Source organism: Diadema antillarum, unplaced genomic scaffold (assembly GCF_040938485.1).
Source record: "Diadema antillarum isolate AM-2024a unplaced genomic scaffold, OU_Dant_1.0 seq00000887_RagTag, whole genome shotgun sequence".
NCBI lineage: Eukaryota > Metazoa > Echinodermata > Echinoidea > Diadematoida > Diadematidae > Diadema > Diadema antillarum.
Window position 1 is genome coordinate 563,129 of NW_027271751.1, and position 144,179 is coordinate 707,307.

At 37.7% G+C, this 144,179-nt stretch overlaps 3 protein-coding genes across 3 annotated transcripts; all 3 read right to left on the reverse strand.

The window, feature by feature from the left end:
• Window positions 1-70,960: 70,960 nt before the first annotated feature.
• On the reverse strand, window positions 70,961-76,733 carry LOC139740844 (uncharacterized). The gene is made up of 2 exons (XM_071651419.1): window positions 76,605-76,733; window positions 70,961-72,062 (listed from the first exon to the last, which is right to left on the reverse strand). Exons 1-2 carry the CDS (start codon window positions 76,605-76,607, stop codon window positions 71,103-71,105), a joined length of 963 nt encoding a protein of 320 aa, XP_071507520.1. The 5' UTR covers window positions 76,608-76,733; the 3' UTR covers window positions 70,961-71,102.
• A 14,781-nt stretch (window positions 76,734-91,514) lies between these two features.
• On the reverse strand, window positions 91,515-92,408 carry LOC139740841 (uncharacterized). Its single transcript, XM_071651416.1, has one exon. The coding sequence runs from the start codon at window positions 92,406-92,408 to the stop codon at window positions 91,515-91,517; it is 894 nt and encodes a 297-aa protein (XP_071507517.1).
• A 13,762-nt stretch (window positions 92,409-106,170) lies between these two features.
• LOC139740842 (monocarboxylate transporter 3-like) lies at window positions 106,171-116,596 on the reverse strand. The gene is made up of 4 exons (XM_071651417.1): window positions 116,377-116,596; window positions 109,445-109,585; window positions 106,859-107,722; window positions 106,171-106,292 (listed from the first exon to the last, which is right to left on the reverse strand). The coding sequence occupies exons 1-4, from the start codon at window positions 116,594-116,596 to the stop codon at window positions 106,171-106,173; spliced, it is 1,347 nt and encodes a 448-aa protein (XP_071507518.1).
• Window positions 116,597-144,179: the final 27,583 nt, after the last annotated feature.

Below are 144,179 nucleotides of genomic sequence, written 5' to 3' on the forward strand. Positions count from 1 at the left end.
AAAAAAAAAACTCGTTTGTAGCGTGGATGCTATAACTTTAGCTCATTTCCATGTATGGAAACTAGTGTTTTTCATATGAATTGATTATGCACAAATTCATGAATTATCATTTGATTGTTTTTTTCGGACTGAATGAATGATTTTGCCTCACTTATTCCTCAGAAACATATAAAAAATGATACTCCTAAAAAAGAAAGATTATCGTTCCTGAAGGAAATAGAAATAAGAGTATACAAATGCAAACATGAGCATTAATACCGCTGTTTGTATCTCTCCCTTCGTTACGCACCCACCCACCCACACAAACACACACACCCATACACACACACACACACACACCCACACACACACACACACACACACACACGCACACGCGTATGTATATATATATATATATATATATATATATACATATAAATGTGTGTGTGTGTTTGTGTGTGTGTACGTACATACATTTTTATATCATATTATATAGTACATTGTATGTGGTATATATGTCTTATCTTTCTGGGAAGGGGTGGGGGAGTTATCGTCCAACGCTTATTATAATGTCCCCCTGATCTATAAAAGGAAAGTGATAACTTGACGCTAGAGGGGTCATTCATCACAGTGAAAGATGACAGCTTGCTGTATTTGTTTCGTTTCCTCCTTTCACAACTCCTTATGGATTTCTCTCATCTTAACTCAATGAGTTATCGATGGGTTGATGATAGGTCAGCGAATTCGTTTGAAATAGGCTTAACAATTCTTTTTTTTTTCAAGCCCGTCCTTTAGAAATTTTGGACGATTATAGAAAGTTCCGGTGACTCTCTGTGTTTCGTATGATTGTGTCTCTTACAAGGCTGAGTGTCTATTCTGTTACTTTCTGCTGCCAATGAAAAGACCCGAAACCAAATTATCTTCACTCTATATGACAGAAAAGAATCTTTTTTCTCATTGTCTCACTTATTTCAGATACTGTACGTCCTATAGTGATTCACGGTCAAAATGCTCTACATGTATCAATATGGGGGGACGAACGGGCTTCTCCAAAGATCTCACATTAGGCAATGGTGGAAAGGACAGTTGATTCACATCTTCTCGAAAAAAGAGTTATTAGTCTTAGACCGAGGCTAAGAAAACATGACCAGCAATGAAGAAATTATAATTTCAACAACAACAACAACAACAACAACAAAGAACCCAACAACAAATATAGCTGTCACTAGATTTTCATTATCGTTATGTTTTCCAAATCAAGTTAAATGCCACTTTTCCGGTTTTTATTTCATATGTTTCTTTTTCGTGATTTGAGTGGGCAAATTTGCAAGGTTTATTGATAAAAAAAACACCAACCCCATAGAATCATTTCTGCTAAGTGTTCAGGAATATATGTATGCAAGTTTATAATGTTCATTTGTATTTTTCAATGTAGTAATGGAAAGTGAAATACAAACATTTTCGGGGAAAATGGCTTCGTAAAACCGCCACTTGTATCAAGACATCACTTGACAAACTCTTCAAAACTACTCCGACATGTTTCGGACACTATAATGGCCTTCAGTGAATAGATTCGAGGAAGATACATGTGACAGAAATTCTTTGGGTTATTACTTCCGTCCCTTTCCCCCTTCACCACAAGAGGATATAATGACGTCTCAAAATGCCGACGAACAATATGTTATGCACACTATCTATCTTGTCCCTGTCATATTTTACGAACCAAATGCTAAGTCGGTTCTCATTCGATATCCTGTTCATACTACTACCTGCACGTCATATACGGACATGTGAAATATCACAGACTTTTCAGCTAGGATTGTAAGCAACATAGTGACAATAATCTGTGTAAAGACAACAGCTTGCCTACGTGAGTCTGTCTGGAGAAAACGTATCAATGTTCAGTGGAAACTAATTTTCGTCAGTCGGCGTTACAGTGAATGTACGAACAATGTCCACCATGCCTGGGGCTACTCTTCTCGTGTTCTTTTATATCCTGCTTGCTTCTGAGAAAGGCATGGCAGGCATTGGCATAAACTGCCGGAATGCCTGCTCCCATCCTATGGGTAAGCTCTTCATCACTGACGAACGTGATTCTAATTAATTATCCTTCACTGTATAACTATCGTGGTTGAAAGAACTTAGCAACGTTCGAAGCTTAAATTTCGTAATCACAGAAATGTCAGTACTCTCCTGGATCACATGCGAGTCAAATGTTTACTCTTCAAACAATAACCCCTATTTCCTGCGTACACAGTAGTCGACATTGCAAATGGCTGCAGCCACCGAATTTCAATTACAAAAATAGAAATTACTGATAATGCATTACAATCATTCAAGATTTGTTTTCATTCTGTTTAGGAGTCGTACAACGAGACAATATGGCTACAAGATTATTACTGATTATGTTCTTTGCACTGGAAGTTAGTGGTAATGGTTGTAAGAATCTATGTATATGATATTTGCGTGTTTAGTTATTTTACTTCAAGCCTACGTTAAGCCTACAAGCAAGCTGACAATATTGAAGAACGGAAGTAAGTACAATCCAATACATTAGACAATAAAGGACACATGCAACTACAGCTGCAATAGGAATAGAGCAAGGGGCCTCGCGATCGAGAATCCATGGACTTGATTGATGTCACATACGCTATATACTGCTCCTCAAATATAAAGTTTTATTTTCATGTTTGAATAGTGTGTAAATATGGAACCTGCATTTTTCTCTCGAAAGGAATGTACGATCTTTCTTTTCTTTTCTTTTTTAAATTGGTGATGTTTATTTCGATACTTAATTGAAAGCAACAATAAAATGAAGTTATAACATCGATACTTTAACTGATGTAACATTTTCTTTTTTCCGGTCATGCGCCTTTGAGGAAATCTGAGTTTCATAAGTAAAAAAACAATGACAAAAAACAAAACAACGAAAACCCTCCATTTGCACGAAAGGGGAGAGTAGGGTAAACTGAGATGCGGGAGAAGTGGGACACCTCTCATATCTCAAAGAAGTTTTGAACTGATCAGCTTTCCAGTCTTTGAACTTATTACCTGTTAGGCATTTGGCATCAGAGTATAATCATAATTATGGTAACTGCTCTGCAGCAACTCTGCGGGAAAATTTAATTTCGAATTATTCTTTTCGGACATTTCTTGTAGGTTTTTTTACATTTAGAGTGAAGTGCTTTCTAAATTCATCATAAGGATTCAGCAGGCACTTAGTATGCTATGTATAGGCCTTATGACTTTCAATAATTTGCATTAAAAGATTTTGCAAAAATTAGATAAATTGTGATGTTAGCCGCCATTTCGATTTTTTTGGGGTGGAGTGAACTGGGACATCATCACTGTCCAACTTCTCCCCGTAATAATGATAATCAATTATACTTGTAACTTTGTCTAGCCTATAGTTACTGTTTGTCCCACTGCACCCCAACCAATGCCCTACTTCTTCCAGGGGGTGTTCCACTTCACCCCGATCAGAAGCTTTTTATTAATCAATAATACTATAAATATGAGACTTTTAGGTATATGAAGTAACAACCCATCATGTGGCTAAGCATCAGTAGTTTTTGGGTCCGAGACATGAGAGCCCCATTCTAAATAACAGAAAAGTTATAGGAGAAAATTCATCAAATCACATTTTTTGTCCCACTTCTCCCCATTGCACTCTTCCCTACCGCGCAACAGAGATCCCTCTTAGAGTCAACGAGATCAGAAAAATACGACCAGAACCATCTCCCAATTCTCCTCGCTGCTGGAAGGTGTACGGACCTCTTGGTTACCAAATAAGGATCCACTTTTTGGAGTTCAGTCTCACATCAGGCCACCAATCCCTCGAGATAGGTGACTTGTGGTCTTCGGAGATCCACGACGGGAGCTGTCTGGCTAAGTTTGGGTGAGGATTGTTATCAATCACATGTATTATTTTTTTTTTTTGGGGGGGGGGGGATTTTTTGACCTACGCTTAACAAGCTTAACAAGCTTAATAAGCTTGCTTTTAAATAGGTTCCGTCATATTTCTTAAGCAGTTATACATAGAGCCAAACTTACGAAGATTGCCGTCATGCTTATGTTTAAAATAATATACTGCGCATCCTAGCCGGATATTGTGATTCACCTTGTGTGTGTGTACGTGTGTGTTATTTTTGACGCATATTCCTTCAATGAAAAATATGACAATAAATTGCATTGAATGGAATTGAATTTATAGCAACAAAAGCGTTTGAATCTTTATCAGCGATCATACAGTGGAATAGAATCTATGATGTGCACATTCCCTTCGTCAAACCAATGTCAATTCCATACTCAATCCTCAATGTTAATCTCCAACATTCCTATAGGGTAAGTAGCGGAAAACACGATTGACAGACATTACATGTTGCTTTGCTTTTTCGCTTTTGATTTCTAGATCTTTCATCTATGATAACGCAGTATTTGATATTCCTTTGTGCTGGGTATAGTTGAGCGGTGGCTGTATTTCAGCATCTCCCACGATTTAAACCGAAGCCTTCCATTAGATGGAATTTTGTATCATATTTGTTCGTTGCAAATAGACTTCGAAGGGTTTGGTGTTAAAAAATTACACATCACATATTTGTACTGCAGTCCTTTGCAGCATTTAAGGGTCCATCAATATAGATTGCAAAACAAGGTTAGATATATGATAGTTCTCTGACACCGTCATTTACTTCATTAAATACGACATCATTAAGAAGCCTATTTATTTATCTTTAAAATGGCATTTCACTTGCTATGACTGGGTGTTCTTGGAATGTGCAAAATAGCTTAGTATTGCGTATGGGGGGGGGGGCGCATAGAATTGACAAAGTTGCTTTTGATGATTAACTGTTATGATGAAAAAAAAAAGACCACTAAAATAAGCAATGTTGAAGTGGGAGAACTTTAAAAAGACTCCCATTTCCTAAACATTAGACACGATGTTAGATGAACACTGTTTGGCCAGAAACAGTGATTCAAAACACTGTTTCTGGCCAGAAGAAAAATCTTATAAACGCACCCTAAAATGCACTGTACATTGCATGAATGCATGACGTAAACAAGAGAGTTGTCATTGCAAAAATATTCATCAGGCTTTCTAATTTATGTCATATTTAAATGAAACGATCGAAAAACAATCCATGAAAATGAATTGCAGGACTTTTTTCAGGGGTATAGATTCAACGCAGAATGTGAATTTGAAACGGCTTGACACAAGTGTCAGGGGTTAAAGTGTCAGCGGTATTTGTTTTTAACCTTGACATTCTTAACTTGTGACACTTTTCCTCGACATTTTACCGATGGTATTTCTGACCTGACATATTTCCCTTGCATATTATCCGTGAAATTGCCCTTGATATGTATTCCTCATTACCCTAACATTTTTACCTCTGACATATTTACCCGACCCCCCTTTTCTTTCTAATGCATGATGGATAAAGAGCTTAGGGGAAATATTTTGTCGCCCAGTAGCAAATTTACCATTAAAGCTGATCATAAAAGCAAAAGACAAGATACTTCTAGCTAAGGCAACGACTAAAGCATAAAACACATTCGTCCTTTTTTTTTGCATTGTGCCAATTTGTACTTTCAGTGACAGTTGTTTTGTAAGAGATTACTCAATTTTCAATTACTCACTTACTGTAAAAAGCAAAGCAAACAAAACAGGGGGGGGGGGGGTTGTCAGTACCCCTTGATCCCATTCGGCATGTATGACGATCTTCCTCAACATACTGATCATAATTACATTGCCTACTTTCTTGCTAATATTGTGCCATCAATTCAGCTTGATTGCAATTTGTTTTCAGTGAAGAAAATTTCCCCGGTATTAGTGAACATTCTAAAACAGTTATTGCTAATGATAATAATGGGTCCTTGGAAAAACTCTTAAGACTCGTATAGAATATGGTCGCATCTATATATATATATATATATATATATATATATATATATATATATATATATACATATACATATATATATATATATATATATATATATATACATATACATATATATATATATATATATATATATGCGAGATTTTCATTGTCTGGTCCATATACTCTAAACGATGAGTTCAAGGACATTTTTGTCTCCACGTCACATTAACATTCAGGATATAGATTATGCGCACTTCTATGGATCAACATTATCACAGCACAAGGCACACCTCAAGGCACTGTGTACTCCCTTTGCACAGCTGTTCACCCCGTGAGTGGCAACATTTATATCGTACTGATAGTCTGCTTCTTCTTGTAAGTTTACCAGGAGACATCTTCATAGTCAAACTCTGCTTATGAAGATATTCCCTTGCATTTCGATTTTTTTCTTTTTTAAATCTTTCTTCGAAGTTTCTCTTTGTTATAGTGTACCTTCAATTTGTCATATTGACTCCTATATTGCAGCTGACTGACAAATTGCCCTGCATCGACGTAAATAAGAACTGAATTGATCAGTGTTTTAATAGTAGCCATGATAAAAATCATTTTTTTTTTATCATGGCTACTACTAAAACACTGATTAATTCAGGGCTTACTTACGTCGATGCAGGGCAATTTGTCAATCAGTTGCAATGAAAGCATCTCGACGGAAGAATTTCATGGACTGTTACGTTATAGTGTACTTGTAGCTTCAATAAGAATATTCTACATGGATGATAGTTATGTCGGCTCTTAATTTCTGTTTAGAATTGAAAAGGAATACAGAAATATAATGTTATACATAAATAATAGTTATGCCGGCACCAAATTTCTGTTTGTATTGAAAATGGAATACAGAAATATAACTTATTTGAAGTGAACTATAGTGATGAAACCTACAATGTAGTACGTAAGTACACAATCCGAATACTGACTGATCTACAGTGACATTATGATGAAGAGATAATACATTATAATATTATTAATCGAAATGGCGGTTTTAAGGCATGCTCTGTGTTAGTTGCTAAGCAAAGTTTGTTACCTTGTGACCGTTACTATCCTACCAATAGGAAGAGGATTATGTCTTCACCCTTAACGTGATGCGACCGATACGGTCACTAATTATCAATACTACTGGTAGGATCATAATTCATAAGAGATGACAAAACAGAGTCCATTAATTTCTGTGTATTGATTTTTTGTTGTTCATTTCATATTGATATCCCCAGGGGGACTAAGCTTCCAGGTAACGTGACGTCACTGAGTTATGGGGCGTGGTTAAGTCTTGCCACGTCATCAAACCACCGCCGTCCTCCTCCACGTTTCGTCATCCAGGTCTCTAGTGTAATGGTTAAAGGTAATTAAGAGTATAGGGTTTTGCTTATCTACATGCACCTTTAAGACATTGATTTTTCCTTTCTTTCCTGTTTATAGTTTTGGGCTTCTTGCTTAAATGCTTGTGTTTGTCAAAACATCAGAAAAGAAAAATGCACTCAACACAAAATTGTTATTGCTTTAGTTTTCCAAAATTGGCAAATTGACATCCTCTCCCCATTTGATAAACTCTTGTTTTATTGTTATTCTTCGACGGTTAGGCCTATTATTCATGTATTCACAAACTGATTTGCCCCTTTAAGTGAAATTGAGGGTGACGTTGATCTGTGTGATCTGAATTGGTGTGTAACATATTATGCAACAGTAAATTAATTCTATTCTATGACGAATGTTTGAAGTTATTATGACATCACGTTCATGCACGCTGTCCAGCAGACTGATGCATGTAGGTATCCAACCTTTCCTTTTGCCTTGTTGTAGCACACGCGACTCTTCATCCTGGCAAACAAATGTGCAACATCTCCTCTGACCCAAGCCCATACCACGACAACCAATTCCACCATTGGTATCTGGAAGCTCCACCCGGCTACACAATAAATCTGACGGTCTCATTCCTGAACACTGAAAGTGGATATGACACGGTGTTCGTGGGTGAGAACGTTACGGGTCCGTTCCAGTCCGACAAATGGCACGACTTTGATGGTCGTATCAAAGGAACCGCTGAACTTCAAACCTTTTCCTACCATTCAAGATCCAACCGTCTTGCTATCATATTTACTGCTGATAAATCAAACACTGGTGATGGTTTCAATATTTGTGTAGAGGCTTCGCCAGAGATAGAGACATTCAGTAAGTTGATTGAGTGAATTAAGAATCCACGTTCCCTCAATAACCTTTACAACTAATAATTAGATCTATATTCTTTGAATTTACAATCATTCGGTTCCATATTTCAAAATGAAGATAGATCAAACTATATGTGATGCAACTTGATAAGCTTATTGTACATTTTCGATCAGAATGGACAGATGGTCAAGATAAAACCTCGGACTGATGGAACAAAGCATTGCAATAATAGTACTGTAAGTTTGATTGATCGCAGGTCCCTTGAAAACCCTTGAGATCTTTTTTAAGCATTCTGTTTCACGTTAACGGCTATCGTTGGTAAAGCATGAGTCGTTCAGTATGTTAACAGGCTGCCTTTAACATGGATAATCTATTAACCACAGTATATGGTTGCTTCTAACATGCAAGGTTTATACTCTTATGTATAAGGTGCAGTCATTCAAAGCAGAAAGTTACAGGGGCCCAATTTTACGTTTGTTTGTGTTTTGGGGTTTTATGTATTGAAGGAGTATAATGATTTTTGAAATCAGACCAAAATGAGCCACTTCACCGTAGAGTCTTTAAAATGGTATTGGGATTTCTTGCCCATTGTATGCGCTGTGGGTCCTCAATGTTGCATTTGTCTCAGTATATCATGTGGACGTTCAGTTCATATTTAGAAGAGTTCAACAGTCTGACAGTTTACGAAGACTTTAGTTAGAAAAAAAAAGCTATCAGGAAAGCTGATTAAATTAAGATGATATAGTAATTCTGAATATAATAATATTACTTGTGAAAATTTTAACTAATTGTGAATGATTCTGGTGATTTCCAGATATGATGACTACACTACCACCACGACCAACAACGAGTAGACCGTCCCCCACAGCATGGCATCCAGCGCGGTACACCCCCGAGGAGCACACAGCAATCCCAGGGAGGAATGCTGGAGGGCCCGAAGAAAGTTCAGGCCAGAAATATGTGTTATTGGTGATTGTTGGTTGGACCTCCCTAGGCCTGGTCATTTTCACTATTTCCCTGCTGACGACGATTCGCTGCTTTGTAAGGCGGACACGACCACAGGCTTGGCTGAAGAACACTCCAGACTTCCTGGGGGAAGAATTTGAAAGTACCTCGCCAGTAAGTGTATATAATTATAATGTATTGCTTGTATCATATATATATATATATATATATATATATATATATATATATATATATATATATATATATATTGTGACGAACTCGCCTTCTCGTCGTGAAGTAAGAGAGTTCTATTTGACTGTCTGTACAAATGCCTCCGCGAGCCGTGTCAGGATGGCCGAGTAGGCGGGGTTCGTTTTGTTGCAGTTTACAACGATCCCTTTAAATTATTAAAACTACTAGTCTGTATGCTACCATGTATTATGTTGTGTCAGAAGCAGCTCACCAACACAAGCGGCACACATACCAAGTTCAGCATCACTTAAAGTATGCCACTCCCAAACGTCACTTGTAGAGGATGTTAAGTTGGTACACTTATTTGTTATCAACTTTTACTACCAACTCTTGCTACCAAGTTCTGCTACCAAGTGTTGTTACCAACTCTTGCTACCAAGTTCTGCTACCAAGTGTTGCTACCAATTCAGTCACGCTAACGTGGAACACCTTTCACAATCATTATGGTGGCACAGGTATCGTTGGTGGCACGGGGTAAAGTGCTATATCGCACCGTTACCAACTTCCTCAGGCGACGACTGGAACTTGGATTGGGCACAGGGCATATACGACAAGTCACATTACCACTATTCCCGAATCCAACGGCGACGACTGGAACTTGGATTGGGCACGGACTATGCTACAAGTCACATTACCAATATACCCGAAATCCAACGGCGATGACTAGAACTTGAATTGGGTACGGACTATGCGACAAGTCACATTACCATTATACCCAAAATCCAATGACTTGCTAGTTGCCGGGGTACTCAAGCGTATTCCCGCAGTGGCCCGCTCTCCGGCTTTTCCTTTCAAAACGCCGCTAGGGTTTTGCAAACCCTTTTATGAATAACAAACTCCTTGTTGTGACGAACAACTTTTTTAGAACAACGCCCTCTTGTGGCAGCGTCTAATAGTGTCTTTGAACAGTATGCTGGAGCACAGAACTCTACACACAGTGTTAGTAGTAGTGAAGTTTAGAGTTCTGAACCCTGTAGGTAGCACAAAACAGAAAATGATAAAACGCTGTCACCTCATAGGTTCGTCTCACCTCTGCAATTTGCATACTGAATGCAGGTTCAAATGGCCCATATCAGGAAGATGAGATTTAACAATAATAATGCTTTCAATGTTTGTACAGTGTATCTTATCTTCTAAATAATAACGATGTATATTTTCGATCTTTATTTCCACAAACATGGAATATATTTCAATCAGGGCTTTTTATGATGGTTTGACAGTCGAAATTTTTATCAATTTGTCATAACATGTGTGTATGTGTGTGTGTGCGTGCGCACGCGCGCACGCGTGTGTTTGTGTGTTGGTTTGTTACTTTATTTTTATTTTTGTTCCTTTTGCTGTTATCAGTGATTTATGTATTACAACACATGCAACCAGTAGTGACAGTAATGACGCATAGAAGTTAGGGAGTTTGGGCCTGCACGGGTAAGAGTGTTTTTTGTTTGTTTGTTTGTTTGTTTGTTTGTTTGTGTGTGTGTGTGTGTTTTTTTTTTTTTTTTTTTTTTTTGCTATTAGGCACATTCATGGTGTACAATTACACGTCAATTAATGAAACTGAAGTTTCCAAACTACACGAATGTCTATTTTCCATGTTTATTAAATCTGTTTAAAATGTATTAAATACAGATTTCGATTTGTGTCAAAATCATTATAATTCTTGTTACTGGACCCCATCGATATAAGCCCTGCTTTACACGTGTCCATGACCTTTCATTGCTATACTTTTTTCGATATAATTGCGTGCATATTTTTGTTTGCATGTCTATACGGACGTATGGCAAGCCTTTTTTACATTTAAAGTTAATTTCTGATATCACAAATTCCATTTTGTGATATCATAAAATCAAATTTTTGATATCAAGAATTCAATTTATGATATCAAGAATCAAATTTGTGATATCACAAATTCCCGTAAGTGTAGCACATGAACTTAATTTGTGATATCAAGAAATCGAATTTGTGATATCACAAAATCCATTCTTGATATCACAAATTCAATTTGTGATATCAGAAATTCGAATTAGTGATATCTAAACTTCAATTTGAGATATCACTAAATGAATTTGTGATATCAGAAATTCGAATTCTTGATATCAAAAATAGGTTTCACTGACGTGAAAAACCAATGGTGATTCGTGATATCACAAAATTATTTTTTGATATCACAAATTCGAATTTGTGATATCACGAAATAAATTTATGATATCACTAATTTGAATTTGTGATATCAACAATTCTTATTTGTGATATCACAAATGCGAATGTCTGATATCACAAATTCTATTTTGTGATATCACGAATTGAATTATTGATATCACAAAATCGAATTTGTGATATCAGTAATTCACAGGGAATTCGAGCGTTAGTTTTGCGCTGAAATTCAACTGTGAATTCGAGCGTTAGTTGAGCGCAGAAATACACGGGGAATTCGAGCGTTAGTTCAGTGCAGTAAATCCCTGTGAATTCGAGCATTAGTTGAGCGCAGAAATACAAAGTGAATTCGAGCGTTAGTTTTGCGCTGAAAATCAACTGTGAATTCGAGTGTTAGTTGAGCGCAGAAATACAAAGTGAATTCGAGCGTTAGTTTTGCGTTGAAATTCAACTGTGAATTCGAGCGTTAGTTGAGCGCAGAAATACACAGGGATTTCGAGCGTTAGTTCAGTGCAGTAAATCCCTGTGAATTCGAGCGTTAGTTGAGCGCAGAAATACAAAGTGAATTCGAGCGTTAGTTTTGCGCTGAAATTCAACTGTGAATTCGAGCGTTAGTTGAGCGCAGAAATACACAGGGATTTCGAGCGTTAGTTCAGTGCAGAAAATCGCTGTGAATTCGAGCATTAGTTTAGCGCAGAAATACAAAGTGAATTCGAGCGTTAGTTTTGCGCTGAAATTCACCTGTTAATTCGAGCGTTAGTTGAGCGCTGAAATACACAGGGAGTTCGAACGTCAGTTCAGTGCAGAAAATCGCTGTGAATTCGAGCATTCGTTTAGCGCAGAAATACAAAGGGAATTCAATAGTTAGTTTTGCCCTGGAATTCAACTGTGAATTCGAGCGTTGTTTTTTTTTTTCATTTTTAGCGCAGAATACACAGGGAATTGGAACATTACTTTTGAGCTGATGTTCAGATGGAAGGTATATTATACTGCTATTTTTTTTAGAACAATGTTCAAAATACAAACTATATATGAGAGATTTACACATCCATCATTCCCTAAATGATCATCAAGGTATATTCGCTGAATTATTGATACAAATCAATTATTGTTTTGCAACATGTTATCATGAATTCAATGATACTATGTTCACTTAGGGCATACATTTAATTCGTCGTTTTGGTCCTCAAAAATCTATTACTACATTATTGTTCAATTCAATTCAATTCAATAGTTTATTTATTTCCATCATCACAAAGAAAAGAAAAGAAAAAGTTGACATAATCCAAAGTGATACATTTTTTTTTTCATTTCTCTTACACTCGTCCGATAAAGGATTTTTTCAATACAATATAAAGTATATTATACACGAATGATGTCGTAAAAAAAAAAACAATGCACTTTGTCATGGCAACAAAAATAGTAAATAATCACAATGATGGAAAACAGTGTTCCACTAAAAAAGCCACGCTTGTAGAACGTGGAACACTGGAACAAAACAACAACAGCACCAATTTGTTATACCAATAAGACATATTCATTTTAAATTCTTCTATATACTATTGTACATTTTACTCATTGATATAATGATGTTGATACTATGAACAATACTTACTAGGATTTTAGGATGCAAACATATAAACTATATAACATATCACATTTGTGGCACAGACACTATGGGGCCAGGTGTGCCAGGAAAATTGAACGGAAAGGAAGATATGCAATCGGCCACAAAAAACAGAACGACGACAACAACAACAACAATAACACAATACACAGAAATAACAGAGTTTGAGGAAATGCACTCAGACAGATACTGGACAACGAAGAACGAGGAAAAAGGAGCAGGGAAGAAAAGAGAAGGAAAAGGAGAGGGAGGGATTGTTAATCATTATACATCCCCCCCTATTTTTTTTATGTGGTAATCCCCTTTATATACAGTAAGACTCTTCCACCAAATCGATGATAATTATGTGTGGTTGTATGTGTATGTGTGTTATAAAAGCATACCATGTGTTTGTATTGCGGAGGACCGACCGAGTGCAATCACCCCTCTGGTCTGTGTATGTCAGCAGCGGAGAATAAGATAGAGAGACTGTGAGTCATGCAGGGTGCGAGAGGGAGTCGTAAACTTGTCAAATGTCCACCACTGGTGTCGGCTGGTGGTCACATAAAGCAACGTGTTTCTCCTAAAGACATTTTCTCACTCCTCAAAATCAGTCCTCCAGAACAAAGGGGTGTATCCCTTAAGACCAATAGTGTTGGGTGTACAGTTTGCCTGCCCCAATATGTTTATGATTTTGTAAAATAATGTAAAGTGTAATTATATAGGCAAGTTTATTCAAGAACCAAAACCGGGGAGAACAAAACTGGAATGCACAAGCCCAAAAGTCTTCAGACCAGATCAAGAAGAGTGAAGATATCCAGATCTTATGAGGATTTTATGTAGCAGTATGCATGGCAAACAAACAGTTAGAATTTGTAGTAAGAAAAAAGCAGTGGTACGAAGGACTTCAATTTTGTTAATCTGCGCAATGAGAAATCTCTCTTATTAACTCGGAGGAGTAACAGGGGGAGGTCGGGAGAGAGTATCTTTCACATGACAGAGTAAAGAGAAACGCAAACAAAAGTTGTAAGTCAACCAGTCTCTGCCAAATCAGTGGCGAGAAATGGAGAAAAATAAGAATATAATAATGACTTTGAAGTAATTGACAACATATCAAAAATGGCATTTTAGATATGTTGCTAAACGATTTATTTTCATCGATTCTTTTAAAATCAATTCCTAATCACTTTAAATGAAGACGAGTTGCCAAAACTCTTCATTTAGGGTTTTTTTGTAACTATCGTTATATACTATGTAAAGATAACACCTGAAATTCCATAGGAATATCTGCGCTAAACTAATGCTCGAATTCACAGTGTATTTCTGCGCTCAACTAACGCTCGAATTCATAGTTGAATTTCAGCGCAAAACTAATGCTCGAATTCCTTGTGTATTTCTGCGCTCAACTAACGCTCGAATTCACAGTTGGATTTCAGCGCAAAACTAATGCTCGAATTCGCTGTGTATTTCTGCGCTCAACTAACGCTCGAATTCACAGTTGAATTTCAGCGCAAAACTAATGCTCGAATTCGCTGTGTGTTTCTGCGCTCAACTAACGCTCGAATTCACAGCTGAATTTCAGCGCAAAACTAACGCTCGAATTCCCTGTGTATTTCTGCGCTCAACTAACGCTCGAATTCACAGTTGAATTTCAGCGCAAAACTAATGCTCGAATTCCCTGTGTATTTCTGCCCTCAACTAACGCTAGAATTTACGGTTGCATTTCAGCGCAAAACTAATGCTCGAAATCAGATTATTTCTTTGCGAAAGATATGTGCTGAAATTCCATGTAAATTAATGATATCACAAATTGGAATTAGTGATATCACAAAATGTATTTCTTGATATCAAGAATGTGAATTCGTGATATCTCGAATTGAATTCGTGATATCACGAATTGAATTTGTGATATCACTAATTCGATTTCGTGATATCAAAAATTGGTTTTACGTGATAAACCAATGGGTATTTGTGATATCAAAAATTGAATTTGTGATATCAGAAATTCGAATTTTTGATATCACGAAAGGGAATTCGTGATATCAGAAAATCTTTTTTAAAAGTAATATAGCTTACCATACGGACGTTTCTTTTTTGATGAACGGATGCATACAATTGAATTGAATGTGCATTGCAAATGCATGCAGGCCTGTGGATATGTTGTGTGTGTATTGTGTTCACTTGTCTGTCATTTTTTGCTATTAAAGACAAATCAGTTGAACGTCCTTCTATAATTGTTCTCCAGCATAGCGATGCTGAGGAGGCTCGGCAGTTGATGTGCATACTGCTATCTTGATGACATCCAGCTGTTTTTGTAACATTATATATATATATATATATATGTGTGTGTGTGTGTGTGTGTGTGTGTGTGTGTGTGTGTGTGTGTGTGTGTGTGTGTATTTACTCGCGGTTTGTCTCTCATTAGGTATGCCGGCATTGTTGCCCTGTGTATAGTTTTGTATGATCTTAGATTCCACGATTTATTTTTTTCCTCCATGATCGCGCTATGACTTTTTATAATCAGTATCTCTCGAAATCCTCCCAATCTGTCTAACTCCTTTTTTTCACCATCGTAATTCTATTATGATAAACTCTCAAGACTCCAAACTACAAGTATCATATCGCGGAAATTATTTCAATCAATATTTCCTTTGAACAATAAAAACGTCAATCTTGTGCTGTTAAAACACCCAATGTCAGAAGATAATTTCAAATCCATATCAGCTGTCGAACTATCATTCGACTTTGAATATCAACACGGCAGTTTAATATTAAACATCCATAGATCCTCGTCACGCACGTGTGTATGGATACACACTATAGAATGGCGTTACCAGTCGTTTTCTTTTTATCGTTTTTATGGCAAAGCGGTTGTATTTTGTGTACGAAATGTATGTACGAAATTATTACAAGAGGATAAAAATATAGGCTCTTACTGCGGATGTAGAAAATGAACAACAACATCAAACATACCTGCATTGGACGTGACGGATGCAGGCACTAATTTCGCCTTGCAAACATTACACATTTAAACCAGCATGTCTCAGCGAAGTCATAATACCGGTATACAGTTTGTACATTTTATGCTGCATGCTTAGCATCTACCGACATTTGAATCCGACTCTCTCGGTCAGCTAACGAACAGATGTATATAGCGTGACTATTATAGAATGTTAAAATGTACATGTCAAGTATCTTTCAATTCATGAATCTATGTGCTTATTTATTTATTTATCTATTTATGTATTTGTTTGTTTATCTATTTGTTCCTCTATTTATTTATCTATTTATCTATTCATTTAGTTATTCATTCAAACGCTAATCCAGGAAGAAAGAAAATATTAGCAGTTGCTTTCATCGAAGTCCTATGTGAACATGATATTTCAGGCAGTCAGAGGCTGCAGCCATAAGATAGTGATAGAGAAGGCTGCAACTAAACGATTGGGAAAGCGTGATCTAAAGAGTGCAAAGGGCTGCTGCAAAATGATCAAAAGGGCTGCGAGATTATGACTGGAAAGGCCGCAGCCAAACCCACCAAAGGGCCGCGGGAAGAGCGTAATAGGGTATAGAATGTAATGCCAACCAAATGCCTATAGAATTCGGCATATACAAAATAGGTGGTACAGGTACAATAGATTTCAGACACCCCGACCTGTCCATAGTGAGATCTCCGATCCCATTGTTATGTCCGGAGAAGATGGACACTTCCGCGATGGGCACCGTGAGTCGATCATTGCTCATTGTCTTTCCAAAAACAAACCTTTGTTGTGATAGCAACGGAGGCTGAAACTGCGTGATTGATGGTCAGCTCCGTGTTGCATTTCCAGCAACATGCAGATTAGTTCACAACCTCTATAGAGAAGTAAGTTCAATAAATAAGTTAAAGTTTCATACCCTGATATTGTATTTGGATTGATTCCCTGTCTTTTATCGTTGCGGAAGGTGACGTTGTATTTTTTGTTTGGGGGGGGGGGGGGGGGGGGGGGGGGGGAGGGCTACGGTTTGTAATCTATTTTTGATACTGCCGCCATCCAAACGACTGAAAGAATTAACGCTGGATAGCTTTAATAGGTTGCCTTTAAATAGTATCATACTGTACTTGTTATTAACATAACATAACATAACATGTTTTTCATTATAACTTGCTACAATGCGTGCGCGCGTGTGTGTGTGTGTGTGTGTGTGTTTGGGGCACATGGGGCAATATCCCTGAAAACCTCACACAAAATAATGAAACAAAAAAGATTTATCAATTTGCAGTTACCCAAGCGCGCGGGCACACACACACACACACACACACACACACACACACACACATACACATCTAAAGTAATAAAGTATCTTGTTGTAAAGTATCTAGAGTGCAAAAGTCTAACCGGATACCTTATCAGTCGGCACAATCGCAATTCCTTCAGTCTTCAATAGATTACCACGCCCTCTACACAAGAGTGTCTGTAACTATTATTAAACCAATACAACACTAACATTCTTCCGGTGAAAACGCAGAGTCATCTCACTGATGACTTTATCCCCCTTCCAAGCCGGCCACACATCCCACAAAAGGCCGAAGCAATTCATTGCTCTCCTCTACAACTTCTCCAGCTCGTCCAGAACAAAGGCAAAAACGCAATTATTTTCGTATCCCAATAGCCGATTCTAATTTGTTGTCCTAGATCTCGAGAGATTTGTAGCTTTCTTTGTAACTGTCCTGAATAACTCAACGAAATAGAAATGTGACCACCTCAAAATGGTAGAAAAGCAGACAAGTAATTACTTTAATTCTTATACTCTAAACAGAAAATGACGTTCTGTAAATTCATGTTGCTGCCTTCAATCCAGTCATAAATTTCCAACTTCATCCATTCTGCAGCTGTTGATTTGGTGACCTGCTAAATTGCATTAAATTTTTGTTTTTTATATGGTCCCATCGAATGTCAATCCGTCATTTCATTCTAGCCGTTCCTCCAAAATTTGTACTGCGGCTATTACAGACACCATGGTAACCTATGACTGCAGTGACTGTAGAAAAGCAGACCATTTTTAAAGCTTGGGAAAAAGCGAACAATTCGTTCAAAAGTTATCAATTTTCAACAGAAAATAACGGTTTACATGAAGATAAATGTGCTGATCAAGAATGTTGTTTTGACTCAATTGGGGAAAGATGTCACGAACACGAAAAGGCAGAGGATTGAGGGAACGTCACTATTTGTTACTCTGCTAACAAAACGAAAAAGAGCATATGCACTCACACACACACGCACACACGCACAAACACACACACACACACACACACACACACACACACACACACACACACACAAACAAACATAAGCAAACAAGAAATAGAATCGCCTCTTCCTGGAAAGAGGTCGACACAACGTAGGTCAGTTACAAAGGAATGGATGAATGAATATTTTGAAGAAAAACATTGGAATCTTGTGAATTACACTTTTATCATAATTCCCTTCCCCAGGCCAAATACAACCTCGTCTGCCCTTGTCAGATTGTGTGATTATGTGGGGTGTATTTAAGTGACCAGACGTGTTTATTGCTTGTGATTCTTTGATATATCGTGACAGTATACACTCTCGAAGTATAATTTGTTTCATGTTTACTTGCATTCGTTAAAGTTTCTGTATTGTCCTGACATTCCTTCATTTCATTTTTTTTTTTATCCTGTGAATACTTAGGATAAATTTTGCTACAAATCCACATTTTCGTCTTGACTTGTACATTGTACTTTCTTTGTGACATATTTCTCAACGGTTAAAAAGTGATGACGCATCAGAAGATACTGCCCATGTTATGCATATTATTTTTAATTTGTTTTGAACTCAACTGAAAACCAACCATTATATTGACATCCAGCTTTCGTAATTTCTCTTGTTTGGCGAAGTTGTGTAGTTCATTATGGGCACGTCGTTGATCTCAGAGAAACATGTCCACAATACAGACAATTTTTTCCTTGAATCCCTTTCTCCTGGCTTCGAAAAAGGCGTACCCTTCAGTTCATTATCTGCTACTGATTTCAAACTATGCTATTAAACTTTGCAAAGATACGTGGCGCCTATTCAAGAGGGAGTTTTCGCAGATAACGACGCGGCCGGGATTTGAGCGTACCATGTGCAAATTTGCATCTGCGCTTGATCAAATCCGAGAAACGTCCCGTGGGGAACACTGGTGCGCGGGATTCAGCCAAAATAGCGTTCGGTCCCGACGCTGGGCATGAGTGAGCCAGTCAGCCAGCCAGCCAATCAGCGATCTTGTCCCAACGCCTCGTCCTGTACAGGAAAGCGAAACTGCTTTGGTGACTGGAGTCCGAGTACGGGTACTTTCACAGTTGATTGCTTCCGCGTACTCTCGGTCTGTCCTTCGTGTAGCGAAAACTTCCTTGTAGCTGATCAACGCCTTTCTAATCAGCAACAACACGTAATCTTCCATCAATACCTTTTGTCTCGATACGGAACAATACGCCATGGCAAGCGATTGGGTACAAATGTGTCAATGTATTGAAAGCACCAAGATCACCACTCACGCAACCTTTTGGTAGAACTCGTCATTACATCATTACAGTGACGAGAGGGAGAGAAAAAAAAATCGATTTTGGTAGAACTGAATACATCACATCTCGTCATTTAGATCCATGGTGGTGGAAATTAGCGTAACAATTAAGGTGATAAAATGCTACTTTCAATCTGTTTTCAATATAAAACAGCTGAGAAGGCGTTCACGCATGATGGCGTGAACAAAACGGCTTAGGAACAGCATGTCACACTGCACGGCTTCTAATACAATCTTTTCATACTAATTTTTATAGCTGTACATCGTGCCAATCATGACTTCGTGAAAATGAATTAGGGCTATTACAAATGAAGACAGTATGTAATCATACGGTGCTTCAGCAATTCAGGAGAAATAACAATTAAGCTGAAAGATTGTAATACCTTTATATGTAATACATAATACCACTCGAAGGCCTACTTCAATTTGTACCATCATTTACAAGTGCTACCTCTACATGCATGTTTTAGTACTTATCGTCTTTCAGTGTACAGAACAAGGCAGATTTTTCTTTTGTTTTCAATTAAAAAGGAATTCCTCTGAAGGAATGGCAGGAGTCCCACAGAATGTCAATATCTTGGCTGCATACGGGGACTGCGAACTACCTGCGTGGGAGTTGCCTGCGAGGTGCTGCCGCTAGGGGCCTCCATTTGGCGATCTGCGTGGACCTCTGCTGGCAATCCCCGCGACTCATCCGGAAAAAAGTTTTGGTCATGCTCAAAACTTGGCTGCTAGTAAATCTGACTTGCGTGCGCACCTCCGGGCAACTACAATCGAGAAACGCGCTAGGTACTGCCAGGTGCAGTCCAACTGCTGGGAGGTCCGGGTAGCACAAAAAAAAAAAAAAAAAAAAATCACCGCAAGTAAACCCGCAAGGTTTCCCCAGACATGGTGTGACAAGGCCTTGAGCATGCTCAAAAACTCGTTCCGGGTGAGTCGCAGGGGTTGGCCCGCAGAGTACACGCAGAACACCAGTAGGACACCCTTAATGGCAGCACCTTGCTGGAAACTTCAGCGCCAGTACTTTGCAGTACACGTAAGTCGCTCGTAACAGAAACCTGATCGGTTTCAAAGCTCTCACGCAGGTCACATGGAATACACGCAAGTAGAAGGTAAGTAGCACGCGTCTAATATAGCAGGTAAACCACAAGTTCAAAACTCGCACACATTCTTGTCTGTCAGCAGAAAATTCTCAAGCGTGCTGGAAAATCCATACTCGCCACAAGCCCGCGTACCTTGCCCGGAAAGGTGTGACACAGCCTTTAGATACTTCGGTTAAGCAAGCCTATGAGGTCAGCGACCAAGCTCACCTATCCAGGGAACTGCCACAGCTACCTCCCACACAAGATTTCTATTGAGCTCCCACTACACAGGAGCGATAGTGGAACCCAGCCGAGGTCGAGAGTAATCCTCCCACGGCTGGGAACAGCCTCACAAGATCCAGAGGATTCTAAGAGAAGCCGACATTAAAAGTTCCCTCAAATACAAATGAAGACCTGCATATTATAAGAACGACCCAAGTCCAATTTTTGGCCAAATTCAGTTTGACATGGGAAATTGTAGCTTATGCATGGTCTCATCTTGTGTATAAATGATAAATCCTAATTACCCCCGGAAGTGCCTGAAATGAATGAGTTAAATTTTATATCAATGTAAGAATGAAGGACTTGGGTCATTCTTACATTCATATAATAGCGCCCTCTCTCATCCCTCTCTCATCTCTATAGCAGAATACCATGCATATGAATCAAGGAACGACCCAAGTCCAGCACACAAAATGGCCTCTCCACAATTAATGTAAATGTTAATTGTCATAATGATATATGTTCTAATTTGTATATCCAATGTTGCCTTCCCATCACAGGTTAATAGAATATTATTGGACAAATATTATAATGATTTATGATACCCTCAACATCACTTTTGCGGTAAACGAATATCTAGAAACATGCCATGTATTTTAACAATTGTTCTTCTATTTTTTTTTCTTTAGATTACTACCTGGATACGCCCACAAAAAAAAAAAATCTTTCCAAACCAATATTCCTGTTGTGACCTCATCTGTCATTCAATGCTAAAGTACTGATATGTTTAACAATTTAAGACATTGGAATGTACCTTCCCCTCGACTCAGCGTATAACTTGCATGATCCCTCGCCATGTATTTTGTCAGTCACATTAATATCACAGAAATATGCATGTTATGCTCATAGTCGAGGGGAAAGTGCGTTCCAATGTCTTTTATCTCACCACATACAAGGACAAATGAAACTCCAAGAAACTTCCCGGAGTCTATCGCATTCCTTGTGAATGCGGTAAGGTCTTCATCGGAGAGACAGGCCGATCCTTTGCCACCTGGTTGAAGGAGCACCAGGCCCATGGCCGACGGGACGAGCGGGACAAGTCTGCAATCATCCACCATACCCTGTCACCTGTGAGCACAGAATTCTATATGGAATGAAAGCAAGCTCATTACTCAAGTCCCCAACTGGTACCAACGACAAGTCAGAGAAGCTCTGGAGATTGAGGTTCATGATATTGTCCCCAAGACAGTGGGCTTCATCTTAGCAACATCGCGCTCATAACTATAACATTATGTGTACTCTTATGAAAAATATGCCAGTGATCGTTTCCTCTCCTCTGTGTTACTGTTGTAATCTACAGAGCGCATAGCTTTTCCTGTGGAAGAACACAGATTCTTTTTACTACTCTTCTCTGCATCTTTTCATGAGGTAGATCACCGGTTTTACAATTTACTTTATAATATAGCACAAATTTTCGGGCACCCTGTCCTTTGCTAAGTGATTTTAATTTGATCAAATAAGTATACAATTATATAGTGAGAACTTTGAGCAAAGAATATTATTTGTTTCTGGTCATTTTTCCCTCTCTTGTTTCAAAATACAAGTGTATATATATATATATATATATGTATATATATTGTAGATACTCCACGTATTGGAGCAATGATTATGTCACAACAGAGAAATGCATTAAATGCCAATCTTGATTTTAATTAGAAAACCGAATTTTTGGGGGTCCTCCCCCTTTGTCAGGGATGACAGTGCGAATGAATTTTCAAAATTCATTCGCATCAATTATAATTAATTGATTAATTAATTAAAATCAAGATTGGCATTTAATGCATTTCTCTGTTGTAACATTATTATTGCTATATATATATATATATATATATATATATATATATATATAGAGTGTGAGAAGGGGTATCGACCATTTACAGTACCAGTGTGTGGCCTTCATTATTTGCATTCAGTGTGAAAAGAAGAGCCAGGTGGACGTAGCTAGGTCAACGTGTCTGTTTATTGCCGCCGAGCTTTCGGTCCCAAACGGACCTTCATCAGGGCTGTAACGATACAAAAATGACTCACTCGTATGGCTACACTAATAAATATATATTCATATATGTATACTAATATAAATCTAACTGGCGTGAGTCTGTAATGACTGTGTAATCAATCGATCCGTAATTACAGCTGTATATAACATATTCCAATAATCATATACATAATCAATTGCATATTATTGAATACATTTCATATCACACTCGTGTTATTAATTGAGGTGAAGGTGTATAACAAAAACACCAATTCAGTATCCTCATCTTATGTGTTGTGTGACAGACGACTGTAATAATATCAAACTAGACATTTTTATGTTGTCGACGATAATACAGCATGTGGCAGCATTGCAAGACGTAAGTGGCTGTATAATACAGTACAACAGCCACGCGTCATCTTCTGGCTATCGTATAATGAGGTAAATAATACTGATATACCACAGCCATTCATATACATACAGTTGTATTATAACATATAACAGAATATTACATAAGGTACAGAATATGAACGGTTCACATAATTAAAAAAAGGGATTTACCTTATTAATGGCGGATATAAAGGCTTGCGGCGGTGTCTGTGTGGGTTGAGTGTGTCTGTTCGTGTGTGTGTGTATATGTGGGTTGGCGTATGGTTGCATATGCGCATCACATTGTTGCGCATGTGCAGTTAATGGTCTGCTGGTTAAGGATCAACATTGATGCCATTTGGCTGTAATGTTTTTAGTGTGGCTATCCAGTAGGATTCACGATTTAGAATCACAGGGCGGGTCTTCTTCTTGATTAGTTCAATGGCAGTGATTTGTAAGCAGTTCAGGCTGTGTTCTGGGAGGTTGAAGTGCCTTGTGTATGGGAGGTGTTTTGATTGTGTGTTGAATGTTCGTATTTCTGAGCGAGTGTTGTTGAGTCGTGTGTAGAGTGTGGTTTCTGTTTTGCCAATGTATTGCTTCTTGCAGAGTGTACATGTCAGTAGATAGATGACCCAGGTTGATTTGCAATCGATGTAGTCTGTGATGGGGTATGTGCGATTTGTGGTGGTACTTGTGAATGAGTTTGTTTCTGTAATGTGTTTGTGTAGGATGCATTTGTTTGATTTGCATTTGTAGAAGCCAGAGCGAGGGTGGATGTCTGTGTGTTGGTGGTGTGTTTGTGTTTTCGGGTCTTTTGCATTAACTAAGATATCACGGAGTGATCTCGGTCGGCGGTATGAGATGAGAGGGGGTTCGGGGAAAGTTTTCTGAAGTGATGATGACGACTGTAGTGTTGAGAGGTGCTGTTGGATGATGCGTGGAATTTTTTCCGTGGCTCTGTTGTACGTGACTGTGAAGATTGGTCTTTGTGTTTTTCTACGTTTGTGGTAGGTGAGGAGTTCAGGTCTGGGTTTTTGTTTTGCTCTTGTTATGGCATCATCTACGGTTTGTGGGTCGTATTTGCGTCTTACGAAATGGCTGCGAAGTTCTTCGAGATGATGCGATTCGTCTTCTGGGTTAGAGCAGATGCGTCTCACTCTGAGGGCCTGGCTGTATGGTATACTGTGGAATGTGTGTTTGGGATGGCATGATGTGGGTAGAAGGTATGCATGTGTGTCCGTGGGTTTAGTGAAGATTTCTGTGTTTAGGGTGCCATTGTAGAGTAGGAGGTATGTGTCAAGGAAGGTGATTTCAGTGTCGGATGACTGAAATGTGAATTTGATAGTGGGGTGCGCTTCATTTAAGGACAGTTGGAAGTTTGACAGTGTGCGTGGTGATCCTAGCCATATGAATTGGATGTCGTCAATGAAGCGTTTCCAACTGCCTGACAAGATGCTTGTGGTGTTGGTTTTCGAGAAGATCAGTTTCTGCTCTAAGTCACCCATGAACAGATTTGCATATGAAGGAGCGCAGGGGGTCCCCATGGCAGTCCCATGAGTTTGCTTGTATACTTTGCCTTGAAACTGAAAGTAGTTGAGGTTAAGTACAAGCTCTAAAAGGCGCAAGAGTTGGTCAGTCGGGGGATGTGGATTGATGCGGTTGTCCAGTGCGCGTTTTGTTGCTAGGATACCCTCATTGTGAGGTATGTTTGTGTACAAACTACACACGTCGGCTGATACTAGGATGCTACGTGGTGAAAATGGGGCATGCTTGGTGTTTATTTCCTGTATGTGTTGTAAGAAGTGTGTTGTGTCTTGAATGAAAGAGGGCAATTTTTGAACAAGCGGTCGTAAGTGTACATCGATGAGTCTGGAAATTTCTACAGTTGGGCATGCGCATCCGGATACGATCGGTCTCCCAGGGTTGTTCTCTTTATGAATCTTGGGTAGGAAATAAATGTTAGGGCAGGTTGGGTGTGGTGGGGTCAGTACCCTCTTGACCTTGGGATCAATTTCTAGTGGTTCAATGGCTTCCTTTACTTGTTCTAGATAAGTTTGTGTGGGGTCTTTGTCTAGTAGTGTGTAGGTGTTGTTATCTGATAGTTGTCGTTCGCCTTCAGCGATATAGTCAGTGGTTGACATTATGACAGTTGATGAGCCTTTGTCCGCCGGTTTGATTACAATGTCCCTATTTTTGCATAGGCTTTGTAGTGCCTGTCTCTCTGGTTGGGAGAGGTTGTCAGTGCGGTTATTGTATCTCTGCACCATATTGTCGATGTCACACTTGACGTTTTCCAAAAAGACCTCTAAATGTGCATTGTGAACAGGTGGGTTCCACTTGCTTTGGGGGCGGAACCGTCGTTGTGTCTCTGACACAATGGAATTGTCAACATTTTCAGTGGTGGCTGCTAATGAGGCCGTGGGGTCAAGAGCCGATTCATCTTGGGGTCGATCATTTTCACTGAAAAACACTTTCAATTTCATTTGTCTTTCAAAGTTAAGAAAGTCTGTGTTTACTTGCAAATAATCAATACTGGGAGGGGTTGGGCAGAAGGTAAGACCTTTTGAAAGGAGACTGACCTCTGCAGGGCTAAGTACATGGTCAGAAAGGTTGACAATTGGCACCATTACATTTCCCAATTCTTCTCCTTCTCTACTTGTTTCATTATTGTTGGAATCAGTTGTATTGCTTGGATTACTGATTCTTCTTCTTTTCGTGTATGCTCTCTTGTTGTATCGCCTATTTCTCTGTTTGTTCCGGGGCTGTGTGGGCTTAGAGGAGCTGGCAGGTAGACTGTCCGGTGGACCACAGTTCTGGTTGCGTTTGATTGACGCCCTGATTTCCTCACACAATTTTTCATCCCGTTTCAGTTTACGTTCTTTCTGTTTCTTTTCTTCGTGGTTTTGCTTTGCTAATTTCCCATGGATTGAGTTCAGTGTTTCATGGTAAACTCTCGGGGTTGTATTTTGAAAGAGTTCAGCTTTGGCCGTTTCTATGTTCGATTGAGTGCTTGTTATTTTCCGCGTGATTTCTGAGGAGACGATGTCTAGAAGCTGGCGAGATGCAAGCCAAAGTGTAGTCCGCCATTCGCTGGTTGTGACATCATCGCAGTTGAGCGCGCATGATTTCCTCAGGAGTAGGCCTTTAGGAATGATATCTCTTTCTTTACATTCAAATAGGTAGTCTTGCTGTGCGTGTAGATGGTTGAGAGTTGCCAAATTTCTCCTTATTGTGTTGTAGTGAGCCATTGTCGTATCCTTTTGTGGGGACCTAGATGTTCTGGTCCCGGACGTTGCACTGCCGTCCTCACTGGACTGGATCCACTGGAGTGTGACTCCCGGATACAGGCCGATGACCGTTATCAATACATAGAGTGTGAGAAGGGGTATCGACCATTTACAGTACCAGTGTGTGGCCTTCATTATTTGCATTCAGTGTGAAAAGAAGAGCCAGGTGGACGTAGCTAGGTCAACGTGTCTGTTTATTGCCGCCGAGCTTTCGGTCCCAAACGGACCTTCATCAGGGCTGTAACGATACAAAAATGACTCACTCGTATGGCTACACTAATAAATATATATTCATATATGTATACTAATATAAGTCTAACTGGCGTGAGTCTGTAATGACTGTGTAATCAATCGATCCGTAATTACAGCTGTATATAACATATTCCAATAATCATATACATAATCAATTGCATATTATTGAATACAATCAAAACACCTCCCATACACAAGGCACTTCAACCTCCCAGAACACAGCCTGAACTGCTTACAAATCACTGCCATTGAACTAATCAAGAAGAAGACCCGCCCTGTGATTCTAAATCGTGAATCCTACTGGATAGCCACACTAAAAACATTACAGCCAAATGGCATCAATGTTGATCCTTAACCAGCAGACCATTAACTGCACATGCGCAACAATGTGATGCGCATATGCAACCATACGCCAACCCACACATACACACACACACGAACAGACACACTCAACCCACACAGACACCGCCGCAAGCCTTTATATCCGCCATTAATAAGGTAAATCCCTTTTTTAATTATGTGAACCGTTCATATTCTGTACCTTATGTAATATTCTGTTATATGTTATAATACAACTGTATGTATATGAATGGCTGTGGTATATCAGTATTATTTACCTCATTATACGATAGCCAGAAGATGACGCGTGGCTGTTGTACTGTATTATACAGCCACTTACGTCTTGCAATGCTGCCACATGCTGTATTATCGTCGACAACATAAAAATGTCTAGTTTGATATTATTACAGTCGTCTGTCACACAACACATAAGATGAGGATACTGAATTGGTGTTTTTGTTATACACCTTCACCTCAATTAATAACACGAGTGTGATATGAAATGTATTCAATAATATGCAATTGATTATGTATATGATTATTGGAATATGTTATATACAGCTGTAATTACGGATCGATTGATAAGACAGTCATTACAGACTCACGCCAGTTAGATTTATATTAGTATACATATATGAATATATATTTATTAGTGTAGCCATACGAGTGAGTCATTTTTGTATCGTTACAGCCCTGATGAAGGTCCGTTTGGGACCGAAAGCTCGGCGGCAATAAACAGACACGTTGACCTAGCTACGTCCACCTGGCTCTTCTTTTCACACTATATATATATATATATATATATAATATCATTAATACATCAGGGTCTTACCACAACATTTATCACCTGTTTTATCTCTGCCGCCAAGTTTTGGTCAGAAAGGAAAATCTATAAAATTAATCTGAAAATATTTGGTGATCCGAAAAAAAAAAACTTACATTCCGCAACTAAAAATGGAAACATAGAAAGTTATTATGTCCCTTTGTTATTCATTTTTGTTTGTGTGTATGTTCGAAGACCTATATATTAAAACAATACTGTGTCTTATCTTTTTGTATTTCAGTATGAATCATGACTATTAGCGTCGGTTTAATAAAATCTAACAGATCATTAGCAAATCACTAATATACGTTTTATTATCACGTCACTTTAGTCGTCACCTTGGAACAAATGTATGATGACTAATTATATATCATTGATTGATATGAAATTCATTTATCAACAACTGTCACAGGTACAGGAATAAAAACACCATGCAACTATGTAAATCATATGTTGTAAGGATATAATTTAGAGAGCAAACAGCTAGAATTTTTCGAACGGTAACTGACTCTCTACGCGCTAAAATAAATCTTAACGGTTCAAATAGATCTCCATTTTGATAGTGCTACTGTACAACTAACACGTAGATAGCAAAATCTTTGTTCAAAATGTACGGGACTTATGCAATATATAACGATCGAACATTTTGCAAAATACATTGTAAAACTTGAATTAACGTCTGTTGGAGGAACATGTCTATTTTTCTTAATACAGTTCATGGAGTAGCTCCATGTTGCACCCCCGGCTTTTTACATTTTAGACAATCTTTTGAAAGTCGAAGAAAGGATACGTTCTTAATGAATCACTGATAATTTAATATGTTTCACAGGCTCCAAACTGATCTTTATTTGTTGTATTATTAATTGGAAACTGAATTCTTTTTTTTTCTTGGGGGGGGGAGCTTGGTGTTCTAACTAACGTCAATTTTAGTTAATTTAAATCGTCAAAGAATCTGGCAGGCTACTTCCTGTTGAAGTCCAGTTTGATGTTCTCATCATCTATAGCAGCATTCAACACATCTTCACTGAACTGAGGAAAGAAGCGAGCGAAAGTTTCGATCATCTCTTCACGTGACCGGAAGAAGGTTTTCTCCACATGGCCTTCCTCGTTTTCCACCAAAAGAGTTGTGTTCCTGATCGCAAGGAGCCGGCGTTTAGGAAAGGCTATACACCACACATTACTTAGAAGTGGGTTCTCCTCAGATATCTCGGTATATAGCATCGACATCACGTAATCAAAATAAGAGACCCTTACGGGCATTTCATGATGAATCTCCACATAAGTGTACCATCCGTCCTGCAAAGTTTTCTCGAAACAAGCCGCTCCCACCGGGTCGCTTTCCGCGTTGTGGAGGCGTAAGATGAGGTCACCTTGTCGTACTAATTTGTAGATCAAGAAAGACTCGTGGTACTCGGGAGATTCCCTCTCGAAATCCAGCGCTATCAGCTGGAATGTCGGAAAGTTTCCCGTTCCTACATCCAACATGTGCTTGCTGCCTTCTCCAGATATATTGAATACCATAATGACCACGTGACAGCTTTTGGTCTCAAGGACGTCACCTGGCACCAGGGTTGCCTGGTAACCCAGAGCTTTTATCACTACGTAGCATCCCACATTATTGTGGTAGCAGCGTCCACCATGTTTTGCCCATATATCATTCTTTATCTCCAAGAGTGTAGGGCGGCGCCTGTCTTTGTTGGGCGTGGCTACACTATGAATTGTCTGGTATGGGATGACTTGCCGCCAGTGACACACAACATCGTCCAGGAGTCCTTTTGGGTCAGAGGTCATCTTGTCTTCAGGTGACGCCACACCTAGAACGTCGCGTAGAAAACGAAATCCTTCCTCTGACGTCATTAAAGTGTCAATTGTGATGTCCTTGGCTGTTTCAATTGGCTCCCCCTGTACAAGATATGTTGTTTTTTAAAGTTATTGTCATGAAATTGTCAATATGTTATTGTCAATATGGCGGAATCTTTCAATGATTATTTTGCAACTCTTGGTCCACATCTTGCCAGTAAAATCCCGAAATCATCAACTGAATTTTATAGATACTTAGGTATTAGGAATTCTCAATCAATATTTTTTGAACCTATTGCTGAAGAAGAAATTATAGATATTATTAAGAATTTGAACGATAAAAAAAGTTCAGGTTATGATGGAATTACAAATTTTCTTTTAAAAAATGTTTTAAACGAAATCATTTCTCCTCTTACATACATTTTCAATCAATCCTTATTTAATGGCAAAGTCCCCAATAAGATGAAGGTCGCAAAAGTTGTCCCTATCTTTAAGAAGGGACAGAAAGATTTGGTGAATAATTACCGACCAATTTCTTTGTTGACTTCAATCTCTAAAATTCTCGAAAGGGTGGTTCACACACGATTATTAAAATTTCTCACAAATCATAACATTCTGTCGGATTCTCAGTTTGGTTTTAGAAAACATTACAACACAACCCATGCTTTACTTACTTTTATAGACAAGGTAGCTCATGCTATAGATAGTTTTGAACATACAATTGAAGTTTTTCTTGATTTTTCTAAAGCTTTCGACACGATAGATCATGAAATCTTGTTTTATAAATTGTGTCATTATGGAATCCGCGGTACCCCCTTGGTTTAAGAGTTATTTAACAGAAAGAAAGCAATTTGTTAATATCAGTAGCCATGATTCGCAATTAAAGCCTATTTCATGTGGAGTCCCGCAGGGCTCCCTCTTGGGCCCACTTTTATTTATAGTATACATAAACGATCTTCCAAAATCATCGCAAATTTTGTCATTCATTATTCGCCGATGACACAAGCTTGTTTTTTTCACATCGAGACCCTAATGCATTAATAAATATGATGAATACTGAGCTCAGGTCCGTGCAATCCTGGATTTATGCGAACAAATTGTCCTTGAACATAGAAAAAACTCATTATATGGTATTTAGTAATTCTTTGAATGTTGTTCCATATGATATCAAAATAAATGATTTATGTTTAAAGCAGGTTAATAACACAAAGTTTTTAGGGCTTTGGATTGACCAAGAATTATCCTGGAAAACTCATGTTAATTTTGTAAGTAAAATTTTGTCTAGAAATATTGGGATTTTGAATAAGCTAAAACATTTTTTTCCTGTTCATATTTTGCAGAGTATATATTCTTGTTTAATATCTCCACACTTCAATTATGGAATTTTGGCGTGGGGAAATGCAATTCACTCATTACTAGATTCCCTTCTCCGTATTCAAAAGCGTGCAATAAGAATCATAAACCACGCCGGATATTTTGCCCATACCAATTGTTTTTTCCATCAAAACAGAATTCTGAAAATTTCAGACTTATTTTATTATAATCTCGGAATTTTCATGTATAAATTTACAACTAATGAATTACCATCTGTTTTTATTCACATGTTCAAAAGGAATCGTTCTATCCACTGTTATCCCACTCGCCAGAGTGACGCCTATCACCTTCCCCGTACTCGCACTATTTTTGCAAAGAAGACAATTATATTTACTGGACCCAGATATTGGAATGATCTCCCTCTAGATATCACTTCTTCCTTATCTTTATTCACCTTCAAACGCAAATTAAAACAGTTATTACTTAGTGGATACACACTACCAAGCCTTTAGCAACCTTTTTATGCTCCCAGTCTTTTGTCCTTGTCCGCAGCACCAAGTTACTTAAGTAATTTCATGGTACCGATACATCTTTTAATAATACAGCATTTTTGTTATTCAAACACTGCGAGATTTGTATGCAGTCTGGTTTGTGCGATATCTATGTGGTTCATTAGTTTATTACTCATCTATTTTTTTGTACTGGTGTAATTTTTGTTGGTCAAGACAAACATATCCGTTCTCCGTGTAAAATTATATGCCTATGAACTCGGGAACCTACAGTTTTACAAGCTTTAAAGCTTTTATGTAGGCCCCATCATATTTCTTATACTTACTAGTGACATTTTCATACGATGTGACCATGTACATTTGTGTCAAGTATATTTTCTTTTTCTTTTTCTTCTACAATCAAAAGACATGATTGTATATATTTTGTACTCTTGTTTTGTTGTCAATAATTTTGTAATGTCATCATTGAGACAATGGAAATACAAATGTATGAAATAAATTTGAACTGAACTGAACTGAAATGATTTATAGTGCAAATTGAATTGAACGTAACTAACACTATGCTAATGCGTATTTGTTCTGAATTGCTGTTTTATTGCTAGCACGTTAATATTGCTGTTCTGGTGACATTATGTCATGTTGCTGTTATTGTTTCTTTTTGTCTGAAATTTTGTTTGATTGATTTCCAAAGCCCTGACAAAGTACCCCGTCTAGGGGTACGGATAGAGTAAACGAACGCAATGTCCGCTGCCTCCTCCTTTCTGTAACGACAATACGGTATATAGATATACTTAAACAAATATATTATCTTTGTAGCTGATTAAAGCAATGCAAACTACTGTACATATATATTATGTTAGCCTTGTTTCGCATATTTCTTCCGTTGCCCAGCTTCTCAAATATTCCTATCCTTTCATGAGCTGATGTTTACTGATTTCACTCGCATTTAATCTATATAGAAAAAGCCCAAAACTAACAAAAGAAAAAAGAATCAACTTATATTTAAATACATGTACCTCTTTCAGTAATTGTTTTTTCATAGAGACAAGTTGTGTTTTTTAACCCTTTTTTTAACTCTTAAGAGATGATGTTCTCACCATTTTGCTGAAGTGCTCCTTGTCCACTGTATTTGCAGGTTTTCAGACAGACCTTGTTGACAAGTCGGATTTCATTGGTTCGTTCGTCAAGCTCGATTGACCACCTCAGTTAGTGGTAGCACTGAATGTTTACATTGCCGGTGACAGCAATGCAATTTGAAGAACAAGGACGGTGAATGAATCCCAATGGAGAGCACATAGAAGGAAACAGGAATCAGCAAGAGAAAGGCTGAATCATTTTCATACGCTCTGAATACTTGCCACTGCAGCGCCATTGACGAAAATCTGTTGGTGCACCGATGACAGGGTATTTAGCCATCCGCAAAATATATAGAAGGCCGCATGCTAGTATAACAAGGGCAGCATGCACAAAGGGAATAGCAGCGGTCCCTTATGACATGCCACTTATTGTCTAGTCTTTGAAGGGTACTTATTCACGTGCGTCTCGCGGTTATAATAGCTCAAGGAGCTTTCGCTACACGACGGAAAGACCAAGAGTACGCGGAAGCAATCAGCTGTGACACTCCCCGCACTCCCGTCCCATATCTATTCGCAAAGCTGTTTCGTTTTCCTAGCTGTGGACGGAGGCGTAGCGACAAGATTGTTGATAAGATGGCTGGCTGGCTAGCTGGCTCAATCCTGCTCATCATCCGGACCGGACGCAATTTTGGCCGAGGACCGTTCTCGTGTTCCCCTGGACAGGACGCTTCTCGTATTTAATCATGAACAGAAGCATATCTTGCACATGGCACGCTCAACTACCGGCCTCGGCGTGCTTGCGGAAGCTCACGAATTTATATGGTTGAATGCATTTGCTTGCGTCCTTAGAAACGGTCTTACGCAATCCTGGGTCAGCCCAGTGCCTGCAGCTTTACACTCAGACTTGTCACTCGCCTTGGCATGAATGGTTGTTAAAATACATTAGACATGGCAACAATAATTCTAAAAAAGGAATATTACGAGCTTTCCCTTACGAAAAAGTCCTGTGGTACTCCTGTGGTAATTACCACAGGACGGTACCACAGGACAGTACCACAGGAAAGTACCACAGGACAGTACCACAGGAAAGTACCACAGGACAGTACCACAGGAATTGTCCTGTGGTATTTTGGGACATACCACAGGACAGTACCACAGGAATTCCTGTGGTATTTTGGGACGTACCACAGGGCAGTACCACAGGAAAGTACCACAGGACCGGTACCACAGAACAGTACCACAGGACAGTACCACAGGAATTCCTGTGGTATTTTGGGACGTACCACAGGGCAGTACCACAGGAATTCCTGTGGTATTTTGGGACGTACCACAGGGCAGTACCACAGGACTAGTACCACAGAACAGTACCACAGAACAGTACCACAGGAACTGTCCTATGGTATTTTGGGACAGTACCATAGGTCGATCAATACCACACAGCATTACCACAGGGCAGTACCACACAGCATTTCCATGGTACCACAGGAGAGTACCACACAGGATAGATCGAAAAAAAAAATCTGGGAGAATTTTAGCCACATATCAAGGAATATTCCTGATAGGTGAGTGATGGATTTCAGGACAAACATGGCTCTACTTAATAACCTGTCCTACTCCTAACATATAACCTCAAACGAGAGTCTAATGGCCAAGTGCCAATCTAGTCCTATAATAGATCTATATAGTCATATTCTATTCCTAGGTAGCCATCGACCGTATCAGTACATATTATATATAAGGCCGTCTATCCGTAAAGCATTAAGGCATGGTTACTAACTCGATTATACTTTATTATCAAGATATGAAATTACATTTTCATAACAATATCTATGATATTGGGATTAACATAACGTAATTTGACAATCTTTCATAAAGTTCAAAGTAAGTTCCATCATTAATACTTTGACTTTTTAAGTCATATATGTATTTTCTAAAATCTAGAGTGCTTTTTATGAATATTCATGAGCTATATAAAAATTTGTACCACAGGAGTACCACAGAAGTCCTTATGAAATTTCTCATGCTTTACATCAGCACTTTCACTAAATAGGTAATACTGTAGGAGTATAGGACAGGATAAGTAATGGCAAATCAATTGTTATAATTAGCAGCATAACTCATCTATCAATTAATTGAGGAATATTAATATGTGCTTTTTTGTTTGTATTTTTGTTATAAATTTCAGTTGATTCTGCCTTACAATTTTCCTGTGTGGTACTCCTGTGTGGTACTGCTGTTTGATATTCTCCTGATGTGATAGTCCTCTGGTATAAAATGTTAAGAAAAAAAAAGAATATCCTGTAGCATTTTTCTGTGGTACTTTCGAATTTAATTTGCTGTGTGGTACTTCTGTGTGGAATAGCACCATACTATGATTTTCCTGTGGGATTTCGGACAGTTCCTGTGGTACTCTCCTGTGGTATACATCGAAAATTACCACAGGAATTCCTGTCGTACTGTCCTGTGGTACGTCCCAAAACACCACAGGACAAGTCATGTGGTACTGTCCTGTGGTACTATCCTGTGGTACTTTCCTGTGGTACTGTCCTGTGGTACTGCCCTGTGGTACTGTCCTGTGGTACGTCCCAAAATACCACAGGACAAGTCGTGTGGTACTGTCCTGTGGTACTATCCTGTGGTACTGCCCTGTGGTACGTCCCAAAATACCACAGGACAAGTCGTGTGGTACTGTCCTGTGGTACTGTCCTGTGGTACTGCCCTGTGGTATTGTCCTGTGGTACTGTCCTGTGGTAATATCCTGTTGTACTGTACTGTGGTACTGTCCTGTGGTACGTCCCAAAATACCACAGGACAAGTCGTGAGGTACTGTCCTGTGGTAATATCCTGTGGTACTGCCCTGTGGTACTGTCCTGTGGTATGTCCCAAAATACCACAGGACAAGTCGTGTGGTACTGTCCTGTGGTACTTTCCTGTGGTACTGCCCTGTGATACTGTCCTGTGGTACGTCCCAAAATACCACAGGACAAGTCGTGTGGTACTGTCCTGTTATACTATCCTGTGGTACTGTCCTGTGGTACTGTCCTGTGGTACTGCCCTGTGGTACGTCCCAAAATACCGCAGGACAAGTCGTGTGGTACTGTCCTGTGGTACTATCCTGTGGTACTTCCCTGTGGCACTGTCCTGTGGTACTGCCCTGTGGTACGTCCCAAAATACCGCAGGACAAGTCGTGTGGTACTGTCCTGTGGTACTATCCTGTGGTACTTTCCTGTGGTACTGTCCTGTGGTACTGCTCTGTGGTACTGCCCTGTGGTACTGTCCTGTGGTACGTCCCAAAATACCACAGGACAAGTCATGAGGTACTGTCCCGTGGTAATATCCTGTGGTACTGTACTGTGGTACTCTCCTGTGGTACGTCCCAAAATACCACAAGACAATTCCTGTCGTACTGTCCTGTGGTATGTCCCAAAATACCACAGGACAAGTCGTGTGGTACTGTCCTGTGGTACTTTCCTGTGGTACTGCCCTGTGGTACTGTCCTGTGGTACGTCCCAAAATACCACAGGACAAGTCGTGTGGTACTGTCCTGTGGTACTATATCCTGTGGTACTGTCCTGTGGTACTGCCCTGTGGTACGTCCCAAAATACCGCAGGACAAGTCGTGTGGTACTGTCCTGCGGTACTATCCTGTGGTACTTTCCTGTGGTACTGTCCTGTGGTACTGCCCTGTGGTACTGTCCTGTGGTACGTCCCAAAATACCACAGGACAAGTCGTGAGGTACTGTCCTGTGGTACTATCCTGTGGTAAGTCCCAAAATACCACAGAACAATTCCTGTGGTACTGTCGTGTGGTACTATCCTGTGGTACTTTCCTGTGGTACTATCCTGTGGAACTGCCCTGTGGTACTGTCCTGTGGTACTGTCCTGTGGTACGTCCTAAAATACCACAGAACAAGTCGTGTGGTACTGTCCTGTGGTACTATCCTGTGGTACTTTCCTGTTGTACTCTCCTGTGGTACGTCCCAAAATACCAAAGGACAATTCATGTGGTACTGTCCTGTGGTACTGTCGTGTGGTATACGTCCCAAAATACCACCGGACAATTTGTGTGTATACTGTCTTGTGGTACTGTCCTGTGGTACTTTCCTGTGGTATTGTCCTGTGGTACTGCCCTGTGGTACATCCCAGAGTACCACACGAGCCTGTGACACAGTACCACACAGTTTCTGTGTTAACACATATTTGTGTGGTACATTGTGTGGTACCAACCAGTACCACAGGGAGTACCACATGAGCCTGTAAAACAGTACCACACAGTTCCTGTGGTAACATTTATTTATGTGGTACATTGTGTGGTACTGACAAGTACTACAGGGAGTACCCTACAAGCCTGTGGTACAGTACCACACAGTTCCTGTAGTAACATTACAAGTGTGTGGTACATTGTGTGGTACCGACAAGTACCACAGGGAGTACCACAGGACTTTTTTGTTAGGGTTTTCTCAGCTCTGATGATCAGGACCTACTGGGTCATCAAACACCAATGAGTACGGGAGGGGTGATGTCGACTTTCACACTTAATCAATTACTATACCTCTTACATGGGGTGCCAGGTAATACAAAGTCAGAGGTAAAATGTCATGGGGGGGGGGGGGAGTCCGAGGTGAAAATGTCTGAGGTAATGTTGTCAGTGATAAAAAAAGTATAATTTAAAAGGTACAATTACACAGGCACAAAGGTAAAAATTATGATATTTGATGTCTTAATAATGCTAGAGGCAAAAAGTCAGGTAAAGGCATCAAGATTCATTCATTTCATTACATGTATTTCATTTCCACCTATACAAAAGTTAAAAAGTCGGATTTAAAGATATCAGAGATGATAATATTAGAGGTATAAATAGAGGTAAAAATGTTAGAAGTTAAGATATCACAGGCAATAATGTCAGAGGTTAAAGTATCTGAAGACAAAATATCAGAGGTCAAAGAATAGAAAATCAGCAATATGAAACGAACAAAGTTGATCTTATTGGATAAAGTCAAATCGTGATTTTTTTGGAGTGCAATCCTATAGATTCGTTATAGATATTTCATTGCAACGTATCATCGAATGTTATAGATGACAGTTTTTTTTTTCTTCAGTATGCATTTTCCTCTTTTACTTTCTCTATCAATTTTTGTTTGAACAGATTCATACAGAATTTCACCGATCAGCTGTTTGCATCGAAGTCCTGTATGAACTTTAGTTTCCGACATGGGATATTACTATGAAAAAAATAATTTACTTTTAAGGGGATATTCCGATAAAAGGTTTCATTCCCGTTTGGTTATTGTAGCCTTTGGCAAGAGTTGTTATAGTTTTGTACATTTATGCACTCAAGTGGAATGTTCATCAGAGAGCGAGATGGAATTGGAAACAAAAGTACTACCAAAAAAAAAGTGTTTATGGCGTGCTGTCAATATTGGTGAAAACATCGTTACAATAAACATTGCTGTCTAAAACGAAAGAAATAACTACATGTACAAGGGCATACACTCGTCTGATACAGTTATGTCATACACACATGGTTACGTTGTACTATGAGGTTGTAGACTGCAGAAATAATGTAATGCACCTGATATCCTGTGGAACTTCAAACAGCTTTATCAATTACACTTCATCAAATACGTCCTTTATTTATTCTATAATGACTTTGTTCATTCGAAAAACTTTGCATTTATGAAATATTTGTGTTTTTTATTGTGACTATATTTCCATAATCACTACCTGTCTACTACAAGCACACTTCATATTTCCCTTCAGCAGTATTCTTTTTCACTTTAATTCCGGTGAAATTAAGATAGATATCCAATATCAGAAATTTTGCCATAAGAAAAAATTTACAAAAACTTCCATGCTTAAAACACGTTCCGATAGACACTATCAAAATGCTTTAGCAAACGCCTTTCGAATTGCGTCTCTCAAGTTGTTGCATTTGTTATCTCTATCGCCAGTCGACGATAAATTATATGTATATATATATATATATATATATATATACATATATATATATAAATAAATAAATATATATATATATATATAAAATACAGGGTCCTGCAATATTTTTTTATATGTGGTGGCCAGTTTTGGTCAAAACAAAATGTATAAATACGAATTTCTTTTTTTTTTGTGTGTGTGTGTCCCGAAAAAAGAAATATACATTCCCAAAGAAAAGAATGAAAACACAGAAAAACATAATATATCTTTATTGATCATTTTCGCATGAAAGTATGTTTGAAGATCTACATATTACAACTATACTGCATCTAATATACATATATATATATATATATATATAAATAAATATATATATATATATATATATAAAATACAGGGTCCTGCAATATTTTTTTATATGTGGTGGCCAGTTTTGGTCAAAACAAAATGTATAAATACGAATTTCTTTTTTTTTGTGTGTGTGTGTCCCGAAAAAAGAAATATACATTCCCAAAGAAAAGAATGAAAACACAGAAAAACATAATATATCTTTATTGATCATTTTCGCATGAAAGTATGTTTGAAGATCTACATATTACAACTATACTGCATCTAATATACATATATATATATATATATATATATATATACATTTGTCAATATGAAAATTACAGAAACTAGGAATATAACACCATACAACTATGTAACTTTTATGTTGTAAAGAGATAATTCGGCCAGACATCTTGACTAAAATTCTCGAAATGGTAACAAACTCTCTTTGCGCAAGAAATATATTTTAACTGTCCAAATGTAGGTCTGCAATTAGATGGTACTTTCTGATAAAAACATGCAGATAGTAAAACATACTTTATTCAAAATTTATGTAATATCAAATAGAACATTTTGCAAATTTGACTGTTTAAGTTTAATCTAGGTCATGAGAAATGTAGGTGCGCCATCAATTTACTCTACAAAGAGAGTAATCTCATTGATTCAGTTTGATTCATTAACTATCTATCATTCAAAAGGAATTGGTAAGCTACTTCCTGCTAAAGTCAAGTGTGATGTTCTCATCATCTATAGCAGCATTCAACACTTCTTCACTAAACTTAGGAAAGAAGCGAGAATAAGTGAAGATCAACTCTTCACGTGACCGGAAGTAGGTTTTCTCCACATGACCTTCAGCATTCTCTATCAAAAGAGTGGTATTCCTGATCGAAAGGAGTCGGCGGTTAGGAAAGGTCATGCACCACAAATTATTGAGAAGTGGATTTTCCTTCGATAAATAGCTATATAACATCGACATTACGTCATCGAAGTGGGAGACTTCTACAAGCATTTCATGATGGATTTCGGCATAAGTGTACCAGCCGTCCCTCAAGGTTTTCTTGAAGAAAGCCGCTCCCACCGGGTCGCTTTCCGCGTTGTGCAGGCGTAGGATGAGGTCACCTTGTCGTACAAATTTATATATCAAGAAGGACTCGTGATACACGGGTGATTCCTTCTCAAAATCCAGCGGGATAAGCTGGAATGTCGGAAAGCCCCCTGTTCCTACATCCAACATGTGCTTGCTGCCTTCTCTAGATAGGTTGAATACCGTGATGACCACGTGACAGCTTTTGGTCTCAAGGACGTCACCTGGCACCAGGGTTGCCTGGTAACCCAGAGCTTTTATCACCATGTAACATCCTACATTATTGTGGTAGCAGCGACCACCATATTTTGCCCATATATCATTCTTGATCTCCAAGAGTGTAGGGCTGTGACTGTCTTTGTTGGGCGTGGCTACACTATGAATTGTCTGGTATGGAATAACTTGCCGCCAGTGACACACAACATCGTTCAAGAGTCCTTTTGGGTCAGATGTCATCTTGTCTTCAGGTGACGTCACACCTAGAACGTCGCGTACAAAACGAAATCCTTCCCCAGAGGTCATGATAGTGTCAATTGTGACGTCTTTGTTGGTTCACTTGGCTCCTCCTGTAGGATATAATTTCGTAAAATATTGCTCCCTGTAAGTAGGTTTTATGAACATACTAAAACTCCCTAATGAATTATTCTTCAGCCTGCGAGTTTCATCGCAATCGAAGTGGTTTGCAGTACGGTTTTCATTATCGTAAGGGAGTACAGGCGAAGTATATAATGCATTGAAAGGGCCTAAATACAACTAACCGAAAGGGACTGCTCACACTGATAATGGATGAACATTGATTGGATTTGACTTGTGGTTTGTAAGCGTTTACAGGTGTTTGATAATATATTGAGGAAATTGTCAAGCTGGAAGCATATTTTGGACATGGGGAAGAGGTTGATGGTGGCAGATGGGATTTAGTCCTGATCACTAAAGCAGATTAATGCAATCAAAACAACAATTTTAAAAAATTACATTTTTTCTTTTCGAAATGTTGAAAATGGCTCACAAAGTATTCTGGTAATAATCGATAAAATTATACAGTCAGACCTATATCATTTTATACTGTAATAGAGATCATGTGAAATAAAAAGTTCCCATGCTGCCAGCGATCATGGGATAAAAGGCATAAAGTGTGAAATGCCATAAGTTAAGACTTTAAAGAGAAACAAAATAAAAACGGACGGAAAGATAACTGATGGCTTTCTCCAGAGCGACAAGGTCCACAAAAGTGGTGATGATTAGACACAGTTAAACAGAAAATGGCACTTGCAGTAACTTCTTACAACCTAGAAAGCTACAAGTATTAAAGGATACCTTTTTTTTACATCTGAACAACTATAAATAGTTAAACTGAGGACAGAGTTTAAGAATTGATGCCAATTGGGGTGAAGAATAAGAATATTTTCAAAATTTATAACAAATTGCCATGAACAAGGATGATCACATGGCAGGGTCACCATGAAATGAATGAGTTGGGGCTCAAGGAAGCAGAACAAAAGAAGAAGGCATGCATAGATTATACACAGGTGAACTCGCAAGCAAACTGTATTGTAATGGAATGACACTGCTACATTTCTGAAATATGTGAGCCTCCTATGTCATCATCCTTGTTCAGTGTAATTTGTTTAAAGGGGCATTCCGGACGATTTTCATAATTTCACATCATGTAGTAAATAAATCAACAGCTCCATGTATAGATCCGTGGAATTTATTGTGGTCCTTGATCAGAGAAACCAATAAATTCAAAATCTTAAAAAAATTACACTGAACAGTGATGATGACATCAGAGCCTCATATATTTCAGAAATGTAGCAGTGTAATTCCATTACAATACTGCTTGCTCAACAAGTTCACCTGTGAAAAATCCATGCATACCGTCTTCTTTTGTTCTGCTTCCTTAAGCCCCAACTCATGCATTCTTATGGTGAGGCTGTCATGTCATCATCCTTGTTCATTGCAATTCACAATAAATTTTGAAAACATTCTCATTACTTATCCCAATCACTATAAATTCTGAAACTCTGTACTCAGTTTGACTAATTTATAGTTGTTCAAATGTAAAAGTCTGAAAATCATCCGGAGGTCTCCTTAAAGGTTTTTCAAAGTATTGTTGCCCTGCTCAAGAATCACAATAGATTCCGCAAATCTATACATGGAGTTGTCGATTTATGTACTGCATGATGTGAAATCATGAAATCGTCTGGAATGCCCCTTTAAGATGCGAATCTTTGACCCTCCATCAGTGTGCCTACCAATGACATTGATGGCGTCTGAATTTACCGTATTGGTGGAGTGCCGCGATCAGCGGTTTGGCTCGTTTGTGGGGTGCATGCATGGATATGTATACGTGTGTTAGTGTGGGAAATGCGGACGATTAAAATCGTCCAGTATCTGGATTCGGGCTACAAAGGTAGAGGAAGTCTGACTTTGGTGACTTCTGAGTGAAGATCTGAAATTGCAAGATTGACCCCTCAAATATCGGAAATGTGTGAGCTCAAGATATTTGTTGACATACCAATTATCATCTATCAACCATAAGATAGGGTAAGACATGATGAGAAAAGATAAAATAAGATAAGATAAAGTAACATCTGTAGGATAGGATAAGAGAAGATAAGAAAGGATAAGATACAATACGCTAAGATAAGATGATATAGGATAAGATAACGTAAGATAATACATTTCATCTCATTGTCATTATCTAAATGGAACATTAATCGGTGCTACACAGAAGAAAAAAGATAGCCTTTACTGGCAAAAATCTGCAGAGATAGGAAAATATCAAAGAGATGAACTGGTGCCAGAACTGGTGCCAGAACTGGTGCAAGAACTGGCGATCAACAATTTTAACTGATATATCATATCATTTGAAGTTGTTGATGATGTGGATGTGCCAGGATCGTTCAAGCATATTATTGCAAAAAAAATGGTACACATATCAAACATAATCTATGATAAAACACCTGTATTCTATTATATGATATAATTATGTATCATAGTGAGTAGTGAATATAAAAAAATCCAAAAAAAACAGTAGGCGCCAGTGCGTATTTAGTTAGCTGAATAATGCACAGTACACGACGCAACGTGTAGGACATGACGTTTTCGTAATGTTTCCCTCATTATGTTTATTCCAGTCTATTTCTTCTGTTCTTATACAAATAATACACAGGTGAGAGTGCGTTAGTGGACATGCAGCGCACTCGAGGGTATTTACAATTGTGAAATGAGTCACGTCACGTCACGTCACTAACTTAAACCTGTGTATTATTTGATTTATAAAATGGGTCGAAAACTAACAGCATTTTTCATGTACCTTTGTGGGTCAATACCAGTCAGCTGCATGTAGCACTCGCTCAAAAGTCAAGATGTCCGAAGATGTTCGTCCCAAACATTTACGCACGTCGCACTCGGAAATCCCGCACATATAAGTACGTATAAGAGTATACGTACGCCACATGTTATGCACAAGAAAGGCCGGCTGGCAGCCCGAACTAGAAGTTATTTACAGGATTGACAGCGCGTGTAGTAGCGCGCGACGCAATTGTAACAACTGATTGAGTGTGCACTGCTAGTGTAAACATTGTGACGTCAGTGACTGAGCAGTTACGCTTTCTCTGCAATGTCCCATAGGATAACACGCCGTACTGTTATGACTTTTCGTTGCACACTTTTTGCACGGCCGTGCATGTTAGTAAGAAAATCATGAGCGCACACGTGACTCTTTTCAGCGCTTCCAATTGGCTACATTCTTGAACCCATTTTATAAACAGCTTTAATACAAACACATTTCATGGTGTCTTGCATCTCATGTCACCCATTCACTAATTCACTTATTAACTATACTTTCACCTACTTTACTCTTAAGAGATGTCCTACTCGGAAAGAACGGTTCCGAATCAAACACCCGTACATCTTAAACAAAAATTAGCGATTCTACAAGTCGTTCTGTAACTGGAAAGAGAGGGCTTTGCTCACCATTTTGCGGAAGTGCTCATGTCTCTTGTTATACTGCAGTTTTTTTTTCAGTCGGGCCTTGTAGAAATGTCAGGTTTCAGTGGTTTGTCGTCAAGCTGAGTGACTACATTACGTAGGTCCTACCTCATAGTGATGGTACTGACGTTTATTACGCGGGAAACGGCAATGTGCTTTTAATACGGACAGGACGGTGAATGAATGCAGTGCCAACGAGAATCAGCGAGGGAATCTGAAACAGGTTTCTAGTTTTGAATATGTTGAATACTAGCCACTTCAACGCCTTTGACAAACGTTTGCTATTCCATTGGTGAGAGGGTCGTCAGCCATGCATCCCCAAAAGTCGATTAGCCCAGTACCTGCCGCTTATACAGAAAAGTCACTTTGCTTTGCATGATTTAGTCGTTTAAATGCATTAGATATGGTAGTAATAATATCAAACATAATACCGTAAATACCTACCGGGTCACTGAACAACAATGAGTGTGGAAGGAGTGATGCCGATTTACACATAAAAATCATTCATCCACAATCTTACAGAGGGTGCAGAAAATTAATGTCAGATGTAACAATCTCAGATGTGAAAATTTCAGAGGCTTTAATGTAAAATGTATGATATCAGAGGCAAAATTGTAAGAGATAAAATGTCAGAGGTAACAATGTCAGAATCAAATATGGCACAGGTGATAATGTCAGAGGTAAGAATGTGAAAAATGAAAATATCACGTGTTTAGAATGTCAGAGATAATAATAACAGCAGTAAAAACGTCAGGTATGTGAAATATCAGAGATAAGATGTCGGACGTATGAAATGTAGAGGTAAAATGTCTGAAAGTGTCACGTTAAAAATGTTAGAGGTAAAACCTTAAGACTGTAAGAGGTAAAAATATAATCGGTAAAATAGTACGGGTTAAAATGTTAGAACTAAAAATCATACAGATTCTGTGAGGTGATGTCTGGGAAAAATGTCCAAGGTGATGCTGTCAGAGGTAAAAATGTCAAGAAGTTGAAATGTCAGAGATAAATATATCAAAGGTAATAATGTAGAAGACAAAGTTGTCAGACTTATAAAATGTCACAGGTAATGATAAATAAGGTAAATGATATAAATATATTGGGTATATAGTATATACCCAATATAGGGTATGGAGATAGAGAAGTAAAGAGATAAGGAAAGGTAGAGGTTCTGATTTCATTATTTATTTATATATCCATTTATCTAGTTATTGTGTATTCATTTCATTGTTATTTCATTCATCATTCATATATTTGTTTATTTATATAAACATATTAACGCAACAATAGTACGATCAGCTAATAGCTGTTTTAAATTGAAATCCAGTATGAACATTGAAGGTTTTCTATTATACATGCACTATTAATGTACGAAATATAACTCTAAAGAGAAAAAGACAAGAAAAAAAAGTGGGAGAAAGAAAAGATGAGACACAACGACATGTCATATTGATCCTTATACTGTTCAATTTTGTTTACTTACAATGCTTGCTATACAGTACAAATAGGGCCTACTTCAGTTCCCTGTTTATTTTCCATGAAAAAAAAAAGATATGATAATCTATCTGATCATTTAATCAATGGAAACAAAATGCACGGGGGTACATGCATGTTTGTGAGGATGAGAGGAGCTGTGAGTTTGTTTTGTTTTTTAAGATTTCATTTACACTTATTCTTCGTATTCTTTCACACGAGTTGGTTTCCATCACGTTATTGATTCCAGTGGAATGTTTATCAAAGTGTACAATGGATTTTGAAAAATAGTGCAAAAAGTGTTTATACTTTTATATTCAAAGTGTTTGATAACATAAATATACCGCACGAAGTCTGTATAAACGGCGTGCTGGTTAATATCGTTAATGCTACAAAAAGTCTGTATACTACTTACTGTTACATAATTATCGTATGCCACAGTAAGTCTCACAAAAAGTCCGTACATATCATGACATGCATCGTGCTGTTGCATAATTATTGTAATGCCACAAAATTTCTGTATATGGCCTACTGTTGAATGCCATAAAATCTCCTGACGATGTTCAATGCTGTCAGAAAAAAAAAAGTCGAGGATTTACGGCTACGATAATGCATCTAATGAAGACATCATTATATATCGTACAATATACAGTATCATTATACTATGTACTTATAAAACGCTGTTGTATTGTGACTTACATTAAAGAGTGTCTGCCACGACGGTTATCGCATCGGAACTGTCAAACTAATAAACATATTTTGTTTTTCCCTTGTCAACTGATTCATTCGATTCAACTCAAAGTCTTAAACTGCTTTCGAATTGCACATAAAACTACACCAATTCAATAGTAATACAATCAAATATAAACGTACATTTGCAAGCAACAAGAGAAAATGAGCAGGGGCATAACCTGTTATGAAATTATATGACAATGTATATATATATATATATATATATATATATATATATATGTATATATATATATATATATATGTATATATATATATATATATATATATATATATATATATACACACACACACACACACACACACACACACACATTGCGCGCGCTAGCATAGTAGTAACACCTCACTCTTAATAATCATTGTGAATATTCGCACTGTCATCCCTGAAGAAGATGAAGGATCCTCGAAAATTCGGATTATTCATTAAATCAAGATTGGCTATTAATGCATTCCCTGCATTCCTCTCTTGTGACTTTATTATTGCTATATATATGTATGTATATATATATATATATATATATATATATATATATATGTATGAATGAAATCTATATCAATTTAGAGCTCCGAATCCGGCTAATCGACAATTCAAAAATAAAAAATAAAAATCCCGATATCATATGGCTTCAACGAAGACACAACAATGCATATAATCGAATTTAATCTTTTCTTTGTATTTCATTCTGAATCACAATAACAAGTGCCGGCCTATCAAATTCAACAAGTCATGATCTAATCGTAAATGTATTTTGTTTCCACGTTACTTTGATAATTGCACTGATGACTAATGAATTGATGACTACTTGATATTGATTGATAGACATATACTTGTTTGTCAGTAATTATTGCAGAAACTGGGAATATAAAGACCATAAAGCCTCTTGGTTATCAGGCAATTAATCCACCTAGCAGTGGGCACTAGCATTTCCAGAATATTTTATATACCAACTTTCTCTCATGCTAAATTAGATCCAAGCGGTTTAATAATAGACATGCATTTACAGGCAGATTAAGATGGTGTTCACCTCTAAACATAGAGCCTACTAACAATGATCAAATCATTTCATGATAAAGATATTGCGATGATTCAGATACAAGATCATGTTAAAAACATGGTTTATAAATTGCTTCCAAAATCGGAGGTAAGGCATGCATGTCACCATTACGACATACTGTCAATTTCCAGGACAAAAATAACAAAAAAAAAAAAATTCAGCACTTCATAAACCAGTTATACCACCATTCTTTCCCCTAATCAGGTTTTGCTGAATTGTAAATTTTGAATTGACGAATCAGGAAATAATGTGTTTGATATGATATTTCTAACATACCTTTATTATAACGTATACATTTAATATATTACATTTCGACGTCTTGCTAAACTATAATGTTAAAACCTGATTAAACGTTTGTAGGAGAAATAAGATTGTTTTGTATTACAAACCGTTCATGGAGTAGCACGATATTCCACTCCCGATTTTACAATACACATTTCACAATTCTAGAGTCGAAGACGCACACATACTGAGAATAACTTCACAAGTTTAGTATATTTCAAGGGCTCCAAACTTATCCTGATTTGTGTTTTTTTCATCAGAATTGACCTTTTTGGGAGTTTTTGTGGCCTAGCTGTCGTCAATCTCAAGTGGCCCCTGGCCGCCAGACCAATGTTAGATTCGATAACTTTCCTAAGATCATGAAAACTTTAGGCGCATCATCTATTTATTGTTCAGAGAAAACGTCTTTTAACCGTTCAAAAGATACTGGCAGGCTGCTCCCGGTTGAAGTCCAGTTTAATGTTTTCCTGATCCATCGCAGCATTCAGTGTGTCTTCACTAAACTGAGGAAAAAAGCGAGAGAAAGTGGCGATCATCTCTTCACGTGACCGGAAGTAGGTTTTCTCCACTTTACCCTCTTCGTTTTCTATCAAGAGAGTAGTATTCCTGATCGAAAGAAGTCGTCGGTTGGGAAAGGCGAAACACCAAAGCCTGCTGAGAAGTAGGTTCTTTTCCGACACGTCAGTATATAACATCGACATTACGTCATCGAAATGAGAGACGTCTACGGGCATTTCATGATGGACCTCGGTAAAGGTGTACCAGCCGTCCTTCAAGAATTTCTTAAAGCCAGCCGCCCACATCGGGTCGCTTTCCGCGTTGTGCAAGCGTAAGATGAGATCACCTTGTCGCACCAACTTGTATATCAAGAAGGACTCGTGGTACTCGGAGATTCCTTCTCAAAATCCAGCGGGATCAGCTGGAATGTCGGCCAGCCCCCTGTGCCCACATCTGCCATGTGCTTGCTACCTTCCCCCGATAGATTGTAGACTATAATTACCACGTGGCCACTTTTGGTTCCAAGAATGTCACCTGGTACCAGGGTTGCATGGAAACCAAGAGCTTTTATCACCATGAAACATCCGACATTACTGTGGTAGCAGCGTCCACCATATTTTGCCCATATATCGTGCTTGATCTCCAAGAGTGTAGCGGCGGTGCTTTTCTTTGTTGGGCGTGGCTATGCTATGAATTGTCTGGTATGGGATGTATTGATGCCAAGAATACACGACATCGTCTAGGAGCCCTTTCGGGTCAGAGGTCATCTTGTCTTCAGGTGACGTCACACCTAGAACATCGCGTACAAAACGAAATCCTTCCTCTGGCGTCATTACTGATTCGATTGTGACGTCCTTGGTTGATTCACTCGGCTCCCCCTGTAAGAGATAATTTTGCTGGAATCATCAAACTAGTATTTGAATATCTGTAATGCATAGGCCCTTTCATCAACATTGTTTAAGAGAGTAATCGTACCTGCAATTCTGTTTTATGACAACAGTGGTATTTTGTAGGTGACTTTCCGTCCTATACATTTCAAATGAAATCCTGTCGATTTTGTTTTCATTACTGTACAAAATTACAGGCGAGGTATGCGATGTAATTGAAAAAGAAAATGGAACAAAATAACCTGTATGATACGACCGAGAATGCTGAAACTATTACCCCGAAGTTGCTTCCTGAACGACCAAGGATTGTGACATGCGGTTAATTGACGTAAAAATGGCAAGAATAAGCAAAAGAGTCTGTTGGGTGATGGTAACGCAAAACAACAACAACAACACCAAAATCAAAACGAAAAACTAGGGGAAAATCCGTCAAGCAAAACAGAGCGAACAAATAAAAACAAAACGAAACAGATGTCCAGCTACTACGATAACGTCCAGTTTTAAGACACAGGGAAACACTCGTGGTTCGCATGAGGCGATCTCTGCAAACCCTGAATAGCGTCCGCAAACCAGGTGTCAGCGAATACGTGCATCGGAGCGTAAAATGCTCATATTGGTAACGGTCGACTGGCTGTGTGTGTATTCTACATAGAGATCAGTGAAAAGCTGAATACACCAGTTCTGTAAGGTGGTATAGGGGAATTCCACATTATGTTCGTTAATTTCATATCATTATAATATATAAATCGGCAGCTCCATGTTTAAATATCTGAAATTCATTTTGTGGTCCTTGAGCAGTGAAACCAACACTCTGAAACACCCGAAACAGCTTACACTAAACAAGGATGATGGTTTATGAGTTTCATTTATATCTAGCATACTGTTGCTTAACAAGTCTGGTAGAAGTCATGCATAATTTCTTCTTTTGTTCTGCTCCTTTGAGCCCCCCACCCACATTGTTATACATTTTATAAAAAACGTTCTTTTTCCTCATCCCAGTCACTATGAATTCTGAAACTCTGTACCCAGTTTAACCATTTATAATTGTTCAAATGTAAGAGTCTGCCGGAGTTCTCCTTATTTACGACTTCATGCATGCTTTGCTGTGAGCACCATCGTAGCACCTTATTAAAAAACACAAAACAAAACAAAAACACACACACACACACCCAAACGGGAAAAGAAAAAAAACACACACACAAACGGGTAAAGAAAATGAAAAGATGAGAATACGAGTCTGAAAAAAAAGCTGCAAACAACGTTTTCTTGAGAAAAAAAAGACAAGCAACTCCCTTTCCCTGTTTTAGGCCTACTGACAGAACAGAACCTAAATTCTAAAAAGAAAGCTACGCAAGGTCGTACTACCGATTATACTCGACACCTTGTTTTTTTTTTTCAGGATTATCTGAGCAACTTCTGCTCAAATTCTTGACAAGTTTTTTGCATACTTAGCACATTGATGCCCTTCTTATTCAAGTTAACTTTGACAAACCACACAATAACCGGGGGGCACAAAAGCTAAAAACAGAGGTCGAGTTGCACTCTCTCTACAAACTAAGTAGACCATGCTTATTTTCAAGTTTTTATTGTAACAAACAACATTCCACTGGTCTACCTCAAAAAATTTGTTGCGAAAGCCTCCAAATCCAAGATGGCGTTCAAGGTTGCCGCCATATTTACTGAATTTGTTATTTAAATGATAGAATTTGATAGAAACATCAAATTTCAAATCACAAATCTGATGTCATATGAAAGAGAATAACATTTTCTACAAGTTGATACCATTTTTGTGGGTTATTGTGATAACTGGATTGAGATTTTCAGGAAAAAACACTCATTTTTGGATATTTTTCTGAAAAAAGGAAAATCATGAAAATGCTTGATTAAGCATAAATCACAGAAAGACCGAAGGATTATCTTGAAACTTTTCAAGAATTTTGTTTGACAAACAATTTATATTTGGAGAAAATTAGGGGTCAGTACCGTTTTTGGTTAAGGAGTTATAATGTCTCAAACTTGAAAACTCACTACGTAAGAATGGCCACTTTAGTTGTGATCAAGACCTTGTTGGTCATAAAAAAGTCTGCGCGCGCCAAGACTACTACACGCACCACTCACGCTGGTAGCAGCACCAGTAGTGCGTGTAGTAGTCTTGGCAAATGCAGACTTTTTCTTTGACAAACAAGGGTTTGTGCCTGGAAACTAATTTTTCATATCAAGTGGTAGCTCAGGTGATACTGATCGCTATTATTTCAAAGTAGATTGTTCTGAAGCAGATGAGATGAAGCAAACAAAATTTCAAATAGAGGTAGTAGCTTGAAACTTGGCACCAATCTTGTTATAGATAGTTTAAGACACAATTTAGATCAACCGCTCAAAAAAAAATCAAGATGACAGCTATCAAAGTTGACATAGTGCATTGCGCCAAATTAAATGCATTATTTCGATTTTGATACAATTTTGTCTGTTGTGATATCTTAAACCGTCTTAGGTTTTTATGGACACATTTTTAAAACCAGTGATATTCTACTCTCCGAAAGAGAAAAAACAAATCGAGTGGAAGTTTTTACTTTTGATGTGAGGAGTGAATAATAGAAAACGGTGAATTTAGATTGAAATTAGAGTGTCTTTTGAGTGAAAATGTTCATTTTCACTCATTTTAGAGTGACCTTAGGCAGGGCTCCACACTAACTTTTATTTTTGGTGGCCCAAAGGCAAATATCCGACTTTTTTGGTGGCCCGATCAGGCCACCAAATTCTTCATTTCTGACATTTTGGTGGCCCGACGTGCGTTTTTGGTGGCCCCGGGCCACAGGACCAACGTTAGTGTCGAGCCCTGCCTTTGAATAGGGATCACTTGTCACTCTTCGAGTGATCCCCGAGGTCACTCCAAAATAAATGAAAATGACCATTTTCACTCTCGAGTGATCCTGATATCTTATATGGGAAAGCATCTACCAATGACATAAGTTCAGATCAATTGTGACACTATAACCCACATGAAATAAGCCCAAAAACAGTGTAAGAAAAATCTGATAACAGTAAATACAGTTTCAGCATGCTTATTTGTAAATGTGAATATACAGCACGAATAATCAATATGGAAAATTTTATTCGAACAATATACTGAAAAGTAATTTCGCACAACACATTTAAGAGCAAAGTTGAGAAATTGCCGCCATGTCGGATTTTTTTTTTTTTTTTTTTGGGGGGGGGGGGGTTCGGATCAGAAGGGCTTTCAAGGACATCTACGGATCAGACATTATTACACATATACCATCATCATTCCCGTTTCTACAACAGCAGAGTAACATAAAAGTAAAGAAGCGTATAGTATTTCTTTTTTTTTATCAAAGATTAGGCCTTACCCAAACACTGGAATGAGCTCCACCCCCCCCCCCCCAAAAAAAAAGACCCTCAATATGGTTTACACTAGTACAATATCGTTCGGATGTATAGAAACATGTAATAGACAGAAAGATCAGAAGATCAAAAATATATATCAAATTACAAGTTATAAGTTGAGATTTAACTTTGACGCAACACACTTAAGGTATTGTTTGCCATTGGGAGAGATATCACATTCGATTTATATGTGCAGGAGATATCACCATTTCTTTTCAAGAAACCATAACCATGATAACTGTTAACAATTTAGTATTTGAATTTGAATTTGAATTTGAATTTGAATTATATATAAAAAAAATCTTATCAGATCTATTCAGTACATCTAACAATATTTAGCATTAAATATACTTATTACAGTTTGTACATTAGTTGTTCTATCCCTACCTTACAGTTTAGAACTAGCTTGAGGAATTAGGTAAAGCTTGGTTTTTGTTTTACGTGCACTAATGGGAAATAATGCCTTGACAGACAACCTCGATTAATTACCGCCATCTTGAATTTTGTGTGGATACTGTCTTTATCACTAATTATTACACATTGAAAAAATTTGTGCCAAATTCCAAGCTCCTATCTCTTTTTGGAAAATACTTTCTGTTCAATCTTATCTGCCTAAGAACAATCTACTATGATGAAATGCTACAGTAACAGCGACCAGCGTCACCTACCACTTGGCATGAAAAGTTAGTTTGCATGCAGGTACTTGCAAGTCACTAGACCATTACAGTATTACATGTGACCATGTAAACACATTGTATGCAAAATTTATAATGCATGAATATAATTTTTTTTCAAGTTTTAGATGTTAACTTGTCAACAGTGTATGATATTGCCTGTTATTCCAGAAATATGCATTACGTCTCAATCTCAGTAAATCTCAATCTCAATCGCAGGTTTCAAAATAATTCTTCAGTTCTTCTTTGATAAATACTACATCATGCATTTTTACATTTCTTCCTTTTTTCAACAGAATATAAAAATATGGATTCCCCCCCCCCAAAAAAAAGAGAAGCAAACAACCCCCCCCCCATTTATCACAATACACAGCTAAAGTGGTATCAGCTTTTAGGAAGTTTTGTGCTCCATCATATGACATCAAATTTGTTGCAATCCAATGTCTCTATCAAATTTCATGTTTGAAATGTTAAATTCAATAAAAATGGCGGCCCTATTGGACCGCATCTGTACTTTGGAGGTTTTTGCAACAAATTTACTGAGGTGTACTTACGGAACATTGCTTAGTATGCTTAATATTATGTGTGGTTTTGTTTATAGAGAGAGTGCAACTCGAAAAATAAGCACGATCTTGGATTTGACCCTCTGTGACGTCTTTGGGAACAGATGCGTGCAAATACATATTATGTAAAATGGGATTTCAAGTTTGAGACATTATAACTCCTGGACCAAATACAATACTGACCTCCAAATATTGATTATATGGGAAAGATTTCAATTTCTGAATGGTTTTCATAAACATTTTAAATTTGATCTTTTGCAACTTTTTAGAGAAATATTCATGGTGCATTCTGAAAAATGTCTCCATAAAAACCTAAGATGGTATGAAATAGCATTAAAATGTTCAGAATATATAACAACCATATATATAGACACCAAAACAGACAAAATTGTATACAAGTCGAAATGATACATTTACTTTGGCGCAATACACTATGTCAGCTTTGATGGCCTGCAATCTTGAATTTTTTGAGTGATTGATCCAAATTTGGTTTTAAATTTTCTATAGCAAGGTTATTTCAAGCTTCTACCTCTATTTGAAAGATAATTTTTGCTTCGTCTCACCTGCTTCAGAACAATCTACTTTGAAATAATAGCAATCAACGTCACCTGAGCTACCACTTGGTATGAAAAGTTAGTTTGCAGGCACAAACCCTTGTTTGTCAAAGAAAAAGTCTGCATTTGCCAAGACTACTAAACGCTTCACTGGCACTGCTACAAGCGCCAGTGCCAGTGGTGCGCGTAGTAGTCTTGGCGCGCGCAGGCTTTTTTTACGACCAACAAAGTCTTGTCACAACTAAAGTGGCCATTTTTACATAGTGAGTTTTCAAGTTTAAGACATTATAACTCCTGAACCGAAAACGGTACTGACCCCTAATTTTCTCCAAATATTAATTATATGTCAAACAAAATTCATAAGATGTTTCAAGATAATCCTTCATTCTTTCTTTGATTCATAATGAATCAAGCATTTTCATGATTTTTCTTTTTTCAGAAAAATATTTAAAAATGAGTGTTTTTTCCTTAGAATCTCAATCCAGTTATCACAATAACCCACAAAAATGGTATCAACTTGTAGGAAATTTTATTTTCTTTCATATGACATCAAATTTGTTGAAATCTGATGTTTCAATCAAATTCTAACTTTCAAATAACAAATTCAGTAAATATGGCGGCCATCTTGGACGCCATCTTGGATTTGGAGGCTTTCGCAACAAATTTTTTGAGGTAGACCAGTGGAATGTTGTTTGTTACAATAAAAACTTGAAAATAAGCATGGTCTACTTAGTTTGTAGAGAGAGTGCAACTCACTCGTTAAGTAAGCGACTTTTTGGGGTTTGGCCCTCCGGTTACAAAGCTCAATGAATCTTAAAGTACATTTTGACAACCGAGAATGTTATAGAATTTAATTGTTAATCACAGATTTCGTAAAAACTCAGATGTCCATCGCTACCACTTGTGATAATAATGAGAATACGCCATGACGTCATCACCTCACAACTGACACTTCATTGTTGATATTGACGCAAATATAAGTATTCCCGAAGCAATGTTTTAATGTTTTTGGTCCATAAGCTAACACAGGTCAATGATCCATCGAAGCCACGATTGAAAGGTAAAAAAGCACACACCCACACACACGCACACTCATACACACACAAAGCCCAGGGTCTGCAGCCCCTGTGAACGCCCAATATACAAAGTGAAAAAAAATTGTACCATCTTCGTGAATTCTGTCCAAACAATTTCCACATAATTATTGTATTATCATACTCCAAACACACACACACACACACACACACAACACACATACACACACACACACACACAAACACACACAGCTATGCGCAAACGCATACACAAGTCACATAATAAGCACCTACAAATCAAACACAGCACATACCATGCAGCCCCTCTCCAACACACACATACGCATAACTTACCAGTCATACCCACCCCACAAAATCATAACACCGCAGCAACCACCCCAACTACAATTCATAGTGCATGGACGACGACAATATGCAGCTACGTTTAATTTTGCCAGCACAAAATGTGGCTATGGAGGTCAAAAATCAAAGTGTCGTCAGGCGACAATTTATGCAGGGGCGACAATTATTGTGCCGCCAACTCTCGGGATCGGCACAAATTGTCGCCCCGAGCCGGAGGCGACAATAGGCGACAATTTGTGACGGGACAACAATTTGTGCCGTAACAATCCACCTTCAAACACTCTTTCCAATGAAATAGGCCTAAGAGACGTAACATAGAATTATTTTACAAAGTGTTTTCGCCTCCTTCACCCAGAATTCGCTCACCATTTTTCTGAATGCGTCTTTGGCGACAGCTTTTCAATCCACCTTCGTGGTGAAGTCCTCTTCCACTGGTTAATAGTAGCGGTCTAGTGGATGCAGTAGGTTTGGAGAGAGATTGAAGCGAAAGGCGGTATCAACCTTCACGAACACGGGACTGTAAATGAAGGCTGTGTACGGCACGATAGACCAAGAATCAGCGGAAATGATTTTCTGGGTTTTCTGGCGCTGAGTGTTGACACATTCAGAGACTCTGACAAGAGTTTTCTGTTGCATCGACGTCAGGGTACATAAGATTAAAGGTCTTGTTTACTTTTGGGAACAAAAAAAAAATAGTGATTGATAATCAAGATATCACATTTGATGCATGTTAGGCTATAGGTCTGTTGTATCACAAAACATCCTACCATATTCAATTTTCGCAATACAGCTTAAAATATAAGGATTTTCCAGTGTTTAACGTTAGTAAACCATAACTTTAGACGGTTTAAATGTGACTCTGCACCTCAAAACAAACAAAAAGTCGCCAGACATGAATTTTTAGTTAAGACCATATTCTGAAAGAACAGACTTTAAGCTTTAAAATGATGAATAACTCAAATCAAATGGACTCTCCTAACCTATCTTAATATTTGAAAGAAAGCACAAACTCAGGAAAAGTGTGAACTTAGAAAAGAGGCTCTTAAGTACAGTGTCTATTCAAGCGCTTAATCTTTACCAAACTGCGCTGGCTGTGCGATGAATGGGACAAAAAACACGAAGTAAACCACCAGAGTAACAGCAATGAAGGGATTATTGGATTAAAGTGAAATTAAACATGCCTCATTAACATATTCTGTTCATAATCAATGCTAACTTTCAAAGCAGTAGCACTATCCTTTCAAAAGTTATTAGAGTTGAAAGTGAAGAGTGTGGACAAGGTTTTTCAGAAATGAAAAAGAGATTCTAAAAACACACATAATCACACTATTCTACCAAAAATGTTCGGGATAAACTGCTAAAAAACACACTTTCCTGCCCGTTTTATGATACCAAATTTTAGGTCCTATTATAGGCCCTATTATTATTTTCATCAGATACCAGGGTCGTACACAGGAAAGAAGAGGGGGGGGGGGGAATTTGAATTAAAGGGATAGTTTAGTATTGGTGGAGATGAGAATTTGGCTTTGAACTTTTTTCGAGATACCAGGGAACCACTTTTGAAATAGTACAGAGGATATCATTCTAGGAGGTATTCAAAGTTGTTGTGGTTTTTTTTTTGGATAAAAATCGGTTTTGGTATGGCTGAGGCATCCAAAAACAAAGCAAAACAAAGCGATCGTAATAAAAGCTGGGTCCAATCTTTCATCACGATCGCTCTTTTTGGGATATTTCAGCCATTTCAAAACCATTTTTTATCAAATAAACGCTGAATTCCTCTTAAAATTACATGCTCTTTCATTTTCATAAAAAGTTTCTCATCATCTCACCAAAGATGTTTGAAATCTGAAGTTAGGTTTCAACCGAAACTGCACAATCCCTTTAATGCAGTTCACTCTATAAAATGCAAATGTTATTTAGGAAATTAAAGAGGACACATTCCTACACCCTCTTTTACAGAGAAATTCACTCTGAAAGTCCTCAAATGTACATATCATTAAGTCTATTTCACAGCACAGAACAGAAGGTTTCATGTATGAGGTTGGTGATGAGGACTACGGAAAGCTGATTAGAATAGAATTGACCAATAAGTATTATTCGATAGATAGAACTTGCTTTATGTGTCACAATGCACTGACAAGATAACATTTACAGATGCTGATATCGTGTTGTTATATCACTAGAATGCTGTTTTATCGCGCTTGCAAACACTTTTATATACTTTTTATACGCCTAAGCCATTTATCTCGCTGTCTGTTAAGTTTATGCATTGTGCATAATTTCTCATGTTTTATTTGATGGAAATGAAAAATAAAGTTACAAGTTACAAGTTCTTTCTAAGGACTAAGAATTAAAGACACACACACACACACACACACACACACAAACACACAAACACACAAACACACACACACACACACACACACACACACACACACACAATGCCGGTAAGTGGTAAGCGCATGTCCTGAAATGGACAAAATGAAAATGCCAACGGTGGAGATAAGAGTTAGTCCATGGGTCAAGACCCGAAAAATGGGGTATTGGTGCCATCTGAGGTGGCAAAATGTTTTTGGTGTCATTTTGTTTGTCGGGCATAGATATGCTTATGAAGCTATGATAGCATTTCCAAATGAGTAGCTGAGTCATCATAAATGAATTTTTAACCAATTGTATATGTTTGTCTCGTTTTTATATCCCTATACTTCTGAATCGAAACTAACCGCTATACAAAGAGGGTAAGCACAATTTGGGCACCCGTCCCGCTTCATCATGAACACTCATCAGCTACATGTATCCGTAATACCGTGGAAATACATGATTTTTACATTTCCCGGCAGCGTTTTACATTTTCCGGATAAACTGAACATTTACTTTCTCCATCTCCCGGCGAGACTTTTTAACATTCCCCGATTATGCAGTTTTTCGAGATTTTTATATTTCCCGGCGATACGTTTTTACTTTCTATGGCACGTATCCAGCGTTCTGGGCACTTAATAGTACAGTATCTTACTGCCTGATGAATATTCATGATGAAGCGGAACGGGTGAAAAAATAGTGCGTACCGCTACAAAGAAGAGCTGAAGTTTGAAGATTGAAGTTTGAAGTTTATTTGAACAATTTCTAACGACCCCTTTAGGAGTATGAGAAATTTACAATGTCTTTGTGACAGTAAAATACAACAAACATGATGTTAACATTATATACATACATGTATGAACAAATATAATAATCATAAAGTACATTGAAAACACGATGCAAAGGGATGCCTGACACAAACAGGACATCAAGGTACCCATGTACACCCATATGTGTGTATATACTTTAGCATACATAAAACATGTATTCATATGATTATGCATGTACACAAATACAACAAAATTTCCAGGTCCAGAAGACCTCGCTGTAACAAGCTATCACTGTAGTTATGTAGTGTACCATATTTTTAAACAGTCGTGTAAAAAGAAAAGGTGGTGAGTTCTAGGGTTGTAGTAATTAGGCTATATATAGGTCTGCTACTAGCTTTGAAAATTCAGCTAATCATTTGACAGCTACAAATATATCATTCCATTTTCAAAATACATGGATAAAGTATTTGGGCATACAAATTGTATATACAGTACATGGTAAGTGGAAAATGAGATCATGAATTTTCAGATGAATACCAAAAGTGAGGAATTGAATAGTTACAATGTAAAGATGTGCCATAGAGATAGGAGAAGTACCACAACCCAAGTACAAAAATGAGCATGTTCCAATTAGACTTAGTTACACATTTGTATCTAACTTGAGCAGGATAATTTTAACAAACTTGGCAAGATTGGACAATATTTTACCTTTTTTGTATGGAGCAAAAGTGACATTTTTAAAGTGTTTGGACGGATTCGATACTTAGAGGGAATAATCATAAGCTTCCCTTTCCAAGTCAAAATATGTACATTGAAACAAATGTGACAGTGCACCTCAAAACAAACAAAAAGTCGCCAGACATGAATTTTTAGTTAAGACCATATTCTGAAAGAGCAGACTTTAAGCTTTAAAATGATGTATAACTCAAATCAAATGGACTCTCCTAACCTATCTAAATATTGGAAAGAAAGCACAAACTCAGGAAAAGTGTGAACTGAGAAAAGAGGCTCTGAAGTACAGTGTCTATTCAAGCGCTTAATCTTTACCAAACCGTGCTGTCTGTGCGATGAATGGGACAAAAAACAGGAAGTAAACCACCACAGTAACAACAATGAAGGGATTATCAGATTAAATTGAAATTAAGCATGCCTCATTAACACATTCTGTCCATAATTAATGCCAACTTTTAAAACAGTGGTACTATTTTTTTCAAACGTTATTAGAGTTGAAAGTGAAGAGTGTGGACAAGGTTTTTGCAGAAATGAAAAAGGGATTCGAAAGACGCACCTAATCACACTATTCTGCCAAAAATGTTCGAGATAAACTGCTTAAAAAACACACTTTCCTGCCCGTTTTATGATACCAAATTTTAGCATAATGTAAAAGAAGACCCGCTCTTTCAGAAAATATGAAAAAGTCAAGTTCGGCTAGGTTGACCCATTTCACTTATTTTCAGTCCTCACGCAAAATCAGTGCGTGCGACTTTATGTTCGTTTTGAGGTGCACGGTCACAAATAATGAAATTCATCTCCAATTAGGTCCAAGTTGCAGATAAGGCACAGCCTATCTGCTCTTGGAATACCTGTGTAACGGCCTTTAACACAAGGGAGGCGGCTATTTCCACAACGATATTTACAGAGATTCCTCCATTTTACATAATCAAGTCGACTCAGATAGGGCTCCAAATGCATATGGTTCTTAATTTGTACATTGACCATTTGTATTGTCGTCACTGTACCAATTTTGAGTATCTATGTCCTTCATTCGCAACTCCAAAGTTTTCTGGATCCATACAGTATTAACATAGCCTTGGTTCAACCAAATACTTCCTAGGATACTGTTTTCTAGAATGGATTTAAGTTTTGCAATCCATCTAGAGTGAAACAAATTATCAACATCTTCATGCATATTTTTTAGTAATTTACAGCAGAAATGTAACATCCTCATGTTGACTGTGCTTGAAAGTTTAGTACCTTTCTGTTTCTCCATAAACAATACAGCTTGCTGTTGATTTATTTACTCCCAGAACATTTCTCAGAAATTTCCTATGAAAAATATCTATTTGATTAATGTCCTCAAACCCCCACACTTCACTGCTATACAATGCTATCGGGAGAATTAATTTATCAAATAATTCACACGCAATGTCAACAGACAAATTAAATTTCTTTATCTTAATGAGAACACTATAAAACATAGCTCTTTTTGCTTTACAAACTTGTTTAGAAATTGCTTTACTATTTAAAACGGCCATTATAATTCATGGTCACCCCTAAGTATACATAATTATCAACAATATCAAGAACTCTCTTTCCGAAAGTAAAAACAGGTTTATTTCTAATTTTCCCTCTAGAAAATGCCATAACCTTAGTCTTAGTGGTGTTAACTGTAAGAAGCCATGAATTGCAATATTCATACAATGCATTCAAAGCATTCTGAAGGTCATCTGGATTTTCAGCCATTACAATGGTGTCGTCTGCATATAACAATATGAACATTCGTAAATAAATCTCAATATCATCATCGCTTAAGTTTGTTCTTATTTGTTCAGCCACATTGTCCAGACCCTTATAGCGACGACTCAAAAAATATTCAAGATACAGATACAGATACAGATACAGATACAGATATTTTTATTAGTCTTTCTTCCAACAAAAAAGATAATCATTTTTCAGGTGAAAAAATACAACATAGATTATACAAAGTATACATAATTCAGACATAAAAATATAACTATAACAATATAACTAGGCAGTTGCACATAATATACAATCCACATAAATTAAAACACAATTAAAATATCTTCACAATCATAACACAGAATAACAAGGAAGAGATACTAATAAGAGACAAAAAGACAGAGAGAGAAAGAAATAAGAAAGAGAGTGAGGGAGAAAGAAAAAAGGGAGACACCCAACTAGAAGTGGTAAAAAGAAAGGAAAAGTCTGATATAGAGAAGAGAAAAAGGACATCATTCATGCACTGCACTGTGTTTAAATTAAATTACAAGAAAGAAATACACATACAAAGACTGCACTGGGAAAGACACAAAGACAACCTGTCGATAGCGCCCTAGTTAAAGACACAAGCTGGAATGCAGTGTTCAGGAGTAGCATACCTTCATGTAACTTCTTTAAGATCATTAAGATAAAGAGCAAAAAGAAGTGGGGATAAATCATCTCCCTAGCGAACACCAATATTACAGTCAAAGAGCACCGACAGGACATTTTTTACCCTAACACAGGACTTTGCAGTATTATACATGTTATATATCACTGTCATAATGTTACCATTTACACCATTTGCTATCAATTTAGACCATAAGGAGGACCTATCAAGCAGATCAAATGCCTTTAGATAATCCACAAATGCGCAATACAATCTTTTTCCCTTTGACAAATATAGTTCAATTAAGGAGTACAAAACAAAAACATGATCAATAGTCAAATGTGCGGATCGAAAACCGGCTTGTTCATCTCCTATTTATATAATTGAATATGATATATAATTTAATAAAGACTAAGCGCACCGCGTTTACAACAGAACACCTGGGAACATACTGAAGACAGTGCTCTTGTTTGTATGACAGTTAGTCTCGATTCAGAAGTATAGGGAAATAACAACGAGACCAAATTGGTTAAAAATTCATTTATTATGACTAAGCTAGTCCTTTTTTATTATAGCTTGATAAGCATATCTATGCCCGACAAACAAAATGACGCCAAAAAGGTTTTGCCACCTCAGGTGGTACCAATATCTGGCCTGGCCCATGGACTAAGTGGTGCAATAACTGACCAGGGGGGCATTTCATGAAGCGTTTTGTCAGATATTTCGTTTGACAAAATGTTAAAAGCTACTGAAATCCTTGCATCTGATTGGCTGGGAGCAAATTTGTCCGACAAGTTGTCGGACAAAAATCTTTCATGAAATGCCCCCCAGGTCAGCTTCTTGTCTGTGCTATCAGTGGTATATATTAGCATATTACCTAATAAAACGGAGTGAACATTGTAACGCGTACAGACAATGTTTGATTTTCCTGTCAGCGGAACTCACTGTACTCTGTAGTGACGTGTGACTTTCATTGGAATGTTGCACTTGAATGGTTTCTGCCTTCAAAGTAGGGGCGTGCAATATTATAACGAAGACTCGCATAACTTGATCAGGGAGAACTTAATGCTATGGTCGAATAAAAATGTATCAAAAGCGCAAAGTCAGGAGGGCAGAGCAGCGAGCGTTTCTTTCACAATGAGACGATGATTACAAGGTTAAGGAAAAATGCTACATTTGCTTTCACGAAGAGGTGATGGTTGGTTGCCAGTCATTTGAAATGCAAATCAGCCCCCGCAGACAGTGTTCAGTTCAGTTTAGTTTCGTTCAGTTTTGTTCAGCCTCATTTCAGCAGATTACACAAAAAACACACACACAAAGATGTACATTGTATACAAATAAAAAAAAATGAACTTGATGGTGGAAACCTCAGGAGATCGAAGCGGTGCTTCTTGTTATGGCCCCTATAACACGTTATGTCTACACGTATAGGTATGATGGGAAAGAATAGATAGATGGATAGATAGATAAATAGATTGGTAGATAGATAGATAGATAGATTGGTAGATAGATAGATAGATAGATAGATAGATACATCGATCGTATCAGGCAATTACCCCCCCCCCCCCCCCGATAGTTATCCCCCCTCCCCCCGGCTAAATACTGGTTAGTGATAAGGTTAGAGTAAAGATTAGGATTAGGTTTAGGTTTAATAAGGGCATAAAGTTGGGGTTAGGGTTAGAATTAGGTTCTGCAGGATTAGGTCCTGACTTTACCACATTTCCAACAATTTGAGAGACAGAGAAGGCTTAAATATATTCTTGATGAATCGCCTAGTTAAGCATAGTTAAGTATAATAATTTCGGCTCCCAAATAATCTCTATTTGTTGGTTTATTTATAGGAACCTTGTCCCCATTCTTTTTAGGGGGGTTGAGAGGGGGAGTTTGGTGACCTAGCCGACGTCAATATTAGGCGGGCTGGCCCACCATGACCACAGCTAATGTTGAATCCTTTTTAAAGTCATGGGAACTACTCGCATCATCTATTAATTGTACAGAGAAAGCATTATCATTGCGTAATTTGACATTACAAATATCAATCGTTCAAAGTATACTATATTTATAGCAGTCTACTTCCTGTTGAAGTCCAGTGTGATGTTCTCATCATCCATAGCAGCATTCAACACTTCTTCAGTAAATAAGGAAAGAAGCGAGAAAAAGTTTCGATCATCTCTTCACGTGACCGGAAGTAGGTTGTCGCCACCTGACCCTCTTCGTTCTCTATCAAGAGAGTGGTATTCCTGGTTGAAAGCAGTCGCCGGTAAGGGAATGTCATACACCATATGGTACCAGAGGAGTGGTTCCACAGATATGTCAGTATACAACATGGCCATCGCGTCATCGAAATGAGAGACTTCTACGGGCATTTTATAATTGATTTCAGCGTAGGTGTACCAGCCATCCTTCAAGGTTTTCTTGAAGAAAGCTGCTCCCACCGGATCGCTTTCCGCGTTGTGCTGGCGTAAGATGAGATCACCTCGTCGTACAAACTTGTAGATCAAGAAAGACTCGTGGTACTCGGGAGAATCCCTCTCAAAATCCAGCGGGATCAGCTGGAATGTCGGCCAGCCCCCTGCGCCCACATCCGTAAGGTGCTTGCTACCTTTCCCATAGAGGTTGTATACTACAATAACCACGTGTTCGCCTATTGCCCCATGGAAGTCACCTGCAGGGTTGCCTGGTAACCAGAAGCTTTTATCACCATGAACCACCCTACATTACTATGGTAGCAGCGTCCACCATTGAATAGTTGAAGAATGGAACCCGAGTTTAGCCCAGCCGTGGATTGAGATAGTTAAGCCGTGAAGCTTGTTTATTCGATCTGTGAATAGATCAAAACCGTAAAACAAAGAAACTATTAGCGTCTTGTTGCTAATACACATGCAGTAACTTGGACATGTGAATCACATGTAATACTCAGGCATGCCTTGTACACTGAACTTGTACTTCTGAATCACATGTACATTATTCATGCACGTCTTGTACATTATACACTTGTATATGATTAAATCTTTACATTGCCTGACATGCATATAGACTCAAAGACTTCTCTTATTGTCACTGTCTCTTATTACCTTCATAGTATATTGTACGTGTATTGTACATGTACACTTCACCTGGATTTATACCTGTCACATATTGAAAAGCAACTAATAAACCATCATGTTTCTGTTACATACATACATTGTGGGGAGTATCAATTGAACATGCACATTGAATGCTTGGAATTTACTACGACACTTGTATGCTAGATGTATGCTAGATGTATGTAGGAATTTGCTACAACACTTGCATGCCAAAATTACAGATTCTTTCTGTCTTACTGAAAGAACAGCTTTGTATAATATATAATACACTGGCTCATTGTGCTCATTTACTTTGTACACATGCAGATTAATCTGAGCACTTTATTTGGCACTCTTGCACTGTACTTAGTTGTATTGTGCATATCCTGTCTAATTTGTACTTCTGCACAAACATGTAATTTTGTACAAATACAACACGTGTTAACACCCTTTAACTCTCAGTGACTTTGCTTCATACCCTTGCAGTCACAAATCATACGGATATAAAATATAACTTACATTATGTATAAGTCAAACTACCTGTACTTATTCTTCTGTCAAACATCACTTGCATCTACACTCTGATTGTACTGTAGACACTCATAATCTCACTTTGAGCCCGGTAAATGATGCTGAATATACTCAATGTAACACCTTAAAACAAATCTACAACCTGCATTTCTGTATTCGCTTAGCACTATTGTACACTCAACATTGTTACCTCCATACCATGGATTCTACTCAAGAAATGCAAATTAAACCTTACAGTACACCACTGAGTAGATTCTTACACTTGAGATTCCACTTTAGGCGCTACAAACACTGTACGAACTGCTGTCATTTAACACAGTTCTATAATTACCTTGCAATTTGTCTTGCAATACAAACACCCACACTGATGCATGTCGATAAATCATACACAAAGAACCTATTAACGTGTGGTGACCTTTTCCCACTATCAACTCTATTCACCAACAGCTTTGTCTCTTTAAACCATTATCGACATTTATATAACTCTCTAAATCTGTCTTAATGTCAATTTCTGTCACAACTGTATCTTCACACAACCACCACATCAGGTTGATGAAATGACATTACACATAGTTCATAAATTCCCGGCATTACATGCCTTGACATGAACGTGCATTACATGAACATGCACTACTGTTCACGTGCAATACCTGTATAACCATGTACGTACCACGTTGCAACTCACCAGTACGCATGCAACAAATTCAACACTGTAACTGAGTTCAAATGAGTTCATAAGTTCGCTCAAGCATACACTTATTTGCTTTCTTTCAGTTTTTAATGTTCATTTCACATTTTCCGGTATTTACTTACTCCTGTAGCGGGACTAAACTTGACTTGCATGAGTCTTCTGCAGAAACGGACGAGTCAGCATTCGCATCCCATGACGCGACCAGTCTTCACGTTGGAACGGTCAGCTGCTAACTAACTGAATGGCACAATTAGAAACTGCGCGAAACGTGACAAATGACAACTTTCACTCACTGCGCATGTCGTCTATGGTGTCTTCAAATTACCAATGACGCAAATTTTCCTAACCAGAATCAAAACCGCTTCGCTCCGCGAAACAACCATATTTTGCCCATATATTGTGCTTGATCTCCAAGAGTGCCTTTCTTTATTGGGTGTGGCTATGCTGTGAATTGTCTGGTAAGGGATGAATTGTTGCCAGGAACACACAATATCATCTAGGAGCCCTTTTGGGTCAGAGATAATCTTTTCTTGGGGTGACTCCACAGCCAGAACATCGCGTACAAAACGAAATCCTTCCTCTGACGTCATCATCGATTCGATTGTGACGCCCTTGGTTGAGGCATCCCTGATTCCATGTGAAATATTTTGCTCTTCCTGTAAGACGTAATGTTGTAAGAATAATTAATAAACCGTCTCAAATCTTTAAACACACTCCTTTAATAGCTATAAAAGAATAAAAAATTGCAAAAGCAAACAACCATACCACGTCAGAATATTTTGAAATACGAGCCTTACAGCGTAAAAATCCTCAGGCGCCTGATCGTTTTATCGAACGTATTTTCCCCCTTGCAAACACACTCATAAAAAGTTGCAGGCAGAACATGGTTGAGTGAGGTAGTCAGACTGAAATTGAAGAAAAAAAATCCATCAAAACTGTAAAAAATGCTACCCGAAAGGTGGTCATGAAACAACCATATGTAATTATGACATGCAGTTTGGTGATCACAAGCGTGTACAATAATGTTAGATAGTGAATAAGAGGAAGTAGAGTACTAAGTAGTAGTAGAGGAAGCAAGAGTCCATGGGAAGAGGCGGAAGTTTCCGATTGAACCTTTGGAAACGTTTTCTATTAATCAATAATCATATCAACGCAACAATAGTACTATCAGCTAATACCTGTTTTAAATTGAAATCCTGTATGAACATTATACATGCACTATTAATGAAATATAACTCTAAAATGAAAAGGACAAGAAAAATGGGAGAAGAAAAGATAAGAACAACCACATGTCATATTGATCCTTATATTGTTCAATTTTGTTTACTTACAATGTTTGCTATACAATACAAATAGGTCCTTCTTCGTTCCCTTGTTTATTTTCCATTAAAAAAAAAAGATAAAGTAATCTATCTAATAATTCAATCAATGAAAACAAAATGCGCGGGTGTATATGTATGTTTGTGAGGAGGAGAGGAGCTGTGTGTGTGGTTTTTTTTTTTAGATTTCATTTACATTTATTCTTCGTATTCTTTCACACGAGTTGGTTTCCATCACGTTATTGATTCCAGTGGAATGCTTATCAATGTGTGCGATGGATTTTGAAAAAATAGTGCAAAAAGTGTTTATAATGTTATATTAAAAGTGTTTAATATCGCAAATATACCACAAGAAGTCTTTATAAACAGTGTGCTGGTAAATAACGTGAATGCCACAAAAAGTCTGTATAGTGTAACGTGCTGTTACATAATTATCGTAAATTCCACAGTAAGTCTCACAAAAAGTCTGTACATATCATGACATACATCGTGCTGTTGCATAATTATTCTAATGCCACAAAATTTCTGTATACGGCCTACTGTTGAGTGCCATAAAATCTCCTGATGATGTTCAATGCTGTCAGAAAAAAAGTCGAGGATTTACGCTAATGCATCTAATATAAACACATCATTATACATTGTACAATATATCATTATACTATGTACTTATAAAAAGCTGTTTTATTGTGACGTACATAAAAGAGTGTCTGCCACGACGGCTATCGCATCGGAACTGTCAATCTAATAAACATATTTTGTTTTTCCCTTGTCAACTGATTCATTTGATTCAACTCAAAGTCTTAGATTTCTTTCGAATCATACATAAAACTCTTATGAAATTACATGTATATATATATATATATATATATATATATATATATATATTATATATAATATATGTGTGTGTGTGTAAGTGTGTATGTGATTAGAGCCTGATCCACAGTTACTGCTTGATTAGGCCACTTAGATTCTTAAATTTGAAATTTTGGTGGTCCAAAACAGGAAAAAGAAAAAAAAAACCGAAAGAAATCAATTCCCTCTCAATATTTTGCGTGTATGCATATATTGCAACTACTATTTTTATATGTGACCATGCACCTCAAAACAAACAAAAAGTCGCCAGTCATGAATCTTTAGTTAAGACCATATTCTGAAATTGCAAACTTTAAGCTTTAAAATGATGTATAACTCAAATCAAATCTAAATATTGGAAAGAAAGCACAAACTCAGGAAAAGTGTGAACTGAGAAAAGAGGCTCTGAAGTACAGTGTCTATTCAAGCGCTTAATCTTTACCAAACCGGGCTGGCTGTGCGATGAATGGGACAAAAAACAGGAAGTAAACCACCAGAGTAGCAACAATGAAGGGATTATTAGATTAAAGTGAAATTAAGTATGCCTCATTAACACATACTGTCCATAATTAATGCCAACTTTCAAAGCAGTAGCCCTGTTCGTTCAAAAGTTATCAGAGTTGAAAGTGAAGAGTGTGGACAAGGTTTTTCAGAAATGAAAAAGGGATTCTAAAGACACACCTAATCACACTATTCTACCAAAAATGTTCGAGATAAACTGCTAAAAAAACACACTTTCCTGCCCGTTTTATGATACCGAATTTTAGCATAATGTAAAGGAAGACCTGTTCTTTCAGAAAATATGAAAAAGTCAAGTTCGGCTAGGTTGACCCATTCCACTTATTTTCAGTCCTCACGCAAAATCAGTGTCTTGTGACTTTATGTTCGTTTTGAGGTGCACGGTCACATATGGTGCGTCATCTCGTTAGAGAAAAATGTCTGTAATCCCGCACTGTAAAAACATCGGTGTTAGATTTAACACCACGGGTGTTAAATCTAACACCGATCAAACTTCAATAAAGGACCACACCCACAGGTGTTAAAAAGGCACTGTGATGGTGTTGAAAAGTGTTCACCTGACACTTCGTGGTGTTAATTTGACACTGTACCTGGTGTTATTTTGACACTGTACTGGTGTTAATTAAAAAATGACACCACATGGTGTTGATTTGATATTTGTTGGTGTTAATATCAATGGTTTAACACCCGTCCAGCTTCAATAACAGATCACACCAGCTGGTGTTACTTTGGTGTAAATTTATTTTCACATTTTTTCAAAAATGTAGTATTTTAATGTAAAATTCTTGATCGTCTTGTTTCAATTAAAAATCAACAAGAAGTGCAGTTACTAAGAAACTCTTCAAAAAAACAGTTTAAAATTTGGAAAGGACACCCGTAGGTGTTCATTTAAGACCATAAATGAGCACCGAAAATTTAACACCAGCTCGGTGTTCACTACTTAACACCGGACTTTTTGCAGCGCGAATTTGGCATTATAACATTTACAGCTTTTCCATTTCAATCATCTTTTTATTATCTTTTTTTTTTCTTTGCGATGAATTGTATGAATGAAATCTTTATAAATTTAGAGCTTAGAATCCGGCTAATCGACAATTTCTAAAAATGGGGAAAAAACCCCATATTTTCCCGATATCATATGGCTTTCACGATTGCGCAACAATGCATAAAATCGAATTTAATCTTTTCTTTGTATTTCATTCTGAATCACAATAACAAGTGTCGGAATATCAAATTCAACAAATCATGATCTAATCGTAGATGTATTTTGTTTCCACGTTACTTTGATGATTGCACTGATGACTAATGAATTGATAACTACTTGATATTGATTGATATACATAATTGATTGATATACATTGTATATTATACTTGTTTGTCAGTAATTATTGCAGGATCTGAGAATATGAATACCGTGAAGCCGTTAAAACTCTTGGTTATCAGCCATTCAATCCATCTAGCAGTGGACACTAGTATTTCCAGAATGCTATTTATATACCAACTTCCTCTCACTCTAAATTAGATCTAAACGGTTTATCTATAGACCTGCATTTAGAGGGCAAATTAAGATGGTGTTAACATTTAAACATAGAGCCTACTAACAATGATCAAATCATTTCATGATAAAGGTATTGCGATGATCCAGTTACAGGATCAAGTTAAGAAAATGGTTTATGAATTACTTCACAACTTCCAAAATCGGAGGAAAAGAATGCATGTCACCATAAGGGCATACTGTCAATATCCAGGACACTTTCTAGGAGCAATTCAGCCCTCCACAAACCAATGACACCGTGCCTTTCGCTAATCAGGTTTTACTGACTTGTGAATTTTGCTATGACGAATCAGTTAAAAGGAAGTATTTGATATAATATTTCTAACATACCTTTATTTTAATGTACATATGTAATATATTACATTCAAACATTTTGCTAAACTATATTGTCAGAACCTGATTAAACTTTTGTAGGAGAAAAAAAAGTCTGTTCTGTATTACATACCGTTCATGGAGTGGCACGATATTGCGCTTGAGATTTAGAATATTTTACAATTTGAGAGTCGAAAACGCACACGTATCCTGAATAATTTCACAAGTTTAGTATATTTCAAGGGCTCCAAACTTATCTTGATTTGTGTTTATTTTTTCATCAGAATTTACCCTTTTTGGTAGTTTTTGTGGCCTAGCCGACGTCAATCTTACGTCGTCCCTAGCCGCCGAACCAACGTTAGATTAGATCCCTTTCCTAAGATCATGAAAATTAGGCGTATCATCTATTCATTGTTCAGAGAAAACGACTTATTAATCGTTCACAAGATACTGGCAGGCTGCTCTCGGTTGAAGTCCAGTTTAATGTTCTCATGATTCATTGCAGCATTCAGTGTGTCTTCACTATACTGAGGAAAAAAGCGAACAAAAGTGGCGATCATCTCTTCACGTGACCGGAAGTAGGTTTTTTCCACTTGACCCTCTTCGTTTTCTATCAGGAGGGTAGTATTCCTGATTGAAAGAAGTCGTCGGTTTGGAAAGGCTATACACCAAAGGCTACTGAGAAGTGGGTTCTTTTCCGATACCTCAGTATACAACATCGACATTACGTCATCGAAATGAGAGACGTCTACGGGCATTTCATGGTGGATCTCAGCATAAGTATACCATCCGTCCTTCAAGGTTTTCTTGAAGCCAGCCGCCCCCACCGGGTCGCTTTCCGCGTTGTGCAGGCGTAGGATGAGATTACCTTGTCGCACCAACTTGTAGATAACGAAGGACTCGTGGTACTCGGGGGATTCCTTCTCAAAATCCAGCGGGATCAGCTGGAATGTCGGCCAGCCCCCTGTGCCCACATCTGCCATGTGCTTGCTACCTTTCCCGGATAGGTTGTAGACTATAATTACCACGTGGACGCTTTTTAGACCAAGGACGTCACCTGGTACCAGGGTTGCCTGGTAACCAAGAGCTTTTATCACCATGAAACATCCGACATTACTGTGGTAGCAGCGTCCACCATATTTTGCCCATATATCGTGCTTGATCTCCAAGAGTGTAGGGCGGTGCCTTTCTTTGTTGGGCGTGGCTATGCTGCGAATTGTCTGGTATGGGATGTGTTGTTGCCAAGAATACAAAACATCGTCTAGGAGTCCTTTCGGGTCAGAGGTCATCTTGTCTTCAGGTGACGTCACACCTAGAATGTCCCGTACAAAACGAAATCCTTCCTCTGACGTCATCACCGATTCGATCGTGACGCCCTTGGTTGATTCACTCGGCTCCCCCTGTAAGAGATAATTTTGCTGGAATCATCAAACTAGTATTTGAATATCTGTAATGCATAGGCCCTTTCATCAACATTGTTTTAGAGAGTACATGTAATAGTACCTGCAGTTCTGTTTTATGGCGACAGTGGTATTTTATAATGACTTTCCGTCCTGCAGCACGTTTTACATGAAATCAAAATTACAGGCGAGGTATGCGATGTTATTGAAAAAGAAAATGGAACAAAATAACCTGTATGATACGACCGAGAATGCTGAAACTACAGGTTTTCCCGGCCAATTTCGCACTTTTGTCAGTCCAATTCCTAATTGTTGCATTCAATTTAGCAAAATTTAGCGTAGATGACATGTTCAGTAGTTCAATTTTATGATCCCTTCATTCAAATTCATTTTGGAGCATTCAAATTACCTTTAGCCTCATTCTAATTAACACTTTTTCAATTGAAATTCGTAAAACAAGCACCATTTCGTTATTCGTTCACTCAATTTAGAATGATATAGTCACGTGATCACGGACATGCCGCACTCGCTCATTCAAATTCATTTTTGGGCATCCAATTTAACATCTTTTGCAGTCAATTTAGCACACATGTTAATGTTTTGGTTCTTTCTTTATTTTTTTTTTGTCAACATAGTTTTTGTTTTGCAAGCGTCATTACATTTCATATTTTCGTACTTATTGTAGAGGTTTTGGCAACAGTTTTTTTTTTCTTCAATGTGCTTAGTGATTCTTCCAGTCCGAAGATATAGTGCATCATGTGGCCACAACTATATCTGGCCATTGAGTGCTTTATTCCGAGTGTGTCGGCCAGTTCTAGGAAGTCAAGGTTATGATCATCAAATGTTCCTATAACTCTTATTCTGTCTTCTTGAGAAATACGTCTGTATCTAACTTGTGCTGTCATGACTGTAAGATGAAGTTAATCTGTAGTATTGGTACATGTAGGCCTAAAATGACATGTATGAAAGAAAAGGGGCGTTACAGAAATGATACTTGTACTGCTTAACTGTGCGTGGATGAAACAAAAAGTCACATAGAAATACGCGTTTAAATGTTATCACCTTTTCAAAAAAGAAATAACATGACGTTAATTTGAATGAACATGTTAGGAATTTGACTGCCCATACGCGAAATTGAATGACTGAAATACCCCTTTCGGCCACTGTTGGCGAATTTGAATGACTGAAGAGCACGTGCCAATTTGAATGCTCGTTTTACGAATTCGAAAGGCACATGTGCAAATTTCATTGATCGAAATGCTAAATTGAACGACCAACTTGCAATTTCGAATGACAGAATGTGCAGTGACGAGGATTTTCGCTAAATTAAATGAACCTTTTATCAAATGGACTGACATAAGTGCGAAATTGGCCGGGAAAACCTATATTACCCCGAAGTTGGTTCCTGAACGACCAAGGATTTGTGACATGCGGTTAATTGACGTAAAAATGGCAAGAATAAGCAAAAGTTTTTGATGGGTGCTGGTAACGCAAAAAAAACACCACAACAACACCAAAATCAAAACGAAAAACTAGGGAAAAATCGTCAAGCACAACAGAGCGAACAAATAAAAACAAAACGAAACAGATGTCCGACTACTACGATAACGTCCAATTTTAAGACGCAGGGAAACACTGGTGGTTCGCATGAGCTTACGATCTCTGAAAACCCTGAATAGCGTCCTCAAACCAGGTGTCAGTGAAAACGTGCATCGGCGCGTAAAATGCTCATATTGGTAACGGTCGACTGGCTGTGTGTGTAATTTCTACATAGAGATCAGTGAAAAGCTGAATACACCAGCTCTGTAAGGTGGTATTGGGGAATTCCACATTATGTTCGTAATTTCATATCATATGATATCTAAATCGGCAGCTCCATGTTTAAATATCTGGAATTCATTGTATGGTCCTTGAGCAGTGAAACCAATACTCAGAACACCCGAAACAACTTACACTGAAAAAGGGTGATGGCGTATGAGTTTCATATATACATTTGTATAAGAATACCGTTGCTTAACAAGTCTGTGTACAAGTTATGCATGATTTCTTTTTTTTTCGTTCAGTTTCCTTGAACCCCCACCCATGCATTCCTATGGTGAATCTGTCAAGTCATCTTTGTCTATAGTGATTTGTTGTTCATTTTAAAATGTATATTTTATTCCTCATCCCAATTACTATACAAATTCTGAAAATGTAGGAGTCTGAAAATCAGCCAGAGTTTTCCTTTACGAATTATGCTTTGCTGTGAGCACCATCGTAGCAAAAAAAAAAAAAATTATTGTGCAAATAATTAGGTCATTGTATGCTTGTGGACAATCAGAGAGGTGAGGAGATTAGAAATGGAAGATATTTGTCACGCTGAAAGGTGCAACGTTGTTCTCCTTAAAGGTATTAGCCCACATTTGTAAACCTGCAGCAATTGGTCTCATAGTTAGCATTGAGTTTGGGTATGATTGCAGTAACACCTGTGCAAAATTTCGTTCCAATTAGTTCATAACTTTCATAAAAATAAATGAAAATGCACCGTATACATGCATGCGTATAACGCTCGCTAGCTCCGGTCCACGTACGTATTACATGCATGCGATACATGTGTAAGTTACATGTACGTAGCCAGCCCGCGCTCGTAATTTGATTTTGGGTCGGGTTGACCCGGTTTGAAAATTGATTTTAAAACGATGATTTTCTCTCTTTTATCGAATGGTATAGACAAAGAGCAACAGGTGAGGTATGTTACTGTTATAACTTGTACTTGAAGTCATATTGGACCTATTTTATGCAGTTTTGATTTTCGTGGGTTTGCAAATGTGGGATAATACATTTAAGGAGAACAACGTTGCACCTTTCAGCGTGACAAATATCTTCCATTTCTAATCTCCTCACCTCTCTGATTGTCCACAAACATACAATGACCTAATTATTTACACAAGTTACGAACGCAGATACCGATATACGTGACGAAATGGACCTTATGTGCCGTCATATGCATATTCAAAAGTAAATAAGTTACCATGAAGCTGGTATGATCTTTGATTGCCAATGGGAGCTGGTTGATAATGCTTCCAGAAAACAAAGAATCCTAGTCTTAGAACTTTGGACTAAAGAGGGTTATGTAGTCCAGGGGGGCATTTAAGCTTTGCAGACATGTTTCACTATTTTTATTCGTTGTCCTATAAGACAGATCCTTAGATATTTCAAAACTTTTTTTTTCTCTCTCTCTCCCTCTCTTTTCGAGTCAGATTTAACTGTCATTTTCATGCTGGCTAATTTTTCTCAGTTTTATTGAATGTGTGTTTGTTTGTTTTCTTATTTGCACCGCAAAATTCCTTCTTAGAGGCATGTACCGACAGCCCTAACCCTAACCCTAATCATGTTGAAGAACCATGTTGTTTGGAAGGCTGGTGACAAATAACTGTAATTATTTTGATTTATTCAAAGCCTTTAGGGAGAGCAATAAAAAACAAAATAGTAAAAAGTCTATTTCGGGGAAGTTTTGACCATATAAAAAATGCCGGTCTTCCTTTAAGAAAAATACAGAAAACAACAAAACAAAACAAAATTCACACAAACAGGAAAAGGAAATGAAAAGATGAGAATATAAGTCTGAAATAAGCTGCACATAACGTTTTCATCAGGAAAAAAAAAGAAGGAAAAATAACTTTCTCTCCCGGTCTAATTAGCCTACTGACAGAACAGAACCTTAGTGCCAAAAAGAAAGTTACGCAAATCCGTACTACCATTATACTCGACCCCTGTTTTTAGGATGTTCTGAGCAACTTCTGCTCAAATTCCTCGAAAAGATTTTACATGCTTGGCACATGGATGCCCTTCATATTCAAGTTAACTTTGACAAGCCACACAAAGCTCAATAAATTTAAAGGTACATTTTGACAACTGAGAATGTTATAGAATTTAATTGTTTTATCACAGTGTTCGTAAAAACACAGATGTCCATCGCTACCACTTGCAGATACTAATGAGAATACGCCATGACGTCATAACCTCACAACTGACACTTCATTGTTGATATTGACGCAAATAAGTATTCCCGAACCAAAGTTTGAATGTTTTTGGTCCATAATCGAACACAGGTCAAGGATCCATCGAAGCCAGTACTGAAAGGTAAAGAAACACACACACACACACACACACACACACACACACCATGGACCCCATGGAAGACCAGCTTAGTGTAGCTGAATATGGGCTATCCAGCCATCTTCACGGATGGAAAAATGAACAACAACAACAACAACAACACACACACACACACACGCACAAACACACACACAGACACACATTCGCACATACGCACACAAAGCCTATACCTTTTTACTTCGTCATTTCGTTCCTACGGCTTCTTAACGCTTCATTTGTCATGTTTGTGTCCTTTACCCGAGTTTTGCCGACTCCACATAATAAACCCAATTAAAAAGAACTCACCTTCAAACACCCTTTCCAATGAAAAAGGCCTAAGAGATATTAAATACAAATAGTTTACAAACTGTTTTCGCATCATGAACCTATGTAGAATTCGCTTACCATTTTTCTGAATACGTCTTTTCAATCGACCTTCGTGGTGTACAGTCGGTTTCCACTGGTTTATTGTGGCGGTCTAGTGAATACAGTAGGATTGGAGAGAGACTGAAGCGAAAGGCGGTTTCAACCTTCGCGAACACAGGACTGTAAATGAAGGCAGTGTACGGCACGATAAAGACCAAGAATCAGCGGAAAAGGATTGTCTAGGTTTTCTATAGCGTCGAGTGTTGACACATTCAGAGACTCAGACAAGAGTTTGTTGTCGCATCGACGTCAGGGTACATAAGATTAACGGTCTTGTTTACCTTTGGGAAGATGATGTAAAAATGTTCAAGATATCATTTGATGCATATTATGTGTAGGTCTGTCGTATCACAAAACATCCTACCGTATACAATTTCATCAATACAGTCATAATAATTATAAGGACATAACACATGTGGGTTTTTTTTTTTAATTTCGTGTGAGTAAACCGTAACTGTAGATGGTTTAGTCTGGAAACAGTTTTATTATAACTGTAGTTCACATTTTGTGTACTTAACAAGACTTAACATTGATTATACGGATTCAACTTTTGACAGTGGTTGTTTCTATCCCTAACTCACATTTTAGAACTATGTCAATGCTGGGCTTTTGTTTCATCTGCAAATGTTAAATCATGCTTTTAACGAGTGCGAGTAGACCGTATTATTACCATCATCAAAAGGCAGGGTCGTACAAAGAAAAGAAGATGGGGGGGGGGAGGGGGAGAGATATACCCCACCTATCCCCCTCCAAGATTTTGAAGATTTTGCAAATGTTATGTCGAAAGTGTTTATGGCACACATTCCTCCACTCTCCTTTACAAAGAAATGAATTCGAAAGTCCTTAAATGTAAATATCATTTAGTCTATTTCACAGCACAGAATAGAAGATTTAAATTAATGTGTGAGGTTGGTAATGAGGACTATGGAAAGCTGATTAGCATAGAATTGACCAATAAGTATTAGTTGGTAGATAGGATTTGCGTTATGTGTCACAACTGACTAATAAGATGACATTTACAGATGCTGATATCTTCTTCGTATAACACTGGTAAGCTGTTTTATCGCGCTTGCTAACACTTTTATACGCATTTTATACGCCTATGCCGTTTATTTTGTTGTCTTTTAAGTTCTTTCTAAGAACTTTAAGAATTAAACACACACACACACACACACACACACACACACGCACACACACACACACACACAATGCCGGTAAGTGGTAAGTGCATGTCCTGAAATGGACAAAGATAAAATGCCAACGGTAAAGGTAATGGTGGTGCAATGATAACTGACCAGGTCAGCTGTTTGTTCTGTGCAATCAGTGGTATATTAGCATATTACGTAATAAAGCGGAGTGAACATTGTAATGCGTACAAGCAATGTTTGATGCTCCTGTCAAGGGAACTCACTGTTTTATTCTCTCTACTAACGTTTAACCTTCACAGGGATGTTGCACTTGAATGGTTTCTGCTGTAAAAGTAGGGGCGTGCAACAGCAACCGTTTTGTCACAATCAGAGGGTGATTACAAAGTTACGGAGAGATATTACACCTGTTTTTGTGAAGAAGTGATATTATACGAATAATTTATGAGTTGTGAGTGCATAGGGCACGAATATCGCACGTATGGCAAGCCTTTTTTACATTTAAAATTAATTTCTGATATCACAAATTCCATTTTGTGATAAAATCAAATTTTTGATATCAAGAATTCAATTTATGATATCAAGAATCAAATTTGTGATATCACAAATTCCCGTAAGTGTAGCACATGAACTTAATTTGTGATATCAAGAAATCGAATTTGTGATATCACAAAATCCATTCTTGATATCACAAATTCAATTTGTGATATCAGAAATTCGAAATAGTGATATCTAAAATTCAATTTGAGATATCACTAAATGAATTTGTGATATCAGAAATTCGAATTATTGATATCAAAAATAGGTTTCACGTGAAAAACCAATGGTGATTCGTGATATCACAAAATTATTTTTTGATATCACAAATTCGAATTTGTGATATCACGAAATAAATTTGTGATATCACTAATTTGAATTTGTGATATCAACAATTCTTATTTGTGATATCACAAATGCGAATTTCTGATATCACAAATTCTATTTTGTGATATCACGAATTGAATTATTGATATCACAAAATCGAATTTGTGATATCAGTAATTCACAGGGAATTCGAGCGTTAGTTTTGCGCTGAAATTCAACTGTGAATTCGAGCGTTAGTTGAGCGCAGAAATACAAAGTGAATTCGAGCGTTAGTTTTGCGCTGAAAATCAACTGTGAATTCGAGCGTTAGTTGAGCGCAGAAACACAAAGTGAATTCGAGCGTTAGTTTTGCCTTGAAATTCAACTGTGAATTCGAGCGTTAGTTGAGCGCAGAAATACACAGGGATTTCGAGCGTTAGTTCAGTGCAGAAAATCGCTGTGAATTCGAGCATTAGTTTAGCGCAGAAATACAAAGTGAATTCGAGCGTTAGTTTTGCGCTGAAATTCACCTGTTAATTCGAGCGTTAGTTGAGCGCTGAAATACACAGGGAGTTCGAGCGTCAGTTCAGAGCAGAAAATCGCTGTGAATTCGAGCATTCGTTTAGCGCAGAAATACAAAGGGAATTCGATAGTTAGTTTTGCCCTGGAATTCAACTGTGAATTCAAGCGGTTTTTTTTTTCTTTTTTAGCGCAGAATACACAGGGAATTGGAACATTACTTTTGAGCTGATATTCAGATGGAAGGCATATTATACTGTTAACTTTTTTTTTAGAACAATGTTCAAAATACAAACTATATATGAGAGATTTACACATCCATCATTCCCTAAATGATCATCAAGGTATATTCGCCGAATTATTGATACAAATCAATTATTGTTTTGCAACATGTTATCATGAATTCAATGATACTATGTTCACTTAGGGCCTACATTTAATTCATCGTTTTGGTCCTCAAATTGTCATTACTACATTATTGTTAATCATTATACATCCCCCCCCCCCCATTTTTCATGTGGTAATCCCCTTTATATACAGTAAGACTCTACCACTAAATCGATGATAACTAGAGATTGTAATTTGTCATCACTGACAAATTAAGGTGATCCGATCTTTTTTTTAATCAATGATTCAAGTCCTGATCGCAATAGGCATGACCATGCAGGTTTCATCTGTGGTCAGAGACATTGGCCGTGTGATGTTTGGATTCTCATTTAGAAAAGGGCGTCATATCTGCTATCTTTGGTACCAAATCTGTATACACTATAACGAAGATACAACAACAAGTACATATGACATTTGACCCCACTTTGTACAACCTAGATGGCATCTGAGCAAAAAGTGGTTATTTTGTGAAATGATTCTTGTAACATGATCTTTGCGTGTGCAAAATATGGGAAAGATAAGACATGTATTCACCAAGATACAGGATGAAACATTTGTGACCTTTGACCCTAATTTACATACCCAAGATGTTGTCCGATCAAGTAGTTGTTATTTTATGAAATAATGTACGTGACATGAACTAAACATGTGCAAAAAATGGGAGTGATAGGGGCTGTTTTTCTTGAGTTATTGCAAAGAAAGTTGCAGAAACATAGAAATATCTCAATACATCGAAGATAAGCTTTAATTTCAACCAAGTTTTTTAACATGATTCCGACATTGTATGAAGAAAAGAAGGCACACATTCGATAGCGCACAGTCTCAGCTACAACATATTAAAATTGAGGAGAAATTCACCGAAGGGTAAGTGAGCTAGTGCTCGATAAAGACAATCATGTCAATTTTCACATTTAAAAAAATTCCCTCCCATAGAGATACCACGTCATAACGAAGATAAAGAAAGAAGTACATATGACCTTTGACACAACTTTGCATAGACAAGATGACATCTGAGCAAGAAGTAGTTATTTGTGAAATGATCCTTGTAACATGGTCTTTACGTGTGCAAAATATGGGAAAGATAGGATATGTATTCACCAAGATACAGGATGAAACATTTATGACCTTTGACCCTAATTTACATACCCAAGATGGCGTCTGATCAAGTAGTTGTTATTTTATGAAATAATGTTCGTGACATGAACTAAACATGTGCAAAATATGGTGGTGATAGGGTATGTTTTTCTTGAGTTATTGCATATAAAGTTGCAAAAAGAAAGAAATATTTCAATACATCGAAGATAAACTTTAATTTCAACCAAGTTTTTTGACGTGATCCCGACATCGTATGAAAAAACGAAGGGCACATTTACGATAGCCCAAAGTCTCCGCTACAACATATCAAAATCTTGTAGAAATTCACCGAAGCATAAGTGAGCTAGTGCTCGATAAAGATAGTAATGTCAATTTTCATTTCCAGAAAAACTGCACTGCCATAGAGATTACACGTAAACTGGTCAAATTTGACAAGGTTACTTTCAATCCATTTTTACGAGGTGATGCCGTCATTAAATCAAAATTGTGTTTTACATTTATGAAAGAACATTTCATAAGCTTCAACATGTTGAAATTTGGGTGAAAAATGGCAAAGGATAAGTGAGATACGCTCGAGTAAACTTGGAATTTGATGACGTCATTTTGAAAATTTACTTTTTTGACTTTGTTAAGAAATTTGATATCTTTTAATCATTTTGTCAGCATAGCCAACCCATGAAATAACATGTACAACTCATCAGCTTTCAGAATATGTCAAGAAAATGGGGGGTCACCGTCCATCCTGACGAGTAAAATCCGATTTAAAATTGGCGGTTGTTTGGCATAGTTGCACTGTGTATCCCCATTGACGCACGCGCGGAATTTTGAGTTTGACGGGCCCGTATGACGTCATATTGAGTCGGATCGACTTGAAACTTGGTAGAAATATTCCTTGATATTTTGGACATCCCATCCGTGTAAAAAAACTGAAAATTTCTATTGCATACTAGCTGTGCGTGCGAATATGTGCGCGCGCGTACGCGTCCGTCCAATTTTTTCAATTTTTCAAAAAATGCTCCAAATGATCTGAAACGTGTGCAAAAAAATTTTGAGCTCGATTTGAGCATACAAATATTTCAACGCGCGCGTACGCGCGCGTTTTAAGATAAATATGAATTTTTGAGAAAATGAGTAGAACCCACTTGACTTGAAATATATGTGACGTAATTTACATTAAAAAATTCCATTCCATTTATGAGATATGCATGAAAATGTGTTTTCACATAATGACGTCATAGTGACGTCACGGTCGACTGATCACTATGATTTTACTTGCGCTGTCGTCTTTGCGACATGATACATATATGGTATAAGTTTGACATTGATAGGCAATGCACTTTCTGAGCTAACTCTTGCACAACTTTTGCGGAGATTACATAAAGAAATAAAGAAAGAAGAACTAGAGATTGTAATTTGTCATCACTGACAAATTAAGGTGATCCGATTTTTTTTAAAATCAATGATTCGAGTCCTGATACTGCAAAGTCTCAGCTACAACATATTAAAATCTGAGAGAAATTCACCGAAGCATAAGCAAGATAGTGCTCGATAAAGAGAGTCATGTCAATTTTCACATCTAAAAAATTCCCTCCCATAGAGATAACACGTCATAGCGAACATAGAAAAAGAAGTACATATGACCTTTGACCCCACTTTGCACAGACAAGATGGCATCTGAGCAAAAAGTGGTTATTTTATGAAATGATCCCTGTAACATGGTCTTTACGTGTGCAAAATATGGGAAAGATAGGACCTGTATTCACCAAGATACAGGATGAAACATCTATGACCTTTGACCCTAATTTACATACCCAAGATGGTGTCTGATCAAGTAGTTGTTATTTTATGAAATAATGTTCGTGACATGAACTAAAGATGTGCAAAATATGGTGGTGATAGGGTATGTTTTTCTTGATTTATTGCACATAAAGTTGCAAAAAGAAAGAAATATTTCAATACATCGAAGATAAACTTTAATTTCAACCAAGTTTTTTTCACGTGATCCCGACAATGTATGAAGAAACGAAGGGCACACTTACGATAGCTCTCCGTCTCAGCTACAACATGTTAAAATCTTAGAGAAATTCACCGAAGCATAAGTGAGCTAGTGCTCGATAAAGATAGTCATGTCAATTTTCATTTCCATAAAAATTGCACTCCCGTAGAGATTACACGTAAACTTGTCAAATTTGACAAGGTTACCTTCAATCCATTTTTTCGAGGTAATGTCGTCATCAAATCAAAATTGTGTAATTACATAAATGAAAGATCATTTCATAACCTACAACATATTGAAATTTGGGTGAAAATTGGGAAAGGATAAGTGAGATAGGCTCGAGTAAACTTGAAATTTGATGACGTCATTTTGAAAATTTTCTTTTTTAACTTTATTAAGAAATTTGATATCTTTTAATAATTTTGTTAGCATAGCCAGCCCATGAAATTACATGTACAACTCATCAGCTTTCAGAATATGTAAAGAAAATGGGTGGTCACCGTCCATTCTGACGAGTAAAATCCGATTTAAAATTGGCGGTTTTTTAGCATAGTTGCACTGTGTATCCCCATTGACGCACGCGCGGAATTTTGAATTTGACGGGCCCGTATGACGTCATATTGATTCGGATCGACTTGAAACTTGGTAGAAATATTCCTTGACATTTTGGACATCCGATCCGTGTGAAAAAATTGAAAATTTCTATTTTATATTAGCTGTGCGTGCGAATATGTGCGCGCGCGTACGCGTCCGTCCAATTTTTTCAATTTTTCAAAAAATGCTCCAAATGGTCTGAAACGTGTGCAAAAAAAATTTGAGCTCGATTTGAGCATACAAATATTTCAACGCGCGCGTACGCGCGCGTTTTGAGATAAGAATAAATTTTGAGAATATGAGTAGAATCCACTTGACTTGAAATATATGTGACGTAAATTTCATTGAAATATTCCATTCCATTAATGCGATATTCATGAAAATGTGTTTTCATATAATGACGTCATAGTGACGTCACGGTCGACTGATCACTATGATTTTACTTGCGCTGTCGTCCTTGCGACATGATACATATATGGTATGAGTCTGACATTGAGAGGCAATGCACTTTGTGAGCTAACCTCTGCACAACTTTTGAGGAGAAATAAAGAAGAAGAAAAAAGAATCCGTACAGATACAGAAGGTGATCCGAGAGGATACTCGGATCACCTAATAAAGAATCAGTACAGATACAGAAGGTGATCCGAGAGGATACTCGGATCACGTAATTATGTGTGGTTGTATGTGTATGTGTGTTATAAAAGCATACCATGTGTTTGTATTGCGGAGGACCGACCGAGGGCAATCACCCCTCTGGTCTGTGTATGTCAGCAGCGGAGAATAAGATAGAGAGACTGTGAGTCATGCAGGGTGCGAGAGGGAGTCGTAAACTTGTCAAATGTCCACCACTGGTGTCGGCTGGTGGTCACATAAAGCAACGTGTTTCTCCTAAAGACATTTTCTCACTCCTCAAAATCAGTCCTCCAGAACAAAGGGGTGTATCCATTAAGACCAATAGTGTTGGGTGTACAGTTTGCCTGCCCCAATATGTTTATGATTTTGTAAAATAATTTAAAGTGTAATTATATAGGCAAGTTTATTCAAGAACCAAAACCGGGGAGAACAAAACTGGAATGCACAAGCCCAAAAGTCTTCAGACCAGATCAAGAAGAGTGAAGATATCCAAATCTTATGAGGATTTTATGCAGCAGTATGCATGGCAAACAAACAGTTAAAATTTGTAGTAAGAAAAAAGCAGTGGTACGAAGGACTTCAATTTTGTTAATCTGCGCAATGAGAAATCTCTCTTATTAACTCGGAGGAGTAACAGGGGGAGGTCGGGAGAGAGTATCTTTCACATGACAGAGTAAAGAGAAACGCAAACAAAAGTTGTAAGTCAACCAGTCTCTGCCAAATCAGTGGCGAGAAATGGAGAAAAATAAGAATATAATAATGACTTTGAAGTAATTGACAACATATCAATAATGGCATTTTAGATATGTTGCTAAACGATTTATTTTCATCGATTCTTTTAAAACCAATTCCTAATCACTTTAAATGAAGACGAGTTGCCAAAACTCTTCATTTAGGGTTTTTTGTAACTATCGTTATATACTATGTAAAGATAACACCTGAAATTCCATAGGAATATCTGCGCTAAACTAATGCTCGAATTCACAGTGTATTTCTGCGCTCAACTAACGCTCGAATTCACAGTTGAATTTCAGCGCAAAACTAATGCTCGAATTCGCTGTGTGTTTCTGCGCTCAACTAACGCTCGAATTCACAGCTGAATTTCAGCGCAAAACTAATGCTCGAATTCCCTGTGTATTTCTGCGCTCAACTAACGCTCGAATTCACAGTTGAATTTCAGCGCAAAACTAATGCTCGAATTCACTTTGTATTTCTGCGCTCAACTAACGCTCAAATTCAAGTTGGTTTTCTGCACTGAACTAAAGCTCGAATTCCCTGTGTATTTCTGCCCTCAACTAACGCTCGAATTTACAGTTGAATTTCAGCGCAAAACTAATGCTCGAAATCAGATTATTTCTTTGCGAAAGATATGTGCTGAAATTCCATGTAAATTAATGATATCACAAATTGGAATTAGTGATATCACAAAATGTATTTCTTGATATCAAGAATGTGAATTCGTGATATCTCGAATTGAATTCGTGATATCACGAATTGAATTTGTGATATCACTAATTCGATTTCGTGATATCAAAAATTGGTTTTACGTGATAAACCAATGGGTATTTGTGATATCAAAAATTGAATTTGTGATATCAGAAATTCGAATTTTTGATATCACGAAAGGGAATTCGTGATATCAGAAAATCTTTTTTAAAAGTAATATGGCTTGCCATACGCACGAGGCGCGAGATAAGCCACTGGTCTATTCAACAAGGCGCGTAGCGCCGCGTTGAATAGACCAGTGGCGAATCTCGCGCCGAGTGCGGTATTACGTGCCCTAATGCACGAACAAAATCATAAATTATTCGTTTTATACAACACCTTGTCCACAATCACAGTACTAAATTAGTGACCGCCAACTCAGGAAGGCCCAAAAATAAATGTAACAATTAGGCCGAGAATTGTAAACCACCCTGTGTACTGCTTTCAAACACTCGTCATGATTCGACCACACAGTCACAGGAGTCACAAACTCCGCAGGGTCTATACCCATTCTACGCTAACGTTAGATCGAGTTAGGCCTAACTGTTAGGCCGATCTGAGATGTCGATAGATCTAGTAGTAGGTCTAGACTTTGTCTATTTCCGAAAATGATTTTGTATAAAAACACAGAAAAATAATCAAATTACGGTTTCTCAACTTGAAATGAAGTCTTGATTTTGGGATCACTGTGGTCCACGTAGCAGATCAGAGTCAAAAGTAAAAACACAGCAGTAGGTATCAGAGACTCCAACTCTCCCGTTTTCGACGGGAGATCTCCCGCCGAAGGCCCATTTTTGCACAATCTCCCGTTCTCCCGTTTGAGATTTGATTTCTACCGCCCTGGCTCTGTGTCTCCCGGTGGAAAGGATTTCTTACTCATTTCTATCGTATGTTGAAAAAATAAGCCTAACATAGCACCAGAGAACATCTAGAATCCTAGGAACTTCGCGCTTCGCACACATCAACTTGGAGTCTCCCGTTTGCTAGGGGTTTCGGGCGGGAGAATCTCCAGATCAGAAGGTGCTTGGGGTTGGAGTCTCTGAGGTATAAAGGCCGCAATACAATCATGCAACTAGCTAGGTAAAGTAGCTGCGCGTACACGTTAACGTTGCAGTACTCCGCCGCGCCTGGTCTGTGAGACTTAAGGTGCAATCACACATCGCCGGTTTAGATGGCGGTTCATGGCGGTTCAGCAAATCGCCCTGCTCCGCCAAAGACCGTGTTTGCACCGTACACAAACCGTGGTCATCCGTCACCCATCCGCCATGAACCCCGAGAACCGCGGGGAACCGCGGGGAACCGCCAGAAAAATTAAACATGTTTAATTTTTCGTGGCGGTCTTGGCGGTTTGAAATGGACCGTGTTCACATCGCCGTTCATCGTGTTAAGAACGGCATCCTCCGTGTTTGCACCGCAAGATCCGTGATAATACCGTGTTAATACCGCCATAATTTTCAAGCGAAAAGATGCAATGAACTTAAAAGAGAATAATGGCTCCGGCGACACTTCGTGGCGGAGCAATAAGAAATGGAGATAAAAGCAAAGATGAACCCATAATGCAAGATCGGGCAAATATATTGAATGCTACTGTTTCCTTACTTCTTTAACACATATCAGTAACAAATAAAGTTTAATGTTCAAAAAGTTGTTTGGTATGTTGAATAGTACATCATTTACATTAAAAGGTAAGTTCATAATTTTATCAAAGCTTAACAGCTTTTAAGATGGCCAGCAACGTGCTACACACAGAAGACTTATGTAAATAATTATGTTGGGTTCTGCTTTCGTGATGCCATTTTTGTAAGACTGCATGTTGATACAGATATGTTGAAACTTAAGAGAGTAGAGGGAAAAGCAATGTTGAAACCTGAAAAAAAAAACACCATTATTATGTTACATGAACCTGTAAGTAAAGAGGAAACTATGCACATAATACTATATATGTTTCTTTGATAATGTGTAATGTACATAATATGTCTTTTTTATTGACTGTTGTCAAAGATATTATTATTATATCATCATCATTACCATTCTTATAAAGCGCATGATACCTTTGGCAAGGTCTCTATGCGCTTTAGAGGGGGAACAAAAAGATAAACAGGAAAAGGTAATTTCAGAAACAGTAACATGCTGCATAAATCATCGTCTACAATCACTATTTTACTATTTTAACAGTTAAGTATTTAAAAACATTTTGGACTTATTGATGGAACTTCATGTTCTATCACTTGGGATGCTTTTCCACAGTTCTGGGGCGGCATAAACCACGTTTGCCATAGTAGTTTGTCGTAATAGATCGAGGGTATCACATACAGATTCCCCTTACGATCTAGGAACTCTCCTAGGCTCATATTTCTCATGAAGCTGTGAAAGATAAGAAGGAGCAATTTTGTGAAAACATGGATAAACAAGCTACAAGATCTTAAATTCAACACGCGAAAATAATTATGTGAAAACTTAATTAAGAAAGAATTAAAAAAGAGTGATGTTGAAACAAGCAAGTACTTGTACATCACTTGATAAATAAACCTACAAATGAACAGGAAACTTTGGAAACTATTTTGGATTCTACTTTTGAACACGGAGCAAACGTGGATTGACGCGGTAGTAACACGTATCGTTCCGGAAGGTGGAGTAGTCAATACCAAGCCCATGTAGTTGGATGCAATCAGAGCCCTTTCACTTGTCCTCAGTGGGTTTCAACAAGGAGCGTTTTGCTTTGTCAGGTAAACACAATTTTAAAGAAATTATGAAACGTTGTGTCCCCTGTGTTTTACAGATTGATATAAGTGATGCAACAAGCGATTATCTTCAAGTTTCAACGTGACTTTTCTCTTTCTCTTTTCATTTTTAAAATATTCGTATTAACTGTCATTAAAAAGACATACATATCAAAGCAGAATCCAAAATAGTTTCCAAAGTTTCCTGTTCATTGTAGGTTTATTTATCAAATGATGTACAAGTACTTGCTTGTTTCAACATCACTCTTTTTTAATTCTTTCTTAATTAAGTTTTCACATAATTATTTTCGCGTGTTGAATTTAAGATCTTGTTGCTTGTTTATCCATGTTTTCACAAAATTGCTCCTTCTTATCTTTCACAGCTTCATGAGAAATATGAGCCTAGGAGAGTTCCTAGATCGTAAGGGGAATCTGTATGTGATACCCTCGATCTATTACGACAAACTACTATGGCAAACGTGGTTTATGCCGCCCCAGAACTGTGGAAAAGCATCCCAAGTGATAGAACATGCAAGTTCCATCAATAAGTCCAAAATGTTTTTAAATACTTAACTGTTAAAATAGTAAAATAGTGATTGTAGACGATGATTTATGCAGCATGTTACTGTTTCTGAAATTACCTTTTCCTGTTTATCTTTTTGTTCCCCCTCTAAAGCGCATAGAGACCTTGCCAAAGGTATCATGCGCTTTATAAGAATGGTAATGATGATGATATAATAATAATATCTTTGACAACAGTCAATAAAAAAGACATATTATGTACATTACACATTATCAAAGAAACATATATAGTATTATGTGCATAGTTTCCTCTTTACTTACAGGTTCATGTAACATAATAATGGTGTTTTTTTCAAGTTTCAACATTGCTTTTCCCTCTACTCTCTTAAGTTTCAACATATCTGTATCAACATGCAGTCTTACAAAAATGGCATCACGAAAGCAGAACCCAACATAATTATTTACATAAGTCTTTTGTGTGTAGCACGTTGCTGGCCATCTTAAAAGCTGTTAAGCTTTGATAAAATTATGAACTTACCTTTTAAGGTAAATGATGTACTATTCAACATACCAAACAACTTTTTGAACATTAAACTTTATTTGTTACTGATATGTGTTAAAGAAGTAAGGAAACAGTAGCATTCAATATATTTGCATTATGGGTTCATCTTTGCTTTTATCTCCATTTCTTATTGCTCCGCCACGAAGTGTCGCCGGAGCCATTATTCTCTTTTAAGTTCATTGCATCTTTTCGCTTGAAAATTATGGCGGTATTAACACGGTATTATCACGGATCTTGCGGTGCAAACACGGAGGATGCCGTTCTTAACACGATGAACGGCGATGTGAACACGGTCCATTTCAAACCGCCAAGACCGCCACGAAAAATTAAACATGTTTAATTTTTCTGGCGGTTCCCCGCGGTTCCCCGCGGTTCTCGGGGTTCATGGCGGATGGGTGACGGATGACCAGTTGACCACGGTTTGTGTACGGTGCAAACACGGTCTTTGGCGGAGCAGGGCGATTTGCTGAACCGCCATGAACCGCCATCTAAACCGGCGATGTGTGATTGCACCTTGCAGCGCAGCGCAGCCGGCCAGCACGTACAATGTAGTTTGCTGGCGATTTGCTGCTGTGAGACAGAACGCTGTGAGCGGCCATGCATTAGTAGCCCCCCGCGCTATAGTACCTTCGAGCCGTGCAATAGGCCCATGCCAGGGGCCTATTGTATGGCTGTCACTCTCAATGAGTTTGATAGGTATTTTCTATTGAATGTCATGTGACATGTTCTTGGCCAATCACAATTCGACATCATTCTGAGGTGTTGTATAAAGACATGTAGAAAACGCATAAAGTGTTCAGTTAACTTCAGTTCAGTTTTATTCACCTTCATTTCAGCAGTATACAAAAAAAACACAAATTCAAATGCAAACATCATTGTGTTAACCATATCTACGACTCATAAATTGCTCGAGAGTATCTACAAAAAAGATGCAAGTAAATCTTCTCTTTCCAGAATTATCTTTCTAAAATCAACGCAACCCTGGCAACAGTAAAAAGAACCGAAAGATACCACGCACTCATTCGAACGTTGTATAAAATAATTCCAGGTGAAGTATTGACATTCTGTGAAGATTTACAAGTATTTGAAATGAGAAGATTGTGTAGAGACAAGTACACTTTCGCCTAAGCAAATTTCCTTCAAAGTGACTGGTTCATATACTGATATGAAAGTTTTGTGAAGGCATATAAAATGAATTTAATGATTCAATGGCTGGCTTACACTCATTTTCTTTTTTTTTTTGCTGCAATATGATGAAAATCATTATAATATGATGATAATCATTTCATTCCAAATCTGTTGCGATGATTCAGTTGATTTAGGTCAACTAGGCGTATATTATCCATATAATTATTAACCCTATAAAGGCCAAGATTTTCATTTGCCACTCCTTCACTCTTTAACCGATTTCAACCAAATTTGGTGACTTTTCCTAAAATCTTATTGCAAACATTTTGATACATAATTCAGCTATATTTGATGTTGCTGGTTGCCATGGCAACTATAAACTGACAACCATGTCAGTCAGATTTTGCATTTTTTTTCTGTTCCCATTTTATTTAACAGCATTACAGTGGATGAAATGGGTGTTTCTTGGCTGAAATTTGTTGAAGGAGAAAAATTTGAAGTAATTATGGTCCTGAAAAGTTTTTCTTATTATTTCCTTTGTTATTATGTGACAAAGGCATAAAACAATAGATATAATAGAGATAATTGAAAACAACAATATTTTCTAAAGATTATGCCCTTCTATTTGGTGTTATTTTGATTTCCTCACCCAAGTTATGCCTCTGATATCATTAGTTTATCATATTATCAATTTGCAATCTTGAAATTCCACTATTATGCAAATATGAAATGTCATAACTATTCATGTACCCATCCCAAACATTTCATCTCAGGTCTCATAATGTATTATCATGTTGTCATGAATAGCGCCCCCATGTGATGACCTTGAGAAATTTCAACCATAATAAATATAAGATTCCACTTGCGCATCATTTGTGACAAATATGAAAATGATTGGTCTATAATAAGACATATATAATGGGGATAAACAAAATTTATACAGAAAAATCATGTTTTTTAGCATATTTCCTATGTATTTGTTTATATTTTGGAAAATAGCGCCCTCCATGGGTGACCTTGAGAAAATTCAAATGTACGGTCGCGTATAGTATGAGTTGCCAAATATGACGATGATACATCGAATAATAAAAAAAGAGTTATATAGGGGGCACAATGTGCCCCCCCTCCCCCCCCCCCCCCCCTTGGGCCTGCGAGGGGTCAAAATAGCTTGGGCTTAATTGGGGTTCACTGTACATAGAAAGCTGTATCATTTAGTGATTTGACAGCATAGATATCAATCATTCAGAACATACTCGAACGCTACTTCCGGTCGAAGTTCAGTGTCACGTTCTCATCATCCATAGCAGCATTCAACACTTCTTCACTGAACTGAGGAAAGAAGCGAGAGAAAGTTTCGATCATCTCTTCACGTGACCGGAAGTACGATTTTTCTACCTGACCCTCCTCGTTCTCTATTAAGAGAGTGGTATTTCTGATTGAAAGGAGTCGCCGATTAGGAAATGTCATACACCATATGTTACAGAGGAGTGGTTCCACAGATATGTCAGTATACAACATCGACATCGCGTCATCGAAATGAGAGACGTCTACGGGCATTTCATCATGGATCTCGGCATAGGTGTACCACCCGTCCTTTAAGGTTTTCTTGAAGAAAGCTGCCCCCACCGGGTCGCTTTCCGCGTTGTGTTGACGTAAGATGAGATCACCTAGTCGCACAAACTTGTAGATCAAGAAAGACTCGTGGTACTCGGGAGATTCCTTCTCAAAATCCAGCGGGATCAGCTGGAATGTCGGCCAGCCCCCTGTGCCCACATCCGCCAGGTGCTTACTACCTTCCCCAGAAAGATTGTATACTAAAATAACCACGTGTTCGCCTATTGCCCCAAGGAAGTCACCTGGTACAAGAGTTGCCTGGTAGCCAAGAGCTCTTATCACCATGAAACATCCTACATTACTATGGTAGCAGCGACCACCATATTTTGCCCATATATCGTGCTTGATTTCCAAGAGTGTAGGCCGGTGCCTTTCTTTGTTGGGTGTGGCTATGCTGCGAATTGTTTGATACGGGATGATTTGTTGCCAATAAAGCACAATATCATCTAAGAGCCCTTTTGGGTCAGAGATCATCTTTTCTTCGGGTGACGCCACACCTAGAATGTCGCGTACAAATCGAAATCCTTCCTCTGACGTCATCACAGTTTCGATTGTCACGTCCTTTGTTGATTCACTTGGCTCCCCCTGGAAGATATAATTTTGCGAGAATCATTGACGGAATATTCAAATATATTCAATGCAGAAAAATTTTCATGAATGTTGTCTTAGTCATTGGAATTGAACTATGCAAGTCTGTTTCATGAACCCAACACCAATACACAATGATGACTTTCAATCCATACGTTTTAGATGAAATATTTCAATAGTTTTCATAATCTTGCAAAATTTTAGACATTTCATACGAAGTCAATGAATATAAATATGCACAATGATTGTTATTGCATTGGATAATAAATTTATTTATTTATTCATTCATTCATTCATTCATTCATTCATATAAACTAGATAAAAAAAAAGATATTCGAACAATTAGAAAACGATCAAGATTGCTGAAACTGCAGCACCGACAGTGACCGAAGATGGTTCCTGGAAAACCGAAGACTTGTGACATGACGTTTACAACACCAAGAAGAGTAAGTCATTGCTAATCGTAGGGAGATGGATATTGAATCAACTGAAAAACACCCAAAGTCAAAATAGAAAACGAGAGAAAAAAAAAACGCACGGCCAAGCAGAACCGACAAATAGAACAAGACAAAAGTGAGAAGACAGCTTTCTGTGATAATAATCAAAACTTTTACAGTGCACTCCAGTTATAACGAAATTCCGGTTACAAAGAAGTAATACGTCAGGCCGCAACATTATCCGCTCTATGTTTGTTTGTTTGTTTTTTCCGGTTTTAACAAAACTTCGATACATTAAAGAAAATTTGCCGGTCTCGAGGACTTCGGTATAACGGGAGTCCAATGTATTGCTAAAATTCTTCATCTGACCACGCAGATGAAATTCAGATTAAGACATCGCATTTTTGATAGCAGCGACGATGGTGATTTGGAGATGGGGGAAAACTTAGGGGGAAAAGAAGAACACACGCACACACACACAAACACACACTAAGCGCACGGTCTGCAGCCCATGGAACATACAAAAAAGGTCGTTTTATTCGGTATGTTCCCTTTAGCTGGCTCATTTTGTTCTTTAGTTTCTGCTTTTTATTCATGCTTCACTTTTGTCATGGCCGTGTCCTTTAACCGAGTTTCACCGACTTCGTTTATTTACATTGTAACTCTACATAATAAACGAATTCAGTTGGAACGCGCCTTTCCAATGAATAGGCCAATTTCACCTAAGAGACAAATGAATAGGGAGATTTCATCTACACAAAGTGACAAATTAAAGGGAGATTGTAGTTTTGGTTGAGATGAGGTTTTCTGGCCTTTAACTTTTTGCAGGATACATAGAAATCTCCTTGGGAAATGTTAAGGAGGAAACAATTCTAGAAGGAATTTAAATTTCAATAAAGTTGATGAAAATCAGTTTTGGGATTACTGACTTATCTGAAATAGTAAAGTAAAATAGACCCATCCAAATACAAAATGAGTGTCCCACCTTTTATTAGGATTGGTGACTTTTGGGTATCTCAGCCATTTCAAAACCAATTTTCATCAAATAAACTTTGAATCATTCCTCTTTCGAAATGTACGCTCTTATACATGTTTCATAAGACGTCTCTCATTATACATGTATATCCTCCCAAAAAAAAAAAAAATGCTTTCATAAAAAAACGTTGAAACCTGAACCCCCATCTCAACCGAATCCATACAATCCCTTTAACAAGTTTACAAACTATTTTCCCTCACTGAAGTGAGAAAATGCTTACCATTTTTCTGAAATGTCCAACGTCCTTGGCGACGGCTTTTCAAATCAATGGCCTTTGTTGAAGTGTCGGGTACCACAGATGTATAGTCGTGCTGTATTGAGGAATGTAACAGAGAGACTGCCATGAAATATAGTGCGGGACAGCAAAGTGTTTCGAAGCCAATCCTTGTAAAGGGTCATAACATCAAAATACACACAAAAAAGATGAAGCTGGCGTACTATTAAAATATTAATCAAGATGTTTTTCATGGAGACGAACATTAAAATTGTTCGTGTCTCAATTATCTAATGAACACAGCTTGTTCTGAAAGTTACAAGCCCATTGCATAACCGTACCTGAAACTTCGGGGGGGGGGGGGGGGTGGGGGTGGGGTGGGGGGTGGGGGGGAGAATGCAGTCTGCGGGTTGAATCCTAACAGTTTAAACAAAAGAAAATAAGATTTACATCACCTAATGCTTTCCAGTTTGCATTTACATATTCACTTCAGTACAACAGTAGAAGTTTTGTATATTCTGCTTGTGGTATTTCACAAAGCAGGCCCCTTTATAGGTGTCACGAGCGAGTCACAGAAATGTGATTATTTTTCAATAAAACTTATTAATGCTTATTTCAACAAAAAGGATAAATTGAATCATTCGTATCCTATCGATTCATACGATAGTATTGATATTTAATCTGTATTTCTTCTAGAAATGATGACATTCATTTCTTTGACTTTACAGGGGCACTTATTTGTATATTGCATACCCTCCGTAAAGCACATACCTTTTAAAGGACAAGTCCACCTTCATATACATGTGGATTGAGAGAATGCAGCAATATTGGTAGAAAACATCAGTGAAAGTTTGGGGAAAATCGGACAATCCGTTCAAAAGTTATGAATTTTTAAAGTATCTTCGTAGTCACTGCTGGATGAGAAGACTACTATAGTGTATGATGTCATATGCGTACAACCATATAAAGAAAATAAAAAGAGAATTTCACAAAACTTTAGTTTTTGAATTAGGTGCACACTTCTTCGACTTGTTACTGACATATGTTAAGGGTAATATCATTCCCCCTGCCTTCCGAAAGAGAGAAATCAAGTGTTCTTTTGTTATTCAAGAAAAGTGAGAATATGTTGAATTTTCTTTATTCTTTCTTTATATCGTTGTACTCATTTGACATCACAAGCTATAGTAGTCTTCTCATCCAGCTTTGAGTGAGCAGAAACTTCAAAAATTCCTAACTTTTGAACGGATTGTCCGATTTTCCTCAAACTCTCAATGATTTGCTCTACTAATATTGCTGCATTCACTCAACCCACATGTCTAGGAAGGTGAACTTGTCCTTTAATATCCCCAAAATAGGCATGCTATAGCATTCATTCTCTCTTACACTGTCACCTGCACACACGACGCACTGTCACTCGCACGCACCTACACTTCTATTGTCTATTATACAACACCTCAGAATGATGTCGAATTGTGATTGGCGAAGAACATGTCACATGACATTCAATAGAAAATACCTATCAAACTCATTGAGAGTGACAGCCATACAATAGGCCCCTGGCATGGGCCTATTGCACGGCTCGAAGGTACTATAGCACGGCTTCGCGGGGGGCTACTAATGCATGGCCGCTCACTAGAGTTCTGTGGCTCACACAAGCAAAGCGCCAGCAAACTACTGTACGTGCTGGCCGGCTGCGCTGCGCTGCCGGTAGGTCTCACAGACCAGGCGCGGCGCGGCGGGAGGTGTCTATATGCGTGTTGAAGCAAAATCAACGTTTAACGTGTACGCGCAGCTACTTTACCTAGCTAGTTGCATGTATTGCGGCCCGCCTTTGTACCTACTGCTGTGTTTTTACTTTTGACTCTGATCTGCTACGTGGGACACAGTGATCCCAAAATCAAGACTTCATTTCAACTTGAGAAACCGTAATTTGATTATTTTTCTGTGTTTTTATACAAAATCATTTTCGGAAATAGACAAAGTCTAGACCTACTACTAGATCTACCGACATCTCAGATCGGCCTAATTAACAGTCAGGCCTAACTCGATCTAACGTACTTGTAGCGTAGAATGTGTATAGACCCTGCGGAGTTTGTGATTCCTGTGACTGTGTGGTCGAATCATGACCAGTGTTTGAAAGCAGTACACAAGGTGGTTTCCTGAGTTGGCGGTCACTAATTTAGTACTGTGATTGTGGACAAGGTGTTGTATAAAACGAATAATTTATGATTTTGTTCGTGCATTTGGGCACGTAATACCGCACTCGGCGCGAGATTCGCCACTGGTCTATTCAACGCGGCGCTACGCGCCTTGTTGAATAGACCAGTGACTTATCTCGCGCCTCGTGCGATATTCGTGCCCTATGCACTCACAACTCATAAATTATTCGTATATTATACAACACCTTTAATAGAATGATGTCGAATTGTGATTGGCCAAGAACATGTCACATGACATTCAATAGAAAATACCTATCAAACTCATTGAGAGTGACAGCCATACAATAGGCCCCTGGCATGGGCCTATTGCACGGCTCGAAGGCAGAGACTCCAACCCAAAGTACCTTCTAATCTGGAGATTCTCCCAGCCTGAAAGCCCCTAGCAAACTACAGATTCAAAGTTGATGTGTGCAAAGTGCGAAATTCCCAGGGTTCTAGATGCTCTCTGGTGCTATCTAAGGCTTATTTTTTCAACATACGATAGAAATATGTAAGAAATCCTTTCCAACGGGAGACAAAGAGCCAGGGCGGGAGAAATTAAATCTCAAACGGGAGAGCGGGAGATCTTGCAAAAATGGGTTTTCGGCGGGAGATCTCCCGTCGAAAACGGGAGAGTTGGAGTCTCTGAAAGCAGTACACAGGGTGGTTTACAATTCTCGGCCTAATTGTTACATTTATTTTTTGGGCCTTCCTGAGTTGGCGGTCACTAATTTAGTACTGTGATTGTGGACAAGGTGTTGTATAAAACGAATAATTTATGATTTTGTTCGTGCATTTGGGCACGTAATACCGCACTCGGCGCGAGATTCGCCACTGGTCTATTCAACGCGGCGCTACGCGCCTTGTTGAATAGACCAGTGACTTATCTCGCGCCTCGTGCGATATTCGTGCCCTATGCACTCACAACTCATAAATTATTCGTATATTATACAACACCTTTAATAGAATCGAAGGTACTATAGCACGGCTTCGCGGGGGGGGGGGGGTACTAATGCATGGCCGCTCCGCTCACAGAGTTCTGTGGCTCACAGCAGCAAAGCGCCAGCAAACTACAGTACTTAGTACATTGTACGCGCTGGCCGGCTGCGCTGCGCTGCCGGTAAATCTCACACCTGTACAGACCAGGCGCGGCGGAGTACTGCAACGTTAACGTGTACGCGCAGCTACTTTACCTAGCTAGTTGCATGTATTACGGCCTTTATACCTACTGCTGTGTTTTTACTTTTGACTCTGATCTGCTACGTGGACCACAGTGATCCCAAAATCAAGACTTCATTTCAAGTTGAGAAACCGTAATTTGATTATTTTTCTGTGTTTTTATACACAATCATTTTCGGAAATAGACAAAGTCTAGACCTAAACTAGATCTACCGACATCTCAGATCGGCCTAACAGTCAGGCCTAACGCGATCTAACGTTAGCGTAGAATGGGTATAGACCCTGCGGAGTTTGTGATTCCTGTGACAGTGTGGTCGAATCATGACGAGTGTTTGAAAGCAGTACACAGGGTGGTTTACAATTCTCGGCCTAATTGTTACATTTATTTTTTGGGCCTTCCTGAGTTGGCGGTCACTAATTTAGTACTGTGATTGTGGACAAGGTGTTGTATAAAACGAATAATTTATGATTTTGTTCGTACATTGGGCACGTAATACGGCACTCGGCGCGAGATTCGCCACTGGTCTATTCAACGCGGCGCTACGCGCCTTGTTGAATAGACCAGTGGCTTATCTCGCGCCTCGTGCGATATTCGTGCCCTATGCAATCACAACTCATAAATTATTCGTATATTATACAACACCTCAGAATGATGTCGAATTGTGATTGGCCAAGAACATGTCACATGACATTCAATAGAAAATACCTACCAAACTCATTGAGAGTGACAGCCATACAATAGGCCCCTGGCATGGGCCTATTGCACGGCTCGAAGGTACTATAGCACGGCTTCGTGGGGGGCTACTAATGCATGGCCGCTCACAGAGTTCTGTGACTCACACAAGCAAAGCGCCAGCAAACTACATTGTACGTGCTGGCCGGCTGCGCTGCGATGCGCTGCCGGCCGGTAAACAGACCAGTCGCGGCGCGGAGTACTGCAACGTTAACGTGTACGTGCGCGCAGCTACTTTACCTAGCTAGTTGCATGTATTGCAGCCTAGTACTTACTGCTGTGTTTTTAGTTTTGACTCTGATCTGCTACGTGGACCACAGTGATCCCAAAATCAAGACTTCATTTCAACTTGAGAAACCGTAATTTGATTATTTTTCTGTGTTTTTATACAAAATCATTTTCGGAAATAGAGAAAGTCTAGACCTACTACTAGATCTACCGACATCTCAGATCGGCTTAACAGTCAGGCCTAACTCGATCTAACGTTAGCGTACGGAGTTTGTGATTCCTGTGACTGTGTGGTCGAATCGTGACGAGTGTTTGAAAGCAGTACACGTGACAGGGTGGTTTACAATTCTCGGCCTAATTGTTACATTTATTTTTGGGCCTTCCTGAGTTAGCGGTCACTAATTAGTACTGTGATTGTGGACAAGGTGTTGTATAAAACGAATAATTTATGATTTTGTTCGTGCATTGGGGCACGTAATACCGCACTCGGCGCGAGATTCGCCACTGGTCTATTCAACGCGGCGCTGCGCGCCTTGTTGAATAGACCAGTGGCTTATCTCGCGCCTCGTGCGATATTCGTGCCCTATGCACTCACAACTCATAAATTATTCGTATACTATACCATGCAGTAGTCAATATTGCTTCTTTTTCTTTCTTTCTTTTAAGCGCCAAGTCACTGTTTTTCTTTTCCGTTTTTTTTTTTCTTTCGCAAAATGTGTTTCGTGAATCAAGATTAAGAGTTTTATGAGTACATCTTCAAGATTATATAATTGGTGTTGTATTATATTTGTATTATATATAGAAAGGGCCTCATCCACGTCAAGCTCTGCTTATGATGACGGTCCCCTGTATTCATTTCTTCTTTGTTCATAGATACAGTATGCCTTAATATGTTATTTTGATTCATATATGTTACTACAGACTGATGTTGTTACGCAAATGATATTTTTTGTATTGATTTGTATTTTAACTCTTTTTTTTTTGGTTGTTGAATACTCTGTATTACTCTGTTTTCATTTGCAATTGTATTTGGAGAAAGAAAATGCAAAAATAAACCAAACCAAACCAAACCAAACCAATAGTGTCATGTACGGTGACGTTTATGTCACTGAAGTCACACTCCAACAATAAATCGCAAACCATCCTGTAAAATTTGGTATGATTTAATCTCTAAATGCACAGTACAGTATGCCCCCCCCCCCCAAAAAAAAAAAAACAATTTGAATCGGGTTTCTGTAAAATAGAGTTAAGATGTTACATTTTAAGACCCTGAAGTAGCATTTAGACAGTTTAATCATACTGGGTGTTATCAGTGCGAAAATTTAATTGTAATTTCATGGGGGGACATACTGTACTCCGTATGCTTAGGAACAAACTAGGACATAATATGATGTTATGAGTAAAAGTTGTCGTAAATTCACATCAAATTTATGTGTTTCTGCATAATACTGTTTAATTGTAATTTGACATTTGTGGGTAGCTTCAATATCACAGTAAGGCGTTGAACAACAGTAAACGTTTAAACGCATTAGCCTTATCATGCTTAAGCATCTTGGTCTCGACCTTCTTCAGATCTTACGTGATTGTACGTTTCGTAAAAGTTTGTCGGTGTAGGACAATTTTTTTCAGATAATCATAATAATTAGGTCTTAGAAATGCATGATATCATAAGTCTCTATTATGCAAAAGTAGTAAAACTAAAAATCAAAGAAAAATGTGGAAATTCATAATCAACAATCATCAAAAAGACGGGGTAACAAAATGAAAGGTAGGGCCCTAGCTACACGTATATTACGTACAAAGTGCATAGAAGTCTATTCTTTGATCAATGTAAATGACTTCTGTTTGGAATTTCTAGCAAGTTAATTTGACATCGGACTGTAGCGTTCCTTTGAAAAATGTTATACTTGACAATGTGATACTTACATTATGTCTCTTGTCTCTAAAATCCACTTCGCTGTGAGTGTATAGTTGGTCAAATCGAGTTCCGGGAATAAGACAGGTCAGATGCACCAGACGTACTAGATGCCAACGCTGTACAATCTCTGACAATTTTTGAAATATTAATGTACTCCTCCAGCCTTGTATTATGTCGCTTCCAACCTATCCACAGTCACAACAGTGAAAAATTCAAAATGGAGAATATCTGTTGTTCTTCTATGGACTTTATACCCCAGCGGTAATTCTTGTGAGTTGTTTTTCTGACTTTTGCGATTTTCGGGTCGTTTGTTGCCAAGCATGAATGCTTCATGAGAGCTGTATGAATTCGCTTTTATTGCTTTATCAAGGATCAATGAGAGAGCGGTATTTCATAAAATGTCGTTGTCGGGCGAGACTGGTATGACCTTTTTATCTGTTGGGCAAAATGAACTCATGGAACCCTCTTGCCCAAATGAAAGTTGGATAGCAACGCTGCAGACAAGACGCGTTTAGTGATGGCATGTTGTACGCATATTTCAGCAATAAATATCAACCTCATTACACAGAGCATGAATATTTATACATTCAAGACAAAGATATTTCAGATTTTAAGTTTTCTCCCTTCGTAGCTACAGCTTAACAAGTCCTTAAGCCTGCAATGATATCCTCCGGTCTTGTTTTTCACTTTGTATGTCTGCATTTCATTTTTGCTGTATTTTTTTCTAATATATCGATTTCCCCCCTCCGAACTAAAATAATGTCTGCATATAATATTCTCCTTTCTTTTTACAAAAGTCTCTTTATAACTCACGCTGTTTCATTGCAAACTATTAATACTACGGGAGCTTTAACAAAACTGCAAACGGGTAAATCCCTCAAACAAAAATCACAGTGAATGTCAAAATCTGACTTTAATAACTGTTAAAACAGTAAAATGGACCTTCCCTCAGAAAAGAGAAATATATACATACGTATACCGAGTATTATACACATAGTATAATATATACATTACATATCCCATTTTACCAGGAAAATCGAGTGATTCCGAAAGAAAGTCACTGAAGATCATTGTAGTTTCGACGTAGACCTTTATCCTGTTTTACCTGGAAAAAAGGGAACAATCTTGGGATATTTTAATACTGTTTCATGGTCCGTTTACCCCAACTTTTCCTATGAAAATAGGTCCGGGGAAAAGGAAAATTCATATTCAACATTCAAGTCATGGGCTGTATAGCTCTTATGTACGGAAACACTACAACAACACTGTGTGTTTCGACTGATTTGGAACATTCCTTTGCCCACCCAAAACCATGATAATTTGTGCTGGAAGTGGGTGTATCGTTTTGTTTTGTTTTGTTTTTTGAGGGGATGGGGTGGGGTTATTCTTCGTTTCCTTTTAACTAAACGCTTGTGTGTTTGTATATATATATATATATATATATATATATATATATATATTATATATATATATACATATTATATATATATAAGCGTATTTGTTCTGCCCTAAAATCAAATGGAATTAATTGATTGAAAATATAGGTCAATATTCCCCGATAAAGAGGTAGGTACAGATATTATCAGTTGGGTTGAGGTTATGGAAATAGTGACATTGTGTTTAGTGCCATTTTATCTCGGCCAGCGTGTTGCTTATTATCCCTTTTCTTTCATGATAGTTTTTGTCAAATGTGTTGAAAGGACATGAAACAGATCATCTGCTGCAAAAACATTACTAAAAGGGAGATACAACTCCTTGCTAAATTAACATTACGGAACCAAACAAAGCACAACAGATTTAGCCTTTTCCCATGTTACTTCTGAATGGAATAGACTTGTTTCTATGCTTTATAATATGGTGAAGTTTATTTTATCTATATATGGTATAACAACAAAAAACACACTAACCAAACATTTATTTGAAGTATAGAAAATGCTTCAAACAGTCATTTACCTAGTATATCTGACAGACGAGATAGATTTGTGTTTTCATTTCACTTTATTTCATATACACAGAGCTGCCAACATTGGGATGATGAAATCCAATAGATTTCGCGGAGGTATGATTTTGCGAGGGAGCGGTGGAATGTTGTCCCACGGCGGGGAGTTTTGTGTGGCACGACACATGATTCAGAAACATTTGATAGTAACTGTCAATTGTCTAAACTAACAAAACTGTTTGCTGATAGATTAAATGCATACATCTTGTGACAAATTATAAAGTAGTAAAACCTTGGAATTAAAGGGGATGGCTAGTAACCGATCAGTGGGAATCAGTGGGAATACTGAGGGATGATTGTTCCAATCCTTGTGGGATTCATTTAAGAGTACATTATATATCTACTGTTGTGTGAAAATTATTTGCTTCAGAACGGTCTCATATTCAAGTAATGTGCAGATTAATGCCCCGTCACTGACCAGGGACGCTTTCCTGGAAACATTAAACACAAGAATAGATATATAATGTACTCTTAAATGAATCCCACAAGGATTGGAACAATCATCCCTCAGCATTCCCACTGATTCCCACTGATCAGTTACTAGCCATCCCCTTTAAAATTTTGCAAACAGAAGGTCAGACTATTATTCTATATGCTCTTCACAACGCATAGTAAAAACTTATCAAACCTTTGAAATGAAAATAAGAATACTTCAAACAGTCGTTAGTATTGTCACCTTCGCTGGTTCGATAGTTCTACAATGACAAGAGCTCAAAAAACATGTATGGTTTGAGCAAGAGACGTAGCATCGTTGAAAATAATTATTATTTCTTTGTGTCTACATCTCAGCTACTATACTTCTTATATTAGACTTATAAATGCTTTTTCTGAAATATTTTTTATCTAAAACGTCAACATTTCTTTTTCAAAAAAGCGAAAGTGCCAGTCAAGATGACTTCCGATGCATGACATTGTAATTTCTTCCAATTTACATAATCGACCTCATGAGTTTAATCTATCTTTGAATTTTCAAACAAAACATGTAAAACGTTAGAATTTTGTGAAACTTATTTTACTCTTACTACTTATTTCAGCTTGTACATAAAATGGATTCAACATAAAAACTGTCAGTTGTACATGCATGTCATCAAAATTTTAATTGAAACAGCGTAAGCTGCCCTACAAAATATCTCGAGTAACTGTCCTCTTTCTCTTTCTTTTGCATTTATAATGTATTATTATTTTATTTCAACATATTTTTCCAGAATAACAAGATCAGCAGGTGAGTGCTGTTCTACATCAAGGTCTTGTACAATCTCAGTATCATGAATATAAATTCTCCTTAATATAAAAACAACAATCAAATGAAGTTTGAAGGAGCACGACGAACTGTTGAAATCAGTAATAACCGGATGTAGGATATGACAAAACAATGTGATAAAAAAGGTGTATTGAAACAGCAATTAAATAATGGTTTTATGTATATACAATCAAACCATTAGCGTACAATGAAATATGAGCTTACAAACTCTTCCAGTGGGAACTTGAATTCATAATCCCGCAATAATGATAAAAACACAAATATAGATGCCTATGATTCAAGAGTCGACAATGGATAGCATACAGTACATACAGTCATGCCCATTAAAACTCCAACGATAAAACAAAAATAATAACTTGTATACCCATACCACACATTCAAGCACTCCCGCACAAAAGTGCCACGCAAGATAAGCTTAGGTAATACAGTGCATGTGACAAAAATAAAGTAATAATATTACATAATCATACATGGGGCGTTAAAGAAATCAGTAAAGGTATATTCTCATATATAATGCTTTAATAGCTGATAGTGACTATATTCTTTTAAAGACTTGGTAGTGAGTTCTGTACCTTCGCCCTGCAAATCTAAAACAGCTTTTAAAACACTCTGCATTCGGTTCAGGTGGTACCGCATTGAAAGAATTAACCAATAGGTCAGCCCTGTCAAAAATCATCTCAATTGCACATAAGGGGCAAGGCACTGTGATCCTTCTATCAGACTCCTCCCTGATTCTTCACCTCTTGCTCTCTTTCCCTTTACATCTTCTAATTGCTCAGCTGCACAAGTTGTCTTCGTGTGTCCAATACATTTCGCTTTCACTCCGGGCTTGCGAAGAGTTGCGTATTTAGTGTTGCGTCGACCACGCCAAGCTTACGCTAGTACCCTACCCTGCGCCGTCCTACGTATAAATGCATACGGGTCAAAGGGTTACACGGGTTACGAAAAACAAATATTTTTTGTTTGTTTGTTTGTTTGTTGTTGCTGCTGTTTTTGTTTTATTAGTTGTTGTTGTTGTTGTTGTTGTTTTGCCGCGTACTTTCGGCGGAGAACATGGACGCAGTTTATTCAAGTCTACGCGACACTACGCTATTGTACGTCATGCATGCCTACGAAATACCACGCAACACTTTACACGCCAATGCTTACGCATTAGTACGCTACACTGCGCCAGTCCGACGAAAAATCATTTCAGGCTCGATCGAAGGATTTTTCATAGACACCTTAATCTTTTCTAATTCTTGCAATTGTGTGCTTCCGTCAAAGTTTGTTTGTTTGTTTGTTTGTTTTTTATGAGAATGGGCCAGGCCTATGCGGTACCCACTTAGCCGAGTTGGAGTCCAGAGTTGTGCCGAGTTGGGCGAGCTTGAACTCGCGTGAACTCGCGTGAAATTTGTCAGTTTTAATGAGCGGCGCATGAGTGATCTACGAGGCAATATCGACTTTACTACGATAGCGGTACGAGTGATCCGAGCGTGATACGAGTCACACCGATATTGGGGCGAGTTGTGATGACCTGTGTACGACTTAAATCGAGCTTTCATCGAGTTATAATGAGCTTGTTACGAACCCGTTACGAACCCGTTACGAGTCCGTTATGAGTTCGCGCAATCCCTGTGAAATGTGAATAATTCCACATCAATAGGTCAGTTCAATGCACTCTGAATAAACGAACACAAATCTCGTAAGTCGCAGAGCTCGATCGAAACTCGCGCTTAGCTCGAGGGCAACTAGCCCTTACACATACTTGTGTAGGGTCGTAGTGCTCGTACTGCACTCTTCAAAACTCGAGCAGAACTCGCGTATAATACTTGAAGGTGGCGAGTTACGAAGAGTTCATCGCGAGCTTCGTCCGAGTATTGAGAGTTTGTTACGAGTAGTACGAGTATATTACGAGTTTAAAAGAGTTCAACACGAGTTACTTCGAGTTAGGGGAAATTTTGAACATGTTCAAAAATTTATGAACCATTCGCGAGTTCACGGGGAGTTTTGCAGATTGACTACGAGTGCCCCTTTGAGGCAACTCGCCACAACTCGCCAAAGCTCGCACTGTAACTCGGCTAAGTGGGAACCCTGCTAAGTACAAGTTATAACAGTAACATACCTCACCTATTGCTCTTTGTCTATACCATTCGATAAAAGAGAGAAAATCATCGTTTTAAAATCAATTTTCAAACCGGGTCAACCCGACCCAAAATCGAATTACGAGCGCGGGCTAGCTACTTACATGTAACTTACACATGTATCGCATGCATGTAGTACGTACGTGGACCGGAGCAAGCGAGTGTTATACGCATGCATACGCTGCATTTTCATTTATTTTTATGAAAGTAACGAACTAATTGGAACGGAATTTTGCACAGGTGTTATTGCAATCATACCCAAACTCCATGCTAACTATGAGACCAATTGCTGCAGGTTTACAAATGTGGGCTAATAAACTCTAAGCAGGTCACAGTGTGAAAGTTGTGATCGGCTCATTCTACATTTAAGGTGGGACAGCTCAATCTACTACTGTGACAGACGTCGGTGGATGATGTAGGTCGCCAAGAAGTTGATGAAAGCGAAGATGAGGATGAAACCGAGTGAGATGAAGACTATCGAAAATGAGTTCGTGACGTCATACAGGCGACCTGAAAGGAACAATTGATTTTAGGAAGGAGAGGTCAATATGAATTAACTTTATATAGGCCCTACTCTTACACTACAATGGTTTCTCTTGTCTTTTGATGCAACTGCACTGGATATGTATTACCTGTTAAGTTTACCCACTTTGTGCAAAGGTTTGGATGTTTGTTTTTTTTTAACTATCGTGTTTAATATAGATAAGCCTCACTCAGGTCACAGTAAAGTAGAATTGACCTCCACTGAAGCAGCACATTAGTAAGTGATATAAGGCTTTTCACTTTTTGTTTCGAGGTTTTAGTGCTATCGCGATGAAAATTGTGTGGATCACGTGACAATTTGATCTCATCTTGGTCTCAGATTGGAATGACATGCAACATATTTTCTGATCCACACCCTTTTTTAAGAGGATGAGCGCATTTGGAAGGATGGTTTCTTATTGATTTTTTAGTTGTTGTTGCTGTTACTTGATGACAGGGTGATTTTTCCTCCGTCTGTTCATATCATCTTCCTCATTGTCTGGAGATGGCTCATAAATACTACTTTTTACTGTAATCAATTCAATTAACAATACCTGATGACGTGTCGCCTGCAATAGCTCCAGCTCCTATAAGGAAAGAAGACACAGCTAGAGCTGTGGGAATGTTTGCTTCATTGCGTACTGTCATGTTCATCGTCGTTATGACGGAGGCGTCGAGGATGAATATCACGAGGCCTTGAATGAAGGCAAGCAGCGCTTGGAACGCGTAAGCGTCCGTCAGCGAGTTGACAAAGAATGACACGGCGCCTAGAACGCAAGAGCTCATGAAGAGGATGAAATTACAGTCGAAGCGGAGAAGAATAAGAAAGGCGAGTCTACCGAAGATTCCTCCAAAGCCGGCGATACTTGACAGAAATACGGCGTTTGAGATGTCGATACCTAACTCCGTGGCATGGGGGACGAGAAGAAGCATCCAGGCATACAACACGTAGCAGCAGAGAAATAAGGCTGGTGACACGAAAATGAACAGGGGCTCAGCGTTACTTACTACCAACTGAAGTCTCGTCAACAGTGATGAGTACTTAGTTCTTCCATTTGATGACTGGGTGTCAGAAACATCGGACGAGCTAGAATCGACTGTTTCTTCCTCAGAGTGGGAATGCCACTCTAGATTATTCGAGTCTTCTGAGGGAGAAGGTTCTCCAGTTATGGAGTTGTAGTCCATGGGAGGTCTGAGCGTAGCCCCGCATACTATGGCATTCAGGCAGATGGCGCCGAGGATCGTGAAAGCACCGCCGTACCCATACGCCTCCATACTCCTTTCTATAATGACCGGCATGCACACGGCGCCGAGTGTGGTTCCGTACTGACTCACCGCGTTGTAGACGACGAACGTCTCTGGGCAGTGTTCTTGGAGCGCCACGAAAGCAGGGTAACACGTTAGCGCCAGTCCCAAACCTTTCAAAAATTATAATGTAGAATTATAAATACAGAATGTACCTTTGAAACAACATCATAAATACGAAAAAAAAATGTTATGCTTCCATTTCTCAATATTTCATATAGACTAGTTACTCATGAGCGTTTCTTTTGGTAAATTATTGGTCGGTTGTTTCATTTGTTTGTTTGGGTTTTTTGGGGGTTAAAAAAATCGAATAATCTTTACATTTTGTCAGAAGAGAGAAATATGATCATGTTTCTTTTCGATTTATTGGGGCTGACTATAATATCAAAGTCAAGCGCTTCTTCCAATAGTTTTCGTATTATTTTCTACAATTTGCACTGTGAGCATATGTTAGGACTGCATGGCTTTGTACTAATTCCATTTTACTGTCTGAATGCTTTTAGAGTTTAAGTACACACACACACACACACACACATACACACGCACATGCACGCACACAAAGGCTTGAGTTTGTTTTGGTCTGTATGTGGGCAAGTTCTATGCTTTAAAATCCTCTCTGGTAAATATTCGGGTAACGATTCGCGTTACCGCCAAAATACAAAGCACCATTGCAGAGCCTGTCACAGGTGGATGCATTGTGGGATAGGTCGGTTACTTTCGATTCCCTAGCTCGCATCTTCATCCACGTAATGTAATACAATCAGTGCCTGCATTTCTTTCATTACTCTCCCTCTTTTCGTGGATTTGAATGTGTCATAAAAGGAGTTCAAAGGTTTCTATATTTGACTTTTTTTTTCTTCGTCAAACGAGGATTGCAAACGATGATTTGATTTTCAAAAATACTTCTGCAGTGGCGGATACAGGGGGAGCGCATCGGGCGCTCCCCCCTTATTTTTTTTTTTTGTTAAGACAAACGATATAAAAAGGGAGTGCGTGCGCCCCCTATAATTTTGTAAAGGCGACCCTCTTTACGGAATTCCTGGAACCGCCCCCTGCCTGGATGACAATGATTAATATTAATGGTTTGATTGGTTGACAAGCTCTCGGAGCAGGCCCTGCACGTAAACGCGCCGTGCTTCTTCCCAGACTCATTCCGGTCACAATTAAAGGAAACCAAAACCCAAAGAGAAATGTGGATTGAGTGAAAGCAGCAACGCTGATTAGAAGACATTAATATAAGTTAGAGGAAAATCGGACAACCGATGCAAATTTTATGCATTTTTCAAGTTTTGGTATTGGAACCACTGGATAAGGAGACTACTTGAGTTTATGACATCATTGTATGGACAACACCAAAACTTTAAAAATTTTTTATAACTTTTGCATCGATTGTTCGATTTTCCTCAAACTTCCACTGATGTTTTAGAACTACTAATGTTGCTGCTTTCACTCAATCCACATTTCTCTTTGGGTTTTTGTTTCTTTTAAACGAACTGTGTTGGCGCATCGGTCTGGCGAGCGAGATATACAGGTACATGTAATAAAGCCCAGCCCGGTTCCAGGGCTATTGAGTATTGACTATTGAGTATTGGCATCCCGAATTATGGTTGGACTTAGACGAAGCAGTATTATTCATTTCCCTCTTCATTTGCCCTGTAGTATAATTATGACCATAGGTAGGGGTACCTATGTATAATTGACAATGATTTTCACAATGGTAAATATAAATCTTATTCATCTTCTCATCATTATTATTCCATCATTATTCTCTTCATTATCATCATCGTCATTATCATCGCATTCACGATCATGCATACCATCTATTTGATACTTACCCGTGACAGTCAACAGTGCAGCAAGAAGGTATACTTCGTAAACCAGCGGAACTAGCAGCAGCGATACACCGCACAGAAGCCCGCCAAGCACCGCTAGGACTCTCCTTTGTATCACGCGTAACAGAACCATGACTGCAGGTGCTGGAGAACATAACAAGATTACCTGAAATGTCAGTGGAGATCCGTCTGCATAATTTAGGGGAAATGTTCGTTTGTGTGTGTGTGTGTGTGTGTGTGTGTGTGTGTGTGTGTGTGCAAACCCAACGCCGTCAGCTTGCAAGTGTTGTGATGCAAAACAAAAGTCTTGACACACAGGACTGGATTGAAAAAGGTCTAAACTGCATGTAAATCTATATTTTCATAATCATGGCCATGGAGTATCAATACAGTGTATTAAAAATCCATCCTGTCTCTCTCATCCCGAAATTTGCGAATCCCCCCTCAAAACACACATTTAGCATCTCATTAAATCATCTTATTAATATTTTATATAAATAGGTCTAAAAAACCAACAATGACAATAACATAATTTCAACAATTAACTCCCTAAAACATATGATTACCATTATGTTGTGCCAAATTATAAAGCAGTGGGTGGTGGTGATAGTGAAAGGCCAAGGATTACTAGTATTAATGATGATAAGGCAGTTGTATTCATAATTATGATTATTGAAATTGTGATCAGGTGCTGGAAGCTGAAGATGTAATTTAAAATCAGTAATTGCACTACAAGTACAAGTTGAAGTAGTTGATGATGACAATGATCATGAGTTTTTAATGATTAATTTGCTATGATTAATCTGATTGCTGACATATTACTAGGGCCCATTGGTAATTACAAGATTCAAATATTGGCAGTCAATAGTCTACCGTACATTTAATAATATATTGAGTGTAATGTTCAACCCCTCCCCCTAGCGTTTAGCCTTTTTTCACCCTAACAAAATCCAACGGCTAATCATTGCTATTCATTTCTCCAGTGTATTATATAGGATTCCATGAAACGTGCTACAAGAGATTTATAGATAGCAAACGCCTGAATCTCGCTAGGAAACGAAAGCTGAAGAAGGAGCCTGGTCCGTCAGCAGGAGCATCTGTTTCCTCCCCTAAGGCGCTCACATCAAGATCAAGATTTTCTTCTGGAAGCTCTTCAGGTTCTGCTATGTTGCCTGTAAAATGCATCATTTGCAACAGAGTCAGCCTGCTCATTACTTGCCAAGGGAAATAGGTCAATATGATTAATATTGAAGCATGAAAACATTGTCATGTTACTATAAGTTGTCCATGATAAAATGGAGCAATATATATATATATATATATATATATATATACACCACTGAAACATTCACACACATAATACACAAAGAACGTTAGTGCAAAGTTCAGAAACAACAGAATGTACTGTACTCTGACCAATGCTTTGGTCAATGTGATTAATATTCAAGAATTGACATCTACCAAAGTTGCGCATGATAAATGTCTTTGTAATACAGATTGTTTCCTGTATTTTGAATGCCAATGTTTATGCAACATGTTTTGACTCCTTGCCTCAGTATGTGATTGTTCGCCCTGTAGCAAACATTTCTGCCCACTATTATGATTTGATTAGGGTTAAATTATTCTAAGAACAAAGATGTTTTCCTAAATGTGTTTTTTTTTTCATAAAACTGAATGACTACAATTAAAATTTGTTTCTCCCACTCTGGAAAAAAAAAAACTATTATTGATACTGAAACAGAATGTTCATGTAGAAAGGTCAGTACAATGTAGGTGTGAGTACAAAATCAGTTTGCTAAAACTAGTACATGTACCAGCCAAATGAAAATTGTGCATAAGTTGAGTCAGGTTTGTACAGATCCTCTGATATTGGAAGTTAATTACAATGTTATCATAATTTTTAATGACAAACCTGTTTTATTATCTCCAAGATTTTCAGGTACATATTGCCTCCAATACAGAATCCAACAGTTTTCACTCATGAATGGGTAAACTATAATTTTGCCTTTATTTTATATATTGGCATTTTTCAAAACTTTTACACCCTTTCAAGGATATTTGGACCATGGAATGTTCCAAGAAATTTATTAAAACTAGAAAATTTGACTGATTATCATTTTGAGCTATCTTACATGAGAGGAGGTAGTGTCCCACCATCTTGTAACCTAATGATAGCAATGAAAACTTCAGGAAATTTGATGAAGATTAAATTTTCTAAAGTACTGTATAATATTTCATGAACAACGTGATTGCTATGTGATCTAAATATATGAAAGCTTCTTAAGAAGAAGAAGAAGAAGAAGAAAAGAAAAACATGTTTACTGATAAACAATATGATCTGTTTAATAGTAATGTCTCATGTGTGTAAATGAGTTTGTATGTGTGCGTGTGAGTGTATATATGTCAGAGTTTGGTATGCACCTGTGTATGTGTAATGCACTGATCAATACATGTATTATATCATTGTGTGTGTTCATGTTTATGATAATCTTTTTTATGATGCTGATGTGATAATGGCCAAGGCATGTAGAATAATATTTTAATACAGTTGGGTATATTGAATCTTCATAACTATGTGTGTGCGTATGTGTGTGTGCATGTGAGGTTGTGTGTGTGTGTACAATAAGATTTTCCCACATGCACGCGGACACACACACAAACAAACGCACTAAAATTTTTCTTCTTTTTTTTGCCTTGAATGATTAGTCATTTGATTAATAACATCTCTTTGAACTGAATATAAGGCATTTGCCTTGACCTCTGACGGTCAGTCAGTGCTCTCTCTCATGGTCTCGAACCACTTTGCTCTTGTCCTCCTTTGCATAGCCAGCATCAGGAAAAGCTGAAACATGAGATATAATGCAACTATTAAACCAAAACTTCACCTTTTTTCTAGGTATATGGCTAAAAGCAGTGCTTTACAAATGTGTATAATTTCAGCTTAGAAACACTAGGATGGGAACTTAATAACTGCGGCTAGCAGCCCCATACGCATAACTGCGGCCAGCAGCCCCATACGCATATATAGCGTCATGGGGCAGTGAACTATAGTATACAGGATCATGACGGAGTAATATCGCGGACAAATATCAACTTAAAATCGGAAAAAATTCTTCAATTTGAAGACTTATTAATTAATTTGAATTATTGATAACAGAGTTCGTGCAAGGTTTGCTTCTGCAAATAGTTCCTTTCTGTTCAAATTGATGACTAAAATAATGTGACTCGGTCGAGAGGAAAGGGGGAGAGCTACACTGCATTGACGGCCAGCGCATGCGCACACAGACATCTTATCCAGTCAATGGATTCGAAATTTGTGCGCAGTGATGAGTGCGCCTGCGCTGACCGTCAATTCAGCGTAGCTCTCCCAGATTCCTCTCGACCTAGTCATATTAAGTCATCAATTCGAACAGAAAATGACTATTTGTAGAACCAAACCTTGCACGAACCCTGTTGTCAATACTTCAACCTTACTTGTAAGTCTTCAAATTGAAGAATTTTCTTTCGATTTAAGGTTGACATTTGTCCGTGATACTACCCTGTCATGATCCTAAATGCTACAATCCGCAGCCCCATTACGATATGTGTATTGGGCTGCTGGTCGCAGTTTATATGGATTTTCGCAAAAACTACAGGATATTTCGAGGAGAACTTTTTACAGTATATTTAGGATGTACAAAACATCACATATCCGCATTCAGAAAGTAGTGCCAGTGTTGCTGGAACGAAACCCATTTTCTAAGCCTCTTTTTAGCTTCACCCCATGGCCTACTGTGGAATTGTTTTGTACAGCAACAGAAAACTGACGACTATTTGAATAATTACAGCCAGTTGGAACTTCATCTGTTAAACCTCCTGGGTTATGCATACAATGTGATTGGTCAATACCAGACAAGCAATCAGGTATTCTGCTTTAGTTTTATCGTAGACCCTTTTCATCATGGACTCAACTTAAATTGAAAAATACTTTCGATGAATGATTATAGGATATGAAAGAAAATTAAGTTTCCTGATATCAAAAAATATATTTTCATAATGCCAGCGCGATGATATGTAATGTTGCATTTAGTGTCGAGCAACACCATAGGAGGTCTTTGCTTGAGACTAGTTGGGGCGCAATATTGGGCCGGATGCATAAACGCTTGCAATTGCTTGTGCTAGCCTTTTACTCGAATCCGTATGCATAAACACAAGCAATTTCTTGGGAGCAGAAGCTTTTGCTAGCAAGCACAAGCAAATGCTGGCGGAGACCAAGCATTTGCTTAAAAACGTATGCATGAAACAAGACTTTTGCTAGTACTTGCTAGCAATTGCTCACGATTTTCCAAGCTCTGTAAAATGAGTTTGAGCTTTTGCTTAACTGGGATGTTCCCTTTTAAGTATCATTTTCATACATTAATGAAAGAAAGACCACACTTGTACAGGAGTGGTATAAATCTACAAGAAATTTCTCCTAAGTAGTGTAAGATTTTTTTCTTTAATTTCAACAACGGGAATGTCCTGTGGTTAGCACGCAAAATGTGATGAAAAACAGATAGGATGTCTCACTTCGGTGGAGAGCAAGGAGACCTCTCTCCACATGCGATCTGGCAGATCTGGGCTACTGTAAGCAGTGATGGGAATCAGCATGTAATACTCAGTACGTGTGTATGATTAGATGTGTGTGTGCGTCCGTGTGTGCATTTATGAATGTCATTTCATAGCTCTTCTGCTATGTCAGGAAATGTTTCCGCACACACACGCCCTTTCAAATACATGCTTCCACACTCGCCTTTGTTCTTAACCCATTCCGTACTGAATTTTGAAATTCCCATGGACTTAATACGCAGGCCACCAGGTTCCCGTATGAAATGGGTTAAGTTCGCACAGGCGCGACGTCCCTTTTGTAGAAAACGCAAGCAATTGCTTGTGCGGGACAACCAAAAGGTATAAGCACAAGCAAAAGGTTATGCATATGGATTTATCCTTCGATACAATTAATCATGAAATATTACTTTATAAACTGTCTCATTATGGAATACGCGGGAAGGCCTTGGAGTGCATTGTTCAGGAGTTACCTACAAAAGCGAAAACAATATGTTTCTCTGAACGAGTACAGCTCGAGTTTAGAATTTATTGAATGTGGCGTCCCACAGGGTAGTTTATTAGGACCTTTACTTCTTATCATTTATATTAATGACTTTTGAAGATCATCTGACATACTCTCATTTATACTTTTTGCTGACGATTCAAATATTTTCTTTTCTCACCAAAATCCAGATACTCTTGTACGCATCGTTAATTCCGAATTGAAAAAAAAAGTAACTCAGTGGATAAGAGCTAATCTCTTAATCTTCAGAAAACTAAGTAGATCTTTATGCTTTAGTAATTCTTTAGAAGATTTAGGCACAGGTATTGCTTTTGATGACACTTTGTTAGAAGTAGTTTCTCAAATAAAATTCCTTGGTATCACAGTGGATGATAAACTTTCTCGGAGGCCGCATATTACAAACATTAGTATAATAATTTCACGCAATATTGGTATGATATTAATAGACTCAAGTTTCATATTCCATTGTCCTCTTTGTTGACGTTGTATTTTTCTCTAATTTTACCTTATCTTAATTACGGACTCATAGCGTGGGGTAGTGCCCATCAAAACTTATTAGATAAATTACTTTTATTACAAAAAAGGTTATTCGTATTATTTATGGCGTCCCGCCACGTTCCCATACAGAGCCATTATTTACTAAACATAAGATTTTGAAAATTAAAGATTTGTATTTTTTTTTTCAACTTGGTCAGTTTATGTTTAATTACAATGTAAATGCACTTCCCAGTATTTTCAATTCAATGTTCCCACGGAACCAGTCTTTTCATGATTATCCCACTAGACAATCTAATGAGTTTCATTTACCCCTCCTGAGAACTTTATTGGCTCAGAATACATTTATGTACACCGGTCCTAGATTTTGGAACTCACTGAGCTGTGAAATAAAAAATTCCCCATGTTTGTATTCTTTTAAGCGCAAGTTGAAATCCTTTTTATCAAATCCTCCCTGATATGTTTTTTTTTTTTCCTTAGCTATATATAGGTTTCGTTAACCCAGGGTTCATCATCCACCCACCAATCATTCAGTCACTGAATTCATTATTACGTAAAGAAGTAGCCATCACAATCCTTGCTCAGCTGCATGCAGCACCAAGTCTATGAAGCACATTCTCTACCATCCCCTGTTCCATTTCCCTTGTTAAGCGTGTAGGCATTCTCTCATTCTTTCTTTTTCTTTCTTTCCTTCCATACTTTTAATTTATTCTGGCACGTTGTGTCATGTTGTTGTGCTTCTTCTGTTTTGTCCCATCCTGTCGTTTATATTTGTCACAAGTGTTTGTAAATAAGTAATTCATAAGTTTTATGAGTGGTTCACAATCTACAAGCTTTGCTTTGTAGTGGACCTCTCTAATCTTTCTTCCTTTTTTTTTTCAACTGAAGCATGACTTTGTATTATTATCTTTTTTTGCCAGAATGCGCTCTTATGTTTATTGATACCATTTATTAATTGCAAAGGCAAATGTTCTTTGTTTATGATGTAAAACCTGATTTATCTTGTGTTGTGTTTTTGTTGAAAAAAAAAAGAAGAATGAAAGTAAATGAATTGAAATTCAAATTGAAAATTGAAACAATTGCTTGAGCTAGACCTTTTGGTAGACGAGCTTGTGCTTTGGCTTGAAGCAATTGCTTACAAGCAATTGCTTGTTTTATGCATTCGGCCATTGCACCGTCAATGACAGTGGCAAGATCGAACCCCAAATGTACCTTATAAGAAGCAAAGTTCCACCATTTTCGCAAATCGTGTAGTTTGCACCCATTTCCTCGACTCCGAACCCTTCTAGCTCCCTTATAGACCCTTGTTTTCTTAGTGTGTATATTACGGAGCTCTTGAATCTGAACTCACCAAGAAGAAACATTAGGGAAGATGGCAAACTGCATATGAATCCCATCGTTCGATGATCACTGTTAAAGCGAGCCACCATCTCCGGCAGGAGAACCCCGAAGGATTTTGCAAGACCGGCGTCAAGGAAGAGCAGTGTGAATTTGCTGAGAATGACGACGTATCTCCAACGATGTCTACTATCTCTCCCGAAGCGGTTCACTCCTGCGTTGTTGGTGGCCATTCTTGTTACTCCTCTTTTAGTTATGACACTCCCCCGGACACCCCGTACAATCAAGGAGGCGACCTCTCTGGTACAGTGGTGTTCGTTTCGCCAACGTCAAGCGAGCTTCGTGACGACTTGACAGAAAGATCGGTCTGTGTCTGGTCATCGGGGCTATGTTTCGCAGCGACTGCGTCTGGCTTCACGGAATCCCCTCCTTCACAGAGTAGAGCCGATAAAGGTAATAAAATATTTAGACTCCTCCGGACAGACGGATTTTTCTGTCTACTTGACGATTAGCATTGCACCGGGGGACGACAAGGCTATGTTTGGACTTTGAATAATATAGAACACAATACCTTATAACACAGACTGTCACAGTCTGTGTTATAAGGTATTGTGTTCTATACTATTCAAAGCCCAAACATAATTAATATGTCTTATGTGCTTTCTGTACTATCACTTTTGGTAATCAAAGAGCTGCGAATCTCGCCCTCGTTGTCAGCCTTGGGTAAACCAATTCATGCGCAGCTCATGCTCACACTCGTCAGAAAAGATTATGCCCGGTCTATACAGTGTTCTTTGTTAAAAACCTTGCAATTATGATGATACTATAGTAGACTGCAGACAGAACCCCCCCCCCCCCCCGCCTTCTCAAAATGTGGTCCAAAGAAAATCCCTGGCGTCTGTGAATGAAGGACCATCAATGCCATCCCTCATACCTAAGCAAAGGGGAGCACGTCACGAGTTCGACACCTACGAGTCATGCAGCCCACGAGTCATACAGCCCATGAGTCATACAGTGCACGAGTTATTCAGCCCACAATAATACAGCCCATGTGTTTTCAACAATTTTAAAAAGCAGACTCTCAAGAGACTGACACATTAAACTCCGTGTTGTCTTGTGGGCCGTTTTTGCGTACCGTCAAACTCTTGGGCTGTTTGACTCATGGACCTTCTTTAATGTCGAACTCGTGGGCCGTATGACTCGTGAGAGTCAGTCTAGTGGGACGACCCCAAGCAAAGCGCCTTAACGACTTTTATCCAAAATATACATTGTGTCATTTATATTCAGCACTATTCAGCATAGTATACACCTATCAGTGCCTATGTATAGCGTGCCCTGCTGATCTTCATGATTACCAAATATGAACGAAACCAAAATATGGACCTGAAAGTACGTTGCATACTCATACTCTTACTCTCAAAGGTTTTAAAGGTTTTAATCAAGAAGGATGTAAGAACGATAATACTTCCAGATTTTCTCTATAAATAAGAAGCGTACGTTGACTGCATGATTGAAACCATTAACAAAACATGAAACTATGAATAATTTCTGCCCTATAGTACGGCAGCTATAAACAATGATCATACATTTTTGTTAGTTACAGAAACATAACTTTCAGTCACTGACAGTAGGCCTACTAGCCAATGACCAGAATTGAATTGAACTGAATTGAATTTATTTGTACAGCATTAACCATCAAAGAATGACAATGATAAACAGTCATGACAGAGCACGGAGTATACGGAATACATTATGATAAGCTGAAGGGAAGCAGCCAACGAGATATTAAAAAGTTTCCTTGAAATATATGGCCGACCCAGGTAAGCAATGATATAAAATAATGCATTAGCTATAATCATTTTCATATCTTTCAAACAAAGAGATGAACAAATTTACAGATAAAAGAACAGAACACACACACAAACAAATCTACAGGAATGTTACACGAGCACTATTATATTTACATTTCAGAGACATTACAAAAACAAAGTGAATCATAATCAGATGAAATAATGCCAGTCAAGCATGTCGACAAGTTTTGAACACAGTTGAATAATAATTTTGTTAAGGTGTTGTTGAGTAAACGTTTGAATACATAGAAAGAGGTAGCTTTACGAATATCGTCTGGCATTGAATTCCATAATATTATAAGCGGGCCTTGATGAAACACAGATTTCTGAAATGATAATGTTCTTACTTTGGGCATGTGAAAATTCTCAGCGTTTCTGGTACGGTATAGGGATAAATATGGCAATTTAAAGTGAAATAATGCAGCAGAGAATTGGGTAAAAATTTTCTGTGCCATAAAAGCATGAGATTACCTGATAAATACTTATATCTATCATACAACGTTAAAATCTTTTGAGGTGACGGAGAACCGTGATGTGCCTTGGTGAAACCAGGGTGGGGTGGAATTAAAGGGTCCATTCGGGACATGAGAGTTCGAGTTGGCAAACATGGCGTGAACAGCTGCAGTCATTCGGTGCTGATCCAAGAATGTTTTGTCGGTGTATGACATGTGTTATGTCGGTGCTGACGGATGTTCTGTTGGTGCATGACATTGAGTATAAAAATTTCATGAAGTGTGAGTTAAGTGAGTTGAATGGTTGATTACTCTCATTGCACGCTTTTAGTATATTTTTAAAAAGTCTGTCTAAATATAATATTTGCGACGCATCCCAAAACAGAAAGACCATAGCATTATTCTGAAAAGGGCGCAATAATTCAGTTCAATTCAATTTAATTCAATTCAATTCAATTCGATTCATTTATTTCATTCTCACTTTGCTTCCAACAAAAACATATATCACAACGTAAATCAGGAATTCTGTCATATTCAAGCATATATACATATATATATATACAAAGTATGAAAAATAAACAATATTCAACAAACTAATAAAGATGAATTATGTATACATACCGGAAAATACAAAGTTATGTTTAGAGCAGAAAAAGAGAACTGAGAGGCCCACTAAAAAGCAATGCTTGTAGATTGTGGACCACTCAAGAACTTCTTCAAAATACAGTTGTATTGTATATCATTTAAAGAACAACTGTGGTAGAGATTCAATTTGAAGAAGTGTCCCAATATTTTTTTTTAAATCTTACTGCATTTGATATTTATGTGATCTTTCCAAATCAATCTATTACCAACTGTGATTCCTAAATATTTCAGACACCTCATGTTTAATTAGATCCTGCTAAATATAATCCATAGTTACATCATTACATAAACATTTCTGTTGGTGAATATCATAAAAAATATTAATGTGCTTTACTTATATTTACTGATAATAACCATTCAAAAATTACAGTAAGTTCGTTATTAACCCCTGTTATCATTTGCAATGTTTGGGGATCATTATGAAACATAAAAATTGAAAAAAATTACGACCATCCGCACCATTGCAATCTATGAAAGTCTTACACTCGATCTTCGACATACACTCGGACTCAAAATTTGTAAAGTTAGTGAAGAACGGGGAATATTGCATTACCACTGTGCATTACACATGGAAAATATATGAAGAGTTTGTTCGCAAAAAACAAAAAGTCCATTTTTGAAGATTTTGAAGTATGGTCTCTCTCATAAAGTACAAAATAATACCTTTAAATGATATATTGGTCACTACATAGGTACATTTTTGAACTTATGGTCAAAAGAAGCAAATATTTTCTTTGACTTGATATTTTTCTTGACCTTTAATCGCAAATATCTTCATTTGGCAAATATGGACTTACCGCTTTTTGCGAACGGAGAAGTCAAGCGAACCAACGCAATTAACGCTAAAGAAAGGAGTTCGAGCCGTCATAATGGGTGCTGTTCGTTATTTCGAAGGTTCGTTATTCCGAAGGTTCGTTAATCCGAAGGTTCGTTAATCCGAAACACACAAATTCCCTATACCTAGATGTTCGTTAATCCGAAAAGGAAAAAGGGCTCGTTAATCCGAACATTAATTGTGGCCTTATTCCGAAGGTTCGTTATTCCGAATGTTCGTTAATCTGAAAATGAAGTAGGGTTCGTTATTCCGAAGGCTCGTTTATCTGAAAATGAAAAAGGGTTTGTTATTCCGAAGGTTCGTTAATCCGAAAATTCAATTCAATTCAATTCAATTTATTTTCATACTTCTCAATGAAGGAATGTACATCAAATATAGTAAAAACATAGTGAATCATAATATCCGGCTTGGATGTACAGTAAATTAATATAAGCATGTAAAACATATAGCGGTCAATCATCGTACGTTTGGTTCTATGTACAACGCTAAAGAAATATGATGGAACCTACTTAAAAGCGAGCTTGTTAAGCGTAGGTCCCAAATTCTGAACAGAGTGTAAAGATGAGGAGCACGGATGCAACGTATGACCAAAATAAAGAGAAACAAAAATGAAAGGCAAAAATACCTGGGGCACTAACAGAATCTTCTCAATGCATTAATAGTGATATACAGACAACCACATTCTGCAGATGTAAGAACAGTTGATTTAACAATGTTGACAATAGTGTAATAATATGATTTGAATAATGGTGAAAAGAGAACAACTCGACATGCGAGTCCTCGGAGGAGATACGAGAAACCTAAAGAGTGAACATACAAGTACTAAACATTCAAAGAAGAATTGGAATTAGAATTAGAATTACCAGCCAGTATAGCACTGAGGGGAATACAACAAGCCAGCTGTTTAAGCGTTCCGAAGTCTTAGGGTACGAAAAGGGGTACTGGTGTGAAGGAATTTAAGAGCGCAAACAGAGAGGCTTAACTGATTTGAATGACAACAACCAACACAGCAGGAAAAGGCACATAAACAGGAAAGAAGGAAATTTCAATGGACTTACGCAATGTAATTATTCAATAAATTCTGTCTTAATTTGCATTTGAAGGTCGACAAAGACAAATAACCTGCGAGTTCTATGGGGAGATCGTTCCAGTATTTCGGCCCTGCATAATTGGTTTTTTTTTCGCAAAAATGGTTCGGGTACGTGGTAGGTGATAATCGTCATGTTGGCGGGTTACTCCATGGGCCAGGCCAGATATTGGTACCACCTATGCCCGACAAACAAAATGACACCAAAAAGGTTTTGCCACCTCAGGTGGTACCAACAACCCATTTTTCGGGTCTTGGCCCATGGACTATAGGTGGGATACATAGTTATAAATAGAGTAATCTCTTTTAAACATATGCAACAAAAAAAAATATATCAGGAAGATCATTTTTGGATAATTTATACATGAATATCCCTAAATTGTAATAAAACAAATCTGACAATTTCAAAATTTTGTTCTTATGGAAAAATTCATCTGTATGAGATAAATACCCAGTCTTATTAATTATTTTAATAGCGCGCTTTTGTAAGAGAAAGAGCGAGTCAAGCAAAGACTGGGACGTGTTACCCCATGCCAGTATTCCGTAGTTGAGGAAGGGGAAATCATAGTCGAGTACATAAATTTGCAATATATTGGTGGGGAAGTAATCTTTCAGTTTGTTTAGAATTCCTGCATTCCTAGATAAAACTTTGGTTAAAAAGTTGATGTGAGACTTCCAAGATCGCTATCAATATACAGTCCTAGAAACTTAATACTATCAACCTTCGTCAAATTAATGCCATTAATTTGGACATGACCAGGAATAAATTGCAAAGAGTTACTGAACAGGATATATGTTTTATCAATGTTTAGTGATAACTTGTTGGCATGAATCCGGGACTGAACAAGTTTAACATATGAATAAGCGTATTAGAATGAAATAGGGTTCGCTATTCCGAAGGTTCGTTGAACCGAAATGATAGGGTTCGTAATGAACCTTCGGAATAAGGAGCTTTGTTTCATTTTCGGATTAACGAACCTTCGGAATAACGAACCTTATGTCATTTTCGGAGTAATGAACCTTCGGAATAACGAACCTCATCACATTTTCGGATTAACGAACCTCCGGAATAACAAATCTTCGGAATAACGAACCTCCGGACTAAAGAACCTTCGGAAAAACGAACCTTCGGAACCGTCATATTATGCCGTCACACTTATGCTAGCGCCATTACCATAATCATACTGAAAACAAATATCTTATATAGATATGGCAATTCTTTACAAAATAATGTTAAATCCATCCTGATAGGGGATGATTGAGTGTGGAATGAAGGTAGTCAGGAAAGTACACAATACAATTCGAATTAAAAGATTAAATGAAACTTTGAAATGGAAATGAAATGATATAATCCAGTACAGGGGGAAAAGGACCGAAAAAGAAAACGCGTTTATATGTGAATTGAATTTGAACGTTCAAAGCCCGAAGTTGTGTTCCTCTAAATGAAATTGAAATTCGTACTTCGGACAAAATTTAATATACATTTTGCAGATGAAACAAAAACCCAGCATTAATGCTTAAAATAGTTCTCAAATGTGAGTTAGGGATAGAAACCACTGTAAAAACTTGAATCGGTAAAATCGATGTTAAAAATTATAAGTATTGTTATAGAAAATTTGAACAATAGTTATAATAAGAATGTTTTAAGACTAAACCGTCTACAGTTACGGTTTATTGAGAAAAATACAAATATATCTTCGTATTTTGGGCTTTATCGCGAAAATTTCATATTATAGGATGTTTTGTGGTACAACAAACCTACACATATGCATTAAATGGCATATCTTAAAACAGAAATTAAATCACTGTTCCCAAAGGTAAACAGTACCTCTCACGTCTATCCAGCAGCCATGAAATTGAATGGCAACTTTGAGTCGTTAAATTGAATGAACTTCCCTCTAAAATAGAATCTAAAAGGATGAAACGACTGTGAATGTTCACATGAACCGTGGTATCAGATAAGTGACCCAAATTGCATGAATTCAAACGCCTTTTCATTGATTCGAATGTGAATCTGATGAAATTGAGAGGGAAAACCTAAAATGATATCAAGGAAGTAGAACCGAGCTGGAGATGACAGAAATAAAACATGACTAAATAGATAAATGAAATGAATGAATGATTAGAAAAATCATTTGAAAAAATGATTTGAAAAAAAGAAAAATCAGTTGAATTGAATAGCAGAAAAAGTGAAATACAAACAGGCAGAAAGCGGTAAATTCTCATTATCAAGTAACGTAGGTCGGAACGGGAAGAAAACAAACAAACAAACCCCTAAAATAAAACAAAACAAAACACACACACACAAATATGCCCAAATCGAAGCGTTTGACTCAGTTGGTAGAATGTGCACACGAAATCTGAAGAGGGCGTCCTATAAAGAACTGAAACAGTGCCGTATATTACGTAAGTACTAGTATACGGCACTGGACTGAAACAGTGCTGTGACTGAAAGACAGTACTCTGGTACTGGAAAGTACCGCAGAGTCGCTACACACGTTTTGTGTATAATCCAGGGGTTGACATCCATTCTTAATGTTGTTGTCTTGAGAGCCAAAAATTAGTTGTATCAGTAAAGAGATGGAAATTTCCTGAATAATCATCTTATCAATTAAAGAGAGTCCTTAGAGCAACGCAGCGGAGTAAGTCTTTCCTATCACTAAAAGTGCATCTGGCTGTGAATTTCAGGTTGTCATTAGAATAAAAATCTCCTCAAATAATAGAAAAATAATATTGCATTTCTGACTTAAGATGGGAAAGTTGTTAAAGAAATGTACCTTTTTGACCATGTTTACATTGCCTTTATCATATCGGAAGTTCATTTATTTAGTTTTCTTTGTATGTACAAAAAAAAATACTGTTTTAGGGGACTGAAATATTTCTCGTTTATTTTTCACTATATTATATAGGGCCTAGTGAAACATAGAGGAGAAATATTTGATCACGGGACGTCCACCAGGTAGAATGATTGCTCCAGTGCGATCTACCTGTCACACAAATGTTGTTGTTGTTGTTTTTTTGTTTTTTTGTTTTTTCATCTGGCTATACATTCATCATGATTCGCCAACGAAATTGATGGACTATTGATGACTTTTTGGAACCATTCTTGTCGAAAACGAAATAAAAAGTAGGAATTGAATTAAATTGAATTGAATTGGACTGAGGGCAGTGCACAAATGTCCGAAATTGAATTTTTATGCAGGTCTATAGCCTATTAAAGATAGGTCTAAGATGTATCTTTTTGACGATAAATATCTTTCGCATTACAAATCACAATCAGTTTGTTATCAACCCGCTTGGTAGTCTTGTTTGAAAATTCAAATAGGACATAACCCCTCCCACCCCCACCCCCCACCCCCCCCCCCCCCCCAAAAAAAAGGGACAAACTGCAGAACTCCCAAGTTCATCTCGCTGCTCATTACCTGTGCTGTATAAAATAATGTGCTGTTGTGGTCATTTTCAATAACGTCAGTGTAGAAATCCACGTGGGCACGTGTACGGATAACGATGTGGCGAAGTAAGTAGGTTATTTACCGCCATCTACGTTCACATTGCTGAAACTTACTTCTCAGGGCAACTTCCGGAAACTGAACTTCCTTCTTGTCAGAGTTGGAAAGTTTTTAGTTGGATTTTCACCTGAAGGTAAGTGTGAGTTGATATTTTAAGTAGCTGCCATGTTGTTTTACGTGTGATGATGTCGAAGAATGCTGAAGAATGAAGTGTGTGACGGATTTTTTTCGTAAAGCGAAAGCATGTCGTGCGAATGATCTGAGTGTCATGATACTTCTGTATCTCGTGTGTGTGGCATGCATATTATGTATGAAGCTGACTTTCTCGCAACACGGAAGTAACCAGGCCCCGTAAATTTGGCCACAGAAGTTACTGGACTCGCTCGATCGCGTTCGATGTGGTGCTGCAGCCGCATACTCTACACACTGACATCGGCAACTCGCCCAACAAAGCGGCGATTAAAAACGAACGGCCACCGTTCTTAGCTTTACGTTCCGTGCCCTTTCACTCGCTGTCTGAAGCTGCGTCGTAGACGCCTCCTGCTGGCTGTATAATTAGAGTTTATATTTTTGTGAGAATAATGTTCTCTATCATCTAATGCCATACCAGAGTTATACCTCTGGCTGCTACATTTCAACATTATCAATAAAATTTACATTTGAACTCTGAGACCATTTCATTTGTACATGTGATACATGGATGATGTCCTGCAAAGTGTAAATTTATACATTATTGTAACATTAGGCCTACCGGGGTACTGAGTACTACTCTAGAATCTATAGATCTATGCAACAGAAATGCATTAAATAATAAGATTGATGAGGCTGGAACAAAACAATGATTGGTATTACTGTAACAATACAGAACAATTCATCACAAAGTCAAAGAACCAGCAACTCTAGTCTCTAGGAGTCTAGCCCGACCAGACGCCGTGCATAACACAACGTCACAAGCAAGTTGTGTACAGCCACAGGGCAGGGTTGTGCTAGTATCATACAGTACAGCAACTCATGTGTTGCAATGTACTGTAAAAGTGGACATTTTCGCGATGTTGAAATTTTCACACATTTCGCGCAATTAGAAGCTACCGCGAATATTTTTGCACGCCATCATGATATAGATCTATGTTGCAGTAGAGTTGGCGTCCTGATTCCACAGAATAAAAACCACGCGAAATTCATCTTACCCAGCCAAGCGCGAAAAGTTACTCACACGAAATATCCACTTTTGTTACAGTATTTAAGTAATTTCAGCTACATTGTACTTGGAGCTCACACTATCTTATAGGCCTACAGTAATTGTACATCTAACTTTATGCAGAGTCTCTGTAGCTGTCTCTCCTCCCCCTTTTAAAGGACAGTGTGCAAAATCTGATATATTTGTAGTTCAGTGGAAGCACAATGTATGTATTTCAGAGATGTACAGTTGTACTGAACGTAGACCTCATCAGCTACACCGAAGCAGACAACTTATTATATGATGCTGATATCAAGCATTGCAGTATACAAAATTACAAGATGGCCAAAGTCACAAAATCTATGAGTATGACTATGACTTGAGTCTTGTGATTGACAACAAATTCTGCTGAATGTTCACACAACAAAATTGTAAGTGTTCATTAATATTCATTCAATAATACCCAGTCTACAACGTATTACAGTAAGTATTACCACTTAGCCATTGTCCTGTTAACGTACATCATGTGTATACACAAATACAAATGTACAATTTTGTAGTTTAACTACTACGTACTGGTACTATAGTACAATAGTTAGTATAAAGGTTTTTATTACACAAGTAGCTACTTCAAGAGTCTGGGTTGTTTTTTGTTTGTTTGTTTGTTTGTTGTTTTTTTTTTTTTTGGGGGGGGGTGGATATTTTGTTCTCATCTTTTTTCCCCACTGAAAATCTCTCTTTACTGTCAACACAGTGTAGGTTCTGGTGCAGTTCCTGTGTGTGACTAAGTAGATAGAGGATGATATAATTCTGGATATAACGCCACAGACTCAGATGCCACTCTTAGGGACAAGAATGAATTTTAATTTGCTTTGATGGATTTGCCCTTTTTTTTAATTTGCTTGATGTTGCTGCTCAGGAAGCGCTGAATGTATAATTTGAGCAAACTACAGTATCATGTGACCAGTGACGTTAACCTGTTGAAGACTATTCCTGAGAATACTTGGACAGGTGTCTAGAGCAATGGAAGTTATAGCAACATCAGGTATTCTCCGAGAAATAAATGGAAGAGAAAACCCGTGTGGTCACGTCATTGTAAGAATACTAAGACAGTATTTGAAAGGTGCATACAATTTTAGAGACATTTAAGAATGGTGATATTGTCCTGATTATAATGTAGGTCACAGAACTTTGGCTAAAAGTCAGTTTGATACCAGGTAATCTATAGTTATTAATGTACAATGGTTTGCTAAAAGAAAAAAAAAATACATGGTCATATGACTGTAATTCATTGATGCACAGCTGGCTACAAACAGTAGTAGGTGTAAAATCACCTGAGCTCTGTTGCATAGAAGTAGAGATCAAACATAAATAAAATTAAAAAAATCAAACATAAGTCTCTTAATACTCAATTCCGATTGGCTGATACCTGACTGACATTGTATGTTTGATTTTTCCGACTTATGTTTGATTGCAACTTTTTATGCAACAGGACCCAGGTTCACTTTCTTGCGTGTTTTTAGATGGTACAAATGTACTTTGCTATACTAGTATTTACTTCATTTTCTGATCCATGATTATTGCTCAATATTTGAGGAAACTTGAAACTAAAAAGTCAGCCTTGAAAAAAAAAAAAAACAACCTTTGGAAAAGAAAAATAAAATGCTGTCATAAGTAAGGTACTGAACTAAAGTCAAAAGACAGAAAAGGTGAACAAGACATACAAAACTATCACCAGGAAAGGCTCTGTATGCATAATACTTTTGGTTCTGATTTGGTTGTGTAGCTTGGGTGATGCTGACATTGATACTAAACCTGGGGCGGATCCAGGAATTTCGTAATGGGGAGGCCCCTTTACAAAATTAAAGGGAGCGCTAGAGCCCCCGTCCCTTTGTTTTAATTAGGTGATCCGAGTATCCTCTCAGATCACCTTCTGTATCTGTACAGATTCTTTCTTCTTCTTTATTTATTTCTTTATTTCTCCTCAAAAGTTGTGTAGAGGTTAGCTCAGAAAGTCCTCTGCCTATCAATTTCAAACTTATAGGCCTACCATATATGTATCATGTCCCAAAGACGACAGATCTAGTCTTTATTTCTTTTGTTAAAAAAACAAAAAAATCAGAGGGGGCGGGCGCCCAGTGTGTGCCCCCCCTGGATCTGCCACTGTAAACAGTAAAGTATGGTCAACTGCATCATTTGCTGCATGAGCACAGTTTTCCGGACGCTCAATGAGTCATTTTGAAATTTGTGTGAATTGTCACCACAGACGATCAATGTTTAGAGAGATTGAGTCACTACAGTGTTGTAGTAATTTGTGCAGAGATGCCAAGTTCAAAAAACTTTTATGAGTGAGATTTTCATGACTCGGTATTTCGGCGTTCGCGCGCATGCGCGCGAATGAGGAGGGTGTCACCCCTCCCATGGTAGGGAACTTTTTTTAATTATTAGCTCTTAATAGTGCGATCTGGTGCATACTTACACTGTAAGTGACTATTTTTTACTAATTTTGAAAGACAAAAGGGAAATATACCTTCAATTGCAACTATCACTTGAATCCTTTGAGCTATGCGCTTATTTTTGACACAAATTTGCAGACTTCACCCGATGCGTGAGAAAAATGGGTGCCCTGGCCTGCGTGAGATCGTGAGACAGGCCCTAAATGCTTGAGACTTGGTAGCTCTGTTTGTGATCTTCAAAGGCCTTTAAAGGGGAATTCCATTCCAGTTGAAAGTTTGTCTGAAAAGGAGTACAATTTTCCAGCAAAAACAATCAAAATCGGATGAAAATAAAGAAGTTATGCCATTTTGAAGTTTTGCAAATAATTCAGGAAACAAATGCAACTCACTTACGTGCACACATGTGCATCAAATGTGATAACTCGAACATTTTTTTAAATCTGTGAGCACTCTCATGGTAGGGAACTTTGTTTAATCATTAGCTCTTAATAGTGCGATCTGGTGCATACTTACACTGTAAGTGACTATTTTTTACTAATTTTGAAAGACAAAAGGGAAATATACCTTCAATTGCAACTATCACTTGAATCCTTTGAGCTATGCGCTTATTTTTGACACAAATTGCAGACTTCACCCGATGCGTGAGAAAAATGGGTGCCCTGGCCTGCGTGAGATCGTGAGACAGGCCCTAAATGCTTGAGACTTGGTAGCTCTGTTTGTGATCTTCAAAGGCCTTTAAAGGGGAATTCCATTCCAGTTGAAAGTTTGTCTGAAAAGGAGTACAATTTTCCAGCAAAAACAATCAAAATCGGATGAAAATAAAGAAGTTATGCCATTTTGAAGTTTTGCAAATAATTCAGGAAACAAATGCAACTCACTTACGTGCACACATGTGCATCAAATGTGATAACTCGAACATTTTTTTAAATCTGTGAGCACTCCCAATCTTGGTAGACTGTACCTCTAATAACAAGCCCTGGAGTGCAGTGCTGTCACAGCCATGTGACCCACACTTGAGGTCATCTTCGGATGGGAAGGTCAAGAGTGAGCGTCCCAGAGACTCCAACCCCAAGTACCTTCTGATCTGGAGATTCTCCCGCCTGAAACCCCCAGCAAACGGGAGACCCAAGTTTATGTGTGCGAAGCGTGAAGTTCCTAGGGTTATAGATGCTCTCTGGTGCTATCTAAGGCTTATTTTTGCAACATATGATAGCAATAAGTAAGAAATCCTTTCCAACTGGAGACATTGAGCCAGGGCGGGAGAAATTAAATCTCAAACGGGAGAACGGGAGATTTTGCAAAAATGGGTTTTCGGCGGGAGATCTCCCGTCGAAAACGGGAGAGTTGGAGTCTCTGGCGTCCAGCCTTGAGAAAGTGATTGGTCATAACTGTTCTCCCCCACCCCTCCCCCATAGTTTCCTCCTCGTGTTATTTTAAGGTCTAGACCCTGAATGCACCCACACAGTATTTTTCATCCATTGTTTTGCTATGACTACAACCATGGAGAGGGTGACTGATTCGTACCATGGTATTCAGATAGTGTTCATATTTGTGTTTGTGTGTATCAGTGTTGTATGTGTGTGTGTGCATTTGTGTTCTTACAGGTATGATAGACAATAGGAACTGACACAAATGCACAAGGCTTGTTCGTACGTTAATGTATGTCTCATAAATAACAGATAGCCCACTACATGTACAGCTGTAGCTGTGAATCAGATATCAAGATGTGATATTTATTTTCAACTGCATGTACACAGCATGTACAATATCATTGTAGTTCTAAGTGTTGATGTATTGAAGTCAGTCATCGCTCTAGCGCCCAGTTACACAATTTCTGAATTATTAACACTTAAAGGTCCTGTTTACCTTTGGGAACAGTGATTTAAATTTGTTTTTTTCAAAATATGAGTTTGACATAATGCATGAATATAGACAAAGGTCTTACCAGGGAGGCCCACCTCCCTGGTCTGTTGTACCACAAAACATCCTACAGATCATATAACATTTTCGCGATAAAGCCTAAAACATTTATAAGGAGATCTGTATTTTTCTCAATAAACAGTAACTGTAGATGGTTTAGTCTGGAAACATTTATATTGTAACTATTGTTTTCATTTTGTATATTTAACAATGCATAACATTCAATTTTACTGATTCAAATTTTTACAGTGGTTGTTTCAATCCCTAACTCACATTTTAAAAAAATTTAAAGCACTAAAAATGCTGGGCTTTCATTTCATCTGTAAATGGTAAATTATGCCTTTAAATCTCACAAACACACTCATAATCTGCACATTTTTAAGGACACTCTTCCCTTACAAATTCCAACACGCATAACAAAAATAACATCATTCAGAGACCGAGCATTTGCCTGCGCAGCTCCCAAACTCTGGAGTGACCTACATTGTACCATTACAAGTCAGGAAATCCCCAACTGTAGCAGTCTTTAAATCATGACTCAAAACACATCTTTTCATTTAATTTTCTATTATCATCAAGTACATCAGAATCTTTTGCAGCACAGAATATGATATACAACTGTAGGTTTTGCACTTTATAGATTAAAATGATCATTATACTTTTAAAAGCTCATTTGATATACATTTATTATTAACATATTGTTCGTGTTGGAATTCTATATTAAAGTCATTGTTTCTCCTTGCAATTTGTGGCATCAGTTACACTGTAATTACACTGACTACACTGTAGTTTGCAGTTCAATCAAAATCGGTTTGAATCTTTTGATTTGACAAGACTGCAGTTTCCGATCCAAAGAGAGCCCCCTGAGAGCTGACGCAGTCAGTTGTACCCTGCTGTGTAGCAAGAATTTTTCATCAAACTTCAGAAGGGAACCAAGAGGATACAGTGCACTCCCGTTATAACGAAATGCTCGGGACCGGCAGTTTTCTTTCGTTATAACGAAATTTTGTTATAACCGAACAAATACAATATATAACGAAAACAAGGAACCACGTACAGTCTGTATATATATCTTATTATGTTTGCTGAATACTCATCATACACTGGAAAGCTATGTGAAATGTGATGGGATAACTGTATTACAATAATAAACGCAAGTTCCCCTCAGAAACTGTGCACGACACAAGGAGCGAACACACAGTGGTGTGAAGCGTTCACCCATGCAGAGACGCTATAGATGCTCTTTCCGCTACGTACTTTCGAAAGCAATTCGCATTTCGTTATAACGGAGCACATTCTTTTGTTTTTCTTTGTCAGTGGCGCTCGGAAAAGACTTTGTTATAGGGCAAGTCCAAGATAACACGCGCGTTACGTATGGGACATTCAGAGACTTTTATGACCTGAAAAATAGTGTTAATGGCTTTTGATCATATTAAACTTTATCATGGTGATTGATATCTAGGAGAAGTATAATCATGCAAAAAATGGAGAAAAATGACCTTCACAATTATATTCTAGAAGAGAAAATATGTGCCGTTACGTATGGGACCAGAAAAATTTTGTTTTTTTGAACATTTTTTTCAACCTCAAAACTCTCTGAAAGTATTTCATTCTACAACTTGTAACTCACTGTGATGAAAGTCACAACACTCAAGATTATCACAGGTAAGTTTCGGGTCATTAGGCAAAAAGCTCTAATTACAGGTTCTAATTAAAGACAGACATGACGTGTTACAGTGTACGTATGGGACAGTTACGTATGGGACAGTTTGTCCCCCATTCATTTAGTGTGTGAAGAACCATGTTTTGGGGTATTTTGCATAATTATCGAAGTAAAATCAGTTGAAACTACTCAAATACTGATCCAGATTGTCAAGGAAGCAATATTCCCCAAATATTCACCATCCTAATCATATTCAATCATATTTTTATATTTTTATGACCAACCTGAGTATGCATGCCCTTTGTCCCCCATTCGTTTAGTGTGTGGAGAGACATGTTCATGGGTATTTTGCAGAGTAATTTTGGAAAATACCCACAAACAAATTTTTGCATAATTATTGAAATTGAATCAGTTGAAACTACTCAAATACTGATCCAGATTGACAAGGGAACAATATTCCCCAAATATTTACCATCATAATCATATTTAATCATGTTCTATATTTTTATGACCAACCTGAGTATGTATGCCCTATTTTTATCAGGATAGTTACTACTGAAAAATTGAATAGTTTTAAGTGTTTACTATCATTGATGAAGGGCAGTTTGCCATTTCGTTTCAATAAAAAACAATTTGACACAAGAAATATTAATTTTTATAAATAAGCAATACCTGCTGCGTGGAACCCCAGTGATCGAGTAGATAGATGTCTGTCTAGCAGTCAGGTCATTGATTCGAGTCACACCTCAGTATGTATACCCACGAATTTTGTCGTGGCTATTATTGAAACCTGAATAAGGACAATTTGTGTATCACTTGCAATAAAAAAAAAAATCATTTTACTTTATTTTTTTTTAAATATTTATATCACAACCATTTCAAATTGGATCTCCATCACTAAACTTTGAATTCCTCTAGTCTTAGGATTGTATGCTCGTTAGTAATTCATATAATTGGTTTCCAATCATCTCATTAGATGTTGAAAACTGAATCCCAATTTTTCTGCAAAAAACTATACCATCCCTTTAATGCTGATTTTTCATTGTGTATTTTGCCACTTTCCCCTCCCCCTTTCTGAAAATTGTTCAGTCAAGTACATGTATTGTTTAAAGTGTCTATAACTCAAAAAGTAGCTAAAATGTTGGGATGCTTTCTTCAGGATGATTGACCATTTGTGTACTGAGAGACCTTCCCAGCTAGCTACATGCATTCACATGCATTATGTATGAGGATGTCCCATACATAACGCATTTGTCCCATACGTAACATTATTTCAATGCCTAATAAAAAATATTCCTTTCACTGTTTTTTCTTTTTTCTATGGTATTTAATTTCTCTAAACAATAAATTAGAACTTTCCAAAAGGGCATTAATATAACCTTAGCAATTTCAGAAAAAACTTAAAAAATTGACCTCAATTTGTTACGTATGGGACATCTCATGATAGGACACGAGCTAATTTGCATAATCATTTGCATAATCCCTAAATTTTCATACCAAGTTAAACTATTTGATGAACTTCTTATGTCCACATATTAATCAAATATCATTTGCTCTCCTTGGAATTAATATGAATTTTTATAAATGTCCCATACGTAACGCTGTGTTTCACATTTATGCAAATGAAGCCCTTAAAATTTGCATAAATTTATGTAATATAATTTTTTCCTCCATGGAAATCAAAACTTCAACTCATAAGCTTCAAAATGATACCAAACATGCCAATATTGAGCAAAGATGAAATTTTGCCTTCTGAGGGGACCTTATCTTGGACTTGCCCTATAACAGAAATTTCGCTATAACCATGTTGGTTATAAGCGAATTTTGTACCATAGACTTTAATGGTGATAAATTTGGGACCAGAAGATTTACTTCGGTACAACGAAATTTCGTTATAACCGTGTTCGTTGTAACGGGAGTGCACTGTATCACTAGCCCTGCCACACAATGGAGAATTGAGGCAGTTTTAGGTGCCGATACTTTCCTGCATGGGGAGACACAACATACAATGTACACTGTACACACACCCTAGATTGCTCCCTGCTGGGAAGTGAATTCATACAGAATGTGGAGGTTATTACTACTGAAGGTCAGAAAGTCAAGTGCATTTACACTTGTACACATTGTGAGCTCACTTACCCACTCTCTTTATTGTGCCATATGAAGAGAAGAACCATACATTGCACTTCATAAGTAGAAGTGAAGGGACCTCTGTGTGTATCAGAGCATTTTTTGTTTTAATTATATGTCTTGGAGAAGTATGTATTGAATATTTGGAGATACAGAAAAGCAATTTAGAAAATTTTGTACAGGATATCAAACAAAGAGCCCCATGCCATCAGTTTTAAGTAGCTATTACTGTGCATAAAAGCCATCAGTTGGTGTACATAATGATGTGTGTTCAAATGGCCTAGATCTTGGGTACGCCCACTCACATGGGCCTTGTAGTGTGGAGGAATTCAGTGATCAGTTTTAAAGTTTATGTGTCCTTTTGCGTCCCTGAAAATTTGATTCCATACATGAGCGGAAATTTTGTATGACAAGGTAAGTACTGTAGACTGGGTCTCACCTCAGAATAATAAAATGAGAAACTTCTTTTTGGTGGAGGGGGAAACAATACTATAGATTTTAAGTGAATTTATTCAGACTCCCAAAGTATCCAATATTCTAGTGATTGATACAGAAGAGGAGCATATTCTGGAGTGATATGGGGTTAGATTTTGTTTTTTGTTCTTTGTTTGTTTGTTTTTTTTTTAAAGCTAAGCTTTAATATTATGATGTTATGAGACATTATTCTTTAACCATGCAAAATTTTGTGATATTTGAAAAAGGGATTAACAACCTTTAAAAGCCAAGTTGCTAAGTACTATAGCTAGTAAATCACAGATGTTGTCAACATTATGAAACTGTGAAGCCAGTAGTTTCGTACGGGGCACGAAACGTAGAGCAGTTTGGAAGGTAATTTACAATGTTCATTGTAAACAGTTTGGCGGGCAGATTTTAGTTTAGAGCTTTTGCTTTCGTTGCACAACGCTTCTTTGTAGCACCTACAGCATGTGTGCACTAGACTAGTGACTTGTACAATGTAGGCTCTTTCATTTTGGTACATATTCTAAAGTGTGCCCACTTGGATGCACACATTGATATGTACAGTATGGCATACTGGTAGTCCAATCAAACATTTTAACCTGTTATACATCAACAGTCATTGCTCTGTAAGAAAGTGAGCCTGTCTGTAGTCGAGATTTTGGCAAAAAGTTTGAATTTTGGAAATCTTTCACATTTGTGTGGGTCTTGAAGTAAGACAAGGCAGAAAGTGAAAAGAAAAAAGATGAATGAATTCCTACAGGTTGGTACACAAAACATTTGAAAAAGTCAAACATTGAATAAAGTTTTGGGGCCTTAATTCTGTATTGACAGTCTCAAATTCAAAATGGGCATGATTCAGATATCTGCACACAGTGATGGTTGGAGACCTTTGCATTCATGGATGACGAATGAATGGCTTATAAACAAGTGAATGAATAAATGAATGAATGACTAACATGAATGAATGAATGATAAGTAAATAAATGATGAATGTATTAAAGATCAAGACTAAATGAGGAATGAATGAGAAATGAATGAATGATGAAAGAATGAAAAACTAACACATGATATGAGAAGTGAATGAGTGAGTGATGAATGAATGAATGAATAAATGAATGAATGAATATGAATGATGATCACAGCACATTGTCAATATATGTGTATTGCTTCTACAAAAGCTTGAGAATTACATACAGGCTATACATGTACATATGTATGAAAGCAACAGACTACTTAAAACCCAGAATATGACAATTACCAAGGACTCAAACATTTTTATTGTCAACATCAGATATGGGCATCCTGCATAAAGTTATTTTTTGTCATGTGACTTTGGCAATTGCCTGCTCAATTTCATTTTCTTTTAATTCATTTATTTTTCATATGACGACAAGATTTTGTGTTCTTTCTGATACTTTTTGTTCATCATTTAGTATATAGGTACATAATGGTGTCGGATTTCAAAACAATTTGTGACTATACTCAATTTTTTTAAAGGGATCGTATAGTTTTGGTTGAGACTTAACTTCAGGTTTTTATTATTTTTTGGTGAGATAATGAGAAACCTCTTATGATATGAAATAGCATGTAATTCCAAGAGAGATTCAATGTTTATTTGATGAAAATTGCTTTTTAAATGGCCAAGATATCCAAAACAGAGTGATTCTAATAAAGTGTGGGACCCACATTTTATTATGATCATTTTGTTTTACTTTGTTTTTGGATGTTTCAGCTATTCCAAACTGAATTTTTATCAAATAAACTTTGAATTCCTCTTAAAATGGTATGCTCTGTACTATTTCATAAGTGTTTTCTTGGTATCTCGCGAAAAAAGTTAAAGCCCAATTTTCGTCTCCACCAATACTGTGCCATCCCTTTAAGATCATATTTTCTGGCACTTCAGACCTTCCCTGCCAAAGAGAGTTTTAAAATATTAATTCATAGAAATTGATGAAAACACAGTAAATATTATGTGGTCATTTTTGTGGCCATACTACAACTTGTATTACATAGTACCTTCTAGATAAAATTCTGTGTTTACAATATTACAATCACATTACGCTGTGCATATATACAGTATGTATTTTAACTAGATTGGTGTTAAAATCATCATTGATTACCACATTTTGATTTTTAGCTATTTCACAAACTTATTTGTCAGTGTCATTTCAGTGATATTACTGTGACACAACTTCCAGAGGATTTTAATACATTGCGTAGATCTATGTGTGCGTGATATTGAGTAAAATATTGTGCCTACAGTTGGAATGACCTTCATCTGTTTAATTGCATGCTCCATTGTGAATTTCCCTTCTTGACCAAAAGTTTAGAATTCAGCAGTGAAGCAAAACACAACCAGTCGGTATAGATCTGAGTCAAATATGCAAATATACTGTACATGTAGGCCAAATACGTTGTATTTTGACAGAGCAAGGAGGTTTGAGAGATGGAGTTCCAACTGGCTGTAATTATTCAAACAGCTGCCAATATTCTATTGATGCACAAAAGAATTCCACAGGTGCATTTGTGTCTTTGATGATCAGGGTTCCATGCCGCCGTCTTTTTGAGCAATCTGAAGATTCATTTTAAACTCAAACATTATATCGTCTATATTCTGCTTGTTTATTTGTCAAATAAAATGAATGTTCTCTTAATGATAAAGCATATGAAACAAAAGTAAATCCCGTCCTAGATTATGTGCAAAAATATAAACCTGAGCTGTATGTCGTGAAAATCTTTGAAACTGTACTCTCACTACAAAGCCGATTTTATCATCTTTCCGATCGCTTGCGACAAATGAAACTGATAAGGTATAATTTTCGAGTATAAATTCATTTATATATTAGATTAGTGTAAAGTAATGTAAAAACGAGTTATTTTGATTTTCATTTAATCAATTTTTGTACAATTTTTATTCGCACATCCCCGTGGCTATACTATTAATGTTCCGCTTGTTTTCTAGGAAGGGACGGCGAAAAGCAATTACCATCGCATCATAAAGACATAATATTCCTCTGAGAGTGACGAGTCATGATGCAATGCCACATGAATCAATTGTCTTCCTATCTGTGAGGCAGCTCCAGTTTAGCACATACTTCAAATATTTCTGAGTGGCGGCATGAGACATGGGATCAAAGGGAATGAGACTGTTGTTACTCCATTTCTCAAACCTCCTTGGACAGAGTAAATACCACTAAACTGTATAATGGAACCCACACACACACGCATAAGTAATGTTTTGGTTGAGAAACGACACGTATAATGTCACTGGCGTACAAACATCAAACTTTTAGCGTTAGTAAGAAATGAATGGCTGACAAAACTGATTTCTTTACAAACATAATTATGATGTACAATACAGAGAAACGATGCAATGGGTTCTTTCACATAATCTTTTGTGGGTATTTGTGGCTATAAATATTTGGTATACAAAATGTATCATGGGTATATACTGGAAACCAGCATCTTCTCTTGCAAATTTTATTCCTTTATTTGAGCCTAAAAGGGGAATTTATTCCAAATGCCTGTAGGAAGATTCACTGAATGCAGAAATATATAGTAGAATGAATCTGTAGAGCTTGAAAAAATTGGGCAATCCATTGTTAGGAATTTCTAAGTTTTGGTTAAATCCATTTGCTGGTGTCACTGGATATGAAGACTACAACAATTTGTAATACCACAGCATGGCAAGATTATAAAGAAAATGTATTAAAAAAGAAATTCAACATACAAATTGTATTTTACCAGTAATTATTGTAGTATATTAAAAGAGCATCTGACTTTACCTCTTTCAGATGGCAAGTGAAATGTTACCCTTAATGTGCATTGTTTTCTATCAGTAGAAAAGTCAAAGGAATATGCAATTTTCATTAAAAAAAATAATATTTTGGGTGAATTCTCTTATTTATTGTTTAATTTTTGCCCTACAGTGTACTATGAGGTCACAATTTATTGATGCTTGAAGGGACTGTTTACCTTTGGGAGCAGTGATTTATAAAATGTTAGAGTTATCACAAAACATCCTACTGTATAAAAATTTTTGCAATAAAGCCTAAAATATAAGGAGATCACTATTTGTCCCATTAAACCATAACTGTAGATGACTTACTCTAGAAACAATTTTATCATAACTACTGTATTCTATTGTTCACATTTTGTATATTTGACAATAATTATTTACTTAACATTGATTATACTGATTAACTTTTTTACACTGGTTGTTTCTGTCCCTAACTCACATATCAGAACTATTTTGAAGCACTTAAGCTGGGTTTTTGTTTCATCTGCAAATGGTAAACAATGCCATTAACCAAAACTTTATTACTTTTGTACAAATTGACAGAGTTTCCTCAAATGTCACTACCATACTGCTATTTCTACTTTCACTGAATTCATGCATACATACCATTTCTGAGATAAATGTCCCTTTAAATGACATTTTCCTTTTCTTGGTGAACCGAAAAAAAAAAACAAAACACTGTATACTCAGGGCGCAGACTACACCCTGTGTCATACACTGGTTTGCCCCATAGTAAACCTTTCCTCACAACAATAATACATGAGACTTGTGGAACAGCATTCTACCTAATGTGGAGAATAGATCATGTCATGTAAGGGTGATGAACATCACTGTTCATCTTTTGACTATAGAGGGAGCTACAGGGCCTATCTTCAGGTAAGAACTCTCAGTTATGCATGAGCTGAATTTCAGTGGAAGTGATACTCCACGAGTTCATAGCAAGATGAGTATTGATGCAGGCTGTGTTAGTAAATTTCACTTTGTCACTTTTTTTTAAATATTAATTTACAATATATTCCCACACTATTAATTGACAAATAGAAAGCAGAGCCTAGAATTTGAAATCATCAGTTGTTGCATAAATTTACATTATGGAAGAGTGGTTTGCAGTAACACCATGCATACAACATGTGTGGTCCTGGAAGAGAGTGAGGATCATAGGATTGGAATTCACTTTTCTCTTCCTTGCAACTGACCCTGTCTCCTATCCTCGTTTTCTTCTTCTTTTTGTGTAATTAAGCATGTTGATTTTAGCATTCGATTATTGCTAAAGTATATTGAGTAACGTAAATTATTGTAGAGTTTGTGGGTATGTTTTTAATAATAATGTTTTGGTATGATTATGATACATGTGAGGCACCTAGAAACTCTGTATTAAGCGTGGTGAAAATGTTAGTTGATTATCATTATTATTATTATTATTATTATTATTATTATTATTATTATTATTATTATTATAACTACCATCATTACCATCATCATCATCCTCCTCCTCCTCCTCCTCTCATCTACAATAGTGCAACTTCAATTTCCAGCCCAACACTGCCCTTCGACTTTCACTATTTGCCTTCATCTTAATACACTCTCCCTATGTGACCATGCATCACAAAACCAATAAAAAGTTGCACAGCCCAATTGTATGCGAGGACTTGACGTAGGTGAAATTGGTCAGCCAAGTCAATTTTAAAGTACCGGTATTGATATTTTTTGAGAGAGCAGACTTCTTCTACATAATTTCATAAGTTTGTAATCATAAAACAAAAGGGAAATTGTAATTTTTCCATTTTTCTGAAACACGTTTTTCTTGAATAGTGTAATTTATTAAGCCTTAGAAGTCCCTTCCCTTTTTTTGAAAACCCTTCACACACTCTTCTCTTCCAACTCTAATAACTTTTGAAAGGATGATGCCACTACATATACAAAATTTGGTGGTAGTCATGAATAGAATGTGTTCAGTGAGTGAGGAAACTTTCAGCTATTAAAGTCTGATAGTCCCTCATTGTGGTTGATACAGAGTTGTACGTCCTGTTTTGTTTTGTTTTTTTCCATTCATTGCACAGAGCGCGGCTTGGTGAGATTTGAATAGGCCCTGGACTTCAAAGCTTTCGGTCTTTTTGAGTAAATGCCTTTTCCCATAGTGTGTATTTTCTTTCCGTGATTTAAATAGTTTTAGAAAGTCCATGTGTATTGAGTTATACATCATTTTAAAGCTTTGAGTGTGCTCTTTCAGAATCTGCCCTTTTAAAACTAAAAATCATGTCTGGCGACTTTTTGTTGGTTTTGTGCTGCAGGACCACAATAGGTGTTATTTCCTTCTTTTACTCTTTCTTTCTAGGGTCTCCTTTCACCAAACAGCACTCCTCGCAAGACCTTTTAAAGGGGATGGCTAGTAACTGATCAGTGGGAACCAGTGGGAATGCTGGATGATGATTGTTCCAATCCTTGTGGGATTCATTTAAGAGTACATTATATATCTATTCTTGGGGGAAAATTATTTGCTTCAGGATGGTCTCATATTGAAGTAATGTGCAGTTTAATGTTTCCAGGTAAGCGTCCCTGGTCAGTGACGGGGCATTAATCTGCACATTACTTGAATATGAGACCGTTCTGAAGCAAATAATTTTCACACAACAGTAGATATATAATGTACTCTTAGATGAATCCCACAAGGATTGGAACAATCATCCCTCAGCATTCCAACTGATTCCCACTGATCGGTTACTAGCCATCCTCTTTAAACTGCAAACCACTCTTCCTCATTTTATCACCATGGAAGCCTTCAAGCAACACATACAGGGTGGTCCACGAGGGGTTAGAGCATGTCGCTGCAACATGCTCAAATTCTTGTGTGAACATCCTCAAAAGCTAGCAACATGCTGTGCAACATCCTGGAAAATTTGTGACATGCTCAAAATGAAATGTAATCAAACATGTGAAAAACATGTGCAAAACTTGAGAAACGTCAAACTACTTGGAAAATCTGTGCACAATACATATGACAGAACATTGAACGTACAATGTAGAGCAGCACTACAGAAAATAAGTCGCAAAATATTGCGCACTGCATGCTCGTGATGTGCAGTCTGCTCACACACAATTTCGGCAATATTCTCACGTATTCAGAGCTTGCAGCATGCTCAGATTTCAAGTTGTGGACAACTCTGGGTAAACAAATTGATATGTCTCGCTTTACTGACCATATCACTTATCCAGATGGGCGTCGGTCCTGACATGGCCGGTCAGATAACTGAGGACAGACTGTTTGCTATCTGGCCAGAGAATGATTGTACTTGACACTTGGGACCGTCTGTGCAAAAATCCATTTTATACCCTTTGTGCTCTTTAGCACAAGGTCTACACAATTTACACTTGTGTAAATCTGACTTAATTTTGTACCATGTCAGTGGGCATCCAGTAATATGGTAACTGTCGAAGGAATAATGCATATAATACAAATTCGTATCTGGTCAAAGAGGTTCTGGTTTAAAACTATGTGTCTGAGGTGACTTTGCAGTTCTGTTTACCTTCGGGAACAGTGATTTAAAATTTTTTCAAGATATGACATGTAATGCATTATGTGTAGGTCTGTTGTACCACAAAACATCCTGTCATATAAAATTTTTGCGATAATGCCTAATACGGAGATATCTGCATTTTTCTCAATAAACTGTACTGTAGACAGTTTAGTCTGGAAACATTTTTATTGTTGTTCACATTTTGTATATTTAACAACACTTAACAGCGATTTTACCAATTGCAATTTTAACAGTGGTTGTTTCTATCCCTAACTCACATTTCAGAACTATTTTGAAGCACTAATGCTGGGTTTTGGTTTCATCTGCAAATGGTAAATTATGTCTTTAATAGCACTATTTTCTGAGGGGCACAGCCCCGAAGAAAATGCACTGTTGAAGTCACCGAAGGCACATAGTGTAACCGGTGCCTGGGACAATGGCCTGGTATAACAATAATGATAATTGATATGATTTATATAGCGCCAAATCCACTCTGCAGAGTGCTCTAGGCGTGGAAGGAAGAGAAAGTGAAGGAGATAAAGGACATACAAATATCAAATACATGTAATGAGTAATCAAATTGAGGCTTTAAACAAGTGAGTTTTTAGACTGCTTTTAAAGGAGTCTGATGTAGAACAATTTTTTACGGCTGAAGGTAAATTATTCCATAAGGTGGGAGCAGCATGGCCAAAGGCACGTGTGCCCCATATTGTAGTGAATCTTGGAATTATCAGAGAACCGGAGTTGGATGAGCGTAGAGATCTAGCAGGGATGTAATTATGGAGTAAGTCAATGTTATACTGAGGAGTAGCGCCCTGCATGCAATGAAAAGTCAGAAGTAAAATCTTAAAAATAATGCAATCTTTGACTGGTAACCAATGAAGTGATCTCAAAATAGGGGTGATGTGAATGTGCTTCTTGGATAGTGTAATGATGCGTGCTGCCGCATTTTGAAGCCTCTGTAGCATGGAGAGCTGATATTTGATGATATGATATTTGTTTTATATCACTCACAAATTATTTCAAGACGGACAGCAAGTTAAGTGGGATTTAATCACTTAAGTTGACCGATCACTCAATTAAACAAGTTAATTTCTTCTACGCAAAAAATTACACACGCCAAGCATGTGCATTCTCTTGCGGTGCACAATACCCCTTCATCTGCACGTGAAAACCTATCCTGTCTTCTCGTGACTTGAAGACACCATGATAACCATTCATTTGTACATTAAATCTCTCTAGAATTGAAGACGCCGCAATACCCATTTATTTGTACGTGAAATCTCTCGCGAAGTGAAGATTGTGCGATACTCATTCATTTGTTTGTGAAATCTCTCATGAAGCAAAATCGCCACAATATCACACGCATGATATTTTTTTTTTCTACTGTTTCCCTGGGGAAATAGTTAGACTCTGACGGGACAAGGATTTTCATGGTGGAAGTATGTTTTGTCCCTTTCACTGCCCTCAACCAATTAGAGAACAAATTAGTTTGTGAGGAATATAATCCCTAATATTTGTCTCTTCCATATATTCCACAGAAATATACCAAAAATGGACATAACATTTCCTGTTGGGTGCAAAGGTGATCCACTGTACTTTTTGTGTGTAGCATGTTTGAGCCACCTCCCCCCCCCCCCAAAAAAAAAAAGAAAAAAAAAAGAAGAAGAATATAGCAAATTGTTGGTTTTCAATATTGCTGCAGGATGTTTGTAGTGTATGACGCACATTGAGTGATAAGATATGCTTTTGGTAGAACAGTCAACATTGGCTACAATACGGCTCTGATAATGTAGGTGGTAAGTTGGGGAATATCAGCCACACGCTCCACTGCATCTGTATGGGTCTGGGGGTTTCCCCAACTGTACTGCCCCGAGAGGGAGACATGTGGTTAATCAGGCATGCACTCCGTACATTACAGTACACGCAGCAGTGTGCATACATGTTTGATCATCGGCTTGAGGTGAAGTTTCATTGTCGCCGGAACGTCTATAAAGTTTGTCAAGGAAGCAGAGGTGGTTTTAATAACCTTTGCCGTCACAGCCAGCAGAGACCGTGCTGGAACGACGAGTTCATTTTTAAAGAGGAATTACATGTAGATTGCATTAGGGCCCCTACTGTTTACAATACATCTGAGGTAAGTCTAGCTCTTATCAACCTGTGCTACATGTAGGTGAACTGTTGCAGATGCTGTTGTTGCTGCAGTAAGACCTGTTTTCTTGTACCGTGACCTTTTATGAGGCCCAGGAATTTTCTTTATTCGCCGCAAAAGAGCCGTGGTTGGTATCATGTAGCCGCTTTGTGGCTTCCTGCCGTCAG

Excerpts from the sequence above, each read along its gene's own strand:
- LOC139740841 (XM_071651416.1), bottom strand. The coding sequence starts at position 92,408 with ATGACGTCAGAGGAAGGATTTCGATTTGTACGCGACATTCTAGGTGTG.
- LOC139740842 (XM_071651417.1), bottom strand. The coding sequence starts at position 116,596 with ATGGCCACCAACAACGCAGGAGTGAACCGCTTCGGGAGAGATAGTAGA. Across the intron at positions 109,586-116,376 it reads TTCCCTAATGTTTCTTCTTG|CACCTGCAGTCATGGTTCTG; the intron begins GTGAGTTCAGAT and ends TATGTTCTCCAG. Across the intron at positions 107,723-109,444 it reads TGCACTGTTGACTGTCACGG|GTTTGGGACTGGCGCTAACG; the intron begins GTAAGTATCAAA and ends AATTTTTGAAAG.